The sequence below is a fragment of the Scomber japonicus genome, chromosome 19 (assembly GCF_027409825.1).
Source record: "Scomber japonicus isolate fScoJap1 chromosome 19, fScoJap1.pri, whole genome shotgun sequence".
Classification (NCBI taxonomy): domain Eukaryota; kingdom Metazoa; phylum Chordata; class Actinopteri; order Scombriformes; family Scombridae; genus Scomber; species Scomber japonicus.
Genome location: NC_070596.1, coordinates 9,847,011 through 9,979,137, shown reverse-complemented (window position 1 = coordinate 9,979,137; position 132,127 = coordinate 9,847,011). Strand labels below are relative to the sequence as shown.

At 40.6% G+C, this 132,127-nt stretch overlaps 4 protein-coding genes across 5 annotated transcripts; 2 read left to right on the top strand and 2 right to left on the bottom strand.

Annotated features, from left to right (window-relative positions):
* Positions 1–1,565: 1,565 nt before the first annotated feature.
* On the bottom strand, positions 1,566–15,738 carry LOC128380377 (phospholipid-transporting ATPase ID-like). Its single transcript, XM_053340179.1, has 28 exons — positions 15,375–15,738; positions 14,446–14,529; positions 14,174–14,232; positions 13,898–14,011; positions 13,602–13,700; positions 13,115–13,176; positions 12,914–12,986; positions 12,629–12,699; positions 12,321–12,403; positions 11,705–11,863; positions 9,572–9,660; positions 8,901–9,094; positions 8,591–8,799; positions 8,460–8,503; positions 8,195–8,360; positions 7,603–7,791; positions 7,145–7,260; positions 6,881–7,045; positions 6,594–6,705; positions 6,264–6,369; positions 5,862–6,012; positions 5,297–5,480; positions 4,947–5,170; positions 4,602–4,685; positions 4,195–4,440; positions 3,949–4,087; positions 3,393–3,523; positions 1,566–3,161 (listed from the first exon to the last, which is right to left on the bottom strand). The coding sequence occupies exons 2-28, from the start codon at positions 14,498–14,500 to the stop codon at positions 2,901–2,903; spliced, it is 3,585 nt and encodes a 1,194-aa protein (XP_053196154.1). The 5' UTR covers positions 14,501–14,529; positions 15,375–15,738; the 3' UTR covers positions 1,566–2,900.
* Positions 15,739–17,598: 1,860 nt separating this feature from the next.
* On the bottom strand, positions 17,599–85,559 carry LOC128379998 (protein unc-13 homolog B-like). 2 transcript variants are annotated; one of them, XM_053339651.1, is made up of 40 exons: positions 85,293–85,559; positions 75,380–75,409; positions 69,588–69,687; positions 66,968–67,085; positions 66,446–66,569; positions 63,667–63,740; positions 63,305–63,362; positions 62,966–62,995; positions 61,571–61,784; positions 47,661–47,954; positions 47,453–47,543; positions 39,398–39,444; positions 39,102–39,180; positions 38,088–38,162; positions 37,712–37,931; positions 37,351–37,578; positions 37,067–37,208; positions 36,600–36,769; positions 34,043–34,158; positions 33,378–33,541; positions 32,695–32,845; positions 32,463–32,531; positions 32,141–32,230; positions 31,743–31,880; positions 31,470–31,600; positions 31,173–31,258; positions 29,541–29,667; positions 29,314–29,410; positions 29,039–29,182; positions 28,481–28,558; positions 28,063–28,140; positions 23,055–23,143; positions 22,792–22,938; positions 22,529–22,652; positions 22,328–22,381; positions 22,125–22,202; positions 21,388–21,535; positions 20,790–20,882; positions 20,535–20,694; positions 17,599–20,126 (listed from the first exon to the last, which is right to left on the bottom strand). In XM_053339651.1, the coding sequence occupies exons 1-40, from the start codon at positions 85,312–85,314 to the stop codon at positions 19,841–19,843; spliced, it is 4,764 nt and encodes a 1,587-aa protein (XP_053195626.1). In that variant the 5' UTR covers positions 85,315–85,559; the 3' UTR covers positions 17,599–19,840. The 2 variants fall into 2 exon arrangements, with proteins under 2 accessions (XP_053195626.1, XP_053195627.1); XM_053339652.1 differs by lacking the exon at positions 62,966–62,995.
* Positions 85,560–87,186: 1,627 nt separating this feature from the next.
* stoml2 (stomatin (EPB72)-like 2) lies at positions 87,187–91,869 on the top strand. The gene is made up of 10 exons (XM_053339915.1): positions 87,187–87,324; positions 88,211–88,363; positions 88,511–88,610; positions 88,761–88,819; positions 88,948–89,049; positions 89,159–89,293; positions 89,772–89,916; positions 90,120–90,199; positions 90,309–90,437; positions 90,545–91,869. The coding sequence occupies exons 1-10, from the start codon at positions 87,280–87,282 to the stop codon at positions 90,644–90,646; spliced, it is 1,050 nt and encodes a 349-aa protein (XP_053195890.1). The 5' UTR covers positions 87,187–87,279; the 3' UTR covers positions 90,647–91,869.
* A 1,490-nt stretch (positions 91,870–93,359) lies between these two features.
* Positions 93,360–103,681, top strand: pigo (phosphatidylinositol glycan anchor biosynthesis, class O). The gene is made up of 11 exons (XM_053339950.1): positions 93,360–93,539; positions 93,816–94,294; positions 95,183–95,326; positions 95,691–95,814; positions 96,200–96,359; positions 98,252–98,434; positions 98,624–100,220; positions 100,334–100,537; positions 100,882–101,066; positions 101,286–101,356; positions 101,947–103,681. The coding sequence occupies exons 2-11, from the start codon at positions 93,817–93,819 to the stop codon at positions 102,074–102,076; spliced, it is 3,276 nt and encodes a 1,091-aa protein (XP_053195925.1). The 5' UTR covers positions 93,360–93,539; position 93,816; the 3' UTR covers positions 102,077–103,681.
* The last annotated feature ends 28,446 nt before the right edge of the window (positions 103,682–132,127 follow it).

Below are 132,127 nucleotides of genomic sequence, written 5' to 3'. Positions count from 1 at the left end.
TCCATTTGAACTTTAACCCAGGGAGATTGTATGATAATATCACAGAGTCTATACATCTCATTCAACATTTGTATTCACATTCATTCTTTGCTCTTGTCCTTGATTCATCCCAGTTTCTGTGTCGTGTATGAGCAGGGGACCATCACATTTAAGTCAAAGCCCTGATTATTCTTAGCACACGATGACTTCTTCTTTTTTAGTTACAGCACTGTCACTGCTCCTAGCTTCATCCTACCTTTATTTTAAAGCAATATGGGCCAAAAGAAGTTTGTGGAATATAGCTCAGAAATGCTATTTTACATTGTTTTAAGATGGAAAAAGTTCAAGATAATCTATTAATCCAATTCATTTTATTTATATAACGCCAAATCACAACAGTGGTTATCTCCAGGCTTTTTTCACATAGAGCAGGTCTAGACCTACTCATATTTATTTTTTACTGTGTCGTGATTGTGGTTAGGGTGTGCCACACAGGCAGGCTATTTATAAAGCATGCCAGTCCTCATTCCTGTTCCATACTGTGGGATCATGCAGTGACCTTCACTGGAGACTGACATGCCTGCTGACTGTGCTGCATGGCCATAGGGGGAGGAGCAATGAATGAGGGTTAAATTGGAGAGGAAGGATGCTATATGAGCTGAGTTTCATTTTTTAATTGGATATATTTAGCATTTTGTTGCATCATGCCAAGTACATCTAGATGTCTGTAAGTGTGTGAATGAAGATTTTTGTGAATATTATGTACTGCTGATTTTATTTTATTTTTTACAGTGCTGTTACTCGTCTTAAAATTTTGGCATGTAGACTTCTTCACACCTCTTTCTTTTTCTTGTATCAGGGATCAGGAAGCAGGCTAAAAGCTCTTCTGGATCCGTGCCACGCTGGGAAAGCCCTCCAAACACTGATGTCATTGCTCGGTGTTGTGGACTGAATGCAGTATGTGTGTGTGTGTGTGTGTGTATCTGCAGGTGTATTGTATGTCTGGGAAGTGTGAGTGAAAAGAGAAAGAGGGAGAGGAAGGCAGGCAGAAAGTGCACACAGCTGCATACATAATGCATGCAAATCTGAAGGAGGTTTGGGTTGAAGCTTCTGAAAATAGGTCAGGTTGTGAAATATTTATAATGAGTCCATATATTTTCCCATGAGACTCTGTACAATGATGCAGTGTGTGTATATATATACAGGTATAGGTCTGCTCAAGTTTACAGTATCACTTTAAGCATTGTCCTGACCAACTATGAGAGTAATATATGATTTTGTGAAAGTTATATAACAAGATAAAATGACTTGTTACAATCCCCCCCAAAAAACTTTGTTAAACAAAAAATGTGTATCTAGTCATAACAGGAAAATATGTTATAACATGAATATCTTATCTTTAAATGTCTTAAAGGATCATATTTAAACACAAAGGTTTTCAAGTTATAAGAATAAACTGAGAATATTTAAGTATTTACTAAAATGTGCTCACCATTCTTTCACTATATCTGTGTTTCTACCTCTGCCAACTTCTGTCTTGACAGTTAATCCATTTGTTTAGGAAGGAAATGACCACACAGTTGTAAATCAACTTCTTTGGTTTATTCACATAAGATCCCGCATTTAAAAATTTGAATGATCATGTTCATGCTTCTGTCCCATCAGATACGAGCCAACAGAACCTAATATGATAACATGACAGTCTCAATGCAAAATATAATGAGCAGTCTGCTGGTCCTCTTATGACACATTAACCATTATTCCAAGTTCACTTTACTGGCTCTGGAAAGTTGAAAACACAGACTCAAAGACAACACTGACCCCTGGCTGCACTGTGACAATACTGTGACTGAGTGGTCAGACAGATTATTAACTCAGTGCAGACAAAAATAAAAAAAATCATGTAAATAATTATGTAAACAATAAAAGCTAACAGAGTAAAAAACAAGTTGCTGTGTTAATTCACAATTAATGTGAGGGGGGAAAATAATTAAAAAGGTACAAAATGCAACTTCATGTTGCAGGCAGTGTGGTAATCCAGGTTATCCAGATCAGCAAGTGGCAACTTTTAAAATAAATTTAACAACCTTTAATCACAAAAAATATTATAAAAAAGGTATGCATGACACAAAGTTAATCTCATTGCAATTTATGGTTTTGTATATTTTAGTCCATGAAGTACAAACTGCATACAGTATTTCTGGACATTTCCCAAAGCTTACTATAATATTTTAGGCTAATTTTCCTTACATGCTGTCTTTAGTTTCTATTTATTTCACTACAGTATTAAATGATGCTTGAGATTGGTGATCGACCTGAACCTCAACCTGAACACTTTTAGACACTATTTTTGTCACATCTACATTACCAGTTGCAATCAAGGGCTGTTCTTAAAACTCTGTTAGTGCGTTCAAGGTCCCTCTGATATCTAAAATTTGAGAGTTCAGCTAAATTTGTGAGCTATGTTGCTAGAAGATCAACCTGCTCAGGCATGTTGTTAGATAATATGAATTGAATCCTTTTTCAGCACCTAACTTAGTTGCAAAATATGTAGATCGCAGTGTGCTTATATGCAACAAAAAGGCTTCTGAATGTTTGTTAAGAAGGAAGAAAATCTATCTAAAATCTTCTGGTAGGCTTTGGAAAACAGTCAACATTAATGTGAACTACAACTTATAAGAGTTGTACTTCTTGAGGTGAAAGGCCCACCAGTGTGGGCTGTATGTACTCCTAAGTTCACTCCCTCTTCACAGTTTTACCAATATTCATCATTATAAAAATCTGGCCTGGAACACATCCAGGTAGTCAACTTTACCCTATGCATCCTCTCTAAAGTATGAGCCAAGCTCAAAAATAAAAACCATGTTGGTCCCACACACTCTGCAGCAATTTAGTCCCTGCATACCTCCTGTCTGATGGCTCTAGGGCTGCTCCTCCTCTGGCTCCTCTTTAATGCTGCGGTAGTGCTGTGGCTGATTCTGAGCCAGAGGAGAGTCTGTTTCTGTGAACAGGACCTGTCTCTTCGCGGGTCGCTTCATCAAGAACCTTCCAGATGTAACCAAAGCACCATAGCCCTGGGAGTGAGAGAAGGCATAGCCTGACCGCCGGGTGCTGATACGCCTGGTAGGTGGGCGGCGAGGTGGCAGTGCTGGCAGCGCCTCCTTTCGCAACTTATACCTCACCTACAAGAAACATGGGTACATTTCAGCTCACTCAGGGCAGAATATTACTATTAATTTGGATGCTTCTTCAGGGTTTACATACTCATATCACTTATATTTTTAAACCATATTTAAACAGTAATATGTATTTAATCTATGTATTGCCATTTAAAACATTTATCATGCATATAACATTATTAATAGGGGTGGCAGGATGCACAAAAGACAGGATGGTTTAATAGTGAGTATCACCTTGTCGTTGACGGTGGGCCAAAGCTGAACGAGAATGAAGCGGAAAGCCACCACAGGCAGGATACAGAGGAGGGAAGTCAGGAATATGGTCAGCCAAACGTTGGGCTGATTCAAAGAATTTCTTGCGGTGCCTTTGGTCCCAAAAACACCAGACACGAAGGAGTCAGAATCACATTTTAAACAAGATCTATTGTTACACAGCTGTATGGTATTGTGTATGGATTGTAAGTGACTTAAAGGATGAAAGATTCAGTACACAAACTGAAAAAAAAATGAATATAATGAAATTACATGGAAACACATGGGTGTGTAGCAGGAATATTGGCAAACCAATTCTCAGCTGTTTTGTTAGCTTGTTTTGGGACCTTATTGATGTTTAAGGACCAGTGTGTAATATTTAGTGTCATCTAGTGGTAAGGTTTCAGATTGCAACCAAATGAATACTGGTGAGGAAATGAATCCTGCAGTTGCCTGAATGGATTTTCTCAGGAATAAACAGAAAATCAAGAGGCACTGACAACCTCTCTGCCACCATAAATAAGTTGAATCTACTCACCGATGAAGGGGAAAGAGGAGGTGAAGATGAAGAACATGCCATTGCTGTACATGGTAAATGTGATGGCAAAATAGGCAGCCAGGCTGCCCCACACAAAGAACTGGTTCACTGCTGTCCAGTAATGGGTGTCCAGACACAACTGAAAAATGTGATTTTGAGTAAAAAGGTGTTTTTTTTCTTTATCTGGGTGCACAAAAATAATTCAGGGTGTGTGTAAGAGTGGATGATAGGAAGTGTGCCCCTCACCTGTATGTTCATCACAACGAGCAAACAGGTCTGAGCCAGCAAAGCAAAGGACTGATAGTCTGCGATGTCTTTGCCGTCATCTCGGACCGTGTCACGCATGGCAGCCCATGGTATGAAGAAGAGGACGAGGGAGCTGTAGCAACTGTGCATCATACAGCGCACAAAGGCTTTCTTATTGAAGTATAGGTTCAGCGGGCCTGGAGAGTAGAGCTGAGGATACTGAAAACTCCAGCGGTCATTCACATCCTACACACACAGCAGGTTAGAGAAAAAGAGAAGAAAAAACCTAAATACATTATACAATACATAAAGAATAAATTACATGATGTTAAACTTGTTTAAGTTGTTATTCAATTTTTGCATAGTTGTGTATTTTAATAATGACTACTATTCCCCTTAATGCATACCTGGTCAAAGAGACTCATGCCAAGAACAGGGAGAGCTGTGTAAACCAGGTTGTACAAGGTGATGAACCACTCGTCATACACAGTCTATGAATAAAAACAACAAAGACAACATTATACATCAAAATATACCATTATTATGTATTACATGCATACACCTCTCCTGGAACACTTGGTGGAGAAGTCTGTAGTCAATGCTATGTAGAAAACAATTTACATTTTTCTTTTAAATGTCTATGTCTATAAAAGGAAATTTCACACTGCATGTAATGTAACCCATTAAACAAAACATCATTTCAATGGTAGCTTGTACTCATGAAATTTCAGCAGCAACTTTTCTTCTCTCACCTGTGCAGAGAAGCCGCAGAAGAAGGCGTACCAGAAATGCACAAAGGTGAAGGTGAAGTTCTTGTAAAAGAAATATTGCAGGAACTTGCACATGCGTAAATAGGACCAGCGACCATGCACCAGCAGGAGGCGTTGGAGGTAACGGAACTGGGCGAAGGAGAAGTCACTTGAGAGAACTGCCTGCATGCCCTCCTGACCACTGATACCTACACCGATGTGAGCAGCTGAAGGACAGACAGGAAATAAAGAAGCAGATTTAAAGTTGATGTTTCTCAAAGAATATACACAATGAATCGCAGTAACTTTTTATCTAGCTGTTTAGTATTAGAGTCCGAATTGAATGAGCTTACTCTTGATCATGCTGACATCATTGGCTCCGTCCCCAATGGCCAGAGTGACAGCTTGCTTGTACTTCTTGACCAGCTGAACCACTTGGGCCTTCTGCAGAGGGGTGACCCTGCAGCAAATCACCGTCTGACACATACATGCTGTCCTCAGCAGCTCAATCTGCAAGTCCTTATCCAGTCCAAAGGCCTGAGGAGGAAAGAGGAGAGGACAACGGACGTAAGTCCCCCAACATAACATTACTACTCAAAATAACCAAAACACCAATAAGAAGGTCTCCATTTCTTTTTTATGTTTTTATTGTAGAATGTAACCCACTCCAAAGAAAACCCATACAAAATACAAAAAGTGTGACCTGAGAGACAAAGATTATTAACAGTCAGTGTGGAAACCTTGCTGCTAAACTTCATCACTTTTTAGGCCTCACCAGGCAGCTAAATTTATCAAGGAACAGAACATTCAGCAGGACTTTTTCTGCATCGAGGACATAGGGAGACAAAAGGGTACAAACTTTATTGTTGATTCAGCAGCTACTGGAAATAGTGATGTGCCTGAAAGAAGCTCTCTCACCAGACTGTGTCCATTTATAATTAGGGCATATTCCCCGTCCACCTTCTCATCCTCCACGGTCACTGTCTTCTGAAGCCAAAACAGGCCTGCGCGGGCCTCTTTAACAACTGGCTGGTCTGCTGCTTCTGGACACATTGTCCTTCTTGCTTTCCTAAAAGCAGGAGGATATGGAGATGTGCTTGTCTCAAAATAAAGTGTTTGGGATAGAAACAAATGATTAACTATGAACTTATTAATATGTCTGAACTTGGCAACAACAGTTTTAGCAGTAAAAGTTTAATGATAAATTCAATGATAAACTTTGATCAGATTCTTCTTCTTCTTCATGGCTACTCAACAACATAATGTCTACTTCGATGACTGCGTATCTTAACTGGCTGACTGAATTTCTGACTAACTTACTGTAGCTCCTCTCTGACTCCTTCGGCTGTATTTGCTGCCACAATGAAAATCTCCTTCATCTCCTCCCTCAGCATGTTGCAGGAATAGCCAATATTCTCTGCGGTCTCTGTTTCAAAACATCAATATTTACAATCACTTTGGTGCAGTTAATCTGACAAACATGTCAAACAGCAACAGCTCTACTTCATTTGTCAAGTAAACCTGTGGAAACTGGGCCCCTGGGGTGTCTGACACATTGAGATTAACAATTATACATCAGTATATTTCTTATACTATTACTTACTTCAGCCTGAAATGTATGACGTGAATGGAAATATATGTGACACCAACCCTGTTTATCCCCAGTCAAGACCCAGATTTTGATGTCAGCTTTAGCCAGTTGCTCTATTGTCTGTGGCACACCATCCTGAAGCTTGTCCTCCACAGCTGTCGCCCCCAAAAGCTAAAAACAAACAAACAAGATGATATTTTTGTTAATCTGAGACAGAGTTTCATCATGTAATGTGTTATGGTACAGGATATAGTGCATAAATTCCTCCCCATATTAATCAAACGACCAACAACCAGCCAAAAAGTCAATCTAACAATGTGTCAAAGTACTCAACAGGTGGACTCACCATCAGGTCTTTTTCTATCTCCTCATAAAGTTCATCAAGTCTCTCCTCTCGATCATCCATGGTGGTGCTGGCCTCATGGTGGCGCCGTTTCCAATCTTCCATATAGCTGTCATCCAAATCCTTGCAGGCCAAAACCAGCGTACGGAGGCCATCACCTGCATACTCCTATTTCAGTTTGGACAGTTTAAAGCAGTTAAAAACACAAATCCTGACAAGTTTTGCTTAGGAATACACATCACAAAAAACAACAGCAGCATCACATACATTGAGGTGTCCGGTGGTAACTTCCATCAGCTTGTTACAGGATGGGTGCAGTCTTTCATATACGATGGTGTCTGCTCCTTTGCAGTATAGAGTCATCCTGCCATTGGGGCCACGCACTGGAAATCATAGTGAAAGTTACTTAGCCAGTGTTAACATAAAAACTGTTGCTAGGATTATTTTTATGTGTCTAAATGAACATCTTTAATGTGAATAAGGTGAGTTCCTGACTTTAATAGATTGCTTTTGAGCAGCCAACAGAGAAATATCAATTGTCAGAGCGTCCTTGAATGCACCAGCAGGAATTTTTTAAATGGTAAGTGTTTTATCATGTAATTATAAGTGGGATTAAAGCCATGTAGGAGACACACTGTTCCGTGTAAAGGACTAAATTTCTAAAGAAACACACACAAAGCCACAAACATAGAAAACCAAACATCTTCATTGCTACTTTCTCTCACCGATGACTGACATCCTTTTGCGCACATTGTTGAAGTCCAGAACAGCCAGGAGTTCATAGGTGACTTGTTTTCCCATCTCCATGATCACGATAGTGTCTGGAGTGCGTGAGCGGAACACGAACCCAAAGTTTCTTGCTGCAGTCACCAGGGCGCCTTCATCAGGAGACTGAGCCTGATAGTAGAGCTCACCTGCCAGGAAAAGAAGATATATCTTATAAAATATGTCAAATCATTTTGATGGCACAAGTTTTCATTTGTAGAAATATGGGCTGTGTGAGTGGGGTAGATTGCTGTCTGCTACCTTGTCTTTTTTTTTTCAAACTACAGGACTCCAAAGACGTTTTCAAATATTGCACACAGTGGCTTTAATATAATTATTCATGAGCTTAATCTTATCCTAGTGTTGCTAAAAAGAAGAAACTAAACTGAAGTAAAGAAAAGGATCATGCATTATTCAGGACTGACCTCTTAAGATTTCACACATCATTAAAAATTAATTTAATCATCAGATACAGCACATGAGAAGCATAACCCTCCTTTTTGAAAGCTCTGCACCATGCAGTAATAAAGATTTCCATTAGAGGACACTCACCCTCTTTCTTCTCCTCAGGCATGACAGTGTGGCACAGAGCCAACAAGCGAAAGAAGTCATGTGCTTCTCGGTTTCCTTCTCTCACTGTTTCCCCCAGTTTGTGGTCGTGAAAGATGAACTTTGGATCAGCCAGATGGTTCCAGGAGAAATCCACTTTTTCTGTCTTCTGCAGAGAAAATAAAAAGAAGAGAAAACAGTTGTTGGAGTAATACATACTTTTAAATTCATAAAAGTATATGATAATGTGTCAGTGCTCTCTTCTTACCTCTGTTATTTCTACCCTTTGTCCAGAAAAGTCAAACAGCTCCCCTGAGTGACAGAGAAAGACACACCAAAATCAGCCATTGAGCTTATGCTGTTGTGTCCACCCATATTTACATAAGCAGAGCTGCTCACCATATGCTTTCCCATTGATGGTGCACTTATTGAAAGTCATGATGTTCTGCGTAAGGGTGCCAGTCTTGTCGCTGAAGATATACTTGATCTGGCCCAGCTCTTCATTGAGTGTGGTGGTCCTCGCCTGGGCAGGAGTGTCATTCTTGGGGTAATACATCTTCCGGTCCCAGTCTATGTAGAAGCTGTTCCCCAGACGGATGATCTCCACACTGACATGTAAAGATGTCAAAGTTTAAGACATAAATACAGACTACTGTCACTGTCACAGTGACTTTTGTTGATATAGTAATCTTGCTGTGCTAGAACATACCTGACATAGAGAGAAATGGGGACCACTGTGTTGAGGATAATGACGTAGGACCAGAAAGAGAGGAAGGAAGAGAGAGCAGCATTTACTCCATCTTCTCGAGGGAGGAACACTGTGAACACTGAACCTTCCCTCACCTCCCAGATTCCATTGCCAATGGCCAGAACAGAGCACATGAGCGCCAGGAAACCAAAGATCTGACAATTAAAGACACACATCTTGAAGTTTCAAAAGAATATTGCACTGATTATATCAACCAACTGCATTTCCTAAATGAATTATTTTATGAAGGTAATGAGACAGAAATGTTAAATAAAGACTAATGTGCAAACTCCTGAAATCAGTATTCAACTTTACAAACCTACATTTTTGGCATGACAGCAGGGACATTTTAGCCATTTTTAATAGCAATTTCATTACTTTTTTATTTTAAGGGTTTATTAAAAAACTGACTACTGTCATGAGTTCTGATCAAAACCTAGCTTTGTGTACATTATAATATATTTCTGTCACAAGAAACATAACAAAATGTACCTACTGCTTCCAATTTTTTGAGGATTCATTCATAAATTGGTTTAAGTGATGGATTTAAAGTTACAAATTATGGTTAACATTAGAAAATATTTTTGGCTGTAGTGTACATTTGAGCTTGTGTGTATGGACGTTGAACTCACACATAACACCAAGACATTCATGAGGTGATCAATGCTCGTCCGTTTGAATATTGTCTTTCCGCTGTTCTGCATCAGCTTGGTGTCAGGCCCTGGAAAGGTTCAATATCTTGTTCAGATACATAATCATGCAGATAAGAGGCAAATACATATAGTGATCAGTCACAACATTAAAACCAACTGCCTACTATTGTGTAGGTCCCCCTTGTACTGCCAAAATAACTCTGAAACATCAAAGCATGGACTCCACATGTCCACAGGACCTCTGAGGGTGTTATTTGGTATCCGGGACCAAAATTTGAGCTGCAGATCTTTTAAGTCCTCTAAGTTGCGAGGTGGGGTCTCCATAGATTGGATTGTTTTTCCAGCACATCCCACAAATAAGATCTGGGGAATTTGGAGACCAAGGCAATACCAGGAACTCTTTATCAGATTACTCAAACCATTCCTCAACAATCTTTGCAATGTGGCAGGGTGCATTATCCTGCTGAAAGAGGCCACTGCCATCATAGAATACTGTTACCATGAAGGGGTGTACTCGATTCACAACAATGTTTAGGTAGGTATTACGTGTCAAAGTAACATCCACATGAATGCCAGGACCCAAGGTTTCCAGCAGAACATTCCCCAGGTAAACAAACATTCACACGGCCATCCACATGAAACCATTGTAGATGCTTTCGGTGGTTTAGAGAGGGTTCAGCATGCAGCAATTTGTACAATAATTGCTCTTTTGTGGGATCAGGTGGGCTAGCCTTCACTCCACATATTCATCAATGAGCATTGTGCCCATGATCCTGACGCTAGCTTACCGGTTGTTTTTTCTTGTACTGCTTTTGGTCTGTACTGAACACTGCAAGATGTTCTGATCCAGTTATCTTACCATATCAGTTTGGCCCTTGTCAAAGTTGCTCAGATGCTTACATTTTTGTTGCTTCTAACACATCAACTTCAGTGTTATTCAGCAACTGTAGAGGTTCATTTGAAGTAGACATTTTTCTCACTTGTACTACATTCCATGACATCTTAACAAACAGGATTATCATTGTTTCCTTCACTCTGTCACAATAGCAGAGCAGGTGGATCCAAATACAGAAAGCAAAGCAGGACTAACGAAAAAAAGGTCTTTATTGAGGATGATTAGGCAAAAAAAAACAATAAGAGCTGAATCACAGGTACAATGAAGAACTAAGCAGGCAGAAAAGACAAGGACAAACCGGACAAGAAGACTTGACAAAGAACAGAACAGAACAACTGAACTTAAATACACAGGGGATGGTTGCAAATGGGACACAGGTGAAACACAATCAACCAAGGAGGGGGAAAATGCAGGAAGTGAAGATAACAGAAACACAACAAGAAAATATTTCAAAAATAAAACAGGAATTAGACTATGAGTCTACACTCAAACAAAGAAAGTCCTGTTGGGATCTGACACATTTGGTTGAATATGCTGCTATATGTTTGTTTGTTTCAAGATATATTCATTGTGTGTTCTTTTTTAGCTCAGGCAGTACATATGTTTTACTTTCACTGAGCCCTGAAGAGACCACATTTTGTTCAGGTGAGATGTACACTTGAACTTATCCAAGACTTAACGGACCAATCATTTCTTATCAGGCAAGAGTCCAAAGTTTGCTTATAAAATGATTCAGATCAGCAGTTTGCTAGAGTTAGCAACTTGTGGCTAGCAGAGTTAATGATTCCTCACTTACCATGATTTTCCATTATCCTAATAAAGTTCATGTAGTACTAGTCACGGCTATATATTATTTACTGATATTACTTTGTTTTTTCTAGTTCTCAGACAGATCTGTTTTATGAATCTTGAGTATCTTTTGTGAAGCCCTGCAGACTAGAGGTGTACTTCTCAAATTTAAAGTCCCTATCCACTCAAAAATATTATTTTTTATTTTTTCCTTCAGTTGAATGTTTGAGCTTCACTGTGCAGATTAAAACTAGGAACCTGTTTTTACATTCATCTGCTGAAAGTGGAAAGTTCACTTTCATAGGTGTACGCCTATGAGGATGATCTGTAGTGGAAACTTGAAGTCTCCAGTACAGTTAAATAGGAGCCACCAGCAGTAAAACTTCTGATATGAAATATATTTGCATATTATGCTAGTGAGCATTTACCTCCAAACACAACCAAACCGAAGCACCACTCCGTGTTCCTCAGAGTACATCCTCGCAGCAGTACCTTGTCGTTGTCTAAAGCATACATCTGTCCATTCAGAGTCAGCGTCCCTTTGTATTTGTCCAAGCGGTTGTTGGGAGGCTCACATAGCACTTCACCTGAGAGACACAGAGGTCAGGTGTTAGCAACACATCCAAGGAAACAGTTCATAGGTTTAGAGAGACAAAAAAGCTGTTAATTACTATGTTCTTGTGTCATAGTCAAGGTAGTAGTGATGAATATACAGGACTGCGAGGACATGTTTTATTTTTATTTTTACTATCACATTTTATGATCATGTTTGTTAATGAAAAAGCCACATAGTACATAGAGCCATGTATTTTGAGGAAAACTTGTCTTTTGGCTTCATCTGTAAAGGTTTTATATTCACTTTGATTCTTACCTCCAGTGCAGCGCTGTTTTGTTTTTTCATGAACTATGTGCATACAACAGAAATCCCAATAACTTGACAGAAAACTAAGGAAATTTCTCCCTCCAAGATTGGTACTTGGTGAAGAATCCAGATGGCATAAAAATCTTGTTGTCTGTTTAATGTTGTTTCATTCAGCTTCTCACCATTGAAGCCAGCCAGTGCATCGATGTGGTCTCCCAGCTCTCCAGTTACAGTCAGGGCCTGTTTCACCTTCAGATTGGTTTCACTGGGGGAGACCAAGAGGACATGAGAAGGATGTGACTGAAGGGAAATTCAATAAAGTGTTAGACTTCAGCTGTCAGCTATGCCTATATAACACACACACACACACACACACACACACACACACACACACACACACACACACACACACACACACACACACACACACATACACACACACACACACACACACACACACACACACACAATTCAAACTAAATATACACACCCATCTAGTTCAGCAGTTTCTACGTAGACCAGATTGAGAGGCTCACTGCTGGACAGCAACAGAAGGTCTGCCTAAGAAAAAAAATAGAGTAAATAAACTGTACTGAAAGTATAGAAGTTCATAAGATACACTTTATTATCACATGTGGGGACTTTGTATTGGACTCAGTGTAGCTGTTATCACAAAGAGGCATCAAAAGTGTGCAGTTAAGATAATGCTACAAAATATAAATTACTTTTTAAAATCTGTTATTGTGGCATTGCATTTGATTATCTCTGTACTTACTGTGACAAACTGATTATTCTCCAGTTTGATTATGTCTCCAACCTGAACATTCATCCATTTTTCATTTTTCAGTCTAAGAGAAAAACAACATAAAACCAACCATAAAATCACAAATCATAACATTTTACTTTGTATGTGTGGTCTTTCTTTTAATATACACCATTTACAGATATACAATATGAAATATGTATCTTGACTCACTCTCCATCGATGAGGACGTCCACTCTCCGGTTATTCACTTGATTGTCACTTTTGTGTCTGTTCTACTCATTTAATACAAGATGAGGAGAAAAACAGTGTTTGTTTAGTTATATTATGATTAAGTTACTTATTTTCTGTCTTAACACTGAGTGGGATTCTTTACTTCATATATCAACTTCTCCGATAAATCTCTACATGTTTGAGCACGAATCTGATCTGAAATAAGTGACAAGACAATGGAAGCAACCTAGCAACCTAACAACCTTAGCAACAAAGGCTATGGAAAAAGGAACTTTAAGAGGAGGCTTAAGCCTGGGCTTTTGATTTTCAGGGAGCATTTAGCATTACAGATGTTCACCTGAAGTTTTGGAACTGTTTAACATAGACATCATAACTGTATGAAAATAACAGAAAATCATATAAAGCATAATACGTCCCCTTTAATAAAAGCCCCCCCCCAGTGTTCTTATACTAATAGACAGCTTACTATGTCATCAGTGGCATCCTTCACTGCTGTTATAGCCAGCACCAGAATCAGAGGGACAGCCGTGGTGAACCAGGAGAGAGAGGAGATTTGTGGGATTAGCTGTTAACACAACACACACACACACACACACACACACACACACACACACACACACACACACACACACACACACACACACACACACACACACACACACACACACACACACACACACAAATTTAATTCCAACTCAGCAGACATTCCACTTCAAATCGACAAAAACTCTGCAACTGCATATGTGTAAAAACAACGTGTACCTGAAGGCAAAAGAGGAAGAGGAAGTAGCCGTTGGCAAGCCTCTGGAACTGCTCGAAGAGGTTAAGCGGCAGGAAGGTGAAAATATTGTATTTGGAGGTCTTGATGGCATTATCCTGAAGTAGGAATGAAGTAACAGATGATGGTTACAGTGCTGCTGTGTACTCTAATACGATGCAACATGGCTTATATTGATAAAGACAAAAGGCCATAAAAGTACTTAGCACACCACAGAGGCTATACTGAATTATAAAGAAAGTTTCTGTTTCTATACTTACAGCATAATGATAAGACAGGTTGAAAGGTCTGTCATTAGCTCGCAAGTGTCTCTCCTCCTCTGTAGGTAAAGAAATAAACAGAATCAGAAGAAGAGAGAGTTGAAGGTATGTCAGAGTACATCATACTACATACAAAGATATTAGTGCTACTAATCCACTGACATTTTTTAAACTTTGTATATGACATACTGTATATTTAATGTAAGGACAAGAAAAACATACAAAGACAATTAAACGTTCAACATAAAGTTTGCAAGCTTAAAAGATCTCACCTTGCTTTTGCTCCTTCCCAAACAATTGGCCAAAGTATGACGCTACGGATCCCATCTTTAGCTCAGTTTCATCATGTTTCAAACCTACAGCAGAGAAAAGGGGTTTAAGTGCTTATCACAGAGTAACATACAGTCATTCTTTTGTAATCAGACTATACAGAAATAACAACTGAAAGGGGAAACTGTGGCAAAAGTCAGGGGGGAACCAAATTGTTTATGAAGGGTGAAGTGTGGCTTGGTGCAAAAATCTATATCCTATAAAAGCAAAGGCAATTAGTGTGTTTTAAAGAGCACAACATGCTTTCAGTAACACATGCCATTCTTTGCCTCTATAACCCTTCAAAAAAGAAAATGAATGGCTTTTCTGTGCATTTCTATAAACATTTGAATGTAATATGATATTTAAATGTGGAAACATGTTAGAAATGCATTGGATGCAAAGGACTCAAAACACTATCTGTGCTGCATAGCAGTTAAGCCATTTCTCCACTCCCTGCTCAACCCTTTGTACCAGATATATGACAGATAATCTATAACGGCAAAGATCAAGATCATGATCATGATATGAACATGAAGGTTTGACTTGTGTACTTGTACATTCACATTTACTCATCCACAGTGTTTAGCACACTGTGACACACAAAATTAGAACGGAATCAGGAAAGACTTCAAATATGTTTGTGTTTTTCCTGTGTCTTAATGGAGAAAGGTTTCAAAGTTCAAACTCCAAACCAAAAGGAAACCATGAGGTTTGGTTTGGAATGTTACACACACATCTATGATATGAGTTGATTGTGGATCTGAAATGATTTTCAGGTTCAGATATTATTTCAAATGGTTCAAAATATTTGCTCTTCATGATCTTTGTCCACAAAAGTACCAGATGTGCAGATGTGCTGTCTCATAACAAATGAAAATTAGCCACATACCTCAAACAAAAATGTAATTTCTTGTGTCCTTTAAGTCCTCCACACACATAGGCGCAAGGCCAAAAAAATCCCCCCAAAAAAACACAAAAGAGAGGGAGAAAAAAAGAAACTACAAGTTCCAATTCACCCCCGGCTTCCGTCTCAGATAAAGTAAATCCAGGAGCTTGTCTGTGTGTAGGCCAAGAAGCACCAACCAAGTCCTAGACAGAGGATGGGGTTCGGCTGGGGGCCCCCAGCTGGATGAAAGACACACAGGATAGAAGACAGATGAAGTGGTGTGGTGGTGAGAGAGGCACCTACAGTACAGGTTTCAGGTTCATGCAGGAAGAGCCGGGATCCCCTGCACCTAACAGCTCAAGGCTTGAGCAAACAATGTAGCGATCTTTGGACCTGGATGGTGAGACGAGGCAGGAGTGGAGGGGCAGTAAAACAACAGTACAGGTGAATGACTTTAGCCAATCAGGGCCAAAATAAAGTACTATAACCTGGGCGGAGAGGTATGTAACACACCCAGTGATGGGTGCGCATGCTCAGATTGACAACTTATCTTCCTCTTATTTTCAAAATGAGTTCCTTTAGTCCCACTTCGCCTCCTTCACAGGTGCATGGAAAGCAAAGCACCTGCTGCATTCTTGAAGGATAAACATTTTTTATGATTTCTAAAAGTGACCTATGACAGCTGTGAATATTGTGATCACATGACTCATATGCACATCCAGGTGCTTCCAGAAATGGAATTTAATACATGGGCCTGAACACAAAGGAACGTTGTGTCGTCCAGGGGACCAACATGAACCACTTGCTAAATTAGTTAGTGTGTGCAGGTGTGTGTGCTCTGTGCCTGCAGATACACAGACGCACAGATGTGCACGTGCAAAGACATACTCACATAATGTTTAATACAGACCTGATGGTTGTCTTTGGGTGGATGGAACTCTGACCTCGACAGGAAGGAGGGCCATGTTGATACACTTTCCTGATTATCAAGTGAAGACAAAAATAAAATTCAAGACCACCGTTGAGATGTAAACAAAAGAATGTCTTGCATTTCATAGCTGCACAGTGGTAGTATGAAATTCATCTGGCAGTTACACAAAACATAGCAAAGTGATAAATCATAAATGACACTTCTCAATTAATTTTGAGAAATGTATATTGTACCACCTAAATCTGAGTCTGCCATATTCATACAAAACTGAATCTTGAAAAATACACAGGTTACAGGCTAAAGCTTTTCAAGAATCAACTCAAGTTGAAGATTAAGTTGTCAACTACATGATTCTTTTGGTTTACTCATAGCCGGTGCAAATACTTTCACACCCAGGAACATGACAATGAAATTTGATACTTTACCAGTCGCAGGCCAACTAACTGCTTTTATTAATATCAAACAAAGGTTAGGGTAAATGAATAACTACCATCTGTCTGCCTGATGAACTCAATATTCAAGATGATCCACGTCTTCAGCTTGATGATGTTAGAAGCTGAACATTCTTTACCTGTCACTCGTTTAATATCTTTTAAGTGAGTGCTAGGCAGGTTGTGCAGTACTGCTTATCTTATGTGCTATCACTTGATACAATGTCAAGGGGTCAGTTGAGATTTCTGCTACCACTTGAATACAATGGAAGCAAATGGAGTTGCCTATGTATTCAGCATTCAGTAATTACAAAATATCAATTCACTGATGCCTGAGATTCCTAAGTTAGTGAAAAAGGGGTTCTATTGAGCAAAGGTAATGATTGGTGCTTATTGGTTTGTTTTAAACTAACAAAAAAGTGCATTTTGGTCTGATGGAGATGTAAGAAATGAAGGCTAAATTTGGATAAGATTTAAAAAAGAAGTGCGCCCCCCCCCCCCCCCCCCCCCCCCCAAAGAAAACTACTAACATTACACTCTAAAAACTTATTAAGTGAATTCAACTAAAACTGGGCACCAGTATTAAATGCTGCAATTATACTCATCTACCATATTTGAGACAATACATTTCAAGTTGGTTTATTTTCATAGATTTTTATCACTTTGTAATAATAATCTAAACTAATTAATTTATTAATGTCAAATTAAGGACTTGTTTAAGCATGCACTTCAATTAGTTTGAATGAACTACTTCATGAGGTGAGTGATAGTGCTCCAGAAACTTAATGTTGCCACTGGAAACTAGAAATCTGTCTTCATCTGCAGTCAGTGTCGTGTTGTAGTGGAAAGAAGCAGGTGCACACAGTTATAGATACTTCTTAGATACTTTATACAAAATTCATTAATTGGATTGTTTACATGATGACAACATTTCAAGAGTAGAGACAATACATAGAAAACACCACAGAAATGCAGTTACTGTGACTGTTATACTGTACTTGTTAACTACTGCAGTGATTTAATGATTTAGTGCAAGGGTTAACAAATTTAGAAAATATAGAAATTAAAAAACAGACAGAAAAAAAAGATTAAAAGTGAACACTTGCAACTTGGCACAAGGGACATGTATATTACAGAATGGCTAAGAAATATTTGCCCTCATAAACTGATAACATTATTCACAAGGTGCTGTAACAAAGAGGAATCTGAATCTGTGGTTTCTACAGAGTGTGGTCGGCTTAAAAATGTGCACACATTGAGGTTCTGGTATTATACAGTGGCAATATCCATCGTTCATTAAGAGTAACATCAGTTAAGAACACGTTCACTGGCACAGTTCTCATTGTATATTATTACTCTTGTCCATCAAACTGAAACATATCTTACAAAACAGTGATTGACATCATTCCAAACTATTAAAGACACAAAACACATTTACAAAACTTCAAAAAAGGAAAATAACGCAAATGATAACAGACAGCAAAGAAAAACCAGCCTAGACATAGTTACATTTGCAATATCATAGATTAAAAAGTACAAAATAAGAAGGAACGTCACTTGGAAAATTTATTTGACACCATTATGGGCAAAGAAGTGGCTAAACCTCATTATTGAGAGCCAATGGAAATAGAGGGATTAAAAAAAAGAGATTAAAAAGATATACACAATCTAGGTTTTTCACCAAAGTAAGGCCACTCATAGGAAGAGTAGAAGAAAACAGAGCAAGAAGATAAACTGTATGTAAACCATAAGTAATTCTACACTCTGTATCAACTTAGCAGTTGAGGAGCTTGTGTCTACAATGGTCAGATATACTTTAATGGAAGTAAAAGTTATCTTAAGTTCAATGTGTAATATTTCTTTTCTATAAATGTAAATTTCCTAAAGACAGTCATCTCTTTTGTCAGTCACCAACAAACGCTATGTTGTCACTTTATTCTGAAGGTGAACTGTATACATATCACCCCTTCAGTTGACCTGCTGTTTACTTCCACAACGCTGCAGCAGCAACTCATTCAGACAAAACTCTCAAACATACAGACAGACAACATGTCCGTTTCCAACCGTAAACAATATTTTTAATCAATGAGCTTCGAAAAGCACAAACAAAAATAAATATCTATAAAAAATAAATAAAATGGCTACAGCATCATGATGAGCCAGAAGTCGTTATATATATATACTGAATAAATATGGCCATAACAGGACTCTTCCTTCAACATGCATATCAAATGTCCACCCTGTTAGTCTCCTTTTTTCATGAGGGTTTGATTTAAATTATATTGTTGATCTCACTGCTTAGGTTATCTACTTATAATATCACAGAGGAAACAGGAAGGGGAACAATCATTCTCATTGTGAAGTAAGAAACTAAATATGACAAGGCACACAATTAACATATCAGTCCTTTAAATGAAGGGGTAAAATGATCACTTTAAGTACCTTCTCTTCTCTTAATATTTCATCATCTTCACTGACAGAGAACAGTGTTTCCACATTTACTCAAACCATCAGAGTGGAGCTATATAGGACAGGGCATTCAAAATACTTTCTTTTACTTCACACATTCACAGTTTGTAGAGTGTAAGGCATCAAACACATGGCCACAGTTTGAGGGGTTTCGGTGGGGTTACTACACAACAACACTGAGGGAGGTGAAGGAACTTGTTTTGGCCCTCCAGCAGAGTCTGGCATCCTCTGTTCCTTTGAGGCTAAGGTGTCCAACTGGGAAGATGAGGAAGAGGGTTAAAAAAGAAACACAGGTTAAATGACTGAGTAGGTGGTCACTGCCTGGTGAAACAGCTGGTGTGTGGAAGGTGGAGTGAGCCGGTGTCTGTGTGGTTGTGTGCTGTACAGCAGTAGCTCTGTAAATAACGTCAGTGTTTGAGGAACGCGGAAAGTAAGTGAAAATACCCAGAGTGTGAACGTGACAGTGTGTCGGTGAGCTTGGCAAGGTGCCACCAGTCAGTCAACAGCAGCTAAGACACATCAAAGGTCTAAGAAAAGACTCCATGTAGGGAAGATGACTCCCTGCTTTTATGACTTATTCTGAAATGAGGAGAGTTCCATCCTTTCTGTCTTTCTTTCTGTCTTTCCCCCGGCACTCCTCATCTGCCCTCCTCGGCTGATCGCGTCTCTGATTTCAGCCTGACGAACTCCTTGGCCACGTCGTCGCTGGAGCGCTGGGAGAGGATTCGCATGGCGGTGAGGCCGGTGTCGTCCATGTGGATGCGTTGGCCCAGTGGACACCAGCAGGCGCAGTTGCCCTTCTCCATGATGTCTCTTAACTGTATCACGGCCAAGCCCACCACTCGGTCGGCCCGGCCGAAGCAGTAGTCTTTGACGCAGGCTTGCAGCTCGTAGCACTCGAAGCCATCCTGCTTGCCCAGAACACTGTGTAGAGAGAACACAGAGGTTTAAACATTTAGTCATTTAACCCTCACACAGTGCAATAGCAAGCTGGCCAACTTAAAGCTACACTTATTCATCATATGTCATATTCTTCCAATATCTGCCACTTATTACACATAACGAGCAAGTTGCTAAATGTAACCATAAAAATAACGAGCAAAGATATCTGGGATAGTTTGCCGCAATCACACAACTATAGAATAGATCTGCAACTACATCCAACCACCTGGTTAATGATGCTGCTTGATAGCAACTCAAATAATTATGAAATAAAAGAGTTTGCACACTACTGCACACCTTTTTCCAGGTGAGGAAGTACAACATCTTTAAAAAGATCTTTGTAAATAACTGCAACATGAGAAAATCAGGTACATCTGTGATCGTGCTTACAAGTTGAAGCTCTCATTGTACTTGGGAGACCAGCTGTTGTTCTTGGATTTGGTCTGGAATTTACGCTTCTTGTCGCTGAGGTGAGGTCCGATCATGGTGATCTCCACAAAGGGCCGGAACATGCCGGACGTCTGCCATTTTAAGTCGTTGGCTCCCACGACTAAACATGCAAACACAGAGAGGAGAGGGACAAGATGTCAGACACTTTTCTTAAAATTACACATTTTTTATTTTTTTTTTAAAACTCAAACTGACCTTTGACAGTAACCTTGCGCTCCCCACTCCCAGGATGAGTGTACAGCTCAATCTGGATGGACAGTTCACCAATTGGTTTGTCCACACCTGAGCCTAGATGAATGCACAGAGCAGAAACATCAATTAGCTTTCATTTGGACTGACGAAGAATGAAACTTTGATTCATAATGCAGAGTCAGAATGAAAAGGGGATACAGGTGGAGAGGTTGAGTTGGGATTCATCTACCCACCTTGGTGGCACAGAGTGACAAAAGCAAAATGTACAAAAGGGAGAGCGTGTGGGGAAGGAGAGGAGGGACTGGCAGATGATTTCAATGAAACCTACCCCTGCTGGGCTGTATTTTTTCATTGGGAGTTAACCTAATACCCTTTCCATTGTGCACTGGCACAGAGGCAGCACAAGAGATAAAGAGAAGACAGCAATAACATGTCAACAAATTACAGCATCTAGGACATTTTCAACACAGAAATACACAGTAAAAAGGAAAATAGTCAGTGAATCTCTCTTTTATCTAACATGTAGTTCAGTTACTGCCCTCTCCTGGTCAACCATGGGAAAACTTTCTTCCTATCCCTTCAGATGTATCATAAGGCATACCTTGTGCATGTTGGCTGGTCACAAAGGTTTTGATGAGTGTGTCTGTTGTTTGAGTGTAGAGGGACAGAGCGTGGCGTAGAGAGGACAGCTCAGGACTCTTCTCCAGGAAGGCCTTCTTCAGTCCGTTCCCTCCTGCGTGGAAATATTGCTGTAAAGCAAACAGAAGGTGAACAGTGAAACTGAATTTTGGTCAGAATATTTAGATTTTTTTTTGTAAAAGATTTATTTTTGCCCTTATTTTGATATTAGCTGGCAGAGGGGCTGACAGGAAACAGGGAGAGGGAGAGAGGGGAAGGACCCGCGGCACAGGTTCCCCTGCCTGAATCGAACCGTGGACAGCAACCACCTGGCCACCAAGGCAGCCCGATTTTGATTTATTTGAAACCAAAAAAGCTGATTTCTCTGTTGTGGGTGTTCCACTTATTAATTCAAAACATCAGGAATGCTTTCAAACTGAGGCAACATCTGCATTTTTTGGTGTTATATGAACGATGCAGAATCTAGCATCTGGAACAGTGACAACCAATCACTGTCAAAAAAGGCCCGAGCTGGAGAAATAGCCAGAATAATCCACTGTTCCCGCTCTATTATGATCTGTTAAAATCAGAAATCTTATTGGTCACAATCCACTTACATAACCCTCCTGGGAACCTGATTAATGGATGAATAGTTGATGAAGCTAATTTGACCCGTCTGCCCTGCATCCTAATGAAACCAAAACCCCAGTATAAACTGACCTTGATCGTGTCCAGTGCCACGTCCATGACAGCACACTGCCTGGGAGACAGGCTTTTAGCCTCCCCCGCCATGTGATCCTACACATCCAAATGATAAACACAGAGACGAGTTAGCTCCATAAAAATACACACACTAAAAGAACAGTTTTGTGTTCAGGTCTTAACATGGTCTAAATGTGCAGTACAGGAGGGCATTATGATACCTTGAGTTTGGAGAGCTGACCCAGTTCTTTTGCAGCTGAGAGGATCTGTGCTCCCTGAGAAAGAATAAGGGGGGGGGGGGGGGGGGGGGGGCTGAGTTGCTGCTCTCTTTTTCATTTAATTCCTACACTTAAAATTCAATTTGCAATCTCTACAAATGCTGACACTAACAAACATTAAACTGATGCTGTTGCTGAGCTTACAAAGGTGTCGTTGCCCTGTGGCAGAACGATGGTCTTCTCCAGGCTGCTCATTACAATCCTCCACAGCTCCTTGAGCACACGCTTCAATACAGTCTTCTCACATACGGTGGCAAACAGTGTCAACCTGTGAAATAATGCAAACACACACAAAAGTTTAACAGCTGGATATAAGTCACACTGACCACGGAAGGTCTGGGTGTGTTGTGGCCTCAAGTATTGTTAATATTGTTAAAAAGACCCCAGTCTCAAATGAATTCACTCACTTCCCATCCAGGAAATCCATGAGTGGCCGCAGCATATTGTCAGAGTCGGCATCCACCTGGTTTTTGTTGTTGGCATTGAGCGGACCTTTGATCTGGTACAGCAGAGAAGCCATCTGTCGCATACACTCATTGATGCGGATCTGGAAACTGGAAGTAAAGAAAGAATAAGGGTCTATCAGCAAAAATACATGTATGGTTGCTGGATAAACTTAATATTGTATTTACATGTGAGTGTGTCAGTTTTATGGTTAGTTTTAGGCTACCTGTTCCCAAATGTACTGCTGAGCTCATCCAACACATTGTTCAGCTTCACCTGCAGGTCGTTCAGTAAGTCACTGGCCTCAGTATCCATCTGTAGAAAGACACGTAGACACAAGCCCAGAAGACTATTAGTTTAAAATGTGTTGACTGAAAAGCTTTTACAAACTTGGAAAAATAATTATTCTAAAGAATGTGAGTACCAGCTCTCGTATGAACATGGTGAACATAAAACCCTTCAACGACATGTCTTAATTTTGCAACTTTTGGCCAAGATGTGTCAAACTGCCTTTGAGCTTCTTAAAGCTGCATTTCACAGCAAAAGCTAGAAGCTACAAACAGCAACAGGATTTCAAGATGTAAAAAAAGGACTTCAATAACCAGCAGTTGTTATCACCATGTTGTGATGCAAAAAGCACATCAGCCAGTCTGTCAGGCTTTATGCTTCAGGGATATCAAAAGGTTGACAGAGGAAAAAAATCTTTCTCAAGTTTCACTGTATTATTTGTCTTCAATGCTTAAGTTCCAGTTTGTTAATTCCTGTAGCAGAGAAATGTGCACCACGGAAAAAATACAATTAAAATTCAACACATACAGCCGGGCAAACCCACCTTTTTAACAGGAGTCTCCACCTTTCAAAAGGGAGCACGTTGAAAAAAAAAAAGTTTAACATTGCAGGAGATGTGCGTCTTTCAAGTGGTTAGTCTCACAAGCACGGGGTGAGGGAACGAGAAGGAAAGGGACAGATCCATGGATTAGCACTAGTGTACCTAACCCAGGTATACTGCGGTATCATCTAAATAAGCACCACCTGGAGGGGTGTTAAGCCATATGGATGAAACTACGATGTGGCTCATTAGGTGAATGATCCAATGGCCTTTTGATTCATGGCCTGTCAGGGTTACGTGGCACCATTAGTGAGGAGAGACTGAAAACTTTCTGCTACGCATCACAAACGGGAAAGCTTTAGGGGAGGAAAGGCACCTAGAAATAGATTGTGTTCTGTTTGTTATGTGCTGTGAGTTTCGCTTTAGCCGGAGAGTATTTCTAATATTAGTATGTATGTGTCTGTGCATCCTACACTCACCTTTTTGTCTTCGAATGCAAATTCAGTCTACAACAGCACGGAAAGGTGGAAGGTAACACAGGACAACCTCATTTAATATATCACTTTACATTCAGAATTTGATTTCATTTATATTAAGTGGGGAACTACGGAGGATCGATGGTGATACAAAGTGCGGTGGCAGCATATATACCCCTGTATGCATGTGACCTACCTTTTCTACTGGTGTATCCATCTTTGTTTGGTGGGAATGTTTTGAGGTTATTTTTTAGAGAGAAATAAAAAATAGAAACTGTCATAAAAAGGTTTCTCTCACCGAAAAACACTGAATGTTATGATGTAAGAACCAGGCAAAAACACAAGTCTAGAAAATATAGTATCTCTCTAAGCTACTTTAAATTCCCTTAAATACAGCAATTTTCACAGTGGAAAACATGCTGTATTTGTAACATCAACACCCACCTTCTCCGTGTCAGTCTATCGCAAACAAAAGAAAATTAAAAAGAAAACACAAATTAAGAAACGGTAAAAATAACCATTGTTTAAAGGAGAAATGAGTGACCAAGTTTGAGGAAAGGCCAGGGGAAATGCCATTGAAAGAAGGTGAAATCACCACAGATGATAAAAAGTGGACAGAATAAACACTCCCGTGATAACTGCAACTAAAGACGTGTAGTTGCAGTGGGACTGATTATCAGTGTGGAGTTGCTGGGAGTAGAAAAAATAGGGAAACAGATCACAAGAATGACTTGGGCTCCACTTCACACTGCAACAAACCTCAACCTCTATTTTCTCCCCTTCCTCCCCTACTTCAGCTTCCTCCCCTACTTCCTCTTCTTCCTCTTCCTCACTCTCCTGAAACTAGGCGTAGCAGCGGAAAGACAACACACAAAAAACATTTGATTCTCATCGCTGCCAAAACCACGACCACATTCATTAAGGTGCCTGAAAATGAGTAGTACAATAGTTTGGATGATCAACAAAATGAAACAGAACTTGATCCTTTAACCATTCCCAAAGATGGTTCCAATCACAGCAATATTTAACATGTGTGTATATGCAGTCATGTATCACAGAACATGTATGCATATACAGTGAACTTGCCTGCCATGCTAGCATTCTATTGTTGCTCTAGAAAAAAGAGGAAAAACACGACTGTGACTTAACTTTTCCAAAAAATACATTTGTTAGTTGTCAAAATCTGAAGGTGGAAGAAGAAAAAAATCAAACATGTTTTATGTTTTTGGTGGTGTTGTGTACTTTAATTGCGGCAATTTAAAAGTTTTAACTATAACAAAAAAAACAACAACAACAAGTCCAGGTCACCGTAGTATATGGCCAGGCCATGTATGAAATGTTTGAAGATATATACTTAAAATCTGTTTGTTTAAATGTAATATAAGATGGTAACTTCTTTAAGAACTTAATTTTATGAAAATGAAATTTGGCAAAATCAATGAGCAAATAATGAGCATATTTTGTCACTGTTGGTCAGCACGTCTCTGCCCTGTGATGACAATAAACGTTGACTGGTTGGTCATCTCAGAAGTTGTGCTGCTGGCTGCTAGCAGTTAAGATGAGTGGCTGGCACCTGACCACCAGCTCCTTACATCTCCCAATTGTTGACGCAAATCTCCAAATGGCGTTATCTGGATTAACTGACCACATATCTATTAAGGGAATCTATGAAGTTACTTTCTCGCCTTAACAGTCCTACAGTGAAATTTCAACAGCTTTTGGCCCTCAATTTCTTTGCCACCTCCAACATTTGGTGTGAAATGCATGCTGGGATACTTGGCTGTCCCAAGCTTTGGCTTTGGCCAGCTGCGGCTGACTAATAGTGTAACTTCATCAGTCAGTCAGTGATTGAGTCAGTGACGGACAGACATTTGGGTTTGTAGGTTTGGTCACGCTGTTGTGATTGATCAAAAAAAAAATATATATATTTAAAGTGGAAAAAACTCTTAACTGTGTAGACAACCAACAAGCACCGGGCAAAATTTCACATTTTGATGAATAGCTTTTTTTTTTATCTGAACAATAAACAAAATACAGTAATTCGAATAATTAATAGAAATCATAAATGGATCGACACGGACAAACAAAGAAGATAATTAAACCTGCTGCATCAACAAACCCCAGGTAATACTGTCATTTGACTAATACTGGAATCTCACTAAATCATCTTTTTCTCACATGATTTCCATCTAGCAGGCAACTCATTTCTAGACACCAACTCTATTGATCTCTCTCAAAGGAGCTCACATGAAAGGAAAGGCCTCACCTCCACCCCCTCATGGCATGACACTTAACTAATCATCTGCTTCAGACAACATCAGTAAAAACTTTGCAACATACAGTGATTCCTCCAAACCAGGAACCACAAAGATAAAGATTCAACTTTAGTAGGTTCAAGCACATCATGGGTAAAAAAAATAAGGACCAGCTTAATTACTTTTGCTTCCTGCACAAAGGAAACTTTCACCATGAGATACTCTTACACTGCTCTAAATCATCTATCTGTGATGTTCAAAACATTTCTGGAGCCACATTGTGTTTTCCTTGTGATTTTGGTTCAGTCACTTTATCTGATGAAGAAATACTTTGTTTTCACGAGAAAAGTAAAAGCTTTGCCCTTCCACTAACTATGTTACATGTCTTGTGACTATAATCTATTCTGGTTCAATGATGCTACCTCCAGGAGAGGAATTACTATCTATTCATCTGCAAATGCTAATTTTACAGACTAATAAACACTATTGCAGATTGCTCTCTTTACTTCTGAGCTGCAAAAATCATACACCTGCTATTACTTGTTTAGATAGACTTCACATTGGTAACATTGCAGGGTTGTAGGAAGACACTGGAACAGTTAATCTATGCTTAAGGCAGATAAACGACAGACTAGCTAATAGAAAGGCAGTCAGTATGCTAATATTTGCTACTGCTCAGTTATAGACTAACCACTACTGATTGTATAATGCTACCATCCACATTACCCACCGGAGCCTTTGCCTTCTCATCCTCAGTTACGACCTGCTGTCCAAGCCAGAGCAAGGGGGAGATAATCAATACAATGCTATACTGCACACCATTAAACTGATTAAACAACTGAAAGATGTACTTTCATATGGCGGTTTCAGTCCTGCTCAGACCATGATGGAAACCTACCTCCTCTCCTGCCTCCTCCTCCTCTTCCACCAATTCATTTTGCTTTAATTGTAAAGGGAACACACTGATTATAACTTTAACTACAATATCTCATACTGTAGCTATAATCCTACAACCATCCAAACACTACTAAACAAATACTTTACTACAATACTACAATAATGCACTACATGTGAAAGCTTGGGATTCAAAACGGGAGGTCACAGCTGACAGAGAGGATATTGATTGTCCTTCCTGTATCTACACTTAGGACACTGATACAGAAGACATGATGCAATTAGCTATTTGTCTCAGTATTCTCTAGTCTATTAGGGAACACAGGGTCTAATCTCTGGCAGTATTGATCTACGGTTATACTTTAATTGGAAGCATCAGATGCTGCAATGACGCATAGACTTTTCTATATAAACTGACTGTAACACAACATAATATTAAGAGCATGAATGACTTCCACTACCGTTTATCCTGTTTAGATTCAGGACCAATCCAGCACTACGAGTTAACTAATCCACATTGCCTGAAATACCACTACTTTACATACCCGTGCTTCCTCTGTTGCAGCCTGACACACGAAAGACAAATTTTACTGCTGTAGAAATAACCAATATATCTAGTTTTCACGGTTGACAAAGAAATGTTTACTTCATCATTCAGTGTATGCCTTTTTTTCATGGGGAATGAAAAGTTACAAAAAGTGTCACACTGTTATTTATTCAGTATGTTGCCACAGAAAATTCAGTTTGTCTATATGCTCACATCTTTGTTTTCAGGCTTACCTGTTTGGCACCCATGGACTCAAACATCTTCTCCAGCTGGATTCTTAACTGCTGCACATTATTCATCAGGACACAGGGCTGCAAGAAGACACAGAGAGACTGTTTATAAAACTTTATAAAACAATTTTTAACCAAACACACATATTAGTTTTTATTTACGTAAGTATTCAACTTGGGAAAGATTATTATAATTAAAATAAAATAAAGAGATTTAACATTGTTCAAATCTGTAATGTGTTTCTAATAATGCCCCAACTGGTGGGTCTGTCAAGGTGAATGGGTCAACACAATCCAAAAATGTGACTGAAGTAAGTAAAGTAAGTAAAACCATTGCACCCATTTTAAAGCCTGATGTAGTATATGAAACATAAAACAAGGGTAACAAAAGTTGTAATGCTAGAAGGTATTGACCACTTACAATCTTCTCCTTGTCAATATAAGAAGGAAAACTCTTGGTCAGAATGGCACTGTACTGCAGAAGAACTTTGGCAATAGTCTGTAAAGACAAATAGGAAGAAAGACATTAAAACTGTGAGGAACATAAACAGCTGGTGAAGTGATTTCAAACTCAATGTCTATAGAAGGGAATAAATTTGAGGAGTATTTCTAAAGAATATTCTTGCCCAACTGTTCCCAGATATGTTTTAATGTATTCTCTATTATGCTGGAAAACAAATCCCAAAACACAAAGCTGTGCTGTCCGTCTGTCCCCCAGGAGGGACGCGTTGTGTCCAATTCAACATTTCTGTTTAATGAGGAAATATCAAATTCCTTTTAAAAAAGTGTGAATGTATCTCCAGACAATACTGTAGTTGTTTTGTAATTTCTCTAATATATTTTATTGTTAAACATGGAAAATGTGGACTTCATGTAGAACCAGCATCTACAGTATTAAAGGGTACAATGTGTTGCAGTTAGAGCAGGCTGTAAGAGGACATTCATTCCCATTTAGTCACCATCCAGTGAACTGGGTTACCTTGGAGAAGCGGCGACTGTACTGAGCCATGACATTGGGGTCAGGGCATTCCAGTTTCTTGATGATCTCGAAGCTCTGGTTGAGCTGGGTAAAGATGTCCACCACAGAGCAGGAGAACAGAGCATGCTCAGACGTTTGCTGGAACTGAGATGGTGCAGGATTAGGGAAGAAGAAATACACAGCAAGTACAAAAGCAAGTACTAAAACTCATGTACTAGTACTGTGTGGGTCTATAAACATGGATGAGGTAACAATATATCAAGGACTTAACTTACTCCATCTTTTTTGTCTCTTTCTAGAGCTCCATGCATAAACTCCATAGATACATCCTCGTTTTCATCCAACCACTGTAGCACAAATTGTAGGAACCATCTACCAGGGGGAAAAAAATGTTATCAATGTTTTACTGCTGTTATATTTCTAATATCATCTGATGACTAATTTCAGGGATGAGAATGAATCAACTCAATGAGCAAACAAACTCAGAAAAAAAAGCACTTACGATGGGTAGTCGGGAACAACATCCTTAAAGTTTGGCAGCTCCTTGACATATTCATTGTAGAGCCACTTCACCTTGAAGTGCAGGTTCATGTAGTCAGTGCTCTTACACTGTCTGTGCTTCTCATGCTCTGCAGGTACAAAGACACAGATATTATGTGAGCTTCTTGATATGTTTGTGTCAGGGAGAGGGAGAGCTTCTGAACCACTAAGGGAACCAGCCACTCTGGTGTGCTCTGAAGTTGATGCTAAACTTTTGAGTACCACCATTGATGACCCACATAAATTAACCTTACCCCTGGAGTACTGTATAAGTAACTTTAATCTTAACCTCACCCACGACCTCAACCAGAGACAAAGGCTGAACTGGACCAGAATAAGATAAATACTATAGTTTTTTTGAACTGTGAATCAAGCTATTCTAGTGGAGTCCCAGAATAAAAATACAGAGATGGATATGAGCATAGTAAGTCCCCTTTAATGACCAGGCCAATTTGATAAAGTGTCAGTCAAAAGCCAACCTATTGTCAAAACTGGTCCAATGCTGTGCACAGTTTGTCAACTTCAACCTTATGTGAACAAATATACAATGCTATGCTGTTTAGTGACCTCAGTTCTTACTTTAGCTTTTTAAGGGTGTGAAGATTTTCATATTTTCAGATCAGTTTTTTGGGTGGTTGACAGTAAAGATAAAATAGAATCATGCACAGGTATTCTGCGCTTCAAGATGTTTTACCTTGAAGTTTTAACATCGAGTATACACAATACCTAACTGCAAATGAAATGTAGTACTCTGGGCCACTCTAAATTGAGAGAACTTTAACTTTAGACTCTGTAGGTAACTAGATAGTGTTGATATAAGCTAAAGATACACTCGTAGAAAGTAATGGGAAAAAATCTTTAGATCAAATTCAACCAGGCACTTGAATACATTTTTAGTAACCTACTAAAAAGCACTAATAATAAAATTTTAAGTACTCTTTGGTAGCACTTCTGGAGTGAATTTCCCAGGAGTCATTCCATCTCTGAACACATTTTCTATCACTTTTTATATTAATGCAGATTGAAAATGCAGGGGCCAGAACTTCTGTACTTTATTCTGTGAAACACAAATTTCACAGCGATAGTCTGTGTAGGGGATTCATCTTGAGGACAGGGGCTGGGATAAAAGCGGACTGCCTCTGAGGACTGGTGCTGCTGTACAGTACAGTACAACAGAGAAAAGTGCACAGATGCTCCTGGGACACATAAGCCGCTTTCAAACCCTGCACAGTTATTATTTCGCTCTTTCGCTTCTTCCATGTCATTGTATCTTTTTTACCCCAGAATTTCTCCCCAGAATTTCTCCTCTCTGTCCTCATCCTTCTTTTCTTTTCCAGTTTCATCAGAACTTCTCTCCACACTTGTTCTAACCCTCTGAACCACCAGGTTTTCCTTTTCCTTCTACTACAACACAACACAGAAGCATAATACTAAAAACAAGTGAAGAATACAGCTCTGTGGGACACTACAGAAACATACACGCAACTACTATCATATGCTTTGTAGAGAATTGGAAGTGGGAGCCAAAGGCAGATTACAATACACATTCACACTGCTGAAAATAACTTCAACAAGACCTTGACTGGGAACTTACCTTCCATACCATACTTCATGTCTTGAGCAAACAATGTCCACATGACCTCTGCTGATACCTTCCCTACACTCAATTCTTGAGGGAACCTGGGGGGAAGAAAAGTGACAATTTGTCAAACATATAATAGAAATGAGTCAAAAAAGCAAACTCTGACCAAACAAGCAAAGACAAAATATGCCTTGGTATTGATATTTAAGCGTTTCTAAATGCTGCCAACAGGGAAACTGAGGTTTTATTGAAGTCTGTATGCTTCCTCCCAGTTTAAGAGAATAAACTAGAATTAATACAGTTACTAACTGGTTTAGCACAGGAGTATAGGAGTTCCTGTCCTCTTCAATAATGGAGACGATGAGCATGATGAGTTTGGGCCAGAAGTCCAAGTTCTTGATGCTTGGACCCTGCTCCTCCAAAGGAAGCTCCTCCTTGTTCTGGATTAGAAAAGAAAACCCAGTCAGTCACTAAAAACAGACTTGAAAAAGGTTCAAAACAATCAGTACAATTGATTTTTTTTTCAATGTGCTTATACAATTGCTTTAATTGTGAGATATCTATGATTCAGTTGTGACTCACTGGGTCTGCAGGTTGGTACTGTCTGCTGTATAGCTCATGGCAATTATTGAAGATGTAGTCATATGTGGAGTTGAGACAGGCTTTGACACAGTCCCTCACAACCTGGCTGGCTCTTGGTGGAGACTGTAACTCCTGGACCTGAACACCAGATGGAGATATCAACACTGGCAGTAAAATACTGCAAGCAATCCTTTACATTCCATCACTAAGGTCCTGACAATAGGGTCATCAGCAATTAATCATTTCAAAAAACAATATTGTGCATCTAATTTATTAGGAGATATCATCACAGCAAAGTTATGGCAAAATGTCCCATCAACTGATAATTACTAGCTGAGCACATGTAGAGAGCAGCTACAGTAAAAAGAAAGATACAGTAAATGAACACTGTTAGCTACCTTCATCCTGAAGAAGGTGATGCTGGTTAGAAGATCCACAGTAGATTTTAAATCCTGCAGGCGATCCTTGTTGCTGGCAGGGAAGTGATTCTACAGGAGAAGTTTCATTTTCAAGTAAATTCAATATAATTAACAGTCAGGAAAGCCATATAGTTCACATTTACTAGTCATCTTTAAAATTCTTGTAGTTTTTATATCAATAACATTATCAACGCTGCAAGGCCATATTTAAATGTCACAGCAACATTGACATTTTTGAGGAAAATATCATCAATGTCATTGATGGCAAGAAAATATTTATTAAGTACAATGAAAAGCTTACCCTATAGGTGGAGAGGTCAATTCGCAAGGAGTTGTGTAACTGGTCTAAGAGCTTGACAAAGCGTTCTTTCTGTAAAACAAAATGAAGAGTGATTATATATATGTTTGTGTTCAGTGGAAGCAGAATGCAAGGAGAAACACAGAGACTGTGTGACAGTATTAGAAAGGGAAAGGAAGAAAGACAAAAAATGGAGCAAATAGATATTTTTTGTCTGTGTGTGTGCAGTACAAACCCCAAAATTGGAAGCAGCAAAGCGATCGGAGGCGGACACATTGGTGGAGGCGGTTGTGTGGGCATAGAAGGCATTGATATTGGCCAGCAGGGTACTCATCACTGCAGGAACCCCGGGACACATATACTTCGATGACAGACAGGCAAAGTGCCTGAAAATGAAAGCATAAGCAAAGCTTGGTAAAGACCTGGACAATAGGTCTCCACATCCTTCCATTTGTACCTACTCACACCCACAAAGACATTTCATTGCCACAGAGAAAAAAGGTTTTGGCAGTAAACCATGAATAGCTGTGCCTTTATTTGGTCGGCCTGCGTCCTCTCAAGGGGCTTGTTTTCACCAATGATCCCTATTAGGAATGGTCATTTCATCTGCCCATCAGCTATCTGGCACGTTTAGGCTAAGGAATGGCCCATCAGAGTGTGCTTTCTGTGAATGATGGGCCCAGCTAAGAGGCATCTGTATGGAGCATGACATTTCATGGAGACAAATCCTTCCTCGTCCTTATAATTGACTTTCCTTCATTTGAAGGCCAACAGCCAACGACAATAGCACTGAGAGCAAAAGGAAGAAAGGGAGGGCAAGGAAAAGGGTGGAATAAAGAGGTGACAAACACAGGGACAGGTAGAGAGAGCTATAGGGGGACAATCCTCATAGTCGACTGTGATATATCACTGACTCACGTCATGGCCTGGTAGATTGACTCAATCCCATAGCGCATGGCAAACTCATCCACTACATCTTGTGGCACATCATCATAGTAGACTTTCCATGCGTCATCTCCACGAGCCTCTGGGATTTTTACCACACCTTGACCGAGCACATCAGTCGAATGGTGAAAAAGGTTCTGAAATGGAAAGAAACTGTTAATGACATTTAAACATACTATACCATCAACAAGACCTTATTACGGTATACAGTGAACAGGAACCTGGGAACATAGATAAAGGCTTTGAGTCACCAGAATCATTTATGCACATACATTGCCATGCTCAAGGATATTTTGACAATCATGTGCTTGGAAGATGATGAGAGGTTAAAAATATTTTTGACCTTCCTGATTATGGAAACATATCTGTCTTTAAGCACAGGATATGTGTCTTATGCCCTATTAGAATTTGATTTTGATAGGTTTTTCAGGGAAGAGGTGAAATTACATAATTGTTATAAAAATATCTCAGATCTCAGAGTTTTTTGTTCAATGCCAAGGAAAATTTAATATAATTGAAGTTAATTAGATAGACACTGTGGTTAAAACTAAAGGCTTTGGTATACCGAGCATGCAGAATATCCTGTGTGTTTAGTTTATTGACACAACACAACTTATGGTGTATATAGAATCAAATACCTCATGCAAACAGGTGTACTGCACATGATATGGAGCCACTTTCTCCTCTCCCTTGATCTCCACATTGATTTGGAGGCGAATGGCACCTGACACAGCTGACTTGTCTGTCCTCTTCTCTGTAATCAAACACAAACACAGTCATGTAGATACATGGCCACAGAAACAGACATACATGCAGTCATTCTAGATTCATAACTCCAGTCCGAATCTGTGACACTGAGGCAAATTAAACCAGGTCTGTTAACACAACACTAATTATAGACTATTAACATGGCACTTCTATTGTAGGGGGTTCTGTTTCTAGAGTTTGATGGCAGTGCAGAGCCGGCAGCACTAATAGAAGTCCTCCAGCTGATAGTGTAGAAGGAGACAATGGCAGTGGGCTGTATGGATCTGTGCCTGATCACTGAAGACACTTGAGCCGGAGCTTTTCTGGAGGTGGAGTGCTCGGCGGTTCACCCCTGCTATTTGCCCTGACAGGCACATCATTAGGGGTAATTTGTACATGTTGGCGGAGCGGTCGATTTCCGACTGGAGTGCTGCTACTTGATAATCACACATCACAAGGAGAAAGGGGAGGAAGGAGGGGCATTACGGACTAGAAAAAGGAGATAGAGAACGGACAATGTTTGAAATGGATGAGGCATATTACATGACTGATCATTCATTTTTGCTTTCATTGATATGCTTCAAAATGTACAATTCCTAATTCTTACTAACCAAAGGAATATTGTGTTGATGAGATTATCAGAGAGGTATTAAATTGAGCATGTCATATCCCCCAGTTTACAAGAAACAGCAGCATATTTATAGGCATGTTTATATTCAGTGCCATGCAGTTGCAGGAGAAGATTTATTACTGCTATGGTGAAGGCAATTTCAGCACTTCAATCAAGGAGACACAAGAAATGCTTTGTGCTTAGGAACTGAACTCATTACTCTTCAAAGCAAAGTGCATGTAGAATAAAAACATTCCAGATACTGGAATATTTTTGAAGGGTAGGGATGGAAGCAGTGAGACGTGATGATGTCAGGGGCTGGTTAACGTGCCAGTTAACTTCTGGGGGATTGTTTATTGTTTAAGATGTGTTCTTGTGTGGCTATGTTCAGGTCTCATTGTAATGAAAATATCTTCATTCACTAGAGGATAGTGCTGGGGGTGATACTGGGTTTTTCTGAAATGAGCACAACTGTCAGCAAGTGCAATGGGACTCATTTAAGATTTCATAAAATAAGCTTGCAAGGGAGGGCTAGTATTGTCATTCAGACCAATATGGACCTTGGGGCCGTTGCTTCCCTGTGTAAAAAAAATAAATAAAAAATAAATAAAAAAACACAAATGTCACTGCAGGGAATAGAGACATGGGTAATGAGGTTCAAACAAACCACTGACTTGACTTCATGAAAACAGGACACTTATCATCAAACAGAGCCATACAGATGTGACAAGACTGCACGCCTCATCAGAAGTAGATCAATCCTTCATTTAAGATAAAGCAATGTAACCAGCTAATGAAATCTAGGTTGTTGTAGCTGATTCCCTTTCTGGCTGGGGAGAAAGCATTAAAGAAATAGCCTGAGGTAGAACTAGGCAAAACATAGTATAGGAGGAACACCTGATGGTATTTTCTGATCCGAGAGCTCCAGGATAAAAAAAAAACAAATCTTAATATCAAATCTTTGCTTGAGGGTCCAACGGACTATATATTTCATAGTTTCACCGCAAAGACAAATACATGTTCAAACAGCCCTATTTGTAGAACATGTGCAGCATGCTAAATATGAGTAAGTGAGTTTGTAAGTTTTTCAAAATGAGTTACAACCAATATTCATTAGATGCTTTGTATCTGAAAATTCACAAATGTAACTGACCGCATTTTTTCAAGGTAGTACAATCATGCTTTCTACAAATTAGGAAAAAGCATGATTCAAGCGGACCTTCAAAAAGTCATCCATGCATTCATCTCGTCATGACCGGATTATTGTAATTCCCTGTATTCAGGGCTCAGCCAAAAGGCCATCTCCTGTTTCCAGCTTGTTCAAAACTCAGCTGCCAGACTTTTAACAAATTCCAAGACACAAGACCATATCACTCCCATCCTTGCAATGATATGATGGCTACCTGTTAGATATAGAATTAAAATAATACTTGATTAAAACACTTTTACTAATTACTGTACATTTAAAACCTTAATTGGTCTTGCTCCCACCTATACAGTATAATAGATTTTCTCACAGTCTGTGGGCCTTGCCACAGCCTGCACTCCTCAAGCAGGACCCTACCATAACCCACTTCATTACAAAAGGTAACCAAGCGTTTTCCATTTGAGCACTGCAGCTGTGGAACTTAGGTTAGCAAACTCTGTGCCTTCTTTTACATCACATCTCAAAACTTTTATAGGAAGGCGTTTTTATATTAACATTGACATATTGACAATTTTCTATTCCTTTATCACTTTTATTTCACTTGTTGCATACAAATAAAGTTTTTTAATTTTTATTATCTCTCTCCAAATATACAGCACACTTCTTACAGTCCAGGAACAAGACAACTTACCCAGGTTGTACCAGACGTCCATTTCTCCGCTAAGTGTTCGGACTTCAATAATACTCTGGCCCAGAAAATCATCCGATTCCCTCTTCAGACGCTGCTTCACCCTCGATTTGATGTCATCATCCTCGTCCCACACACGCACTTTGATTCGGTCTGAGGAATTGTGGCATTCACTAATAGAAAACATGAAAAAAACTGTCAATATGATGTGAAGAGCCATAGAATACAAACATGAAATTTCATAGACGATAAAAGAGTTGGTGCAGGGTTTATGAAGAACAAGGATTCAAAAAAACGTGTTACATTTAAAAGATATATATTTAAAACATCATTCACTGATGAAGTGTATAGTGTATACCTTGCAATTATATACTCTTAAAAGGAGCTTCATTAAAAAAACAGTGTGTTATACCTCAGCTGTAAAATATGATGATGCTACAGTTTATAACCAAGAAATTCTGGTGACTCACAAGTGATACTTCTCCTCCCAGACTGGATTGAGGTTGCCATAAATAGTCTTGGTTCTTTTCTTGGTCTTTCCCACCTGAACAGTGACATATGGATCACTAGATCCTGTCTTGTCCTTTGCTTGAAGTCCTTGGGCACAAACAACTAACACAATGACAGAGAAACAAAGACACAGGAAGCCAACATTAGCATACAGTATTTAATAATAATAATATACTGCTAAGACTGATGCTAAGGAGTAAAATTTAAGATGTGGATTCATTTATAATTTTTATCAATGGGATACCTGTGATTGTGATCTTGGCTGACCACTTCGAAGTGCCGTCAAGTACACTCTGTTTGATTGTCTTCATCTGCTGCGCATGGATGGCTTTGCTAATAACAAACACTTCCCTGATCAGCTCAAAGATTTCTGGTTTGTTCCTTTCCCTGATCTTCATCCTGTCCTTCATGGCCATGATGATATTCTGAGTCCGGTCTTCAGCTCCATGCTTAGAGCTCTTCTCCGCAGCACCTACACATTTAATGGGAATATTCCAAGAAAATAATAAAATAAAATTAAATACTGTGTTGTCACATAGTATGTGTCAACAGACTTTGATCACCCCATAGGCAACAACTTTAAAGGTTTTCTGGGCAACACTCACGCTGTAGACAGTCAGCATTCAGCAGTTCTTGGCACTTCTCATGGCACTTGACACCGCACTCGGAGCAACGCATGCCTTGGCGGGCAATTCCCCACAGCAGCCCCTCGCACTCATAACAGTATGTGGGAGTAGTGGCGGTCCACACCTCAAAGTTATGTGGCGTGGTGCAAGATATGGGGTAAATAAGAGCCTGCAGGGTCTTCTTGTACACATGGTTTTTCTATATTGATAGACAGAATGGAGGTTGTTAGGTAACAAAATTCCTAAATGAGACATGTGGACACCATAAGAGCACTGAATTCAGGGGGAAATGATCATTCTATATCAAGAATCATTCTATAATGAAGACAAAGGAAGTTTAAGGAGTTATAGTCACCAGCTCCTCATCCTTGATTGAAGACCGTGCAGCCATAGCAGACGCGATCCCCGCCTTCCTGGCTTGTACAAGAGACTGAACAGGTGACAAAAAAATTAAGCCAAGTTAGCATTTAATAAACACTTATACAACCCAAAATCAAGCACAGGCCCATAATATTACAATAATGAATGAAGGTCCATGTGGTTACAAGGGTGGGCAGGGTGGTTAAAAGGGTGGTCAGTAGGGTTATCATTTAATTTTTTCCCCCCATCAGGGAATTCTTACCAGATGATCAGAAAACCCATGTGAGTATTATTAGTTTTATGGAACTAGTGAAGAGGAGATTACTACAAAGGATAAAGGTATACAACTGTCAACAATATAAAACAGGGCCATGAGCAACACATTTTTGTGAGAGTGTTAGTAGAGTATTCTACCCATGTATTTTGTGATTGCCATTTTTATCATTTGCCTGTACATAGCTCATCAGGTGAGGAAAAACAAAAACCAAAAGGTGGGGTAATGATTTGCTGATTATATGTTTTAATGATAATATCAAGTAGGAAGAAAAAACTACCCATGACCAAGAGCATGCAAATATTTTCATTTCTATTGAACAAGAGGTCTTCGATCAAAGAGATCAACATGCTATAGACAGATAGGTTTGAGGCAACTACTGTTTCGTTTGTCCTACTTGATACTTTCTGCTTTAGTAGAGAAGGGAGTGGCAACTGGGTTCTATTAACTTACCATAGCCTGACCAAGGAGAGTGAATGCATTCAAGAGAGTTGTGGGGAATAGTTTCGGGTTTAAGAGAGGAAGGAGAGAGAAATTAGCAAATCTACTTTCATATTTGTCTCCATTTGTTGATAACAATCTCATCCCAAATTCAGCTCAAACGCATAAGAATAACTGACTTTTGTGGTGCTTTAACAAATAAAATGACATACACTCACAAAGAAAGAGCAAAACAAACAGGATGACAGTTGACATACAATATACAGCAGACTAATGATAAAGGTTAGTACTGACCACATCGCTGACCAAGGGGATAGGCTTCTTTTTACGAAGGTCTGGCATGCTATCAATTCCATACAGTCCCGATCCACCACTATGCACAAAAAACAGTGTATAAGTGAATAAAAAATCCTCACACAGCACTGTAGCGTGGGAGATTTTCACTGTAATCACAAAAAGGCCACATGACTAAAGTCAATGTATTAAACACAAATGTATTGCTTCTTATTTAGTTACTATTTAAATAAAACCCCAAATCACTCAAAATAGTGTTAAGCAACCCAAATGTTGGTGGCAACGATATGACTTACCCTGGTTTGACCCAGGCTTGTCTAGCATTTGGTTCTTCATCTCGAACCTAGAAGTATTGTGAGAAATTAGTTTGACATCTTAAAAAGGCTGAAATGTATCAGTGTAATATGAGAAGAGAAAGGGAATTGAAATATTTGGTTGAGTTTCACCTCTCTAATGTTACAGAACATGCAAAGTCAAATTAAAAATATGTGATGATGCCTTTTAAACACATTTTCAGCAAGTAAATGTTGCTGATCTTTAGTTGTAAATGATGTGAAATGCAATGGTAGACAAACAATATGCAGATACAAAACCACATAATAAGTTCTATTTCCCAGGTCAAGATGCAAAGAAAATCAGTTTGTTGTAACGTTCTTAGTGTTCTTAGAGACAACCCATACACCACAACATAGAGGAAGAAGATAAAAGCAAGCCTTTGTGAGGATTTCACAACATCACTAAAATAGTGACTTGGGCACTACAAGGTCTTTTACTTCTTCCTCAAAGGTAGAATCTTTCATCGGTGTCTGTTCATAAATCTCTCAGATGACAGAAGTTGAAAGCAGAGATCGCTCTGTGGTTCACTCACAGCAAGAGTTTTTTTTAGTGTTTGAAAGACTTCAGGGAAAATCATAAAGTGGCTGCACAACACTAGCACTGGGAACCAAATTGAAAAATCACACTCTGATGTTACAAGTTTAATCAAACCAGTGATAAACTATTTATTGTACAGAATAATTTAAGTGATGGGAAAATATGAGGTTTTCAACAAATGTTACATGTTTACCCACATAATAATATGCACTGTTGTGCATTATGCTTTGGAGTGCAAATAAGTATTCCTAGATTTTAAGTAACAATTTTTAACTACACAAATTCAATTCTGCTGTGACACAGAACAGCATGACAAATAATGGAAGAAAATTCACACAATTACTCAAATTAACTAGAAAAAACAAACTTGAATATAGAGCTAATAATACATGAGTGACCTGGTAATCTTCTCTCCAATTCTCTGTAAAGAAAAAACAAAATCATATTAGAAATCTAAATTGTATGGGGTAGCTGTAGTTGAGCAAACTGATCTGAGTGCAATTACAAAATATTATTACTGGGCTTGCAGGTGGTAAAAGTAAAATAAAATATCCTTAAAAATACCTGGCATAAACTCGTCTTGCGATTGGGATCCCTGAGACCCTTGAGAGCCATGAGACCCTTGAGATCCCTGGGCAGATTTGGACAGTCTATGACGCGTATGCCTCTTTTCTCGCAGAATGCGCTGGAAATTAGCTATTCGCTCTCTGTGACTGGCATCGGTGAGCTTTTCTTGGCCTACCTCATCAAGAATGTGGTTTTCCCTAATTGGACTTAACCCTACCTCATCTGCACTAAGCACTGGACACAGTGGGCTCTCACCCCGCCCTGCTGGACAATGGTCTGGTGTTAAGTCAAGGTTTGAAAGTTCCCCATCAGTTGGACAGTCTCCTTTGCCCTGTGAGATCTCTACAGAATGATACTCAGTAGGTGTGCAAGGAGAGTGGGTTCCTTCACGGGGGGATCCTTGAAGGGAGCATGACAGGTTCTCACGTATATCACCACAGTCCATGTAGACTGAAGCCTCACTGTCCTCCTTTAGTGTGCCAAATTGAGTGTGATTCTCTGTCAGACTAACTTCTCCTTCTGTATACTCTGTAGTACTCTGCTCCTCCTTGGGTTCATTGGCTTGTCTGACAGGGGAGGGAGATGCCTCAGTCCCACTATCATCTTTCACATCTTCAGGGTTGGGGCCTTCCAACTTTTTCAATGCCCCTTTCAAAGCTGACCTGAAAGACAGTACAGCGTTGCTAAACGTTGTTATATCAAATCCTACATTGGGGTTGTTGTCTGTGCTCTCGAAATCTATTACGGAAGAATCCTGTGACAAAGATTCTCTTGCTTCATCCTTGGAGATGCTGGGATCTGTCCACTCCCTGTCCAAACTATCGGCAGAGCCCAGATTAAGAGTGTCACCGGACGATGGACAGTCATCACATAGTGAATGTGCTTCCAGGCAACCATCATCACAGTCTGTCAACAGCACAGTGGAGCAACTCACACTCCTGGATGGCTCACTGCCCTCAGTATTCGCACAGACATCCATGGTGTGGTAACCAGAACTTCGTGAGTAGGGGCAGTTTGCAGCACAGTCACACTCCAAGTTTTCTTCCGCATTTTGTACTCTGGTGGGCCTCCAGTCCACCAAACTGGGGGAACTTGGAATAGAGTTGTAATGGTGTCCAAACAGTAATGAGAGATGCTCAGAGCTGTTGTGTGAAGAATGACCTGTTGTGCTGCTTTGTGTCTCCTCTGTGGCACACCTGTCCCAAACACCTAATAAATTCTCTAGCTCTTCTCCATCATTTGCACAAGAGCAGATGTCCTCCATACTCCAACCTCCTTCTCCACTTATGCTGTGCTGCATATCCACTGAGGGACACATGCCATACTCTGTGTCACCAGAAAGAAAGCCTGCCTCTAGGCAGTTGGAGCTGTGACACGATGACAAAGAGCTGGTACTTTCGTAGTCATGGGTTTGATGAAGCTCTAGGTAGCAGAGGTCAGGTTTTATAGGGCCTAGCATAGCCTGAATGTTTGAAGTATGTGCTGAGGTCTCTTGGTCTGTTTGCTGGTCTGATTGGAGAGTGACATGATCAACAATCCATTGTTTGGGTGATCTGTGAGATCGTATGCATCCTGAATCTTTACCACAATCTTTGCGTTCCAACAGTGGAGTGGTGTCCATCTTGTGAAGAGATGTGATGGCATTCTGTCGACCCAGACTTCCTCGTCTGATCCTGGGAGTTTGAGAAGCCGGACTGGGATGAGGTTCAGCTGAAGCCCCAGAGTACAGCTCACCAATTTCACTAAGCACTGCATCAACACAACAGGATACTTCATCCACTGAGCCTCGCACAGACGTGATATACTGTCTCAGGTCAGAAATTTCCTCCTGGATCTTGTTGATGCCTTTAAGCTCTTTCAGGATATGTTCCACTATGTTACTAGAACCTTGATCTGCCTCTTCATCCTCGGTCTCCTCCCACTCTTCTTCATTATTAATCCTTTTAATGAGCCTAGGTATAGAGTCCTCCACAACCCCAATGCCAGCATGGCTATCAGAACTGCTGTCTTCCCCAGATGGGGTGAGGTCTGCTTTAGTGCAGGTTGTGCCCACTGATGACAGGTTGTGAAGAGTGTTATCCGCTTTGGGGCTCTGTGATCTCTTCTTCTGCAGGTTTTGCCTCTTGGGTGAGAGTGGAAGCTGCTCTGTGTTGTAGGGCTCATCCTGTATATTGAGGTGTCCTCTGGGGAACATCCCTGAGTAGTGGCACACTTGATCAACTGTTCCCACACATGGAAAAACCACTGCCTCAGTGACTCCTCCTTAGGGTGGTGAAGGCATATGTCAGCATCTTAAATGTCAATAACTGCATCTTGTCTGATAAGAGAAAACTAGGTTAGTTTTTGTTGACTAAGCAGTGGAGATATGTATTTGATTTTAATTTGTTGAGTATTCAATGTAAATTACTATGAAAAATATTATCTGAAACTCATTTGATTTGATAATTCTGCTATGTCTCTGCCATAAAATAGTGACCAAACTTAATAATTAAACCACCAAATCATAATAACTTCCATCAAATTGAATAAATCACTGAATTACTGGAATTCTATTCTTTTGACCAATAAACCTGATAGTACAGAGAGAAAAGCAAAATGGAATTCTAAATTTTGATGCTGTGATAAAAAGGTAGTTTCAAGGGTTTAAACTGTTAACAAACTGTGTTTTTGTAGTAGATGTATTTGCTTAAAAAATCAGGGCAGAATGCTTCTTTATTTACAGATGGAAGAGTCAGTTTGATACATTTATACACAGATTAAATCTTGTACTCATATTTGAAGCCACAAGATAGATAGACAGTGTTTCTTTAACTGACCTCTTCATTCAGTGTGGCAACTTGCAGAATGAACACCATGCAGCTGTTTAGATCTCTGTAATTAGGATGCTCTGGAGAGACAGCATGGTAATTAGATGACAGGTCAATTCTCTACTCTAAGGCCATGTCATTCTTTCACACCCATACCAGCTGCACTGCTCGATAGCTCTGACCCATTATCTAGTATACACACTACAGAGTTGTAGACAACATTAAACTATCTGATAGCACTACATGATCTAGAAAGGTAAGGAGTCTCAGTGTCTCTTGGTAGAAACGATAAATGTAACCTTGTTTACAAAACAGAGCGGGCACAAGTTTGAGTGATTATCTTTTCCCATTTAGTCCTGGTTAATACTAGACACAGCTAAGAGATATCAGGTTTTACCACTGAGCATAACCATTTAGATAATCATATGAGAAATTTGGAAGTCCCTATAACTTTAATGGTCTCTGCTGCTAGGAACTCAACCTGCATTAACATTTTGAACTGGACAAAGTAGGATTTGTTAGAATTGCAGAATATGAAATTCTTTTGGAATTTCTTGACACTTTAATTGAGTTCACTGTTCAATGCCACCTTTTATGAACATTAAATATTTAAAATAAAATCTCTATCTCTTTTGTATCTTTTATTGCATTATCCCTGATGCCAAATGTGGGACATATGACATTTTAAACTGCCTTGCACTTTGGATTAGGAAATGTGCCCACTAATCTCTGGGTATTTTTCTCCATTGTTTCAATTAACAAGCTGACAACAACTATTCTGTACATTTTTTTCTATGGTAACATAACTGTGATATGCCTTAGCTGTAGTTTTGCTGAGGAAATTGTCACTTCCATTAAGTAAATTATTCCAGAGATGTGATTGTTGCTAACTACAACAACCCTCCCCAGCAATGCAATAAGTGCTTGAGCACAGAAGGTGTGCGCTAGCCTGATAAGGGTTAGGTTGGCAGGAAAGTATAATCAAGCCTATCAGAATAGAACTTCCCTATCACCACTGAATTTGAAATGAATTAAATTAAGACTATGAGCATATCTGCTAAATGAAATCAGGCAACTGAAATTAACTGGGAACATGATGCATCCCAGTAAATCATGTATAAATGTTTAGTTTTTGATGAGTGTTTATATTCTAATAATAAACATGAACAGACAAACATATTTGTTGTATAACATAATAACATTAAATTTAAAATATCTTTTCAAATACCCACACAATGGTCCTTTTTACAGATAGCCATGATTCGCTGTGCATGCACTCTAATAGTCTGTGATTTATTCGTTAACTGTCCAGGATAGAGAAAGGTTGAGGGGCTGTCTGGGGTCATGACCATTTACCAGGCTTGTCATAGTAGTAGCCTACAGCAATCTCTTTTCTCTCCTTACTAAATGGTCTGTGGCCTGGATAAAAAAAAAAGTATCTTCTTTTCTAGTTTTCAAGTTTTAATCTCATCAAAGAATGACACTTTCTATTAAGATTTTAGATTCAGCGACTAACAAAAAAACTAGTTGAAAATCAGTCATTCCTGTCAAAGTATTAAAGCACATAAGACTTTTTTTGTTTTACATTTATGGGCCAAACATCATGTATCTATTACTACAAATTTTAATTAAATTATTGCTGCACAAAACATATTAAGTGCACAAAAGAACAGAAATAAATATGAAAATGTTAGCCTTACCTTATAGGACAAAATAATAAACAATAACAACCTGTAGATATCATCCCACACGATCCATTAAATCCACATGGGTGGCTCAGCAGATCAGTAATGGTAACTTCATTTTCTTTCTTCAAAATTCATCCCCATGTGTATTACTGAATATCTTGTTCTACCTCAATCAAAGCAGTAGATCTTCTTTAACTGATAAGAGAGGCAGAAGTGCTGAATTCCTCATTTCTACCACTGCAACGGCAAGTGCGACAGTGGTAGACCACAATCACACAGCAGTTCACCCTCGTTTAAGTAGCCATCCCTACTTCCCTCCCACCCCTCTTGCATGCTTTCTGTGCTCTCTCTTTCTGTCCTCTGGCAATGTATTCCAGCACACAGCTAATCTGGGGCTGTAAGACTTCCAATTCTCAGTCTCATTCACCCCTCTCTGTGTTTCTATATCTGCCAGCTGCTGCAATTTGCAATGTTTCTCTTTCTATTAACATGAATATTTGGTTGTTTAATTGATAAACATATCAATACCACTGGTTTCCCTGAATTCCACATGTTCTTGCTTTTAACCTTGTTGGTGGAAAACTAGAGACAAAGGAATTTCTATTTAAGGCTAACTGCTCAATCACATCAAATATAGGTAATGACATTTATATTGGAATTGGGTCTGACAGCCAGTTCCAGTTGCTGCTCTAGATTTGCCACTGGGTGAAATTGCTGCCAAAAAATAATGGGGAAACAAAATATACCACACATCTCATCTCACTCTATTATTTGATGTAAACAAGCATGTGAGGATATTTTACAGTGACTGCATTCTTATTATGCTGGTCACTATGACACTGCTTGACAGATTAACAACCAAAAAGTGTTTCCCTATGTTCCGTAATAAATAGCACTTAGACAGTGTTCACCTTGCTTTCCATTAATATACTAGTCTTCAATCAGCCACCATTTACAGTACATAGTCATTTCAATCAGTGCATGCGGACCAATCATCATAATGGAGCCAAGGAAAGACTGTCTGAGCTACTTCTTTACTGCCGTGCCATAAAAGGCTTAATCAAGGGGGTTTGGGATGAGAGACGTTTTATTATGACCACTCTCTATAGATTTCTGATTGGATTTAGATGCATGACTTAACATCTCAACTCAATATGCTGGACACAATCTTGTAGAAATGGCATTGGAAATTGGATCAATATGAGGCTACATGGCACCTGTGACACTAAAAGAGAAATATAACGGGAGAGGGCTCAAAGCAATGTGTACCAAAATGTATGTGCTCCAAATCATACTGATGACCACCTATTACTCATTGAGTTATGCTACTGGAGAATTCCTTTGTCTGGAAATTATACAGTATTCACCAATGACAAATGGATAAGAGATAAACAGCTTTGATGATACAATTGCCTGTTTTCATGTCTTCCCTCTCATTAGATTGAAACTTTGATCAATACCCCATTAGTAGGGTCCCTATCAAGAGATGAAGAAGTTTAGAGCAGATGGTGGGTGATACAAAATGGCAAGAGAAATGCAATTATTTGAGATGTTGGTTCATCATACATTTCCTTAAAAAACATATTATTTGAGAACAATCTGTGAAAAACTAAGTGACAACTCTTAAGTAAATATGACATAAAGTGACAAATTAGTCAAACACTGTAGACACAATTTGCAGTAGAACATGAGAGGGACTCTCATGAGTGAACCAACCATTAATGCAAATTATACTGTAGGTCAATGAAGTACTGGGTGGTGGATTTAAGTCAGATGGACAGTATACTTAAGCCTCATAATCACAGTGCCATGAAAAAAGACGAAATTAACCAATGAAGCATGAGACTGAGAGAAAAGGGAGGCAGATAATGAGTATCTAAAATGAATTACAAATAATACTTTAAACTAGTATAACAGTATAAATATATATATACACATATATACATATATATATAAAACCTCTATTTTTAAGTAGTATATGTTTGCTGGACAGCTATGAAACAAAGGAACAAGCTTTTGACCAATTGTCTGTAAAATAAAACACCATGTAAGTGTATGGGTGGGTGAAACTAAATCAAATACACTCCCTAATGCACTCACCCTTAAAATGAAAGTAATTTGTGGGATGCCTTTAGTGAGGCTTTAAATTCCTAAAAAAACATATTTTGCTGGAAAACTCCAACACAGAGAAATTGCAGGTATATGTTATTCTAATATATTTTAGTGCATTATCTGAAAACAACCAGAGAGGATAAACTCAACCATTTTCAAAGAATTGCATGTGTTCATTTATGTCTGTGCATAATAGATGTAATATTTGTGCATGTGTTGCAGGGTAGGGAGAAAGAGTTTAAGAATGTCAGACTTGATGTGAGATAAGGTATTGTTGGGGGAGCTAAAGTGGAAGGCTGCTTACCTCCCGGAGCTGAACCCTGACTTTATTGATAGCCTTCAACCAACGAACTCTGGATGGCGAAAAGGGTAATGGTGGCCCATCATCATGGAACCTGGGTTATATGGATTTAAGAGTACAAAGGAAGAAAGAGATGGAGAAAATCTCTCAATCCCCATGGAGCTTCATTATAGCACATAAAAAATAAGTTGAATTCTGAACAAAACCATACCTTTGGAGTTTAGAGAACCCTCTTTCTGCTGGAGTGTCATTTTTCAGGCCCCGACCTACTTCTGGTGAAAGCCTATGAATATCCTGCTCGCCGACAGTAGAGTGTCCATTCGTGGGAAGATGTCCATTTGTGCGTGGTTGTCCATTTGTGGAGGGGTGAAAGCCAGTGCTGTGGTAGGAGTGGAAGGACTCCTCCAGTTCTGACCCTCCAGTGCTCTCCTGGCCAGTCTCACTAAGCTGGGAGCTGGTCTGGCTCAGGTTTCCTGATGACCCGAAGCGACTACTTTCCACTGGACTACAATGGTGAGAGAGGAGTGAGGAAATATTGTCAGAATACTTGTTTTGAAATTAGAACTGGGTGAAAAACTATTCGTAGATTTGTGGTTTATATTTTTCCAGTAGACAACACTAGATAAGTGGGGGTTGTTACATAAATAACTTTTAAGCACTTTTTAATTTTAGAAATACTTTTAATTTGTTTTATACTGCTGAAACAAAACAAAATAATTCATACATTTTTGGTTGTAATAAACCCCACTTACACTGTTTTTAAGATCTACTTTTATCAATAGCCTCTCTAAAGGATTAGTTGATATGGTATACACACAACACATAATGCCCTAAAAAGATACCCAACCTTGGAGGGAGGCTGTTGCATGTTGAAAAATAATGAACATGTAAAAATAAAAATGATGAAAATTGTATCAATTTGCTATCATGCCCATATTCACTGCATACGCTTTTCCTACATTAGAGTTGTATTTTAAAATGTAGATGGAACACAAACATGTATGCTCTTTTTTGTTGTGTGAAGTAATAATCCCTATATCAGCTAGTCCTCACTAAAGAGGATATATTCCTGCACACGATCACATCTGCATATTTAATTGTAAATATGAATATAAATATGTCCCTTTGAGCTGTCCACACGACAAGCACATGCACATGTGCTGGTAAGCCAAATGCATCTTAGTAAGTACTGATGGCTTTATGACAAATGAAACAAAAAAATATGCAGAGTTGAATTAATAAATATGATTTGTTTTTCATTTTACAAATTTATAGTGACATTTCTTGACAATTTTCTTTAGAATACAGATTAGCTATACTTATAGTTTGAGTTTCTCAGTTAAATGGTAAGAATTTACTAACTCTGATTTTGAAGAATAAACATAATAGTTGTAAAATAATACTCACAATATAAAGACAACACAAATCAGAATTCCAGGCTCAAACAAAATTTGCATTATTTATAACGTTGCAGACAGCCGTGGTTTTATTTGATGCTAGAAAGATGTTTCTTCACAAACTAAAAAGGAAAAATAAATTGGCTATTACGGTTACTGAACAATTTTCATTTGCTGATGATATTACTCTAGCTGATTTAAAAGTGCAGAGGGCAACAATCAAATGAACATCATTTGAGTCTAGAAGTCCAGGTGATTCATAAATCAGTTTCAGTCAGAGGAATTGCATAAGAAATGCTAATTTTGTTTTTAGACACTTTAAAACACTTTAAGTCCCCCTATTAAGCATTTAAAAGCAGTACACACACACGTAATGAATGGTTTATAATACACTATAAAGTTATTGTTAACAGATAGTTTCTTAATGCATCTGTTAGCAACTTTACCTCCTGTGGCACCTATAAGCACTTAGTGTTGATATAATAATACAGAGTTGTAATAATACGAAGTTTTCTTCATGAGAGAACTTCAGTGCTGACAAATACAATATGATGAACACATGAAATGTCCATATATCTGCTTATAAACAACATTGTAGTGTTTTATAAATATTGCATTAAATATTGATAAATAAATGCTAAATAGGGTCTCTTAAAGTTAAGTGTTACCTTGGAATTCTGTTTTGAAATGGCACAATTATGTAGGTGCTACACACAAACTGCCTATATCAAAGAATACACCCACACACACAAACATACCACATATACTCAAGCTAAAGATTAAAGTACACTAGTGGGGATGGATTGCAGAGCTGGACAGGGAATACATGTTTTCCAAAATGAGAATGCATCATAAATGGTGAGGGGGAATGCCATTTATTATGCTTTTACTAGCCTTTTTGCATTCAATAGATCCTTGTTGGACTGGTTGTCCAGCTGCACTCCAGAGATAGGACCTGCAGAGGGGTATGTTTCTACAAGCCCTTCCTTCTCCTTTGGGGTCAGGGATGCTGAAGGCTCTACATCAGGAGTGGAGATGCAAATCTGGGGGTTTGCTACATCATCTGTGGAACCTACCGATTCAGTTTTTTGGACATCAGATGTTGCAGCCTTTTGTACAGTATGTGTTTGACCACTTGCTGGCTTGTTGTTAGTTTTAGGTTGAGATGTTATAACATCGGGGGCAGCTTGTGGCTTAGGTTGCTCTGCCTGCCAAGGGAAACTTATCTTTGTCCCAAATAGTGAAGTGGTGGGGGGCTCTTGTTTTCCAGCAACCTGTTTTTCCTCTTGAAACAGGCTTCCAGACAGGGTTTTTAACCCTGAAAACAGACCACTGCCTGGTTCTGTTTGAGGCATTGACGGAGCACCTGATGGCATTGTTGGTGAAAATAAAGATCCCAAAGATTTTCCTGCATCACCAAGCAGAGACTTAGCTTGAGGTGGCTCTGCGTTGTTCGACAACTGATTGCCTGGAGGATCTATATTAGAATCTGCTACTCGGGTATCAGGTGGGGCAGATTTGTCATTTTCTTTACTTTCAGGGTCTCCTTTAATGATCATGGGGTCCTCATGTATCACTTCTCCCTCAACAGCGGAGTTTTCCTTTTCAGTCTTATCTACCTGATGGGTGATGTTGCATGTAGTACTTATTGTAGCACTTTGGACAGCAGAGGGTTCTGGAACAGCTGCCTCAGATGCCACTGCACTACTACTCGTTAGGCTGCCAGATTTCACTTGAGTGTTATCTGGTATGGTTGAGTCCACCATTTTATTTGAACTGGTCTCAGTGTCAGACGGTACTATTTTTGGTGGTATACTTTCACGCTTAATCTGTGGCTGTGGAATAGTGGAAGGTATTGGCTTGGGCTCAGGTGGCATTGGTTCAGATGGCTTAGAAGGTTGTGCCATTCCCCCAAATAAAGACCCACCTATGCCCCCGAGTATTGATGCTCCAGTTTGTGGTCCAGCAGTCTGAGCAGTGGCTCCTCCAAACATTCCTCCAAGTAAAGAACCACCAGCTTGTGCTGCTGCTGCAGATCCTCCAAACATCCCACCCAATAATGATCCACCAGTCTGAGGACCTACAGGCTTGGCAGAGGGTCCTCCTCCAAACATCCCACCTAATATTGAACCTCCAGTAGTGGGGGCAGTGGTTTGAGGACCAGACTGGGGGGCAGGTCCTTTGAATAAACCTCCTAGTAATCCCCCTGTCTGATGAGCCTGTGTCTGAGTGTTGGACCCTCCAAAAATCCCCCCTAACAGTGATGCTCCAGCCTGACCAGTTGTAGCTTGGGTTTCTGTTCCTCCCAGTCCAAAAAGTGAGTTCCTTTGCTGTTGCTGAGAACCTTCAGCAGGAGCTGCTGATGTTTTGAAAAGGGAGGACATAAAGCCTGAAACTGTATCTGCTGCTGAGTCAGCAACAGATGGCTCTGGAGGCTTTTGTAGTCCCTGGGCCACAGGAGTTGACTCAGTGGCTGGTACCTGCTCTTTTGCTTTAGGTGGCATTGTATCTTGACTGGACTGAACACTAACAGGCTCTGGTCTTTCAGACTGCTCTGCTGTTGCACAGATTTCAGATTTGTTAGATTCAATATCACTAGCTAAAGCAGCTGGCTTGTTAGCATCTTGGCACTGAATGTCTATGACATTTCCATCAGGTTTTGGCAAGTTTGCCTCAAGACCCTGAACTGTACTGACAGGTTGCTGTAGCGTTTCTGATTGGTCTTTGCTTTTAGTAGCAGTATCAGTCACAGACATTTCAGGACCAGCAGGTGTTGATGCATTTTTACTGTCATCAGAAGGTCTTGGTAAAACAGTTACTTCTGAAGTAGTGTCAGCTTTCTTGTCATCATTGGATTTTTCTGTATCTGTTGCAGTGGGTGTTGCAGGGGGAACAGATCCAAACATTGAAAGCAAACCTTTACCAGGCATCTCATTTGGAGCAGAAGCTCCAGATGACGTGCCACCCTGAGGAGATACACCAGTCTGTACACTAGTTGTTTGAGAGGATGACCCCCCTAAAATGCCTCCTAATATAGAGCTACTATTTTGAGCTGAAGTTTGGGTGGCAGCCCCTCCAAATAATCCACCCAAGGATCCACCAGCCTGAGGTGCTGTAGTTGAAGCTGCTGATACTCCAAAAATCCCACCCAAAATAGACCCTCCAGTCTGAGATCCAGCAGCCTGAGGGACAGATCCACCAAATAAGCCTCCAAGTAAGGATGGCCCTGCCTGAGGTCCTGCTGTCGGAGGAGCAGAGCCTCCACTCTTAGTGGGACCAACTTGAGGAGCAGCCTGAGGAGCAGACCCTCCAAATAAACCACCAAGTAATGATCCCCCTGTTTGAGAAGCTGCTGTTTGGGGTGATGCACCTCCGAACATAGCCCCTAATAAAGAGCTTCCAGACTGAGAAGAGGGCTGAGGAGTAGAACCTCCAAATACGGAAAACAATGATGACCCTGGTGCGGCCGCTGCAGGTGAAGGACCTGTCTGGCTTGCACTAGGTTCAGTGCTCGGCCCAGAAAACAATGAAAATAAACCTTTTCCTGGACCATCTGAAATGGCCTGTGACCCTGATCCACTAATCATAGACAGCAGGCCTGATGCTGGTGGATCTTTAGGGGGAGCAGGATCCGGGGGTGCACTATCTGTACTGGTTTCCTTTAGTCTTTTGATAGATTCTACATTTGGCTCTGAAGATGCAATATCACTACTTTTAACTGTGGCCTCAGTAGTAGTATCAATGGATGGGCTAGTGCAAATGTCACTTGAATTAGTACTAGCTTTGTTTCCAGAAAGTTCATTGGATACTTCACTGGTGGCTGCTGGTGGCACAAGGCTACTGGAAGCAGATGACATTTGGGAAGAACTTTGTTGTAAAGAAGTAACTGGTGGCTCTTTGGTAGCTGTAACAGTAGCAGATGCTGCATTAGGAGTTGACTGTGGTTCTTTGGGTGCTGCAGCCCCTGGGGTAGTAGACATATTTGCACTTCCACCACCTCCTGGTGTTTGAGGAGTGCTGGGGCCACCAAACATGGAGAACAAAGATTTTCTTGGACTTTCACTAGAGGCAGACAAGCCATCCAATATTCCCCCAAGAACAGAGGTGGGTTGCTGCCCTTGTGTTTGTGGCTGTGCTTGTGGTTTAGATTGTGTCTGGGGTTGCTCTTGTAGTTGAGTTTGTGATTGGGCTACTCTTTGTTGCTGAGATGAGGTTGCTTGTGGCTGACTTTGTGGAGTGGGATCACTGAACATTGACAGCAGTCCCTTCATTGGGCTATCAGTTGAACTTGATGACCCAGGCAAAATTCCCCCCAGAATAGATCCTGTTTGGGCTTGAGGCTGTTGGGTGCCTGGACCACCAAACATTGAAAGGAATCCTGTAGTTGACTGGTCTTTTGGAGGAACTCCCTGTTGCGGAACCTCAGTAGTAGGCTTGGTTTGAGGAGGGGGCTGTGGAGGACTTGATCCTCCAAACATTGATAATAAACTTTTACCAAGTGATTCCTGTTGAGGAGGTTGTGGTGCTGCATTTGGTGAAGGTGCTCGAGGCAGGAATCCTGTAGTTGACTGGTCTTTTGGAGGAACTCCCTGTTGCTGAACCTCAGTAGTAGGCTTGGTTTGAGGAGGGGGCTGTGGAGGACTTGATCCTCCAAACATTGATAATAAACTTTTACCAAGTGATTCCTGTTGAGGAGGTTGTGGTGCTGCATTTGGTGAAGGTGCTCGAGGCAGGAATCCTGTAGTTGACTGGTCTTTTGGAGGAACTCCCTGTTGCGGAACCTCAGTAGTAGGCTTGGTTTGAGGAGGGGGCTGTGGAGGACTTGATCCTCCAAACATTGATAATAAACTCTTACCAAGTGATTCCTGTTGAGGAGGTTGTGGTGCTGCATTTGGTGAAGGTGCTTGAGGCAAAGGCCCTGTTTTAGCTGCAGCCTGTGGTGGATTTGGCCCACTAAACATTGATAATATACTTTTACCAAGAGATTCTTCTTGTGGAGCTGTAGATGATGTTGATGTTTGAGGTGTGGGTGCAGATTGGGCAACTGTTGGTGATCCTCCCAGCATTTCTCCAAGTGAAAATCCAAACAGTCCACCAGATGGTTTAGTTGCTGTTTCTGGTTTTGGCTTGTCTGTCGACAGCATAGTTTCTGACTGGCTTGTAGCGGGGCCTTTGGAAGAACTCTGAGACAGTTCTTGGGATATACTTTTGTTTGGGGATTGGCTCTGCCCTGACTGGGAGCGACCACTTTGGGCCATTGTTTGTTGTTTCTGTATTCCCGTTGGCCTGGGTCCTGATGCCAGAGAACCATCTGTGCCACTAGGTTTCATTAGTGGTTTCTGTGGTGTAGAAGTCTCAGTATTAAAAAGGCTGCTAATTGACCCAAAGAGATTTGATACTCCTGTATCCTCTTTATTTGTAGTAGTACTGCCTGGTAAAGAAGCAGTGCTGCCTGTTATGCTCTGCTCCACTGGCTTATCAGCTGCATGCTGTCCAGGTGGTCCATGTTTAATTAAAGATTCTTTTGATCCTGAGGACACTGTGACATTTGGCTGTGTTGTTGGGGTTGCTTGATGACCCATAGTGGTCTGACGTGCCAGTCTAGGTTTCTGTGAAGTTGTATTTGGTTGTATTGAAGGGTGACTCACTTGAGCAGTTGTTGGTATTGTAGGCAAAATTCTTCCCTGTGTGGTAGCTGGCCTCTGTATTTGTTGTTTAGCACTTTCTGGCTGGGGCACAGCAGCAGTATTTTCTTCTTTGATGATCTTTGACTTCAGACTTTGAAAACCTGTTGAAAAAACATTCTTAGAATGTTTGTCAGGAGCATCACCAGGTACTCTCTGATCACATGAGGATATGCTAGTTTTGACTGATTGCTCTTGTGACGTTTTGCCAACAAAGGAGGATATGAGAGAAGAAATCTTTTTAACTTGACGATTAGGTTGTTCTTCTCCAGGAGTCACTCTCTTCCTCCATTCTTCCTCTGATACATCATCTACATGCTTCACTGTAACCCCAGTGGATGAACGTCGTCTTTGGCTAGGCTGGTAACAGTTGTTAAGTAGCTGTTGATTGGAATTTGCAGTAGGAGTAGAGTTCAGGGAAACGGCAACCTTTTGAGCAAGAAATGTCTTAATTTCCTGGTTGTTCCAATAAGGACCTACCCGGTTTTTATTATGACAAGAAAGGTCAATGACATCTCTGCACTGATCTTCTGGGACATAACTGAGCTGTCTTGGATCAATACGGAATTTGTTTAATCTGTAAGATGTAAAATCTAAACCTTGTTGCCCTTGTGACAAAAATGAATTTTCAAACATTTCAGAGAACTGCTCAAGATTTAAATTCATTATCTGATTCCCTTTTCTATAGGCAGCAGACAAATCTAGGGGAGCATTAAGAAGTTGAGACTCACTGTGACCTTGACCAGGCAGCCAAAGAAGCTCATCCTCATTGTACAGTGGAATTTTAAAGCCACAGACTAAAACCATTTCATTGTAAAGGAAAGCACTGGGAAAATTATCTAACTTCTGTGCATTTCCGCAAGACTCACCATCAGGGGTACATGCATACACATATTCCCCTGCTGCATCTGTAAGCAAAGCATAAATGTACTCGTGATCAGTGTAGACAAAGTAGCCACAGTCACCATCTTCTGCTGGCCACCACATTCCTTGCTCCAACAGTGCAAGCCACTGCTGATACCATTCAGTGTCTTCAAGGTACAAGGATTCTTCAGTCTCAGTATTGGCACTTTGAGTTAAATTTGAATATTCTGGTTTATTCAAGTTAAACTGACTCTGATACATCATGCCTTCAGTGTTATATTTTTGTTGGACTGCATTATCCGTTCCATATTGCCAGTTAGCTGAATAAGATAAGTTTGGCACAGTCTCCTCGTAATAGCCTTCATGATATGAAACTCCATTCAAACTGTAAGTGCTACCATCATTAAATGAATGCCATTTCCCGAACTTAGCATTACTCTGCTTAGTAGTTAAATTCAAAGCACCCTCCTCATTAGATGTATACTCTTTGTTTCCCAAGTCTTCATGGCTGTTCCATAATTTCCTCTTGATATATGGATCATCAATCCTGTCTCCCACAAAATTATATTGTCCAATTTGCTCTTGTTGACAAACATCTTGCCATGGTGCAGAGGAGATAAATGACTGATTGATATTTGAGGAACTGCAGCAAACAGAAGATGGCTGTAATGACACAACTTCACCACTCTGTATATATCGTTGACCCTCTTCCTGCAACTGATAATTCAGTGACTCATTCTGAAACTGTTGCCATATCGAACTTCCACGGATCCACTGATTTTCATCATAAGAGGGACTTATTCCATAAGGGGATAATTGACCTTGGTAAGGATTTTGCCTTGTAGCTCCATACAAAGAGGGAGTGCTTCCACTAATATATGGCGGCATGGACATTATTGAAGAATTTGCAGGGCTTTGTAAAAGAGAATGAATATTTCCTGCACTATAAGCCATTGGATGAACTGACTGCAGTGAGCCGGAATAATATAACTGAGCTAAATTACCTGTGCTAATTGAGGAGTATGTTGCCTGACTCTGAAGAGATCTTGCGAAAGTAGCTGATGTTCTTAAGTCTAAACTCTCAGCATCAATAGAGACTGGTGCACTGACGAAAGCATGTCTGCTCTTCCCTGGATTGAGAGGATCTGAAACAACTCTGTTACTGCTGTCCCTTTCTAAGTCTGATGTAGTACTATTTAATATGCCTGAATGCAACTCTGTGAATTGTGTTGAGGGCGCCTTTTGTTCTGTAATCTGAACTGACTTTTCTGCTTGTTTATAAGAATGAGGTTCCTCAGTTACATTTTTGCTGAACAGTCCAGATAAAAACCCTTGCTGGGCAGTTTGTGGAGTCCTCTTCTCTCTCTCTGTATGTTCATGTGAAGATTGTTCGGCAATAACAGTGTGTGACTGTGTCTGCAGTGGTGTCTTCATTAGGGCTGTATGATTATTGGCTTTCTGGTGCAGTGATTGTCCTGGTGATGTCTGGCAGGTTGTGTCAATGTTATCAGATGATTTGGTTAACTTGTTAAACAAACCAGAGAGCACTCCAGATTGGCTTGTCGCCTCCGGCTGTATTTGACCAGTTTGACCAGCCTGGCTACATGGAACTTTAATTTGTTGTTGTGTCTCATTAATTATTTCAGGCTGCTGTTGTTGTGGTGTATTTTCTGAGGAAGATTTGAATAATCCAAAAAGTAAACCACTTGCTGGAGTTGTTTTTTGTGTTGAGCTGTTTTGCGGTTGATTTTGGGTTAAAACTGGGATATTCCTTGCCCTTGCTTGCTCATGGCTGGATTTACTTGAGCTAATTCCTTGTTGTTGTATTGATGTTTGCTGTTGTGTGTTTATGTTGTCTGCTGAAGAGAATTTTAAAAGACCAGACAAAAGACCACCTTGCTGGGATGGTTTTTGCTGGAGTGGAACAGTTTGTTGTCGGGTAAAGCCCGGTTTACGTGTTTCCTGTTGGTCAACTTGCTGACTTGATGTTCTGTTCTTAAAATGAGTATTCTGTTGGTTGAAAACTTGTTGATTATGTCTAATACTGCTTTGTTGCTGGACTGTTTGGCTGCTTGAAATATTCTCAGAAGAAGTCAATTTAAGCAAACCAGACAGTGGCTTCCTTTGCTGAGGTTGCTCAGTTTCATCTGAAGTCTGCTGCTGACCAGGGTAATTGCCAGTAAAGCTCCTCTGTTTTTCAGTTTCAGAGGGCTGTGCATTTTGTGGTATATTTTCTGTTGATGAAAACTTCAGTAGCCCTGAGAGAAAGCCCCCCTTCTGTGTGGTTGAAGAATTTTGTTCTGGGGGAGGTTGATGAGGCAACTGTGGAGGATTACTGCTCCTGGGTGGTTGATTGCTACGGGGAGCCTGCTGTGGCACACTGTCAGATAGGTCACCGGTTGAGCCAAATTTAAGAAGTCCAGATAGCAGTCCTCCTTGCTTGGGTTGATTAGAGCCCATGTGAGAGATTTCCTCAGTTGAGCTCCCTTTAAAAAGACCTGTTAAAAAACTTTGTGATTCAGGCTGATGAGGAGCTTGATACTGCATTCCATGAGGTGACACTGTTGGTTTCTGATTTGATGTATGTTGTGCATGTGAACCAGGTGGCACTTTGCTGCTCTGAGATTCCTGATTACCCATAACATTCTGGTTTGAACTAGAGGGAGTAGAAGCAGGGTTAAATATGCTGGAGAGCCATCCTTTCTCAGAGGTTTCCTGGTGGACTCCAGAATTTTGTGTAAAGGTGGTGGAGGTTGTTGACATTGAGTCATGATATGATTGCACAGGGTTCTGTGTGTTTGTGGAGGCACTAACATCTTCACTGGATGCAAACTTTAAAAAACCAGAGAGCATGCCTCCCTCTGCTTTGGGATTTTGCTGAGTAGAGACATTTTCAGAGGAGAGGAAAGGCAATTTAATCTTACTACTCAATGATGGGTCCTCCACTGGTTTCTGTGGTTGGGGACCCTCTGTGGATCTAAACATTGGATAAACTGCCACAGGTGGAAGTCCCTGAGGTGGAATGGGGGCAGCAGGTGTGATCAATGAACTTAATGATCTCCTAAAAGGGCTAAAGAAACCAGTGTTTTCGGGTTGTGTTTGGCCAGTAGGCTTTGCTGCCCCTGCAGCAGGCACATTTTCTTGTCTGTTAATCATGGGATCTTGTCTTCCATGCATATTTACATCTAGATTTTGTCCCAAATGTTTCTCATGTGATAAACTTCTTAATTTTTCAGATTTCTTACCTACTTCAGTTATCACTGACTGTTTACCTTGATTAACACACTTCCCATCAAATTGTGTATGGCCTTGAGAATATGTAGACTCTGGTGGCTGTTTGTATTCATCTGAGTTCATATTATCTCCTGATGAAAAAAGCTTTAAAGGATTTAATTTCCCCAAGACTGAGTTTCCTGGAGCTATTTCAGGTTTGGCTACAAACTCAGATACATGTTCTTTTGTATTTATATGAGTCTGACTCCTTGTGGGAGCTTTTGTTTCATGTTTATGACCTTGTGTCTTGGCATCATGTGGTGTCTGAGAAGGCAAAGAACTGAATACATTTTCTGGGGATGTTTCTACTGGAGATACAACAGCTACAGGAGCTGAGCTGTTTGATTTAGGAATAAAAGATAACAGTTTTGTTAGTCCAGATTGTGGTTGTGCAGATGGTGCTTGTGGAGAGGGGACAGGCTGTTTGGGGCCTCCACCAACTTTGTCAGTAAGAGAACTAAATAAAGAGCTCATGGCATTTTTTACCCCTGAAATGCCCTGGTCAGATGGAGTGTGCAATTGGGGTTCTCCTTCTCTGGGTCTCTCCAAAGGATTAGGATCCTTTGAACTATTTTGGTCATCTCCAAAAGAATCGGTTCTATTGCTACCCAGAGATGATAGTCTGGATTTGCTTGATTTCGGAAGGGAACCATATTTGCTTATTTCCTCCTCTTTTTCAGCAAGGTACTCAGAAACAGTTTCAACTAGACACTGAAGCTCATCCATAGGGTCTACATATTCATCAGTCGGTTCTTCTACAGGAGAGAGCATTGCCTCTGGAGCCCATCCTCCAATTTTAGCTTTTCCACACTTCTTGTCCCGAAAACCCTGAGCATTGTCTACGTGGCCCTCATAGGAGAAATAATATTTGTCTTTGAGATGTCTTACATTCTTTGGGGGGAAGTCCTCTGATATAGATGCAATGCCATCAATATCCTCCTCTGCTCCTATGGAATAGTGTAAATCCTCAGAATCAACAGATTCAAAATCAAACCGTGCCCTCATTTTAGCATCTTGCTCTTTTTTGTATGCCACATAATTCTCTAAAGTGTTGTCCAGCTCATTTTTAGCCCACATCCTAGTCTTGTAGAGAAGCCCATTCTTGTATGGCCTGAGGCATGATGTCATATGCTCCTCCTCTTCCTGCATCTCTGCTACCTGCCGCATAAATAGCTCCCCTCTCTTTTCACTGAGCAGTGCAAGGTCAGTGGGAAAAGCCTCTTCTCTTATTTTGTTTGCCTCTGTACTGAGCAACCCTCCTGGGTCTCTTATCTTTTTCTTTCGCCGCCGATCAATAGTGTCATAGCCCTCAGGGTAGGTGGCAGGCAGAATACCACTCTGTCGAGTATTTTGGCGGATAGAGCTATGCGATGGCTCAGGGTAAGGCCTTCCCATTCGAAGGATAACGTTGTCTTCCTCTTCATCTAAGAAGTCACTCAGCTGAGGTTTGGCCTGCCCTTTGTATTTGCTTTCCCAATCTTCGACTCCCATGCCAGAATCTACAGGTACAATTCTGACCCTTCCTTTCTGGTTTAATGATCTATTTTAAGTTAAATAGGTATCATTTTTAATTAATAAGGAGAGCAGGAAAGGAGACAGGGACAGAAAAGAACAAGCAAACAAATAAGAAGAAAAAATGCAAAACAGAAACACAAAAACACAAATTTATCAGTGCGATCAATGGAGAAATTAAGATGAAAACAGTTGCATGCAAATGCTCTTCAGTTTCACAGTTGTAATAATAATATAGTCTTTACAGACTAAATCAATAATTCTAAATCTATTAATCAATTATTTGTTGTCAGAAAGCTGCACAGTAATTGCCTAAAAAAAACACTGCTACATGTTTTAGTAGGCATGGATAATGAAACTGTGTATGCAAGTGTAATAGCGTGTATGTGTGCCCCTGTGTTTTCCTGTGCCTCCGTGAATTTAGATCTTTGTAAATCCCTACAGCAACAGTCATGCTTATCAACACATGCCAAATCACCACCATATGGTGTTCACTAAACAAAGTTTTTAATCACCAAAGAAAAGCGTGTGTATGTCACTGGCCCACTCCCTCCCTGTGTGACAGAGGGATTTCCTTGGTGATATGGCTAGTTCAGAGTCATTCCAACTACCAGGAACTTTCACCATCACAAAAGACACTCAAGACAAAAAGAAGCAAGAGCAATGAGCTTTCCCTGGCTGTAATCCTTTTTTTTCCTGATGTTATAGAATTATCCGGATCAACTTCCTATCAATCCACACAGGCAGATTTGCAGCAGTCTCACTGGGGCGCATGTTTTCCATGGCAATCCATGAGTGCATGTAAAATTCCATGCACTAAGACCATTTGTCTTGTGGACTAAAAGTGACCTCTAAGCAGCTGTGTGGTGGTAATACTAATATTATTATTAATAATATCAGCATTATTATTGTGGTCTTTTCCTCTAAAAATCTTATTATTTTAATGTAAATAAATAATTATGGTAACAATCACCACACACACTTTGCCATAGAACTAACTGACAAAACCCATTTCGCCTCTTGAGTACAGATCCCTCCTGATCTACTGAAGCAGCTGAATGATCCATCCACTTTGGCACAAGAAAGTCAGCTCACAGCCAAAAACATGAAAGCATAAAGCTTCAGCCATGTTGGATTTTTGGTCAGGCAAGCTATCCGAAAGAAGCATGATCATTAAAATAACTTCTGTCACTGTAAACCTGAAACTATGCGAGCAAATTGTTAAGATAACGGCATAGCATGCCCTAGTAACTATTTTAATGCTGAGGGTGTACCTGTTCATTCTAGTACAATCCGTAAAATAGCCCTGCAATTAATAGTATGAGCTTATAATGTTAAATTTTTTCCTCTGTGTCAGATGGGTTGATTTGACTGGTGTACACTGAGTCTACCTGCTTCCTCTCTGATCCCTGTAGTCTAGGTCAAAACTGTGGACAGAGTCCGTGCAGGAGTCTGGGTGGTGCTGCGTCCGAGGCCCCATGGGATACTGGTGCATGGAAGAGTTGGGCTGAGCCGTTGTATGGTAACGTGGAGGTAGACTGTTACTCGTCTCACTGCGGTAGTCACTATCCCGATCATCTACAGCACTGTCCTGGTCATCCAGAGCTGCAACAGGCAACAGGATGAGCACACATAATGAATATTTCCTTAAACATGAGCAGACATGCTTCATTTGACAGCAGGCACTAAAAATACAACCCCTGGTTATAATTAAACCCATGTGGAAGCTGAGGATGTATCCTAGTTAGAATTCTGTATATCTGAAGAAATGCAAAGAGAGAAATACACAAACTAGGGTCAGTGGATACCAAGTTAATAGGGAAGATGAGAGGGTAAAGGTCATGCAGTTTTAAAAGACTATAACCCTTATACATGCAAGCCTTCCAGAAAAATGGAAACTGCTGAGCTGCTCTTTACCTATGTTATTCTGTATCGTCTTGTATCAATAATGTATAAATAGGGAAATAATTAATAGATGGATCCTTAATTGTATATAATTGAGTACTTTTTGTTTTTCCAACAAAAAGAACAGGGACAAAAATTCAATAATAAATGCAATTGCTGTCGCCACAGTTAAGCCATCTTAAACGCATAATAATAATAATATTAACAGCCATTGTTGTTCATAAGCAGAAAATCTACAAAAAACACATGAAAGTGACCTTGGCAACCCCAAAAATGACCCTTAGAAAACATCTTTTAAGAGCTGACCAAGAGGTTGGCGTCTGCTGGAGGGGACAGCTGAGCTGGGGGGGTTTATCTTTTCAAAGCGATAAAGTGAGGGGATGAAGGGTAAACTGATTCTTGTTGATATCTCTTAGAGTAAAGTGTGAGGACAATGAAATTTCAAGGTGATATATGAATATAGTTTAGCAAAGACTGACACCTATCAGCTCAGTGATGCAACTACAATTTCCACCCTTGCAGATTATTTAACTGTGAAATATGAGAGAGCGAGAGCGAGAGTGAGAGATAGATAGATAGATAGATAGATAGATAGATAGATCTCTTTTTTCCAGGATGTGCACTAAACTAATAATGTATGGGTAAATATACATGGGTTATAAAATCAAATAGCATGGCATAGCACAGAGCATGGAAAATAGGAACATAGCAATAGCAGGAACTGAGGTTAAAAAAGGGCCAAAAAGGGCCAAAGGTTAGGTGAGGAAAGTGAGGAAAACCAAGTGTTAAGAGTTATTATTGGGAAATATGGGCATCAGGACATGCAGAGGGCACTGAGGATTGGCCTGGGGGATAATTTAATCAAAGTGTGTTTTACATACTTAGTGGGTCAGCCCATCCGAAATAGTTGCCTGGTGAAAGTGCAGATGTTACAAGTGAGAGGTACAGTCAGAGGAGGTAAGGGTTGTGAAAACAAAACAAAAAGTGTCTCTGTGTTGTGCTAGAGAGAGGATGAGGGAACCAAATCAGTGGTGCTCAGAGTGGAGAACAAGCTGTCACAACAGTAAGAAAGCGGATTCAACATAAGAGGATTCAACTGTTACTACATTAGACAATACAAAAGGGTGAAGGAAAGGAAATAATATCAAAGTCTGTGAGCTAGAAGAGTGGAGAATTGGCTCCATCTAGAGGCCGAAAGGAGTACGGTCAGGCACACTCACAGCACTGGGAAGCTGCCAGAGGCAGTGGGCGACTCTGAACGTCATCTTGAAGAGGGTACTACAGATGAGTGAGAGGGGAAAAAACAGCAAGTGTCAAGCATGTTTTTCATGTTTCATGTCATATTGTTATTGTCATGGTAATTTATCAGCACCACTCCAACATCAACAACAACAACAAAGAAAAAAGCAGTTCTACATCATTAGCAAAAGAAATAGTTAACAGGAACATACAAGCAACGTTTTTTTAGGAACCACAACATAAAAAGAGCTTGATCTGTAATACAATATGTTTATCATAACAACACAGTGATGTTTGGCCTTCATACAAATAAATGGAGTTAAATCTTGTTAAATTTCTTTACCTCATCATGGATACTCATGGTATTGATGCGTTCCAGTTTGCCCGTCCAGTACTGTGCCTCGTCATCTGGGATGTCTGGTACCAAAATATGCATACACAAACATACACATGAACCTGTGTTTTGAGTCAACATCCTGTCCCCTCTGATTTCAGGCATCATATTCCAGGATGCAATCATAATAGATTAACGCCTCTTTAATTTCTCATGAGCTTCTCAGGGAAGAGGAAACGAGAATAGTTAGTTAGCAATGGCCACAAGCTGTTAAGGGACTAGAAAAAGGCAGAAATGTGCACATCAGAGCAACAGGGATCCTACTGTAACCCAAACTAATTGTAAGAGGTATTACAAGTCATAGATTTTAAAGCACACATAACATCAAATAAACAACCAAATCAAAACCAAAAATAATAACTTAAATATGCCAGCAGCCACAAGGAAAAAAAAAAAACAAGTTACAAGAGGCCAAATAAACATACAGCAAAATGTGCATCTCTGTGATGGTGGGGTACACCTGATATGAAATCAAGTCTACATTTGGCTCACAGCTGATGGAACCTCAAGCAAGAAAAGAGTGTTATTTCCTCATCTTTGCCTCACTCATCCCAACCTCTCCAACTACGTATATCTATTAGTTGAGACAATATTACTGTTGTATGAGATCAGATTGTCTCTCACCATTCTACCTTTTTGAGGAGGAGGAGGAGGAGGATAGGGATGCGTTGCTCTGCAGACAGATGCACATTAAAAGGCCACACACACAAAGGCCAGGCCTTCAAAGACACACCGACACACACCTTTAATGAATGTCTCTGGGGGCAGAGAGAGTCATGATGGCCTCCTGCAACCTTGAAAGGTCTCCTCTTAAAACAGACAAAAGCAAAAAAAAAAAAAAAAAACAGCTCTGCCCACTCAGCGGACAGACACACTGCTTTAACTTTGATGCCTTGTGATCACAAGGTTTGAGCTGTATATGCAGTGCCAGTAAAGCTGCGGGAAAGGACACTGAGAACAGGGGGGTGCACAGGGAACCTTTTACCCTTGAATCATGGAGGGCATTGGATTGTCACCTGGGAAAAATGAACTGAAATGTTAACTTATACTGCTTATTATCAATGGGACTTTATTTGTAAAATTCTTTTCCATCACATGTGAAAGAATAAAGGATAAGGCCCCTGAGGGAAATTTGAGATTTGTGATACTGGACTATACAAAAAACAGCTTTCCTGACTTGATATTAATCTAGCATTTACTAGGATCTAGCAACAGTTGGGACAAATGAAATTGTCCCAACAGTGGTGCTCAATGGGCTGTGGCCACAGCCATGACAAATAATAAGGCAGCATTAATATTTTTATATCAACAAGAAACCAAATAACTACATGTATTGTGAAAGGGGACAATTGTTGTAATAAACCCACAGAGAATATTGTCCAATTTGCATCATTAGGGAGTTTTTAAACCTCTTTTAAATCATTGTTTTGATTTTTAAGGAATATTAACAGTATGGTTTGGACTCACCGCTCCAATCAATCCCATTTCCATCACGGGCAAAGCATCTATTTTAGACAAAAAACCCAGATAAACCCACTTCACACCATCTGCCCAGCACCACATGGAAGGCACATAAAATCAGCAAATAATAGGTACAGATGGTGAAACATCAAGCAACTAAAAAGCCAGATATGTGGACACAAGACACAAGTCCAAATGAACGCTTATGTAGCTCTCTGTCTGCTTGATGTGCAAGTAGGAAACTGTTTGATAACATGTTAGGGTTAGGGACTTATTCTGCACCAACGTGGCCAAAATGTAATTAATGCAGCTCTAATAAAGTATACATGTAAATGAGTGATGGATGATTGCAGAAAATGATAAGTGGCTAATTGACCTGAACTTACAGTTATACTTTGCTCTTCATCATTTTAGTCATATATATAGAAACATAATGACAAAGAATGGTTTCTTAATCCCGCACAATGGAACAATCTGACCAAGACTAAATTATATTTACAGACCCCAAGTTAATAAAGGAAGATTTGAAAATGATAGGTCAGTGCTCTAAATTTGTGCAGGACAGAACCAGGCTCCATATCCCCACTGGAACCAGATAAGGGACATTATACAGTAAAACAAATATTGAAGAGTGTTTCAACCCATTAGTTGTTCAATGTCAGTCTCCTTATTCTCATCCTGTAATGAGATAATAGGAAGGAAGATTTAACTTAATTCAGGAAAAATGTTATCTCATACGCTACTCCTGTTGCTCACATGTTTTCTAGTCGAGAGAGATCAATGCGAGGTACACTTGCATAACACTACAGGACACCAGGTTACACTGCGTCATCAATTTATTACAAGATGCCCCAGGCTGGCTAGTTTTTCCTATGTAGCCTCGAAAACCACATGCTGACATTTCAGTAGGAAATATTTGTGGCACTTGTGTAACTAAGAGAGATAAAGGTTGATTTGCCCTGAGGTAACCAGAATCACTAATGTACTCTCCACATCAATAATGTACCCACTGTAGTCAGAGCAGGTACTTGAGATGACAGCATTGCAAAATGTCTTACATAAGTGCCTGAACTTTTCAAATGTGTGGTTTATTCAATAGGAATTTACCCCTTATCACTGAAGTCGAGTGTGCACCTAAAATAAAAAGAAAGTTAGAAGAAAGAAAGAGCCAGCGAATGCAGGAAAGGCAAAATCTCAAATTAGGAGAGACTCAAACTTGGAAACTTGTTGATAATAAAAAATGGCTTGACAACTCTGATTATCTCACCAAAAGGCAGCTCGAATCGAGTGTCCAGCAAGACTCGATGAGGTGTTGGGTTCTTGGTGCCATATATCTCATCCGCCTTCATCAGGACCTCTGCATCCATGAAAATCCATTCACCTGAGCCCTCCTGCAATTTGATATTGATATTTACCTTACAGTAGGAAGACATTTGGACTTTCTTTGTGACAATTATTATACCTACTTTATACCATTATTGTTATTATAAAGGGTAAGACATTTTGGATAGTCTTATCAGTGTAAAAACAAAGCTTTTTCTTTTTTTGAGTAGTTATATTAAGATTGCAGACAGGTACAGAGTGCCTGATACAAAAGATCCATGGCTGGAATCAAACCTACATGGCTACACAGTAAGCATCCTAACCACTCTGCTACCAGATTTGTATTTGTATCATTTGTAAGTTTAAATTGAATGTCTGTGGAGCAAGAAGTCAAATAATGTATCTTTTTAAATGAGAAAAATGTAAAGTTTGCAGTAGATTATGTGATATACGGTTGCACTCTAACCTCCTCTGATTGCTGGATACTCTTTAGAGGAATCCATGCTGTCCCCACCATGGTATCCCAGATGAGACCTTTGTTCCACACCTCAACAATGAGGCCAAGGTCCAGCCGGTTGATCTCACTAGGAGAGGGAAAAAAATTAATGTATCAAGCAATGTCACATTACGAAAAAAATCCTTCCTGATAAACAGTGTGGTAAATGTCAGTTGATGAAAACAGTATAACAATTAAGTGTACAGTTTGAGGCTCTGTTATTAGAACAAAGAAGCAGGAGAACTTTCCAATATGCCATTCAATTCACACTAAATAAACCAGAAATTTCTACATAATTACTGCCAAGCAAAAGCACTGTCAAATAACAAAAGCTACTTCCTCTTTTTGTTGTGTATTAGCTGTCATAATCCATTCCAGCCTTGTTTTGTTATTCAACATGCTATTCAAAGGGCACAAAAACAGCTTGATGACAGCAATAAAATGGCATATCAATTTTGAAAGGAGCTGTGTGACAAGGACATTTGCATATTCTCATCTGTGGCAGTTTACAACTATCAACAGGCCAAACAAAAGGAAGATGAGAGAAAAGATAATCAAAGAGAACAGCTAATTGAGAGAAGTGCAAAAGGGTGGTGGTGGGGGGGTGGGGGCATTGAGTCTCCATGGTATCCAGGTGCAGAGATAAAGGCTTTTCTGAATCATGTGCTCATACAAAATGGGACAGAGCAAACAAATCAAGCGAGGTATTAAAATAAAACTGTTGCTAATTTTAACTTTGGTTGTTTAGACTGTCATTTTGATACTGGTAACCAATATTAGACTTTTTTTTTGTTGTCATTTTCAACAATGTTATCATCCATGCGCTTATCTCAACCAGATATAACAACTCTTTACTAATCATCTGTCCATCACTTAAAACCTTTTTTACGCAATACAAACTGAGGAAATTAAAAGACACCTGTAGGGCTGCTTACATGGAAAAGCAGAAACGAGAAATTATTAATTAATTAATTAGAGGGTCCCACTACTTGAAATAACATGAGTAATTTCAGTGCACAGCTCCTTATGCAGTAACTGCAGATTTTTATAGAACACTTTCACAAACTTTTTTTTTAAAAGCCTGTAAGTATCCTAGTGGTGATTTTGTCTTTAATTTAGTGTCATGGATGACAATGTTGCACAGCATGCCAAAAATATACAAGTCTTACCTTCTAAAACACTGCCGGTTTCAAATCATAGCAATACATTAGTGTTTTATAAAATGTATTCATTAATTTTTGGTCTCATGCCTACACTTTAAATTACAAGTTTTTGCTAGCAGCCAGTTAGCTTAGGTTAGCACAACAGCTATCCTATCTCTCAAAATTTGAGTTAGACCCCTAAAGCTCCCTAACAAATATCGCACAACTTTTTGTTGTTGTTGTTTTTAAGTGAAAAAACAACCAATTGTGGTTTATAGGTTTTGCATGTTGTGGTTATGTGCTAGATTACCTTTTATGTGGGAGCAGGGATTTTTCTAGAGTCTCCACGATTTCCCTTTCAAACATAACTGCCTACGTCTTGTGTAAAGTTAAATTAACTGGCTGCTGGCAGTAGCTTTATATTTTCTGTAACACTTGAGCGTGTTAGCAATCTTCTCATCTAGCTCGCATATAACACCCCCCAGAGTTAGCTACAGGTTAGCTGCTGGGATTCGCACTTTGCAAGATTGAAATTTCCTTTCTTAGATTTCAGTTGTGGCAAGTCATTTTCTCTTAGCGTTTGATAGACGTATTTTGCTATAGCAGGTGGTGCTGGCCATTTGCTGGAAACATTGATGAATGATTATGAATTACACCTAGCTGACACATCATTAATGGACAGTAGAAGGATGAAGGTCTGGAAAAACAAACACTGTTGCAATGAGGGAGTTCACAAAAGACAAACAATGACACACATGCAACAACGTGCTGGCTCTTTCATCACCATGGATACCTTTCACAGGGAAAGCAAAATGAGGAAATTAAACCAACGAATTACAAAGACGAAATAAATAGCAGCTGTTGAACAAGTCAGTTTCGTAGAAAGTGTTACAGAATTTGGAAAAAAAAGACTATAGCTCTAACTTTTAAAAGTTATTAGAGTGATGCCAGAATTCATGCATATTGCATATTTATATAATCGCAGATTTTTAAACAGAGATTTTTAAATTTATTTTATTTTTTATCACTTTTGAACTTCTCCCTACAGGGATAGATACCTTACCTTACCTTAAAAATAAATGAAAAACAACAATAAATGGGGTTCTTGGGGTTCAGACATCTTTTCAGAGACCACTTCTTCTTTTGAGTTTGTTGGGTAATGTGTCTTTATTGAACCATGCTGTCAGGGCAGTGTGGATACACTGGACCATATGTGTCTGACCCAGAAGTTGAACACATTGATTGTTTTAGTTTACAACCTAGTATAAAGTTGGCATTGGTGTGTTACATTTATATTTCTTTTGTTTATCCTGTAAAGTGCTTGTGGCCTTTGCCTAGTCTATCATGCACCTGACATTTATTATAGTTGCTAATTAAAGTGATCAAAATTTAGTCAGCTCAATAAATCTTCAAGCATGGCCCCAGTGTGTCTGGGTTTAATAACTTACAACATGAAATCCTGTTCCCAGCACGGCTGGTCCCCCCGCACAGTGATAGTTGTGCTTTTGACATTCTGCACCTTCAGCGTCACGTAGGTGTTAAACTTGTCTGAAACAAAGAAAAAAGAACAAAGACTATGTTTTAAAATGTAGTGATGTGGTAGCAGTACTCTAGAAGCATATAGAGTGGTTGCATTTGGTAGAAAACAATGCTTACTTTTGCAAGAGAGAGAGAAAATAAATGGTAGAAAAGATACAGATTATGTGTACAGTGTTAACAGATCTACAGGAACCTGCAGTGTTATTCATCATGCACGAAAGGTGCAAAACACCTTTTTAAGGGTGATAAATGAAAATGAAATGTGCCTCATAAACAAACAAGTTGGACATCCCACATTCGAACGGCTACGAGTAATACTAACCAAGCCAGTTTGTCTTTGACTGTGTGTGGGAGAAAATAACATCAGGAGCTCTAGTGAGAGCGAAAGCAGATAAGTCTCCTCCCCCAAACTATGTCAAGCCAAGCCACGCCAGGCTAGCTGACTGACCCTGTTAATCTCCACTGAGAGCCAACCCCACACAGCACAGCAGATACAACTACAGGATTCAACTGCCTTCTGTGTCCGAGCCTCACTTGAGGGTAGTTTTAATAATGTCGCTGTCAACCTATAGCATACAACAGAGGAAACCTGTCAGCTGATGATGTAATACAACACAAGTCACTCCTGACCTGTTACTACTGCAGAAAAGGTCTCTGTCAGCCTTAATAACATCAAGCCTAAAATTGAAATTCAGTGAGGTCAGAGATGACAGTGCCAGCTGAATTTAATTTTTCCTGTTTGTTTTCTGGCTACAAAGTCCTAATACTGTATGACAGCTGGCCGTTTTTGCATTAAATGCACACTGCTTGAACTCTGTTGGCTGTTGAAACCAGCAGCTGAGACACAGATTCAAGTGCCTATCTGTCAGTCTATGGAGACAACTTTCACACCCAGTGATCTCCGTCAGCCTCCTCTCAGCCAGTGCGACGTTGACCGTCTGTACCAGCTGTCAGCGCTGGGCAGGGGTGATGGAACGGGAGGGGGGCTGGGGGATTAGACGGTCCGTGACACAACCACCACTTTTCATTTCCCTCAGTAGGACGAGGGAGCATCAACACGTGCCTGCTGATGTGTTCAGTTTTGCACTGATAGTTACTAGCTCTGCACCACTGGTGGTCCTCTGTGTGACTTCATCTTTCCAGCAGCACACTTCATCACATTGATGTAGTGCTCACTGATTTGCAACAGTGCACAACAATGGCCTAATACATGCAGAGATATACCTTTGTATTTATTACAGTAAAGTTTCCAACCCCTTTACAGTTATATCTGTTATATCTACAGTTAAATATTTAAAAACCCTCTTAGTATGATGCAGCAGCACAAACCACTACCCAAAATGACCATGAAGTTGAATCAACACCTCTCTAAAACATTAAATGTGCAGTATGTTGAATTTAGTGGCATTTAGCAGAATGGACTTGGCAGATATAGAATAAAATATCCATAAGTATGTTCTAATTAGTGTATAGCCTATTATATCTACATATGGAGTGGGTCCTCTTCCACGAAACCTGCCATGTTTCTACAGTGGTACCAAGTTTAACAGCCACTGTATGTTCTCTTACATAATTGGAAGGGGAGAGCCTCACTGCTAGATGCCACTAAATCCTACACACTGCACCTTTAACAGAATCAGGAACATTTTAGCCTGCATGAAGTTAAGATTTATTTCAGGCCTTTTATATTAGATTACATTAGAGCAGTAATCATCTATTGATTGATCGATAAGTCGACTGAAAATTAATTAACAATTATTTTAATAAACGGATCATTGTTTCATTGTCATTTTTCAAGCAGAAATGCCCTAGATTTTCTGGTTCCAGCTTCTCAAATGAGATGATTTGATCAATTATTTGTCAGATAACAATAAATCAGATATCTTAAATATCTGAACTGTTAGTCAGACTAAACAAGAAAACTGAAGATATCCCTGGAGCATCTAAGACATTTTGAAATAATGATAATAAAAATAATTGTTAGTTGCGTCCCAAGACTAATTTCAGCAAGCTGTACCTTTACATTTATCAATCACAGTAATGCAGGGTATTGTCTATACTGATGAACAGATTTGTTGAAAACTGAATTTTATATAGTAAAATAGTCAAAATCTACTATTGTGCCATAATTGCACCTCCAAAGTATCCAAAGTAAGTAATATTAAACATTATGAAGTTAAACAGTTATAAGAGATACCCAATGAAACAGAACAATAACAAAAAAAAATATAACATTAACATGACATTTCAGCATATAACTTTTTATTTTTTTTAAACTAATCACTACCATGCCCATTATGTGTGGGTCAAACACACAACACACAAAGTAGACACACAATTCACTTTTTGGTCTATGGGAAATGAAAGCAAGGCATCAGCTGTCACTTTGCAGACTAACCACCTGACCACACTAAACAAAGATTTTGCTGGTTACCCTGGTAACGTATTGAAACATTTACTCTGCACATAGTGTTTAACATAGCAGCCAGATAAGTAAACACAACTCTTGACACAATGAGACAGTAAATAGTTGACACAGGTGGATTCTTACAACATTCCAATGACACACACCAGAAATGAATATTCGTTTTTTTGGCCCAAAACAAAAAGCTGCACTGAAAGCACAGCTGACATGATGTAACGCTGTCTAAAAGCATTATCTGGCCTACAGGTACCGTGAGTGACAAGAGGCAGACCTAATTAGTGTCTCAAGAGGACAGTAGTGACAAAATGCAGGCATTATTACAAAGGAGCCTGGGGGATGCTCAAGCCTTTCCCTAATTAGATAGGCCATGCCTTGTGCCATACTTGGGGCGGCTCCCATGAATAGAAGAGATGAGATAAGGGAAGAGGATGTATGGATTAGATAAGAGCCACTTAGTGGCTGTGGGCCCTTTACTGCAGGCACTGTACATTATATGGCTGATACATTCTGGACTGTTGAGTAGGAAGCAGCCTCATCTGCTTGGAAAAACAAAAAGTATGTGGCTGCACACTGGAGGTGGGCCGGTACTGGATTAGTGAGGCCAATTGAGATATTTGAGAATATTCAAAATCCAATGACAAGACATTGGCAATTTAGTTTTTAATTTGTTTGTTTGTTTTTTCTTTACCAGTGAAATTAACATAAATACAGCTTTTTTAACATTCTTTCAAGCAATCTATGAAATGTAGTTTCAGTTGATAGGTCTATCCAAAAGTTTTATTAAAGATGACAGTACATGTTCATATAAAATAATAGCAATCTTCAAGTTGTGAAGTTTGAAATTAAATTGCAATTACTAAATTGTAATAACTATAAAAAGCATCCAACTTAAAGAAAAATGAAAGAATTCACTGTACATATAATCTAAAACCTGCAGATTCAACAATATATGACCTTCCTCAGTGTGAGCAGGACTGATCCTGACATGTTAAAATGCATGAGAACACACACACACACACACACACACACACACACACACACTTAGTGAAAGCACACTAAGCACAGCAGTCAGTGCGATGTAAAGAAAAGGAAGTTGTGGTGAACTGTGGGATGATGCGACCTGCTGGTCCTTTCCATGTCATCTTGAGACCACTCACTGCCGCCATCTATGAACCACCCACTCCCCCTCTGAGCCCTCAGTCAAGCGTCTTCATCCATTATTGACTGATGATGAGGTTTTTCAATAAATTAGTCAGGAAAACTCATGCAGTTGGAAAGCTGACATTTCAAACTCAGACCACTCATCAATGTTGCATGCGACAGAAGACATAAACCTACGTAACGTGGAGTTCTGGACTGAACATAATGTGAACAGTCTGTAATCTGGGCACTTGGAGTATTGTTGAAAGAGAAGCGCTACAGGAAAAATACCAAGACAGAAAATGTGCATGTAGCTATAAAAGCAGAGGCTGAACACACACAAATCCAACACTCAGTCCTTATCAAGCTCCTGTTTCCTGTGACAATCAGTGGAAAGTATGACAGCTGGCCACTGGCCCATCCAAGGTCACTTTAAGTCTAAATATTTCCCAGAAACGCCTTAATGTCACACTTCTAAAACTCTGGTATAAGAGCGAGACAATTGAAGGTGTGGTGAGAGCACAATGCAAACACTCATCCCAGACCAGCCCTATGTAAACTTTGTGAGATCTTCTAATAAGTCACATGTAGGGCAACCAAGGCTTCATGAGAACAGATGAATAACAAATAAATATGACATATTTATGACTTCCTGAAACAGACTAAATTGGTCATGTGCCAAATATGTTTTGTTAGGTATGTCAGGTTCGGATAACCCATTTTTGCTCATTCTCTTCATTCTTCCAGCAGTTGCGGAAACAACAGAAGGGACTTTACTTAGTCCTGAGAAGCTGCAGCACTTATTAACTGACACACTGCAGTCTCTACCATACATTTACTGCCAGACTGACAACTTGATGCTAACCTTCTCCTCTGCTCTGATCGCATTCACCGTCACTTTACAAACTACCCTATTCCTTAAAAAGGAGCAATGTTACGAAGAGTTTCCCAGGCAACAACACAGAGGCTGACTCAGCACTGCACATAGGCCACCAAACACTATTGATTTTACCAAATAATAGACATTTGGTGTTATTTTTCATTTCTGAAAAATTGTCTCTAATAAATGTTGAATCAAAAAAAAGAAAAGAAAAAGAAAACAAAAAAAGAAAAAGAAAATGGTTCACTGCAACAAGGCAGACCCAGACTGGCTCAAAGAATGGTCTCCATGAACTTCCAATGCACCACAATATTAATTTTATTCTCTACTGTAGCATGTGCAAAACAATTTGATATTACAGTACGAACATAATCTTTGTTGTTGTAAATCTCATTCAGGACTTTAAGCTTGCCCAATATTCTGATAAATCCTACTTTGCCCAGTAGCCAGAAAAGAAAAAAGAAAAAAAGAAGTGATGTTTACATTGCGCTGAAAGGGAGACGACAGGCTTAAGTGAATTATCCTGGATGTTTGCTCTGGGACAGGTGTCAAATGTGGTGTGGCCAAGGGAGGAGGGAGGAGGGCACAGACAGGACAGACCATGTCAGCGGAAACTCCCAATCAAAACCCGGAGCAACTCGTGACACAATACAGGAACATCACTAAATCATCACGTCTCCCAAAGGTGAAGGGGCAGGGACTAAGAATAATAAATGCAGAGACTAACTGGATAATTAACTTTAGCAATTATCTATTATAAAAACAGAGGTCTGCTGGGGGCTGAGAATGAGAGTAAAATGTCATTGGCAGTTTCAAAGCTGCTGTGACTTTCTGTCTGTGCTGCTGCCTGCTCTTGCCAGAAACGTCACAGGGCTTAAGAAAGGCGTGAGGCTGAACGCTAGAGGGATTTGCTTAGGTGGAGAGCATGGGGATTTGGACTTAGCAGCCACCGATCTTGGTGTAAGCTCACCTGTGCACGGCCTGGTATGGAAGGACACAGGATTACGTAATATAAAATCAACCCTTCCATATAGTGAATTGCCAGAATTTGGCTGATTAACCTACAAGACAAATCAAGTCCATGTGGCCTATTTCCAAACACAACAACATAAAGCAAGTAAGCACTGCGAGCTTCTGAACTGTGTAAATATGCCATTAAACTAAATTAGAAGTCCCACAAGATATGATCCTGTTCTGAATGGTATAAATAATAATTCCAAAAAGGTGAAAATGTGAAAAAATGTGGATGTACTCACCTGAAGGACCCTGGAGCTTGGCTTTTTTCACTGTAAAAACAAAACAAAAACAATTATTAGACTAGCAAGAACAATTTAAAATCAACTTATTTTCAATCTACTGACATGCGCTGTAAGGTTTATTCAGCAGAACTAGATGGGTAAATGACAACGTGATGTTAATTGAAATCTCATCAACACACTGTTGGGCCAGTACAGAAAAACAGCAGTCAGAAATATAAACATGTCTAGTCATGGGTAATGAAAAGTGGACAGGGTCTCATGTTATTGAAGCCTGACTAATTCATTAATATGCAAACCGGCGAGCCGTGACTCGTGACGCCTTAATCACACAAACACACGACAGCCTCATGATGTTGTTGTCTGTGAGAGTAGAAACACTTCATGTGCGAAACACACATAAATGTCATCACTCATGACATTATCATGGAAATAGCCTCATTTCCATTTGTACTTTTCCATATTAATTGCCTCTGAAGAACTAATCTTTATTTAATTTCCCGATGCCGATTCATTCTTATTCAAATGCGACCCATTGAGACAACCCTCCAACAATGGAGCAATAATCCTAACTTCTGTTACATCTGACAAGTAAACACTTTCTTCACTTCTTTTAAATATCGTCCTCTCAATAGAATAATATAGACACTCATTTTATTACAAGAACATGTGTAACATCTGCATATTGGATTATTTGTGGTCACATAATACAGTAATAACATTTGCATTGAGTCAGCCTTTTGATATCATGCAAGTGGAAAATAATATACTGCCATCCACATTTTATCAGAGCTGATAAATACCTTTTATCTGATTGTAACTTTAATATTATCAAGAAGCATAAGCCTTGACAGCTGTATCACAAAACACAACAGCTGGTAAACAATGGCTACTGTGAACTGGGGCACATCAAGATAACAATGCCCCCCCCCAAAAAAAACCCAACAAAACAATAAAACTAAAACTAAAATGTCTGCATGTCTGAAAATCTCTAAAATAATGATTTAAAAAGAGGTGAGGGGGGGGGGGGGTTGTTTGTTGGTGAATTTTGGTTTATTTTTAGACTGTCCATCTTTAGCCTCTTGATCTATACAATAACGAGTACGGGATTGTGCAGTGCTTTGGAGGGGATTAATTGTGATTGCTGTAGCAGTGTTATGTGTTCAGGCATATAACCTACTAAACCTCTGGAGCCCAGGATGGCAGATGGGCAGAATGGGATGATGGAGGCATAAATGACGCTTTCATATTTCCATGTAACATCCCTCATCTTCTCTCTGTGCATATCAACACAACTGTGAAGGAGAGAGATTCTTGATTGTTTGTTTTTGTTTGGTGGGTGTTTTTTTTTTAATACTATCCTGAATTAAATGAATTAAATCACAACAAGCTACAGTGCTTGCCTCATAGTTATAGAATGACAGAAATGTATTATTTGGATAAAAGAACCCAAATAATAGAGAGTAAGTTTAAGAATATATATATACACATGTAATTCCATGCAGTTCTAATGTTAAGCTAACACTGGGAACTTTATTATCACGTTGAAGAAAGAAAAACAAATTTGCCACCTCTCCCAAAGAGTTTCCTGTCTTGTACATACCTCAGTGTGAAGCGGAAAGAAAGGAAGCAGTGGAAATGTGGAAAGAGACCAATAGTATGAGTTCTTTTTTTTTTGTTTGACTTCCCACTGAGGCTTTTCAGCCGTGGGGCCTCTCTTTTGTCACTGGAGCAAATCAGCTGGCACAGTGTCCTTATGTCCTAATTTGCATGATGTTATTTAGGACTGTGATACAGAGACCAGAGGGCAATAAACAAGGGGGCCATTATGGTGGAAACAGATGCTTATCATTTTCTGTCCTGGGCCCTCCGTGGCTTTAGAGGGCCATTTAGTTCACTATGTGGCAGGGCCAGTTATCCTATCAGACTACTGTCCCTACCCCCGCCTCATTTCCATTATGCCTGCCACTTGTTATCAGGTATTTAAGAAAGCAGGATCTGAAATGGCCAAATGCCAAAAGCAGGTATTTTCTATTTGGCAAGTAAATCTGGCAAGGCTGATAATACCAAACATGATGACAAGGAGAAAATGAATCATGTTGTCCCTATATAGTGTAGCCACGCGTCCACAATATATTTGTTTTTATGCATGTCTAAACAGTGTTGTCTACACAGGTTACAGCTGCCACACAGCCCTGCATGAGTTTCAGTTTCTCTTATGACAGTTAGTTTGGAGGGTTTGTTTGGGGAACTTTGTGTTGTGATGGAGGGCCTTTCCTCACTTGGAACGGTGACAGCATGAGAATAATCAATATAATCGAATAGAATGTGCATTTCCTGAAGAAAATGAGTATGACAGCTTCCTGCTGCTGCTACTGCTGGTGGTTCAGCAGCAAGTTTAAAATATTTTAACGCCACATACTTGTTAATCATCCCAATCATGTTTTACTTAAGGCCACAATGTGGGGCTATCGGTGCCATGCTTAAATATGCTCATGGAAAACTTATGTGCCAAATTTGATTTGCAACAACAGAATTGCAGAAATATAGCCCCAGAAGTAAACAGTATTGTATTAAGACTAATAATTCCCACAGACTGGAGTTTATTTTAAATGTATCTTTTCACCAAAACTGAGTTGTTAGGGTTAGGGTTAGGGTTAGCCATATGACACCATAAATAAAGCATGCACTGGCCTCGCTTTTGATTTAATAACCATGTGCTACAATACAGCAAATGTATACCTTTTAGAAAGTGCAAAAATTGCAAGATTCAATATCATATTTTATTTTTCTTGTATTAATATATAAACATTCAAAATGTACTCGTGTTGATACTACTAGAAGGTATTATTCAAATGATAGAGCCCTTTTGGTCCTTTAAAACACAAAAAGTAAGATCCAAATACAAAGAAATCATTGGAAAACAGTAGAAAAAGGCAGTGACTGGCTGTTGGATCTGATCAGGTGGGACCAGTGTAAGAGGGGAGAGAGCGAGAGAGAGAGCGAGAGAGAGAGAGAGAGAGCGAGCGAGAGAGAGCGAGCGAGAGAGAGCGAGAGAGAGAGAGAGAGAGAGAGAGAGAGAGAGAGAGAGAGAGAGGAGAGAGAGAGAGAGAGAGAGAGAGAGAGAGAGAGAGAGAGAGAGAGAGCGCAACAGATGGGCAGGGGATTACAACCTCAATCTCTAAGCGCTCTTTCTCTGATAATTCCACTACTCTGCTGCTCGCTACACTCAACCATTCCTGCCTGCAGTTCTGTGTTTTTTTTATTCCTGCTGGGCCTCTATCCTCCTATCATCCTTTCATAAAACTGTATCTCCTCATCCATTCATTCTGCTACAGATCAAACCAGCAAGGCGCTAAACAAGTGGTGTTGCTACAGCTATGAACTAGTGTGTTCTTAATTCTTGTCTTGAACACTTGAATGACTGGAGACAAAAAAACTGCTGTACGATTGTTTTCAATTGGACATGTAAGACAAATATGACAACCGAAAGTCAACAGAGGAATCAGTGTACAAAAGGCACAATGATGCATGAAACAAGGTTGACATCCTGTGTGGACACTGTTCAGCTACTGGCAATAAAACCAAGGTAACAAAATAGGCAGCAAGGAGTAGGTGTGTGGAATATGACGATATTAGATTGTGAACGGTTAAAATGTCTTACATCATATCTCCAATGACCTGCAGTGACAAGGCTTTCAGGTAAAAAGGAGCTCACGGCATCTGCATGGTTCACATCAGGAACCCAAACTGTTTGTTTTTAACAGTAAATGCCAACAACCAGTTAGCTCACAGATTTGATGCTTGGTAGCATGTTTGCTGAATTGTCTAAATGTCCTGCTGGGAGGCTCAAGATTTAAGATTTAGGTCATTGTCAGTTTCTCCTGTACGTGCACACAAAAAAAAATAACTAAATGTTGCTCATTCCAGGAGAAAGCAGTGCAACAACGAATTCATAAAAAAAAAAAAAAAAAAACGATAAAAACGTGCAAATCCCAAAGGAAGGGGGGAAAAAAAAGCCAACAATTAGCAGCAAAGTGCATTAATGTGCATTTGCAGAGAAAGTACATGTCTCATTCCACTTTTGACATCTGGTGTATGTCTATGAGTGTCCAGCACTGATGAAGAGGTTAGAGGGCGGGTGGGCATGTTCGTGGGCTGTTAATGATCCTGACTGCTTGTGGGTAAAAGCTATTTAGCATTCTGCTGGATTTGGCACAGATGCTCCTGAGGGAAAACTGATGATGAGAAGGGTGGGGATCCTTGATGATTCTGGAGACTTGGCAAACACAGCTTGGTGTGGTACATCGCCAGCAGGAAGGGGAGTGAGGCATCAATGATCTCTCTAGCCATCTTCACTGTCCTGTACAGACGAGGTTGTTTGGATGCTTCACAGTTACCCAACCAGGAAGTGAGCTCGTAGGTTAGAATGCTTTCAATGTAGTAGGTGATGGAGGCAGAAATACCTTTATAAGTCTTCAGAGGGAATAAAGCCAGTGTTATGCTTTTTAAATGTTGGCTAAGGTGATATTGGTTGAGGTCAGGTGGTCCCACAGGTGCACTCTACAAACTTAATGTTGCTGACCCTCTCCACAGTGGTGGCATCAACGGTCAGCGGCGTATGATGTTGCCTGACGTCCCTCCTGATATCAATCATCATCTCAAACCTCCAGTTGCAGGTTTCAGTGTCCACATCCAGCAACCACAGCTTCTCCACCAGCTGTTGTGCTATGATGATATTAAATACTGAGCTGAAATCAATGAAGAGGATCCTGGAATATGTGTTCTTTCCTTTCAAGATGTGACAGTGAGGTAGAATATGGTAGATACTGCTTCTTCTCACCTGCTTCACATCATGTTAAACTGAAAGCTGGGTTACAGGTTAACGCCACCGTTTAGCAGTTAGCTTGCCTGCTAACTGGTAGGACTAATTTCTGCCATGCTGTAAGCTGGTGTGATGTCAGCTCTGGTGTACAGTGTTGGTGTCCTTTTTTTTTTTTTTTTTTTAAACGGTGCACATCCTGCTAGTTATCCAAATGACACACTAATGCTTCTACGCAACATCAGCTTTTCAGCTGTGAAATTAGTTAGTTTGTGCTGTTAGTTTGGTTTTCATTGTAATTTTTAAACAAGACCAAACAGACCGTCACTATTTTTTAATGCAGCTTTGCACATTCGCTCTTATTTATCCATGGAATTGTTTGAGTTTTAATGTAATTTTATGTCAGTCTCTCATGTGCGTATGTTTTTATGTTGTTTGTGAGACCCTAACCAAAGACAAATTCCTGTCATGTGATAGATAATAAAGTGTTTTGAAACTTGAATCTTGAGTACTGTTGAGTAAATAGAAACAAACAACATGAAGAAGAATTGTGATAAGATTTTTTGCCATTTCGTCTACCCCTAGCATGAAACCAATTCATCATCACCAGCTTATTACATTTGATGCAGTTTGGTAGCTTTTCATCGAACATTGATGCAACTATCAGTCAATTAATTCCATCAACACAAAATAAATCCATTACAATTCTGGTAATCAATTATTCCCTTCAAGGAATAGTTTAACATTTTTGGAATATTCTTATTTGCTTTCTGGTGGAGAAGATTGACACAACTCTCAAGTCTGTCCTATAATATAAGGCTGTAGCTAGCAGCAGGTTAGTTAAGCTTAGCACAAATACTGAAAACAAGGAAATGGCCTGACTGTATCCAATAGAAACAAAATCACGAGCCAAGAAAAAGTCTTTCACGTAAACCAACTTGAAACCACAATGTTTCATCTTTAAACTTCATTTTTTGTGCATATTACACAAACAATCATAACATATTAATCAGAGAGCATTAGAGGGGTGGGTGGGTGGATTTTGTTATGTTAGACTTTTTTCCTGGTATTTGCAGACTAATTGAGGATGAAACTAATTAGTCACTGCCCTCCCAATAATATGGATTGCCACATCCATGCTGTATCTGTCCAAAAATACTCCAATGCATTTCTTACACTGATTAAAGACTTAAATGATAACTTTGCTGTCATTTGGCGAATATGAATGCAATGTAACCCACATTTACCTCCGGTTTAGAAAATCTAATTTCTTTAATTGCCTAAATGTCCCTTCAGCACAGCTTGGTTATTATTTGCCTCCTTATATTCCGACACCAACCTCCAGCCTGAACACATAATCAAATCAGTGAACAGCAAAAGAAATACTGCCATCAGTCCACTCCACAACCACTTCCTTCAAAAACTTGCTGAAGCGGAGCCCATACATCTCTTTTAAGACCATAACAACAAAAGCTACCTTCAGATAGTGTGTGAGCTCTGGTTTCAGATATTAACAGATATCCTGTCAGTGAGGAGATCACATGTCTGAATCAGCATCTGCACACTTCTGATACTGCAGCATCACCGGGGTACACGCGTCCGCTCAGCCCTGTCCTGATCGACAGCGGGAGTCTCACCCACATGTCCACTTGTAAGGGCAACCACTTATCTATTGTGTAAAGACATCGCCATGGAGATGAAGCATCTCGACTGGCAATAAATAAGCAACATTGTCAAGCTGTGGTCTCGGATGGGGATGAGTCACAACATCAGCTAATCACATGCAACCCCTGCCCGAGCAACCTTTTTATCTATGGGCTGCATAACACCTACCAGCTTTCACTTGCTATAACTGTAATCAATAAATGGATGGCCCACAGGCTCTATAGCGAAAGGCCCCCCATTTAGTACAATAACTCTTTATTACCAGAGCCATTAGGCTGAACTTTCTGAAGTAAGTGGGACCAGACTGACTTGCTTCTGTGTGACCTTTTCCCCACCAGGAGCCTCTCTCATTCCCAGCTTGATGTATTGACGCTAAAATCTCTTTTGAGGCTTACTGTTTTCAGTTTTTTATAGAAAAATACCCTCTTTTTTTCTTTTCTTTTAAAAAAGGAGATGCATTTAAATTGACCTTCAACTGGGTTTTGTCATGCCACACATCCAGAAGTTGTTGTGTTGTTGTGTTTCCATCCTTAATTGAATATGTGCAGTGATCTTTGTACCACATATGAAGGGGCTCATGAACAGTTAGTGATTATACAACTTCTAAATAGTTCATATAAAGCTTGCAGCAATTGATAGAGGAGACACAGTGACTAGCTTGAAATAAAAAGACCACCTCTGCTTATGTCAGCTGAAATGATTACAATTTTAGGACATATAATATTAGCCTTATTAAGCTTGAGGAAGAACAAGCAGTGGAGCTACAACACACAAGACACATATTTATGTACTGCGTGAGGAGAATGTTGAATCAGTCATTGAAGTCAGGGTGTGTCTGATTCCACTGAACAGTTAATTGATGGATCGTTTTAAGTTCATATTGACCAACTAGACTTGTGTTGAGACAGGGGAAGGGAAGGATCAATGTTTACCACCTCAGGCAAACCCTAAATGTAGTTTTGTATGTTTTTTATTGCTTGAAAGTACACCAACTGGCAGTTTGCCTCTTGTTACTTGTGTATGCAAACTTGCATACAACCTATTAGCTACCTGCAGCCACAAGTTAACCGGTTCTTCAAATTAGCCAATCTTAGCAATTTAATCTTATTACAAGCAGCAGGATAAGGGTCAGTTAGCAGTGGTATTAGTTGGAGGTTTTGCAGGCTCACACACCCACTTCCAAAAAAGTTTTTCAGCACAGAAGTATCCCAAACACTCAGAAATAGAAACAGAGGCAGAAGGCTTGTGCAGACACCCAGATGGATCACAACTGAGCAGGATCATTTTAGGATTGTTTTGTGGAACTTCACTGGGGAGGATTCCTGCTCTGTGTTGAGTCATTATTCAATAGTGACTCGGATAACATTTGTCAAGGCATTAAAGAGACATCAGATCACAGCAGAAGGTGTTTGCCTAATTGTGTAAACAGGTAGAAAAGGAGGAAAAAAATTATTATGGTGTGTCTGAGATTAGGTATGAGGCTAAGAATAAAATGCCAGGCACAAAAAGCGAACTTCTTATAATTACCATTTGGAGATTTCAACATTCAGATAATAACTGCAAACTGGAAATGCAATACATCAGACTATGGTTGCCCTATATGCCAATTGCTTGCATGCAATAACATAGATCTTCAGTGGATATTTGAGGGACTGTGCTATTCAATAATCAGCGACTCGCATACTGCTTGCAGGTAACATCATTAAGAATAATTATATAGTGTAAAGTAAGAGAAAAGTCAGTCTGATGGGATGAGAGACAGTGCAAAAAGTTTTAACTTAAAGTCCACTTCGATTCCAACTCATCTGACCGACTTAAGTTATAAGTTCAGTTCGACCCAAATGCTCGCTGGCATTTTACGCATCATTTGTGTAAGCAATGGTATCGATTTGACACAAGACCACAAAGTAGACAGATAGTAATAACACTAACACTGGGAAGGGGACTATGGATCAGAAACTGACAGATATAAGCCCATCAATGTTGCTGATCATATTGGCTTTTCTCTGATATAAATGTAAGGGTGTGTCATTTCTAACAAGCATAATTATGTTAACAGGATTTAGTTATTGACTTGTCTTGTTTACAATAAATATGGTATCTACCATATCTTTATCACCATTAGTCTAATTAGCATAAAAAGGAAAGGGGGAAAAGAAGAAGAAATGGTTATTTTACTCAATAAAAGCTCTTTTGTGAATGACAACATTAATATTTAATGGCAAACTTTATATCAAGTACTGCGCTGGTTCTGTCTTTACAGATGTGCGCACACGTTTAGTTAAAAGGAAATAAAATCAAACTTCTATGTTGGGTTAACATTTTTTTGTTTTTTTCTATTTTTTCCCCCTCTTGGCAGCACAAGACCAAACTGCTGGCCATAGGTCTTGTTTTCACAGAATTGGATATTACATAATGTGCTTTGCTGCTGTAAAGGATGTCCGAGTGAATTCCCCATATTTATTTTTATTTTTATTGTATAAGCACACTGGAGCCTGATTTAATTTGGTCTTGTTTCAATATTGAATTGTGTAAAGTGGACAGTAATTCTGTTTTGAAAGGTCTTGTGGATATAACGTGTAATACTATTTGTCATTGGGGCCCATAGGATGATTGCTATTACACGTTTCAATTTATTTGGTTTTACACATTCTAAATTTTGCTTATTACAAATGAGGGAAATTATCCATAATAAATACTTTAATTAAATCTAGACCCATGATAAAAAATGCTGTATATCTACAGTGGAGTGATGAGAAATGACATAAGGAATCTTAATCTTACTAATGTTGGGAAAACAACAGAGGTGATAGTAAAAAAGGGTCAAGGAGGGGCCTCCTGCACCAGGTTTTGTACTGGTACCAGTTTAAATGAAAGGCACCCCACTGCTCATGTCATTCATCAGTAATATATCCACCAGTCAAATTGAGCTACCCATCAGAGAAACACTAACCTAGAGCTCCATAAAACAATGCAATAAATATGATGTAGTGGATAATTCACAAAATAAATGATGTGTGATTCTGAATTGAGGTAATCCTGAGCAGATGATAAAACACACTCAGTGCTGCTGTTTTTTGTAATATCTCTGAGGTCAGTGGTGGCTCTGTTAGCATAAAACAGCTGCTATTTTTGAACTCCTGACTCCTAATCAAATAAAGGCAACATCTCTTATCCTTTTTCTGGGAACACAACTTTAATATTAGGCTACTCTTGTGTTTCATTAACTTAATAAAGAAGCAAAAATCATGTACGTTTACTAGCTCCTTTTTGTATCCCTGAGGGGGGATGCTCTTGCGAGGAAACCTGTCAGATTTCATTGACTTTGTCAGATTCAATTCAACAAACTGAGGTTTTACGTGTTGTACTACCACTTCATGTCGTTTCTAATCGGATAAAGAGATACAAAAAACAGTTAAAACTTACCTCTGACACAGAGTAACGACATGGCAAAGCGCTTCCAGTAGTTTCACACAGTTTTTTTGTTTACAGAGCAGCCTCTCCGCGGAGATTTAGCCTCCTCTGTGCGGTAACATTGCAACGTCCGTCTAACTACTTTATCTTCTAAATAAAATATATCGTTAATAAGTTCCTCGTCGATGTCTACAGGTTGTTTCCTGATGCTGGACATGGACAGAGAGCAGCAAAAGCCCCCCGCCACGGCCACGCCATTATTAAAACTCTCATCGCAGGTTTTCGGACTGACGGACAACCTGAGGGCACTGAGGGAGGGGAAAGGCGGGGGCCGAGGCACCTGTTACTGGCGTTTGATGTGTCCAATGAGAATGGAGTACAGCGCCGGAGGGCGGAGCCTTTTAAATAAATCTGACCAATCGCTAACAGAAACAGGTTGAAGGAAGAAACAGGTGACGCACTCGCCCTTCAAGTGGACCAAACACTTGTAACTTTTTTGTAAAAGTGAGATTTTGAGTTGTTTTATTAATATATTATTTTTAAAGTATTTTATTTTTTACTTAACTCGTGTGTTTAGAATTGGATTTACACTAAAAGGTACAGGTGTGGGACTATTTTACTATTTGTTCAGGTTTCGACTACTCCTAACTTCTAAGGTTGTATCCTCTAATTACTTGATCACTAATATCTTAGTTTCTTATTTATTTGTCAGTTTATGGTTTTTCTTTATCCTGCGTTATCATATAGTTATCATCAATGCATTATTCCCACATATTTTTCCAATATTTTATCTGTAGCATTGCTGCAACCTTTACTATGATTTGAGTCTTTAAAACTATTGGTTTTATTATTTTAAACTTTAGTTACTGCCATTAGTTATATAATATTAGCCATTGCTTTATTGATTTGGCAAAGTGTCAAAGTCAGGTCAGGTTTATTAACCCCTTTATCCCTAATGAGCTTTACAGAAAAGGAGCCCACGCAGTCATAATCAATCAATCTACAACAAAAATAGAATGCATTTCTATTTATTCTAATTTCTTGCTATTCCCTATCCAGCTGGTTATCGCCACCGTTTGACATCAACCCCTTGAGTTTTGCGGCTGAACATACTTATACTTACACTCACACTACATACACTCCATCCAAGTGTGACTTTTGAACAGTCAGTTTTCATGCAAGGACCCAAACAATATCAGCTAAGAGTTAAATACATTTGAGTATGGTCTTTCTGCAGGGAGCTACAATTGTAGGAGAACTAAACCAAACTCAACAGCACCACCCTGTGTGTTTAGTGAGTCAATGCATTGAATCAAATGGATGGGATGGATTTAAAATCAAGAGACAGAATCAGTTTTATTGGTCAAGTATGTTAACACAAACAAGGAATTTGACTCTGATTTCTAATGGCTCTCAGTGTATGTACACCACAGTGTTCTCCAATATACAGAGCAGAGGGACATACAGCCAAACCAAGACAACAAGCTCACCAAAGAAAAGTAAACATAAATATAGCATAGGCTATGACGACTGCACAAGATAGAAGCAGAAAAAATACATGCACATAGAAATGACAAATTGAGAAAGCAAACATCCTTATATACAGTATACGAGATACATATATTCTACAGTATAGAATATTCTCAATGCAGTAATCAACCCCAGGTTAAAACAAATATACAAATATAAACACATATAAAATCACAGCAAGGTGAACATTTTGAATTATTGTTATTATTAGTAGTACTAGTAGTAGCAGTAGCAGTAGTAGTAGTAGTAGTAGTAGTAGTAGTACTGCTGGTAGTAGTAGTAGTAGTAGTAGCGGAACCACCTTGTGGTCCTTATTTCCCTCACTGGCGGAGCTTCTCAGCGTTGCACCAATGATGTAACTTTCATTTCCTGATCGGCAAGGGTCACTCACATGAGTGTAGAGTTTTAGTAGCTGGTGTCCCGTTTGTGGAGCTGAATCTACTCAGTTCGGTCAGTCAGCTGTGTGTAAATGATGCTGCGGACACTGGTTCGGGCCGGCGGGACGCTCCTGCAGGTAAATCGAACTGTTACATCATGTGCGGCTCGTTAGCTCGTGTCAACCTGCTGAAATAGAGAGACTTTGTTTCACGTCATTCAGCGTGCATCGGTGTGTTAATAATCCACGATCTGTCACTCTTCATCCTGTCACAAGTGTCACTGAATCTGTACCAACTAATAGAAAACTAATATGGGGTAGGAAATGTACTTTTAGGCCTTTAACGTGACAAAGATGAATGACTGACCGGGTTGGAAGCTTCTATGCTTCTTGTTACGTGAGATACAGGGTTCCCACGGTCATGGAAACCCTGGTCATTGAATTTTAAATTTGATTTTCAAGGTCAGGGATAGTGATGAAATTAAGTAAAATCATTGAAAGTTATGGGAAAGTATTGGAATGTAACCCTCCTAATGTGTTAAGAGAGGAGTGTACACCTTTAGTGATCACATGTCAAATTTGACCAGTGTTTCATCATTCATCAACAAGCACTAAAAACATAATCCAGCAACATGTATTATCTGCTAAGTGACATACCTTTCATCCCATAATGTATATACTTTGATTTATCTATGTTAGTCAGTGAACTAATGTACAAATAGTTTAGCTTAAAATAGGCATAATTTATCAGTGTTATTGCTTATAATCAACAGAACAGGCAAATAAGACCATGAGAGACAAGTCTGTTGTATTATGGGTCAAAATTGATTGTGTATACTCTCCTATGAAAAAAGCTTTAACTTCAATAACAACACTTATTTTGGTTACTCACACAACAAGTGTCATCTCCACGAACATTCACTCGCTATTTAGCATAGATCAGTAATCTTCAGATAATCAGAAACTGATTGATAGATGCCATCTGTTTACTGATCATTTTTGTTATACTTCTGTGTCTTTGCAGCAAAGCCAGCGGACAGCGCCAAGGTTGTGGGTGACACCAGCGCAGCAGCGATGGGCGTCCAGCCTGCCTATGAACACTGTGGTCCTGTTTGTGCCCCAACAGGAAGCCTGGGTGGTGGAGAGGATGGGTCGCTTCCACCGGATCTTAGAACCGGTAATCATCCATTTGTTTTTAATAGGTTTCCAAAAAAACAACAAAAACATGATTACTAGAAGAATTTCAAAAAATACCCAGTCCTAGTGTAAGAGTCAAAATATATAGGAAGATGCTGTTAGTGTCTAACCTATTTCCTTCTTTCAGGGTTTAAACTTCCTCATACCCTTACTTGACCGAATTCGCTACGTGCAAAGTCTCAAAGAGATTGTCATTGATGTCCCAGAGCAGTCTGCAGTGTCTTTAGGTGAGCAACAGTGCTTTCCATTACTGGTGGATGGATGAGTATGGACACAATTTCTCTTTGGGGATCATTGATCATTTTTATGATGAATATGTTGAGCCTGTGTGACACAATTGAATAAAAATAATCAAATCTCCTTGTTTTTTGTTACAGATAATGTAACACTGCAGATCGATGGAGTGCTTTATTTAAGGATCCTAGATCCTTTTAAGGTAAGCTGGCAAAAATTAGATCTGCTTTTTATAATAGGATTGTCCATTCCATTTTTATGTTATATGTTATGCTCGGATCATTGTGTTATGAATGCATTTCTCATCTTTTAATAACCATTTGTTCCTAGGCTAGTTATGGTGTGGAGGATCCAGAATATGCCGTCACACAGCTGGCACAGACCACCATGCGTTCTGAACTGGGCAAACTCACTCTGGACAAAGTGTTCAGGGTAAATACACACTACTGCTGTGGCTTACATCATTCTATATATTCCTGTAATAAATAATGCCTGATTTCAATTTTTTGTTTAACTTTCAAAAAAAAAAAATACTTTCAAGGAAAGGGAGTCCCTTAATTCCAACATTGTCCACGCCATCAACCAAGCTGCAGATGATTGGGGTATCCGTTGTCTCCGTTATGAAATCAAAGACATCCATGTTCCACCTCGTGTCAAAGAGTCCATGCAGATGCAGGTGGGGTTAATATGTTGACTATGTGAAACAGTGAAAGGGATTAAAATATATGCTGGAGGCGAGGCTGGAAGAAAGCCTCCTTACTGCAAATACAACTTTTTTCACAGGACTTAACTTTTTTTTTATTGAAGCCATTTCTTTCTCTTCCTTTTTTTTCTATTTTTTGACTTCCCCACTGCTCTGGGCAGATGATAGAAACTAACTTACCACATTTTTTTTTCTCATTCATTTAACTGAGTTTTCTGTTTTTATCAGTAAGTGCATTTAAGGGGTTCTAAACTCATTTTAATGCCTTCAGCAACTAATGCAATTCTGTAAATCAGAGTCTGGCAGAAATATAGTGTTTTTATACTGCTGGCTCAGGAACTTTTGTTATTTAAAGTTCACAAAGCTGCTCTAAAAATTCAACTTTTTACTAGTGAGGCATTTTATAGAGACGCATTAATCACAGCAAACTTTTTTTATCACTGTGTTGTAGGTGGAGGCCGAGCGTAAGAAGAGAGCCACGGTGCTGGAGTCTGAAGGGACGAGGGAATCGGCCATTAACGTAGCCGAGGGTCGTAAACAAGCTCAGATCCTTGCCTCGGAGGGTGAAAAAGCAGAGCGGATCAATCAAGCGGCTGGTAGGTGCATTTACAGACCCGATTCAGCTGTTTTTATTCTCTAGTTTTTGTACAGCTACTGTGCTCGGAGGGATAGCTCGTGTATGCTCCAATATCTGCTGCTTTAATAAAGTTTTAAGTTGAGGTTGTGGGGCTAACAACAATTGAAATACTGCTGATTACACAAGCTATACATCACTAATACATGACTGTGTTCCCTCCAGGTGAGGCCCAAGCAGTCCTAGTCAAAGCTGAGGCAAAATCCAAGGCCATCCGTCTGCTATCAGATGCTCTGACTGAACAGGTGAACAGTTATTTAGATTTTTTTTAATGGGATAACCCTGACAGTCTTATTTCTGAAAGCTAGAGTGAACGTTTTTGGTTAATTTTAATATTTTTTTGTGCCAATTCAGAATGGAAACGCGGCAGCTTCGCTAAGTGTAGCCGAACAGTACGTGGCTGCTTTCTCCAAACTTGCCAAAGAGTCCAACACCATCCTTCTGCCCTCTAACTCTGGTGACATTAGCGGCATGGTCACACAGGTATGTTCATGTATTGATGTCAGTTTTTTTAGACTCCAGATTAAGTCAATTGTTGCTTTTGTCGTCTTCATTCATCGTGTTTTCCCCTCCCCCTCCCCCTCCCTCAGGCCATGACCATTTACAGCACGCTGGCCAAGACGAGCCCAAAAGTGGAAGCTGTGGAGGAGAAGAGCGAAGAGTCTGCGAACCACTCGGCACCATCTCAATAACAGGGGGGAGGGGGCGGACGGGGGGAGGTGTAGTCCGTGGATGAACTCAAAGCAGTAAATGACACCGAAGCGGGAGAAGCGGTTTGTTTCATACGAGTAGTTACGGGCCTCCGAGGCATCGCTGCGAGGTCCGAAGCTCACACACACACATCTGCTGGCAGGACAGAAGCAACAGCTGCCAACTTCTAAACTCATGGGATATCTTTGCCAAGGAGTACTGGCAAAGAGGATTTCTAATCTTCACTGACTATTGTTTTATGTTGGTCAGTTTATTGTCAGGTTAGGAAATGAACACCAGCCTCCAGCCAAATATACTCATACCAGTGACTTTGGTAGGCTGACAGAATGAAGTTTATATAGAATAAACCCTGGATGTTGGTGCAGTATCATTTCTTAGTTACTCCCAGAAATACATAAACCCCCTAAATGGAATTGGATGTATAGAGTTTGAAAAGTTTGACTGAAAAATGTGATTGTGTACGATGTTTTTCTCCTTTTTGCGACCTCTTTTCGTTCCGTTTTTTGGTTCTGTTAGCTCAGGTTTACCATCTGCTTTGATACGGCTTGTTTACAGAAATGAGAGGCAATTCTTCAGCATCGTTGGGACCAGCAACTTGAAGCTGCTACACGTGATATCTGGCTGGAGGCCTCAGCGTGGTGGAAAGTTTCCCAAAGTGTAGTAAAATTGACAGTTTGGCTCATGATATATATTCAAATAATATAGTGTCTCCATTTTTAAAAAGTGAAACCGATAGTTACTTGAGAACAATTTTTAAGAATTCAGAAGTATTTCCTTCTCTGATAGTATACAAAGTCAGTGTGCCTGTCCTCTTCATGTTTGTATTTGCCTCTTATGTCTTATGGGATATATTTATTAGATGTGATGGATTTCTGTAAAGAAAGGTCACTGATGCTGACAAGTTTATGGAAAATAATGCACCGTTGAAACCAGCACATCTTGCTGTGTGTCATTTTAGACTCTCACAAGAGACTTTAGATTAAGGTTTAAGTGTGGTGGGGGTATTATGAAGCACTTGTTTAAAAATACACAATCATGTTGCTAAGATGGTACAGAAGACAAACTAGTGGACGTCTTTAACTGTAATGTTTGGAATATGTGTTGATGAAGGAGAACTCACAGTATGATTTGGATAATTCACCTCCATGTTTTAGTTCAGGGGTTCAGCAATGATAAGTTAGAATAAAATAAATAAAATTGTTTCAGTAAATCTGTGTTTGAATTGTTTTATATGAAAACGTGGTGCAAGGATTTTAAATCTGTAGTAGTATGACACAAAGCGGTTGGGTTAATCCCAGGAAGAATGAATGGGAGGGACATTCAGTACTGTTGAAAGTCATAACATCATTGGACAGTTCAAAAATTCCCCAAATGTAGTAAAAAAGATTTTTAGAAACTGTTCATGAATAAAATGGATGAATTAATTTATCACAAGACACCTGCTTCTCTCTACAAGATTAAATTTAAAAGAATGGTTTACTGAAGTAGAGAGAGTGAGGCATCTTGATTTTGTCCTCTTTGTTATATGTGTGAGTTGTTCCCTTTACTCTGTCTTACAGACAGTATGGACCCAGTTCACATTGTATTTAATTGCATATCTCAGTTAATGGATTTCATAAACAATAATAAACTTTTTTTGATGTACTTTTCAAAAAGAAGTGCTTCACAGAAATAAAAAGAGAAAATACTCAGTGTAATTACAGATAAGAATAGGTTCTATGCAATCAAATAGAAATTAGATACAATAAAAGAATAAAACAAAAAGAAAACAAGAAAAAGCTATTTCATTAAAACACATATTTTTTAAGAATTTTGTTAGAGGACACTGAGGTAGCTGGTCCAATTACCAATATAATGTATAGCGACATAATAAATTAATAAGAAAATATAGTTCTGCAAAGTCATGTTAATACTACTATATGTACTAAATATAGGCTACTTTGTTCACTAATTAATTAATTCATTATTTTGTATTTTTTATAGACAAAAAAACAAACAAACAAAAAACATTTTATATGTACAAAACATACAAAACCATATATCTTCTGGGTACATAAAACAAATACATAGAAAAGTACATTTAAATCTAAAGAAATGTACATACAACTATAAATTAAAAGCTAGGGGGATGGGGATTTATATAAAGAATTTTAACATAGCACAATGTGTTACAGTTTTGGTTTCAGGTAGGATTGATTTGAATGAATGTTTCTCATTGCTAAATGCAATAAAGTGTGGTTTCTTACCTGTAAATTTTCATTTATGGATATGGAATTTGGCCATTGTAATAAGAGTTATTGTGTACAAATGAGAATTTTTCTATGTATTATTTTCCATGAGACTAAACAATACATTCTTCCAAATCAATAAAAAATTTCATCAATATTTGAAAAAATACAATCACAAAGGGCAATGCTAAAATAAATGTACAATAGTTTCTGGACATTAGTAACACAAACTACAACTCACATGAATGTCTGTCTTAAATCTAAAAGATTTTGTTTAGTCGAATACACTTTATGAATGTTAAGTTAAGAGTTAAAATTACATTTCCTCAACTTTATTGGTGTTTTTTTGTATTTATGTAGCAACCAACCAGTGCCTGCAAGTCAAATTTCAGGGTTTAAATTTATTCCACACCTGGTGTCACGTAGATAACCGTCCTCCGTGAACTTCCGCCGGGTTCACTGCACGCTGGAGTTCCTGGCTGTCACCAGCTATCTAATCTCATTGTACCGGAGTCCCAATGAAGGTGAGCGTGGTGTCGCGTCATTCTCTGTTTACCTGAGACACCTGTGCCCCCTGTGTTCTTAACACACACACATTAACGTCCGCCCTCCGGCCGAGAGAGGACGAAAACCCGCCTGCTACAAGGTCAGTGATAATAGCTAGGCGAGCTAGCCGCGGCTAACAGCGTTAAATGTCTCCTCCGCTTAACGTAAAGCTAGTTAACATTTAGTAGTAGCTGTCGCGTCTGAACATTGTGTGCCGTGTTGTTGAGTTTAAGTGGAGCTTGAACTTGCCTTCAGCTGAAACGTTGTCAGGGTTAGCATCTCCTAGTAGCTGTCACTCTTGACTCTTTTTCCCCTTGGTGTGAACCAGGTGCTTAAATGTGACCTGTGTTGCGTTTATGTGTGTATTTGTGTGTAGGATGAAGAGGCTCCCAGTGCTGTCCCTGCTCCTCTGGGTATGTGCGGTGTACTCTGTGGGTATCTACCTGTTTGTGGGTGGATTCTTGCTAGTGAGGCTGGAGGTGAACAGGACAAGCACCTGTAGAGACGTGCTGCAGCCCGGAGAGGAGCCGGGGGACTTCTGCGGCGTCCAGCCACGGTTCCGCCGGGCTGTTCTCCTCATCATCGACGCCCTGAAGATTGACTTCGCCCGCTTTGACCCCAACAACACGGAGCCCCGACCTTATGAGAACAAGCTGCCCGTGCTGGAGGAAACAGCCTCAACCAGGCCCTCCCATGGCCGCCTGTACCCCTTTCGTGCTGACCCGCCTACTACCACCATGCAGAGGATCAAGGGCTTCACCACTGGATCCTTGCCCACCTTTGTGGATGTGGGTAATAACTTTGCATCCAGTGCCATTTTGGAGGACAACCTCATCCACCAGTTTGGGCAAGAAGGTGAGTAGTAATACAGGGATGTAAGAAGTGGCATAACAGTACCGTCCAGCACACACCACCCACAGTAATAGAATAAAATAAAATATTAAAATAGAAAAAGTTGTTGTGCAATAATCGTATCTAATAAAATGACAGCAGCGAGCTACATAACATAGTTATCATTATTGTGAAATGATTTTAAAAAGCATAATATGATAAAAATAAAATAAGAGTACAATTATGGTGTGTTTAATGTGCAACAGAAACATCATTATAATTGTTAATTGTACAGAGCAATAATGATTATATAGTAAATATATATCTGCAGTTTAAGTCCCATATTTTTGGTACATCACATTATCTGCAGGAGAAGAAGAAAGAGGAAAATATGCCTCCAAAATGAATTACAATAGGAGACAGGTTGTCTGATCAGCTACCAAAGGGACAATATCTTCTGTGGCATCATTGATTAGGAAGTAGTCAGAAGTGTTTGAATGTACTTAAAGAGCAGTTTTGAACCGGACTGTATTTTGGCTGCCAGAGTGCAGAGCAGAACAGGGTTTAAAGTATGTGTAAAAAGTGAAGAACAGACCCCTGCTTCACCATATTGAGAATATATCTGTCATGACACTGGCGCAAATATATTACTAAAAGACTTCTATAACATTGAATTATTATCACTTCTGGTCGTTACAAAGTTCCGGAATTGGAAAAAGTCTTAAAGCATGGACGAGTAAGATAACTATAATTTATGAGATGTTGGTCAGATACATTCATCTCACATTTATGTTACTTGTAGAAAAAAAAGAAATCTAGACAGTAATATTCACATCATGCTTAAACACACCTGAAAATCCTCAAAAGACACATATGTCTTTGTTCATTCAAAATGTGTTGTCCCCCTCACAGGCAAACGAGTGGTGTTCATGGGCGATGACACTTGGGAGAGTCTTTTCCCTAAGAAATTTTACCGCTCTCTGCCCTTCCCTTCTTTCAATGTCAAGGATCTGCACACTGTGGACAATGGGATCCTCCAGCACCTCTACACAACCAGTATGTATTTTGTTCATATGTATTTACTGTGAGCTCACAGTGTATAGTATGCAGGAAAGGAACATCTAACTCCTAGTAGTACCCTTCTTTAAGACCATAAGCATCATAAAGCAGTGAAAACGTAATACATTGCCAGGAGACATTTTCATATGTCACATCTGAGAAATCAAAACCATCAAATTCTTAAAATCTCACTGTCAAACTTTATCTTTTTTATGTTTGAAATGTACTTCAACATTCAATGAATCAATTACTAAAGTAGTTGCAGATACATTTTCTGTCCTTTGATTAATCATTTGATCATGGTTGCGTTGTGTACGCGCTTCATGTCTCTCTGTCTGTCACTTGTTGTTGGTTTTGACAGTGGTGGGGGATGATTGGGATGTCCTGGTTGCTCATTTCCTCGGGGTGGATCACTGTGGCCACAGGTTTGGTCCTGATCACCCAGCCATGGCTGACAAGCTCACCCAGATGGACGGAGTCATCAGGTCAGACAACAGCCCAGCTGCTACCAGCTTGTTTGACAGCATCCTCAGCTGCAGTCATTATCATGTGGTGTCTCAGTGCACCTGTAGTACTGTACTGATATGTCATGTAACTTACTATAATAACACAGATTCTGTAAAATGCTGTTCTAGACAGTCATGGACAGGAAGGAAGTATGACTTTCAAGAACAAATTATATCAAAATAATACATATTCAGAAATTTAAAAAAATATTAAAAAGTTAGGCTTTGCTGCAATGTTTATATTAAATTTCACCCTCAAAAATTTGAAAATTAAAATCCGATCTGCATTTGGGTAATCATATATTTCTTATGGAAATGGACAGGAACTCTACTGAACCCCTCTGCCCATGTTCCTCACTTTCAGGTCTGTGATTGACCGTCTACAGAATGATACCCTCTTGGTGGTCATGGGAGATCATGGGATGACCGACACTGGAGATCATGGTGGAGAAAGTCAGAAAGAAACCGATGCTGCCATCTTCCTCTACAGCCCTTCCCCTCTTTTTCCCGGACCCCCGTCGCAGGTCAGTAGAGTAGCTGCCTTTTCACACTCAGTTTTTACATGAAATCATGAATACTAATAGGGAACTACTGAGTGTCAAGAAAGGCCTTTGTGTATTTTTAACTAGGTTATATTGTGGAAAGGTGAGAGGAAAGGTTTATCAGCAAAAACAAATCTTTGGCTGTTTATGTTGAACATAAACCTGCAGCATTAGTCTAGTTTGACATTTCTCCATGAGGATGTATTTTAGATATTTAATGATGGTTAATGATAAATCTTTACAACAGTTATTTCAGCTTCCATAACCTTTTTATTACAACCTTCATCACCTTTCATACTAATCAAAATGAATCACAGGTCTGCTTAAAGTAGCTATAATCAATATTTTCGTAATAAAAATGTATGACTAATGACAATGTGTAGCTCATCGCTCTCCAACAAAGAGTGATAATGATTCTGCAGCTCTCCTCGACTTTATGGAGCTTCACATTGAGTTTCAGCTCATTTTTTTGCTATCCAGCTGCAACGTTACTGATTTGGTTCACTCTCACTGCTCTCAGTGTTATTTTCAGCCACAGCTGGCAGCTGTTTTCAGGGGAAGACCTCTCAAAATCCACTACCTGCCTAGCACTAAACAGCAAACAGACACAGTAGTGGAAAATTTAGTAGGTAAAAGCCAAATATTGCTCATTGTTGCCCTGTAATTGCGGGATGTGTAAATAAGCAACTGTTGGCTAACATGTTCATTATATCAACTTAATAAGAACAACAACATGAAATAATTATACTAAAACAAACTAAGGTCTTTGCACAGTTAGAACAGGAAATGTGATGTTAGTGTGACAATCATCAAAATGTGAAAGATCCCACATTCCTGTTATCAGTTCACTAGGTATAAATGCAACAGAGAACAAGAGATAAACACACGGTAGAAGGAAACTCTTGGACCTTTTGATAGAACAGAACATACTGTCAAACAACAGGAGTGTATCAATTCAGTCTATGAACAAGCTGATAAGAAACCAGCTGTAATTGGATACATCAGGGATTTTAAATTCTTTGAACTGTTTCAATTAGTTTTGTGTGTTTTCATCAAATACATCTTCTACATTTTTATCTATCCAATTCAGCATAGTGTTTGCTATATTACGACTGTGTAACATCAAACAATTCCGAGCATGCACATTTCTGTTCATGGTCGGCTGTGCCTTTCCCTGAATCCGCAAAATTGATGCTGGCAGGTGGTCCCTGCCTTTAAAGGGGTAAAGCACTAAAGTAGTGAGCTTTGCCGCTCATTTCTATAATTGCAGTGTAATTGGAGCGTTGCATAACACATTGTGGTAAACCGCCAGTTAAACGACTGCACAGAAAATACCCCCACTGCAAGAATATTAGACATGATGCTCTATTAGACAGTGAGACACCGTCCTCTTTGGTAATCAGTTGTATTTCAATACCAGTAAACAACCATCAATCTCACGGAGTGTCATTTATTCATAATCATTTGGGAAATAACTGCAATTAAGATGCTCAAAAATCACCGGTTAGTCTGTGGTAGCTCTCTCTGTGCTGGTTACTATGGTAAGTAATTATCAGAGTGTTTTCTAATTAAAAGAGAATTCTGTTGTGTAACCATATTTTTGTGCATCAGCCCACTTAAGCCGAGCAGTTTCAGATAAGACATTAATCTTAAATAAGCACCCAGCCTCAGAGCAGCTCCACATTTTATTACTTTAAGGTTAATGCTCGTCTTCAGTTATTTCTATGTTGTAGAAAAAAAACACACATCAGGTACAACTGTGTCCCAGAGAGAGAGAGAGAGACAGGTGTTTTGTCTTATTCCTCTCCTTACAATTCCTGGTTACATATTGAAATGGCAGTAACGCAACAATTTTTGTGTCCTCACATTTGTAGCGTGAACCAGACGTGGTGCCCCAGACCGACCTGGTGCCCACCTTGGCTCTGCTGCTGGGAGTTCCCATCCCGTACAGCAGTGTGGGGCAGGTGCTCTTGCCTTTATTCCCTCCTCACGGGCAGAAGGAAGGTGTAGTTGGAGGTCTCAGCCAGCTGGAGGCGCTGTGGATCAACGCAAAACAGGTAGGTCCCTTAGTGAGCAGTTCACTTCCACTTGTCATTTAGAATATCTTCATGCAGCCAAAAAAAAAAAAGACTTTAAAATGTAATACCCTGGAGCATGTTCAGTTGTCTACTATGTGTGTGTGTATGTGTGTGTTTGTGTATTTCATTTTTTGTGTGTTAGTGATGTGATCGTTCTGTTTTCTGAAGGTCAACCGTTTTCTGGAAACATACTCGGGCATGGCAAAAGATATCCCACCAGAGAACCTCTCTCAACTGAAGCATGAATTCGCCCACCTCTCCTCTGAGTACCTCTCCTCAATTAGAGAGGGTCGGCCACCCTCCCCAGAACTGGCCTCCTTGCTGCAGGCTTACCTCACCTCTGTCAGAGACACCTGTCGAGCTACCTGGGCCCGATTCAACCCACTTAAGATGGCAGCAGGTTTAGCTGTCTTGGCGCTGGCCTGCCTGGTGTGTTTCATCCTGTCCGAGCTGTCATCTGTGCTAATCATGGAGAGCGGTCCCGGACTGAAGGTCCCGGTTGCGGCGGCGCTAACGGGGGGCTGTTGTGTGGCTGCCTGTCAGCTGTTCACACAGGGTTACATCGAGTTGGCGTGGTGTTTGGCAGCTGCTGCCTTGAGCTCTGAACTTCTCTTCTTAAGGAGGGCTCATCAATTTAGGACATCTGTTGTGGCTAAGAACGGAACTAAAGCTCCAAAGTCTGCTAGCTGGCTGACACCAAGTCGCCTCCTCACCCCCCCTCTCTTGGTGCTCCTCCTCCGCTGTGCCTCTCTGCTCTCTGATAGCTATGTGATTGCCGAGGGCCGCGTAGTCACCTTTCTCGTGTTCTCTCTGGGTCTCTATATTCCCTTCCATCTGAACTGGGATGGCCTGCTTCTTCCCCCAAGCCATGACCCTCTGAAGCCTGCTGGACTGCTGCCCTCACCCGTCTTGTCCCCATCAACTGTAAGAAAAGAAAGCAGCACGCTCCTAACCTGCGTAGGATTCCTGGTCGGCAGCCTCTACCTCTCCCTTAATTTCCACGGCTGTCGAGAAGAGCAGGGCTCCTGCCAGCCCTCGCCGTTCCTCTCTCCTCTTTCTCGGATGCAGAACAGTCAGCTGAAGAACCTCCACTACATCCTCTCCGTCTTCTCCCTGGCCTTGTGGACGTATCTGTTGCGACGGTGTCTCCGCCACTACGGTAACCTCAACTCCTCAGGCGGGACAGTGTTCACGGCCCGCTTCATCCTCCCACTGCTGTCTGTGTGCCTGGGGCTGCACTGGGCTGTGAGCGCCACTCCTGAGGACAGCTTCAGGAATCTGGGCCAGCTGATCAGCCTGGCCCAGCTGGCCCTCCCCAGGGCTGCCTTCTGTCTCCTGGGACTGGGGCTGTTCCTGATCTGGCTAGACCCTCTCACTGTGTTTGTGAAGACAAGGGCCGCAGCTTTAGCCAGGGGCTCCTCTCTACCCCCACCCCGCTACCGAGCCAGCACCGGCATAAGCCCCCAAGCGGAGCTGCACCACCTCATCCCTCAGCTCTACCAGCGCATGCGTCGTTCCCTGGATGACGGAGAGCTGAGTGGGGGCGGCGAGGTTGACAGCAGGCCTGCAGTGGAGGCCTATGGACTAGGAACAGTCTACTCTGCCCCTTTGCTCCTGTTCTGCGGCCTGCTGGGACTAGGTCTACTGCTGCTGCACCCAGAGGGCATGGCTCTGTCTTTTCTCCTGCTGCTGCTAGAAATGGGAGCTGTGTTGTACATTCACGCTTCTTCCACCACCCTCAGTGGCCTGAATGGAACATATCCTGGTGAGATACTCTGAATCACACACTTTTCTTCTCTGCTGTGTTTGTCTCTTCTTGAGTCATTACATTTGGTTACCTTGGAGATTGCTCACATCACTTCTTGCTGTTTCCCTCAGGTGGCTTTAACGTGCCCTGGACTCCCGTTGTGCTGTGGTCCCTGGCTGCCACCCAGTTCTTCCATGCCACAGGTCACCTGCCCACCTTCCCATCCATCCAGTGGGGTGCTGCCTTCGTGGGATTCCCTGATGGACACACAGGCACCGTACTGCCCGCCTCACTGGTTACCCTCAACACCTTTGCCTCACACATCCTATTTGCAGGTAGTGATCCTACTTGAGAGTGAAGCAGTTATCGAGTTTAATATGATCTTTTTTTTTAATATGAAAAAAAACATGATTCTTCAGGTAAATTACTACTGCTGCATCTGCAAAAGTAAAATTAGGTACAATATAAACAAAGAATGAGAATATACAATAAGCTATAGAAAAAGACCTAAAACTACTAAATACCCCTTTCAGTGAAGCTTGGCTGGTAAAGCAGATATTTGTCAGGCCATATATTTTCTTTTTAACGCCAAATTAGTTGCACGTAAGAATAAAAAGGAAACAGATTTTTAAAATGCTAGAAATGAAATGGTGAACCCCGCATGTCTCATTGTTTTCAGTGGGTTGTCCATTGCTGCTCTTCTGGCCCCTGGTGTGTGAAGTACGTGGGAGCAAGGGAGGAAGAGCCTGTGGGGAAGAAGGAGAGGATGCTGTAATGGAGATGAGACTGAGAGAAAACCCCCAGCAGTTCAGCTCTGCTCTCCTACAACTCTCAACACGCTACCTCTTTATTCTTGGAGCACAGGTATGTACAGATTCTTACACTGAAGTCTAAAAGTTATCAAGTGTTGAGTTGGTCACAAAACTAAACTACCACCAAACTAGCTTAGAAATGTATGAGCCAGGATTATGTCCACTTTTAGTGTGATGATCAGTTTGTTTTTTAGTTCTTGGGCTCAGTTCCACATTTTGAATGGGTATCCGTATCGCATCACTCCACTCAGCATCTGTGCTGTTTTCACAGGTCTTTGCTTCAGTCTGTGCAGCTGCTATCCTCAGGAGACACCTAATGGTGTGGAAGGTTTTCGCACCCAAGTAAGTGCCTGAATGGATTTTCCAGCTCATGGTAATTTACTGACAGTAAAGGCTTTTGAGGATATGGACACGGTATAACTTCTAACCATTTACTCTGGTCACTGAATGCACATTAGTGAATGTAAGGCCTGCCACCCATTTATCTTTAAGAAGAAATTCCTGTCTTATATTCAATTATTATAGCATGAAATGTAGTTTCCTATGATATGCCATCAAATTATCATGTCTCCCTATAAAAGGTTAATATGGTTACTTATTTTTTAAGTGTTGCTCACAAGAAAACATTAAGTGACCTGATAAATTAATATATTCAATGGTGTTTTCATTAAAAAAAATTAATACTTCATTCAGTTTTAACAAAACAGTATTTGTTTTTTTTCCATGGAGTTGCATTTTATGATCAGCATTATGTGGAATTTTATTATACAGTTGGCACATACTATGTTATCATAATGTGTAGTAATATTGCACAGATTTCTGGTTTGAAAAGGTCGCTAAACTTGAATTTGAGATAAATATTGAAACCAGCAAGTTGGAACTGTTTGTAATGGTGATACACATTTTCAGAGTCCTGTGTTTTCTCCCTGCAGGTTAATGTTCGAGGCCTCAGGGTTCCTGGTGAGCAGCATGTTTCTGCTGATCGGGGTCACATTAGTGCTGAGAGTAGATGTGGCTGTTGGCCGCTGGTTTAAGAGACTCATCCCCGATGCATCCAGGTAGCAACGGTGCTGCTGCTACTGCTGCTGCTTTACCACCACAGCCCACCAGAGCTCACTGTGCCACAGAGTAAATGGACATGGTGGTCACTGTAATGTTTTTTATACAAACATTGCCATTCGTGTCTAACATATGGACTCTCACAAACATGTCAAATGAGGTTGCCTCGTAACTCTATTGAGGGCTAAAGTATACATTAGTGATACTGAGGCCCATCTTTCAGCCAGAGGGACTTAAGCACGTCAAATCTCGGACTGAGTGAACTCTGAGCACTGGACTTTTTTATACAGTGATTTTTGGCGATAAGCTTGTAAACACCCTCCTACAGTTATTGAGGTTAAAGCCTCTGAGGCCCAGATTGTATGTGGTTAAAGAGGAAACAACGGTTTCTGAATGTCTCTCCCCTAAACTCCTGTTTTCTGACTTGTGGATGAAAACTTCCAATCTCTCCAAGCCAGACAGTCTTGCAAGTGGTTCATAGTGCAGCAGTCAAAAATCTTTATACAAAAAAAAAAAAAACACAGCCACATGCCTGTCACAGCCGCCTCAGCTTTTTAAAAAATTGGCCTTAAATATGTGACGATTTTGTAACACTTCATTACTGAGGCTGAAATATACGTATTGTATGTGACAGAAAGGCTGATTCTCAAGTCTTGAGTTGTTAAAAGAAACAGCAAAAATATCAATTAAAGAAATTTACCTGGTGGAACGGACAGTTAAATTTACACCTGAGCCATTTAGCTGACCCTTTTCCACAGTGATTTACAATTAGTGTACAGGTAAAAGTTCTATCACCTGATGTCTGGAGCTAGTGTATTATCAATTCAAAAGCGGGTCTGCTCCATTTGCTGAAATCCATCCAAGTGCATTACAGCATGTCTGTCATCTAAGTGTCTGCTGGACAAAGTTTTTTTGTTTTGTTTTGTTTTTCTTCCATTTTTCTATGTTTTTCTATTTTCAAGATGTTGAAATAACCAGTTGTGTCTGGTTACTGCCAATTCATAGAGTATTACTGTGCAGTTAGTTTTTGTCTTTTTTTACAGTTTGGGGTACTTAATCTGCCATGGTCTTTTATTTTTTTTAGGGTTTTGATTCTTAACTCTAATGCCTATTTATAATTAAGATTTTATTAATCACTGAGTTTTCTAATCTGAAATGAAACTTTTGTCTTAATTAGATCTCATACACCTTTTCCCAGGAATAGGTGCCTACCTTTTAACAAATGCCTTTTAGTTGTGTATGATGTCATTAAGTTAATATGGTCATTAAATCCAGGACCTCCACAAACACTGTTAGTTAATTTATTTCTGCAGGACGTCCGAGTCAGATCTGTTACTGTGCCGCAGCTGTAGTCAGCAGCTGAAGCTCATTAGCTAATACATGATATTGAAGAGATGTTGAGCTCAGGTTGAATTAGCTACACTAGTACTGCATTCCTCAGGCTGCTGAACGGGAGTGATGGGTCATTTAGAAAGGCTGCTGTAGTGACGTCAGCCCAAGTGATGGTTTGGCGTGGTTGTATGATGACAACACATTTGTTTCTGTTTTAAAAAATGAAGAAAAAAAATGAAGGTTTAATATATAAATAACTAAAATGATTTTACATTCTGTAACTGTAATAAAAGTTTTTTTACACGATGTTGTTGCTCTTGCAATTATTTGGATTCAAGGTTGAAGAATATTTAGATTCCACTCAATTTATTCACAGTTTTACTTATGATTCTGCATCCATATTTCACCCTCTAGTTTATGTATTGTTGCTGTGCAAACTATATATATGGTGCATAAAAGTTGTATTTAATGTTTTGTTTATCGATCTAAAGAGTTGATGGAAGGGATGGGTGCTACCATAAGTTTATACTGCCCATCAGTTAAAGTGATTCATTCATTATTTACTGGGTCTTTCCACATTTCCAGTTCCCATAATGCTTTAAGCTGTTGAAAGTATCACTTGCACACATTAGCAAAGTTTTCTGTGCTTCCATCTAATTCCTTTTTTTTTACAACAGAAGGGTTTTTTGGTTTCACATATACCTTTTTAAGAGGTTTTTTTCCCCCTCCTTTTTTGATTTTTTTGTTTATATCTCAGATGAACTGGACAGGGTCGAATATTCCCTGATCAGATGGTGCTGAAGTTAAACTCAAAGGGCATTAAGTTATTTATGATTTGATCGATGTTCACGAGTGAGCGAGGAATTGCTTGGCATCAACAGACTAGCATCAACCACGGCTGGCACAGCTTATGTGTACCATAAAAGAGGCAGAAATGAAAGAAAATCACATCACAATAGAATGTGGAAAATTGAAAAGTATGCCTTGAAAGCCAGAAATCTAAATGCCTACGAAGGTAATAACCAAGTTATTGCTATTGATCAAAAGTTCTTTCAACCCCTTTGGTAGTGTATTGAGTTCTTTTTTGTTTGTGCTATGGTCACCTGAAAACTCTTTACTTTTTCTCAAACTTTTACCCTGTGGATGTGAGCAGCACATTTTTAATAAGATCAAGATAAATGATTAATGATATCTGCAAATAAGCATTCATTTATTTTAGCATTATTTATTAAAAGAAAAACTATGAAATGTTTTCTAACTAATGTGACCAATTTTCTATGGAAGGAAATTCATGGAGAGAAGGTATGACTGCAATGCAACAATGTATATTCCAGACACCACAACATAAGCTCCCTGTGGGTTACAATTCTTGCAAAATACTGTGACAATGTAATTATACTGCAAGAATTCCCAATGCTAAGGCTTTCACAGATTGACTGAAACAGGTCAGTGGTTCATTGAATAGGCTATGTGATGTTTGAGTTGTATGTTTATGAATACAAAACTCCCCCCAGGATGTTTTCATAGCCTACGTGTAGCCGTGTGATGTATTTGGATATGACATTGACGTAAAGAACTGGCCTTCATATACCAGTAAGGGGTCCTAGCCATAAAAACATCACTCCACTTTGAAAACGCTACATGATGATGATGATGATTATGACCGTGGTGCCGTCGTATTGCCAAGCTTTCATTCAAAGCATCAGTACTTCTCTAATTGCTCATCATTATCAGATGAACAGCTCTTTGGACAACAATCCCTGCATTTCAGCTTGCATCAACTATTAAAGTCAGACCAATTTTTATTATGGGGATGGAACATGATGTGGCTGCCCTCTGATGTTTGTGCTCAGAGTTTGGCAAGAATGACTTGATCTGTCCACAGGGGATCCGACATGAAATTGTTTTGATGATAATTGTCATCACTTTATGTAGATCCAGTGAGAATAAAAAAAAGTACTTTGAGTCTAGGCAGCTGAAAAATGGCAGTTAGAGTAGCTGGGGTCAGGGGTGGATTGGCCATTGGGAGATTTTTCCCGGTGGGCCGATCAATTAATGGGCCGATGGCTGACCGTTTTTATTTTTTATTTGTTCATTTAGTTTTTGCTGCGCCTTGCCATGGTAACTTTCCAGAGACATGCACTGGCTCACAGAGCTCCGCTGCAGCCTGCAGACACAGCAGAGGCCCATTGGCTTGTCTGTCTAAAGAATACCTGGCCCAATGGCCCTATGATAGGCTACAGAGGCCCAGGTGTCCCACCCACGCATGTTCTAGACCCCCACCCGTTCAATCACCTTTAATGACAAGCAGTCATGATGAGAGAGCGAGTGGGACAAACAACAACACACCAGCACATGAAAAACAAAGCGAGGATTACAAAATGGAAAATACGGGTAAAAAGCGAAAAGGCGGAGCTGAAAAACGGAGAAAAGAAAAGAAAAGCTCTCGCGACCGACGCTGCTAAGAGCAAAAATCCTGCTCCCATGGTGGTGCAGCAGCAGGTTGAGGAAGACTCTCCACCATGTGGAAATGGTGATACAGTCTTAAGCAGGTGTGATCCTGCCAGCATGGTGTGGATAAACACTCATTAAATGTTCAGAACGGTTACTAACTGTCTATGAACTTTACTTAACATAATAAATAACAAACTCTGCATAGTGTGGTGTGTTACAACTAGACCTAAATCTAGTTATATAAAGTATTGGAAAATAATAACCATATTCATATACTATCCTGATTCATTGATTAGTTGATTTTATTAACCACTTACTACTATTTTCATCAAAGGATGCCACATAATTACAAATCTGCAAGCTTACCACTCAACTCACATGTTGCAATGTGATGTGGTTTGAGCATATTGCTATTTTCACAATTTTTGATCATTTCTACCTATAATGACTTCCCCCAAATCAGGTCACTAGAGTTAAAGTGTTTTAAGTGTCAACATGCACCTTTCTTTGTGCCCACAGTCCAATGTGTTCATGAAGGACATTGATCTAACTACATAACACATATGTAGTCTATGATGCTTGACATATTGTTTTCAGTCAGTTTATGGTTTATTGCTCGTTAAACAGTTTCACATGATACAGTTAAAACTAATTCAAGTCTCCAGAACATAAGAGATATTGTTCAGTATACTACTGTTATTAAGGGCTTGTGTGTTTAAATGTACATCAACGCGAGTTGGCACAGTATCTGCGCATGGATTGTAGTGGGCCAGTCTGGACCAGTCCAGGCCTGGCTGGGGTACAAGTGAAAAACCTACTTCATAAAAAAATTGAATTAAACCTTTAATAATAAGGTTTCTCTTTTTCTTACAGAAAATATGTTGAGCTTGCTATATTATCTATTGTGTCAAACCTTCAGCTTCATAAAGTAAACTAAAGCTGTCAAAATAATGTAATGGTGTAGAAAGTACATTTCCCTCTGACATGTAGTGAAGTAGTACTAGTACCTCGAAATAGTACTTAAGTACAGTGCTTCAGTACTTTGTTATTTTCCACAACTAGCTAATGTTAGCTAATATTAGCAAACTTCAGATATATTATTGACATCATAGAGTCCATTCACTCACTTAAAACTCTTCTCTACTTTTACACTAGGCCATATTTCAACTAAAAGCTGTTAAGCTAAAGTTAGTTATAGTCATACAACGTGGAAATACTCAAGTCAGCCATTATGTTATGCTTGTACTATAAATGTCCTTTAGTTTCGTCCAACCTACTAATCAGTCCTTTTTTATGTTGAAATCATTGTAAATGTTTTTTTTCTAACAGGACAACTAATTTAGCTTCATTCTCATGGCAGTCACATTTCCTTCTCAAACTAAATCACATAATTGATCTTTGGATACACAGGCACCACATAAATATCTGTCTCCACTCCCGGTTATCACTTTCTCAGAATAGTAATTGCATTAGAGGAGAAGAGCACATGATTGATGTTACTGTTCTCATCTTAAATTATTTTAATGGTGGGCACAAACAGGCAATGGAGGATTTTATGCAATTTAATTTTAATTTTAATTTTGATTGTGTGTTAAAAAACAGAAATGCAGTTTATTTTCTGTGAAGACTAATAGCTGTCTGCTAGGTCTCGTTACATCTTATTTGCTCAGATATGGATTATACAGATAGGAAAAAAAGTGATAATTTATTGGGTAATTAATAAACATGTTTGAAGTCATTAAAACACCACACTGTACACATATAGGGACTAATGTAATCACAGAGTAATCTCTCCAGTAATCTGCAAGATGAAAGTAGCATCTAACATCACTCATTTTGCACTTTCATTGCTTTTACTACATACCCTGTCTTCCATCTCCATCCTTGGGCAATTAAGTTTTGCACTTTTACATTCAAATGTTGCATAAAATACATAAGTCACTGTAATTCTTTTTCCAGTCATGTTTACCTGCATGTCTCAAATCTTTTATTTCCCCCAGGTGTAGATTTTTTCCTACCAAAAAGAAGTGACTGAAAGCAGTTTTGAGAGAGTGATCCAGGATGAAAGAGAATACACAATGGGTGTAAAGCATGCAGGTCGCTTTAAACCAGCCACCCTGTTTCTGCTGAGGAATGTTTATCAGTTGCACAAGATAATGTATGCAGTACTCGTTCAACGTTTTGTTTGATGGTTTGATCTTGTCTTCAAAAAAGACAAGAATAGAATTCAAAAAAGGAAAGAAAAACAGTTCTGGCAATTCAGTTAGCAGTTTTGGAGAAATCTTGACTTCAAATGCTTTCCATCTCAATAATATTACAGTTTACCCCACTGTGTAAAAACATCCTTTAAAAAGAGACATTTTACTCAGGGATATGTATTTTTAAATGGGTAATGTCTTTTTCTAGTCTGACCTCATGATCATAAGAAGAAAAATAGTACATTTAAATTAATACCAGATAATTTGTGGTCACGGATGCTTTTGAAAATAGTACATTCTAAGTGTGTATGGGTTATGTATGAATACTGGTATTTCTGAAGCTGATGACACCACAGGGAGAGTTACTGTAGTGTCAGCTGACTTGCCAGCGGGCCCCAGATTCTCATGAAAGGAACATCTTCAAAGTGAAAGGTGCTTCTGAAAGGATCGGATACAATACAGCAGGAAACGCACAGTGAGGGCAGCAGGTTAGATAATGTACTACAAAAAGATATCATCCTGGAAGCTCTAATTAACCCAAACCTCAACCTTAACCTCAGCCTAATTATAGCCTTAACCCTAAAATCAGGTCATACTGTAACCTTTAAACACACACACACACACACACACACACACACACACACACACACACACACACATGCTTGAAAACTAACTACACTAATGAATTGGTTTCTAAAAAATGACGTATTATAGAAGAATATTTCACATAACATATAGTAAGCAATTTTTTTTTTTTACCTACACACTACATTTATCTGGATGATGCTTTTGTCCAAAGCTACTGAATATTCCCTTGCACAGTAATGGGATTCAGTGTCCTGTGAAGGGACAAGAAAAGGATAGAACTGGAATGAACAGAATGAATGGATGAACTGTTCTACTGCCTGAGCTACAGCCAGAGAGATAGAATCTTTCATGCTTACCTCCAAGGTGAAATAATTGTACATCTTTGGGTAGTTATAGCAATACAAAAAATGTTCAATAATATAAATATATATAATTGCATATGAGCAAAAAAGTACGAAAGCTTTGTACATAAGGGCATGCCATTAGCAATAAAAGGGTCTAACACTCACACATTGGTTCCCCTGTACTTACACATGCACAATGATATGCAGGCACGTTAAAAGCCTTGACATTAAAAAACAAATCGGTATCTGACATTCAGAAAGAATTAAAGTGAATGCTTGAAGGGTTATATAGCAGTAGACTGAGACCTGGCCAATCAGCGGGGTCACAGCAACGACACACTCAAACAACAGTAAGACAAGCACACAGGAGTTGTGAGAGACAATCTGTTTGCACACGACTGCACTTCTGTTGTGTTGTGCTGTCGGTAAGAGCTGCATCAGTGAGCTGTATCAGAACCAAGGAGAGATTGCTTTTCAAAATGATATTCATGTACATCCAGAGGGAAACAATTTCTTGCTTGAATGCTCTGAGACACAGATAATTATACCCCATAAAAATATGACAGCTGGACAATCAAAGTTCTTAAAGACAGGTTTATGAACCTCCGAAAAATATGTCATACCTGAAATCTACTATATGGGAGTAAATGTGTGTGTGTGTGTGTGTGTGTGTGTGTGTGTGTGTGTGTGTGTGTGTGTGTGTGTGTGTGTGTGTGTGTGTGTGTGTGTGTGTGTGTGTGTGTGTGTGTGTGTGTGTGTGTGTGTGTGTGTGTGTGTGTGTGTGTGTGTGTGTGTGTGTGTGTGTGTTTAACAGTTTATCTCACTTTGGAAAGACATTGTCCAAAGTCAAGTTTATCTTTGTAGCTGAATAGTAAATGTGGAAACCCAGGGGAGGTGGTGGCAAGATTCACAATAAAATAGGAGACTCAGACTGATGACATGAAACAAAGTGAATCCTTTGATAAAAAGGATTCAGGGGAAAGGAGAGGGGGTTGAACCTAAACTGAAGATTCCTCCCATCTGGGGTCTATGGCTTTTAGCCTTTTCTCCACAAAGAGTTGCTCCATTGTCTGCGGGCACAACATAGCAACAACAGTGAGCCTTTCTACCATCCATTATCACCCACTTTTCCCTGAGTGTTAATGGAGATCTGTTTTCCTATGGGAGAGGGAAAGAGACCAGGTGAGCCACAATAGTTCCAGAATATCTAACATAGTTACTGTAGATTGTGTTAGGTTAGAACAATGTAGACTCATTTGAAGTGATGATCCTCTTAACAGCCTGTTGGTAGAAGTCAAAGGGATGTTGCCTGATTGCTGTATAATCGGACAGTGCTAAATACAAGTGTAAACAACCTTCAAGATGCTTTGTGATCCAATCACTCAAACTACTTGCTGAAATGGGCTGGGACCACACAGCTTTTGTAAATGTTAATTCATCCCCCAAGCAAGGACGTTACAGGAAAATATGTCATCAATGTAGGACATGGCAGTTGTTTTGGTAAAAGCGTGCCAGTGGCTGAAAAAAGGAGCATAGATATACATGGTTGGAGTAATCTGAACAGTAAGTACATGTATATTACATATTTTATTAGCTCTTAGCTCTTTAGTCCGCACTAAAAACAAATCTGGTGCTTGTCTGACATGATATCTGTGTGCAGGGTCCTTTGACCTTCTGGTAGAAGTGACACAGGCAGCAATGAAATCTGGATACATGGTCAGCTCAAGATGCAGAATAGAGACAGGTTTAAACAGCAATGTGTCTCGGCTGTCCATCTGTGATTGGATCACTCGGGATGCATGTTAATGCCAGGTATAAATAGGGCCAATGACTCACAATGCTGCTTGGATGAGGGATGCCTCTCCTAATTACCTGATGGGCTGCAGGTGTGACCAGACGGACCATGCTGCTTGGAAGCCAGCTTAGTGAATTCCTCCCCTGATTACCTGATGGGCTGTAGGTGTGACCAGTGTCATGTCCTAGTGGCTATAATAAATATCCTCTAACCTGAACTTGGGGATGTGTCCCCTGTGCTAGAAAATCCTCTTTTCCCCTAAAATTGTACATAAGGAACTTACTGAAGGAAGCAAAGAAAAAATATATCCCCTCCCCTCCCTTCAGAAGGCATGTGGTAGAATGTGAGATTTTGGTCATTAAAATACATTTATTAGAAAGTTTTTGTAGGAAGAAATATAGAAAAAATACAAGAATTGGATCATAATACAAGAATAGGATTACACAAATGCTAAATTGAGGCTGAGATTGAACTGCGTCTGTTAGATTTGTAAACAGGTAACTAACAAAGTTGCTGTTTACCAGATAAAAAGGTGGTGTGATGTCTGCTGCCCCAAAGTAGCCCAAAAAAAGGACTATTATTGCAGGTAGAGCATGACTATGCTAATGCTTTATCTGCAGGGAAGAGCAATCAGCTTCATGGAAGCCAACACAAGGAGCCAAAGACTGGAGTTGGAAGCTCAGCTGTGTGGAGCTGAGATGATGTTACAGATGGCAAACACAGATGGGCTGAAACACTATTATACCCGTACTGTGTTTGCCCATTTGGCACCAAACACAAGGTCACTGGCAGCCACTTGAAAATGAACAACAAAGAGGTTCTCCTCCACAGTGGTGAAAACCTCTGCCATTCAGGCATCAAGGGGGCCCTGCAAAATACTGTAGCTCCCACTTACTGTCTCCAAATCTGACATGTTCCCACCTCTCTCTTTAGTCAATTGTCTGGTCTTTCCTACACACATCTTGTGCATTTCTCTATTATGTTCATAGTGATCATGCATTTTCCTCTAAATTGTAAAGTACCTCGCTAAAAAAGGATTTTCCCAGGAGGATGATATCGTTTTGAACTGGAACAAACATAAATATAACAAAAACAGACACAGTAGACAAAGGGTTTAAGACTGGGCGAGTGGTTGTGTTTCAATCCCTGGAGCAGAAAATGGCTGGTAGGCGTTGGAAGTGTGAAAGAGAGGTACTGGCTCTGATAAGATAGGTAATCTCATCCAACATTTTTGTATAAACATGAAAGAGGATTTCATCGCTGCTTTTAAGAGCTGGTAAAAAGGTTTCTGTGCTTGTGGGAGACCTTAGCTTGTCTCAAGTCCATGATCTATTTTTTTTAAAAGGTCACATATCTGAAAATATCTATGAAGAGCTCAGGAGCCAGAGAGATGATTTTACTTCACTGGTTGGCATTACGGTGAACCTAGTGATTTTCTATCGATCCTCCTGAGAACAAAAAAGTCAGTTTGCTGAGGCTTGAACGTAGGTGTTCATTAGTAGATCTGTAGTAGTGATATCTTAAAACATTAAAACAGTTAAGAAAAATAAGGTCTGTGCTGATTATCAATGCAACACATTTCTGGACTTATGAGAATTGGCTTTAAAACTGATTTTTGTTTCTGCACCTCTTATAGTTGCCTTGGGTTTTACAAATCTGACTGAAAAAACATTATGCAGCACATTTAGCTCTCCTGTGGTGCACTTAGTATTCCACATAACCAAAAAGTTAATTTTAAACTTGACTTACTTATGAGCAAGGTTAGGTTTATTCCATAAGCATATAATATATTCAGTATCCTGGGGCTACTACAAACACTCATGCTGGCCTGACAATCCTCATTGGGTGATATCAAAGCACTTCCACCTTAAAACAGAATCCGGTTTTTGACTCTGATGATTCAGAAAGCTTCCAGGATATCCCTGAATTCTCATACCTTACATAGAAGTATTGAGCTGCTTGCTTACTTCCTTTGGGCTATAAGAAAATGTCTAAATTTGGATGAGCATCAAGCTAAAGTTAGGATTACAGGAAGTTAGACAGCCAGCTGCGGTTTTATGATGATAATAATCAGCCTGCTGTGTGCATTAAGTTAATCAGTACTGATCTCACAATCTGTTATCACAACAATAATGTAGTTTTCCAGAAAAGAAGCTCGGCATAAAAGGCTGAAGTAAGAGAGATAAAAATATCTATGCGTTGACTGGAACATCTGAAGTAACTGAAAGGACATACATTTACAAAAATAAGTCACCATCATGGTCCTGCTGCACCATGGGTCATTTTCCAGAGTCATCCTTGAAATATTGTAATATAAAGCTGAATTCTGCAGGCAGTAAAAGTTAGGGAAAAAGCTAAATGTCTGCAACAGGCAGGCAATCAGAGCAGGCAACCAAGACGAAAAGAGCATGAACAAGCAGACAAAAACCCAAAAGGGCAGGCAAGGCTCAAAAAACAAGTCAGGCAGGATAACAAGAGAAGATGGCTACAACCCTACAGCAGCAGACAGCAACTAACACAACATGGCAAAGAGCTAGATCTATAGGGAGCAGGTGTGCAGGTGGGTGTGGAAATCAGGTCTGAACACACTGAGGACATACGCAGGACATGGAGGTTGAAGTGGGAGGTTCTGAAATATCTATTTTTCACATAGGACATGTCACAGAAGGAAAAGCACAGGTGTAAATAATAACATATATGGTGACTGGGTTATATTTAGTTGCCTCAGTTTCAGGGTCCTGGATATAACACAGTCATTATTAATGTCACTGGCAACACCTGTCTGCTGTGACAGAGGAGACAAGTGACTGGCAGACTGAGAGAAAAAAAGGTTATGAACTAGTGATTGCCACAGTGATATTTACCTGTCAAATATATAACAGTGTTACGATATTTTATAACTCTACGACATTTGAGAGCCACATTTTTTCTGCATATAGCATGTGAGGTAACACTTTATTTGACACCTATCGCTATAACGCATCATAAATATATTTATAATGTGTTATAATGATGTTATAGCACTGTATAACTATAGTTATAAACATTCATAAATGATCATATTGCTTTACAACAATAATCATAACACACTATAAAGCATTTTATCATGACTTATAAGATCAGGTAATATAATGCGTTATAAGGTCAGGTATTATGATGCGTTATAACTGTTATGACCATCTAAAGTGTTATATCAGCCTATACCTGAGCAGTTTCATCACTTTACTTGAAGCACCCAATGACCATTTACAATAAGTTATAATCACATTATAATGCATTATACCAGTGATTATAATGCATTATAAAGAGTTTTAATATATGACAACTATATAATTATAATAACACCCTTTGATCCTTGCAACAAAAACTGGTTAGCAAGGGACCAGCAATCATTAAGTGTTATAATTCTAGACCTTAAGCCTTATGATAATTGTGTTTATGATGTATGATTGTGAGTGTTTATAATGATAGTTATACATGTTTATAAGCCAATAATAATACATCATAAATATATGTATAATGCATTATCTATGTGGTCATTGTCAGTGAGTTGTTAACAGTTATAAATCATTATAATACCTGACCTTATAAGTCATAATAAAATGTTTTATAGTGTGTTATGATTATTGTTGTAAAGCATTATTATCATTTATGAGTGTTTATAACTATAGTTTTACAGCGCTATAACGTCATTATAACGCATTATAAGTATATTTATGATGCGTTATAGAGATAGGTGTCAAGTAAAGTGTTACTGCATGGGAAACATCAACACTCAATTTTTAAATACATTTTTTTTTCTTTTTACTGTTTTTATTCACCTTTTCCTTTGGTGATTGTTTTCTCTGTGTTCAGTTCTACTTGCTCAGTCACAGCATGCAATTTCACACTTAGGAGAACAAGCCATGATTTAACTTCCTTAAGGGTTAGGGTTAGAGGGTTAGAATTTTAGTGTTAGGATTTTAAGTGGATCTGTCCCCCTCCAGAGACTAAACATTATTGTTATACTCGTAGCTTCAGAGAGCACTCTCATCCATGTTGTTGGAATCCACTGAGTACAGAGGAGTAAAGCGTCAGCGTGCCATTAAAGCATGATCCAATTATGCAAGAAGAGATGAAGTAATCAACAACCAATATTTCCTGTAGTTAAGACTGTGACCAATCATAGCGAGCACTCTGAGGAGGGAGCAACCAGGCTGTAGCTGTTTTGCCATCAGAGATACTGTGTTATGGTGGGCTGAGTTTACATGGCTTTCTGTATTGATATTAGCTGATGTCATTGTGACGATTTTTGGGTCTGTGTGTAGCTTGGAGTGAGAGGGACTCACGTGGACACGTGTATGGGATTTCACAAATGCTCGTCGTTTATTCATACACAAACTTAAAACACTCCAACCTTACCAAGCCCGGTTGTACGGCTACTATATCTTCATACATGAACAAAAATAGTTACCACACGGACTTATTATCGTCACTTGAGTTGAGAGATAGAGAAGAAAGCAGGAACTGGCATATACACAATCCGACCAGCATAGTGCGCGCTCTCAACTAGCTCAATAACCAATAGACACTGCTTGATGACATCACTGTTGAGCGACACACGTTAAAGGCACATTTCATATATTCGACTGTTACATATTCCCCCCTGGTAAGACAAAGGCTGTCCCCAGCCGTACGCACCGAGATACAGTCTGGACTAAGTATACTTGTCATACATGACAATGCAACTAAGCTGTCTGGACCAGAGTGAGATACAGTGAATCATTTAGATAACTGGCATACATGTCAGTACCAAGTAAAATGAAAGGCCACAGTTAGTCAAAAACTAAACTCAGGTTTTAAAGACAAGTACCTTATGAAATTCCCTTATTTAAATTTTCTTTTAAAGAACATAGTAATAAAATTAACCCATTAATGTCTCATGAAATAAGACAACTGCTTTTGTTGAGCAGAATACTGCAAAACCCTAACCACAGAAGGGCGGCATTTAACACTTTAACAACTGTTTAACAATCACATGAACACAAAAACTGAGTTTACTCAAAGTCAAATCTGGCAGTATGAAAAGGATTGGTCCACCTGTTGTCTGACCATCCTGAGGTTACTCTGGGGTTTTGTCTGGGCCTCAGGCTGTAGTGACTAGAAAAGCCAGGGCCGGTCGGTGGTGGGTCAAGATCAGTGTTCATTTCAGTCTCAATCAGTTCATCAGTCACAATCATGTCGTCAGTCACAATCATGTCATCAGTCTCCTGAGCAGAGTGCTGAGCAGGATGGCTGGAGCCAGGTTCAGAATCATGGACATGTCCGACAGCAGGCTCGAGAGTGTTCTCTGACGATTCAGGGAGTTGTCCATCAGGATGAGTATGTCTCTTGCGTTTATTGGCTGAAGCTGTGGCCCAGGTATGAAACGGCTGCAGGTTGACCACATGAAAAACTCCAGCTTCTTCTCCAGTGTCTGCTTTAGTGAGGCTGTAATTCACATCTGAGAGTCTCCGGGAGATACGGTACGGGCCAGCAAACAGTGGGGCCAGTTTAGCTGTGAAGTTAGTCAATGCATCTGACCTTGGGTGGGTTTTCACTCTGACAAGATCTCCAATGTCGAAGGAGACCTGACGGCGACGTAGGTCATAATAACGTTTCTGACGATCGTGACTCTCAGAGAGCACTGCACGAGCATGATCATGTGCTTCCTGCAGTGAGGCTTTTAAGCATTCAGGGTAGGGGACACCGGGGTCATCCATTCCCTCTTGTGTGGGCTGGGTGACGATGTCAAGTGGAGTCTCCAGCTCCCGTCCGTACAACATCATGGCGGGGCTGAGGCCTGTGCTCTCGTGAGGCGCCGTGCGCAGTGCAAAACAGATCTGAGGGATGAATTTGTCCCATGATGTGTGTTTATCTCCCACGTATGCGCGAATGGCAGTTTTCAAAGTACGGTTGACACGTTCAGTTGCATTTGTCTGCGGGTGATAAGCCGTAGTTAGTCTGTGCTCAGTCCCTAACGTTGACACAACATGTTCAAAGAGGTCGCTAACAAATGGTGTCCCTCTGTCTGATATGAGGTATGATGGAGCACCATGGCGGGCAAAGATGTCAGTGATGAACCTATTAGCTGCGACCTGAGCATTTGCTTCTCTCACTGCGCTCACCTCAATCCATTTAGAAAAATAGTCCACAAAGACAAGGATGTAAGCGTTACCACTTGGTGTGCGAGGAAGCGGGCCAACATAGTCCACACCGGTGTATTCCCAGGGCCTTTGAGGGTGAATGGGGACCATTAGACCAGCAGGCTTCCTTTGACATGGCTTAGTGGTTTGACAAACAGCACAGGAGACAACATAGTTCTTGACATCAGAGGCCATGTTGGGCCAGAAGAATCTGAGGCGTAGGCGTGCCAGGGTTTTAGCAATCCCTAAATGACCGGCTGTAGGGTGATCATGGTAGTACTTCAGTAGACAACCTCGGGTGGCTGTAGGAGCATAAAGCTTCATCTGTTTTAGTGGATGTAGGCCACATCTTGTTTTGGGGTCTTGAAAGTAGAGGAGCCCATCCTGGACTGCATACTGTGGAGACTCATGGCTGCCGTCTGCATCGCGACTGCTATCCTCCAAGTGACGGAGCAGCTCACCAGTCACTGGGTCCTCCAACTGCAGCGCTCGCACTTGTGGGCGGTCTGTTAGCACCACTGGGGGAAGCGAGCGGAGGTCCAGACCCCCTATCACAGCATATGCAGGTAAGAGATCCATGGGAGAGTCAACTGCAGGGAGAGGGTTTCGGGACAGAGCGTCAGGCACTTTGTTACGCTCACCAGGCTTGTGGACTATGGTGAAGTCGAAGTCCTGAAGGCGGAGAGACCAACGGGCTAGCCTGCCAGAAGGATTTGGACGAGACATCAGCCACCTGAGACTGCTATGGTCTGTAAATATTGTCACATGGAGGCCCTCGACGTACGGCCTGAAGTGCTCCAAAGCCCATATGACGGCCAAACACTCCTTCTCCGGAGTTGAATATGGTTTCTCAGACTTGTGCACAGCCCGGCTGGCATATGCTACAGCTACATCTCTGCCTTCATCGTCTCTCTGCATAAGAGCTGCTCCAAGGCCTGCGTCACACGCGTCTGCGTGAATGAAGAAAGGCCGAGAGAAATCAGGGAACCGAAGGACAGGTGCTGAGGTTATGCTGTTTTTCAGAAGATCCATGGCTTTTTGGCAGTCGTTGTTCCAGTTGAATGAGGCGTCTTTCTTTGTGAGGGCAAAAAGTGGTTCTGCATGTTTAGCATAGTTCTGCACAAAGCGACGGTAATAACCCGTCAGGCCAAGAAACTGACGCACCTGCTTCACAGTGGATGGCACCTCGAACTCTGTCACAGCTCTCACTTTGTCGGGGTCAGGGTGTATGCCTGATGGAGTGACACGGTAGCCGAGGAAAGTCAGGTCGCTGAGGCAGAACTGGCACTTGCTGAGCTTTAGGGTGAGGCCGGCCGATCTCAGCCTAGCAAAGACCTCATCCAGGTCTGACAGATGTTGTTCGAAGGTGGGCGAGGCTACAACAATGTCGTCGAGATAGACAGCACAGGATTTGTATATGAGGCCGGAGAGGACTGAGTTCATGAGTCTCTGAAAAGTGGCTGGCGCATTACAAAGACCGAAGGGGAGGACTTTGAATTGGAACAGCCCACAGTGTGTGATGAATGCAGTCTTTGGTCTGGACTCCTCGGCAACAGCCACCTGCCAATAACCTCGAGCGAGGTCCAGAGTGGTGATAAATTTTCCCCTGGACAGGAAGTCAAGGGACTCATCAACTCGAGGAAGAGGATAGGAGTCTTTCACAGTTAGTTGATTGAGGCCTCGAAAGTCAACGCAGAAGCGGGGGTCACGAGGGGGCCTGTTGACAATGACCACTGGGGCGGCCCAAGGCCCTGATGCTGGCTCGACGATGTCATCCTGGAGCATTTTTTCAATCTGCTCCTCAATTATCTGTTTTTTGACAGGAGATGTGCGATAAGGGGGAAGGTTGACCGGTTTTGCATCTTCAGTTACAATGACATGCTCAGTCAGGGAGGTGCGGCCAAGATTACCACTGAACAGGTCGCTGTAATCATCAATCAGCTTTAACAGTTCCGTTTTTTCATCTTCTGCTAAGTTTGCCTGCTCCACCTTGTCATGGAGGGCAGATGGTGAATCGGTGAGAGGCATCATGGTTCCCCCTTCCAGGTAAGTTGCATCTAGACTGTCCTCCTCAAGTTCATCAAAGTAGGGGGGTTCATCGTCCATGAGCACAGTTCTAGTGGGTACATGTATGACGATCGACGCACGTTTCATAAAGTCCATCCCCATAACTAAGGGTGAAGAGAGGTCAGGGATGATGGCAAACTTCTGATAGAAACGTTTACCTCTAAACCCGATAGTCAACCACGTGGTTCCTGATGGGGTGCAGGGCACACTGTTAGCGAGTCTGACAGGTGGGCCTGACCATGAGGTGGCTGGGGATCGAATATGAGCACTTTCAGGGACAAAGCTCGCCCTCACGGCAGACAGTGTGGCACCTGTGTCAAATGTGGCCTCTATTGCTGTGCCCCTAAAGTTCACCTTTGCTTTGAGTGGGGTATTCCATGATGACTCTGAAGTCTCATCTTCTACATGACCCAATTCATGCTGATTGTGGGTGGTGGATGAAACAGGGGGAGGCGGAATTAGTGACCGGGGGGAGGGTTGCCTCTGCGAAATGTCCTCCCCCCTGGGAAGTTTCCCTGCTTCCTACTGAAGGGCCCTGCCTGTGTCACAGCATTTTCATTACCTGCCCTCGCCATATCAGTGTTGGGACTTTGGTCAGAAGGCGGGGCTGACGATGATTCAGGGGCGGGTCCATAAGAATGCTGGGGACCCCTGGAGGCTGTAGAGCAGTTAGGGCAGGTGCGGGACGTGAAACCTGGCATGGAGCATTTAAAACAATAAGTCTCTCTGTCTGGCTTACTGTTAGTGTGAGCACGAGGTGGCTGTGTAGTGCTGGGACCAAGGACAGAGTGAAGTTCATGTGCTCGCAGCATCAGTTCGATGACAGATTTGACAGGCGTGCCATAGAGTGCGACTCTGTATCTTTCAAGTGCATGCTTACAGATGAGTTCAATTTGCTCCTGCTCAGAGGGTGGACTTTTCAGTTTTTTGAATTCACTGAGCATATGGGCAACGAATGTAGGGAGGGGCTCTTCAGGCCTCTGGACGCGGTCTAAGATGCCTCTCATGATCTGCTCCTGATTATCAGCAGGTAGGAAAACCACTCGGAACAGTTCACAGAAGTCAATCCAGGTGACGACATGAGTGTTGAGCACACCAAACCACTTTCTTGGTTCTTTAGCTAGGAAACGTGGTAGCTCTCTGATTATCTGGGCATCTATTAAGTCCAAGGAGAGTCTGTATGTATTAACAGAATGCAACCAGTCTTCTGGATGTATTTTTCCGTCTCCAGCGAACACAGGGGGCTCCAGTTTAGCCTGATGCAGAGCAGCTGCGAGGACCTTAGATGTATTGCTCAGGTCGAAGGAATCTGACTGAGGACGAGGTGTAGCTTTCACATTTGGAGCATGGACAGGTGTCATAGAATCAGTATAGTGAGGCATCTTGGCAGGGGGATCAGGTGCATAAGGTGTAGAAGCAGCAAGCGGAGCAGGAGCAGTAGGTGGCGCCATGGGGGCTGCCTTGCTGGTTTGGTCCCAGTGCTGTAAGATGCTCTCCTGTAACTCAAGAGAGTCACGCAGACACATTCGGAGCATCTCCACCTCAGCTTGTAAAGTCTTTACAGTCAGTTCAAGGCCAGCAGTAGGCTGACTTGGGGCAGCTCGAGGTGGGAGGGGCACATATTCAGTGTCAATGTCAAGGTCCGGTAAGTCAGGATGGGTCGTCATAATACACTTTTTGTTGTAAATCAATAACTGTAACTTGGGTTTACATAACCACCTAGACTAGTAGTATAATGTGATGAGGCACAACTAAGCAGTACTCCTTTAAAAATAATCCTATGCAAAAGGAGAAACCTGAAATTCAAAATACCCACTACAGTTAATGCAAGAAGAAAATGAAAAATAGCATTAGCATCAATATAACTTCCCTTGCAACCAAATACTGTTACTCAAATTGTAGGTGATGAATAAAGCCACAAAAAGGTGCAAATCACAAACACATCATACCACTAACAGTCTGCATGTTGTTGTTTTTTTTGTTGCAACCCTGACGGGTCCGTAGCAGTAGTACAGTTCAGTTTTTTTTTTTTTAATAAATTCGTTAAATCTCACAGTCTGCGCACTTGACACTGCTCCAGCAAAGACAGTCCAGGCACGTGAAGAAATCCGCGGGCGGTGAGAGCAGCAGGCGACAGGGGAGGAGGAGAGACGAGGAGAGTCCCTTATGAAGAACCGGAGAAGCCGTCACACACAGTTCATGGGAGCCGCAAGCCGAAGCTGAACATACCGGGAGCCGCAGTCGTCTCGGCCGAAACACCCGCAGCAGCCTCCCGAAGAAACCCCGCGAACCGTCGCTTCCAGCTTCCAAGTTCAGATGAGAGCAGCGTCTCCCTCTCCGTCCGCGTTGCAGCACGCCGCGCTGGCTCGTCCACGACTTAGATGTCGCCGCCGGCAACGTAGTTAAGTCCAAAAAGTTTGAAAAACTCGATGAAACTCGACCTGCTTCGTATAACTTAACTGGTCGTCGATGAAAGGTCCAGGAAAAAGATGTTCGGGCGCCACTTGTGACGATTTTTGGGTCTGTGTGTAGCTTGGAGTGAGAGGGACTCACGTGGACACGTGTATGGGATTTCACAAATGCTCGTCGTTTATTCATACACAAACTTAAAACACTCCAACCTTACCAAGCCCGGTTGTACGGCTACTATATCTTCATACATGAACAAAAATAGTTACCACACGGACTTATTATCGTCACTTGAGTTGAGAGATAGAGAAGAAAGCAGGAACTGGCATATACACAATCTGACCAGCATAGTGCGCGCTCTCAACTAGCTCAATAACCAATAGACACTGCTTGATGACATCACTGTTGAGCGACACACGTTAAAGGCACATTTCATATATTCGACTGTTACATATTCCCCCCTGGTAAGACAAAGGCTGTCCCCAGCCGTACGCACCGAGATACAGTCTGGACTAAGTATACTTGTCATACATGACAATGCAACTAAGCTGTCTGGACCAGAGTGAGATACAGTGAATCATTTAGATAACTGGCATACATGTCAGTACCAAGTAAAATGAAAGGCCACAGTTAGTCAAAAACTAAACTCAGGTTTTAAAGACAAGTACCTTATGAAATTCCCTTATTTAAATTTTCTTTTAAAGAACATAGTAATAAAATTAACCCATTAATGTCTCATGAAATAAGACAACTGCTTTTGTTGAGCAGAATACTGCAAAACCCTAACCACAGAAGGGCGGCATTTAACACTTTAACAACTGTTTAACAATCACATGAACACAAAAACTGAGTTTACTCAAAGTCAAATCTGGCAGTATGAAAAGGATTGGTCCACCTGTTGTCTGACCATCCTGAGGTTACTCTGGGGTTTTGTCTGGGCCTCAGGCTGTAGTGACTAGAAAAGCCAGGGCCGGTCGGTGGTGGGTCAAGATCAGTGTTCATTTCAGTCTCAATCAGTTCATCAGTCACAATCATGTCGTCAGTCACAATCATGTCATCAGTCTCCTGAGCAGAGTGCTGAGCAGGATGGCTGGAGCCAGGTTCAGAATCATGGACATGTCCGACAGCAGGCTCGAGAGTGTTCTCTGACGATTCAGGGAGTTGTCCATCAGGATGAGTATGTCTCTTGCGTTTATTGGCTGAAGCTGTGGCCCAGGTATGAAACGGCTGCAGGTTGACCACATGAAAAACTCCAGCTTCTTCTCCAGTGTCTGCTTTAGTGAGGCTGTAATTCACATCTGAGAGTCTCCGGGAGATACGGTACGGGCCAGCAAACAGTGGGGCCAGTTTAGCTGTGAAGTTAGTCAATGCATCTGACCTTGGGTGGGTTTTCACTCTGACAAGATCTCCAATGTCGAAGGAGACCTGACGGCGACGTAGGTCATAATAACGTTTCTGACGATCGTGACTCTCAGAGAGCACTGCACGAGCATGATCATGTGCTTCCTGCAGTGAGGCTTTTAAGCATTCAGGGTAGGGGACACCGGGGTCATCCATTCCCTCTTGTGTGGGCTGGGTGACGATGTCAAGTGGAGTCTCCAGCTCCCGTCCGTACAACATCATGGCGGGGCTGAGGCCTGTGCTCTCGTGAGGCGCCGTGCGCAGTGCAAAACAGATCTGAGGGATGAATTTGTCCCATGATGTGTGTTTATCTCCCACGTATGCGCGAATGGCAGTTTTCAAAGTACGGTTGACACGTTCAGTTGCATTTGTCTGCGGGTGATAAGCCGTAGTTAGTCTGTGCTCAGTCCCTAACGTTGACACAACATGTTCAAAGAGGTCGCTAACAAATGGTGTCCCTCTGTCTGATATGAGGTATGATGGAGCACCATGGCGGGCAAAGATGTCAGTGATGAACCTATTAGCTGCGACCTGAGCATTTGCTTCTCTCACTGCGCTCACCTCAATCCATTTAGAAAAATAGTCCACAAAGACAAGGATGTAAGCGTTACCACTTGGTGTGCGAGGAAGCGGGCCAACATAGTCCACACCGGTGTATTCCCAGGGCCTTTGAGGGTGAATGGGGACCATTAGACCAGCAGGCTTCCTTTGACATGGCTTAGTGGTTTGACAAACAGCACAGGAGACAACATAGTTCTTGACATCAGAGGCCATGTTGGGCCAGAAGAATCTGAGGCGTAGGCGTGCCAGGGTTTTAGCAATCCCTAAATGACCGGCTGTAGGGTGATCATGGTAGTACTTCAGTAGACAACCTCGGGTGGCTGTAGGAGCATAAAGCTTCATCTGTTTTAGTGGATGTAGGCCACATCTTGTTTTGGGGTCTTGAAAGTAGAGGAGCCCATCCTGGACTGCATACTGTGGAGACTCATGGCTGCCGTCTGCATCGCGACTGCTATCCTCCAAGTGACGGAGCAGCTCACCAGTCACTGGGTCCTCCAACTGCAGCGCTCGCACTTGTGGGCGGTCTGTTAGCACCACTGGGGGAAGCGAGCGGAGGTCCAGACCCCCTATCACAGCATATGCAGGTAAGAGATCCATGGGAGAGTCAACTGCAGGGAGAGGGTTTCGGGACAGAGCGTCAGGCACTTTGTTACGCTCACCAGGCTTGTGGACTATGGTGAAGTCGAAGTCCTGAAGGCGGAGAGACCAACGGGCTAGCCTGCCAGAAGGATTTGGACGAGACATCAGCCACCTGAGACTGCTATGGTCTGTAAATATTGTCACATGGAGGCCCTCGACGTACGGCCTGAAGTGCTCCAAAGCCCATATGACGGCCAAACACTCCTTCTCCGGAGTTGAATATGGTTTCTCAGACTTGTGCACAGCCCGGCTGGCATATGCTACAGCTACATCTCTGCCTTCATCGTCTCTCTGCATAAGAGCTGCTCCAAGGCCTGCGTCACACGCGTCTGCGTGAATGAAGAAAGGCCGAGAGAAATCAGGGAACCGAAGGACAGGTGCTGAGGTTATGCTGTTTTTCAGAAGATCCATGGCTTTTTGGCAGTCGTTGTTCCAGTTGAATGAGGCGTCTTTCTTTGTGAGGGCAAAAAGTGGTTCTGCATGTTTAGCATAGTTCTGCACAAAGCGACGGTAATAACCCGTCAGGTAGGGCTGGGCGATATGGCCTTTTACTAATATCCCGATATTTTTGAGCCATGTCACGATACACGATATATATCTCGATATTTTGCCTTAGCCTTGAATTAACACTTTGATGCATACAATCATACCAGTATGATGATTCTACATTAAAACATTGTTCATACTACATTAATATATGCTGATTTTAAACGTTCATGCCAAAAGCGTAAATCACAACTAAACAAATTCATCAAAACTGTATTCATTAAACAGCTATTAAGCAGTGGCACAAACATGTCATTTCAAAACAAATAAAGTGTCTTTTATGCATGATGTAACTAATATGACACATCAAAATAACACTAAATTAAAGTGCACATTTTGTGCATAATGCCACTAGGATATAAAGGTATAGCTGTCTCTGCTAGGTAGATTATATCAAGTGTGTCGATGATCTTTCTGAATCCGGGCTTTTAACCACACTCACTGGGGCCATGTCTTTCTCTGTGTGGTGTGTTACTGTGGACGTTATCTCCTTCTGTTTTTGACTGTTTTAGTCGTATTGCTGTTCTGGAAAAAGAAGACGCTAGACTCAGACGCTAGACTCAGTTGCGTCAGTGCTTTCTTCAATATGTCACTGGCCGGAGATGTGCTCTTGCAGAGTTTCAAGCACACATGGTGATAGAACTTTGCTGTACTACCAGCTTTTGTGGTGACGCTTTTATGACATACTTTACATATTACGGTTATTTGTTCAACGTCCTCCCTCTTGTACCCAAACCACCGCCAGATGATGGATCCTGAATTGTTTTTTTGGGAATTAATCTCCCTCCTCCACTTGTCAATAATCACCTGCTGCTCCCGCGACCTGAGATCGCTGCTACTGCTGCTACATGCTGCCGGGCATATGACGTTGCACGCACAACAGAATGTGATGTACGTACCTAGGTGCGCTTGTTTTATCTCTCTGTGCGGAGAGATGAGAGAGTGAGAGAAACCTGTAGTTCAACGGGCCGCGACTAAAAACAAACTGCGTGTAAATTGAATGTATACTCGAATATTCACGATATAGTCATTTTCTACATCCCACAGAGAACAAGCCGCGATACATCGAGTATACTCGATATATCGCCCAGCCCTACCGTCAGGCCAAGAAACTGACGCACCTGCTTCACAGTGGATGGCACCTCGAACTCTGTCACAGCTCTCACTTTGTCGGGGTCAGGGTGTATGCCTGATGGAGTGACACGGTAGCCGAGGAAAGTCAGGTCGCTGAGGCAGAACTGGCACTTGCTGAGCTTTAGGGTGAGGCCGGCCGATCTCAGCCTAGCAAAGACCTCATCCAGGTCTGACAGATGTTGTTCGAAGGTGGGCGAGGCTACAACAATGTCGTCGAGATAGACAGCACAGGATTTGTATATGAGGCCGGAGAGGACTGAGTTCATGAGTCTCTGAAAAGTGGCTGGCGCATTACAAAGACCGAAGGGGAGGACTTTGAATTGGAACAGCCCACAGTGTGTGATGAATGCAGTCTTTGGTCTGGACTCCTCGGCAACAGCCACCTGCCAATAACCTCGAGCGAGGTCCAGAGTGGTGATAAATTTTCCCCTGGACAGGAAGTCAAGGGACTCATCAACTCGAGGAAGAGGATAGGAGTCTTTCACAGTTAGTTGATTGAGGCCTCGAAAGTCAACGCAGAAGCGGGGGTCACGAGGGGGCCTGTTGACAATGACCACTGGGGCGGCCCAAGGCCCTGATGCTGGCTCGACGATGTCATCCTGGAGCATTTTTTCAATCTGCTCCTCAATTATCTGTTTTTTGACAGGAGATGTGCGATAAGGGGGAAGGTTGACCGGTTTTGCATCTTCAGTTACAATGACATGCTCAGTCAGGGAGGTGCGGCCAAGATTACCACTGAACAGGTCGCTGTAATCATCAATCAGCTTTAACAGTTCCGTTTTTTCATCTTCTGCTAAGTTTGCCTGCTCCACCTTGTCATGGAGGGCAGATGGTGAATCGGTGAGAGGCATCATGGTTCCCCCTTCCAGGTAAGTTGCATCTAGACTGTCCTCCTCAAGTTCATCAAAGTAGGGGGGTTCATCGTCCATGAGCACAGTTCTAGTGGGTACATGTATGACGATCGACGCACGTTTCATAAAGTCCATCCCCATAACTAAGGGTGAAGAGAGGTCAGGGATGATGGCAAACTTCTGATAGAAACGTTTACCTCTAAACCCGATAGTCAACCACGTGGTTCCTGATGGGGTGCAGGGCACACTGTTAGCGAGTCTGACAGGTGGGCCTGACCATGAGGTGGCTGGGGATCGAATATGAGCACTTTCAGGGACAAAGCTCGCCCTCACGGCAGACAGTGTGGCACCTGTGTCAAATGTGGCCTCTATTGCTGTGCCCCTAAAGTTCACCTTTGCTTTGAGTGGGGTATTCCATGATGACTCTGAAGTCTCATCTTCTACATGACCCAATTCATGCTGATTGTGGGTGGTGGATGAAACAGGGGGAGGCGGAATTAGTGACCGGGGGGAGGGTTGCCTCTGCGAAATGTCCTCCCCCCTGGGAAGTTTCCCTGCTTCCTACTGAAGGGCCCTGCCTGTGTCACAGCATTTTCATTACCTGCCCTCGCCATATCAGTGTTGGGACTTTGGTCAGAAGGCGGGGCTGACGATGATTCAGGGGCGGGTCCATAAGAATGCTGGGGACCCCTGGAGGCTGTAGAGCAGTTAGGGCAGGTGCGGGACGTGAAACCTGGCATGGAGCATTTAAAACAATAAGTCTCTCTGTCTGGCTTACTGTTAGTGTGAGCACGAGGTGGCTGTGTAGTGCTGGGACCAAGGACAGAGTGAAGTTCATGTGCTCGCAGCATCAGTTCGATGACAGATTTGACAGGCGTGCCATAGAGTGCGACTCTGTATCTTTCAAGTGCATGCTTACAGATGAGTTCAATTTGCTCCTGCTCAGAGGGTGGACTTTTCAGTTTTTTGAATTCACTGAGCATATGGGCAACGAATGTAGGGAGGGGCTCTTCAGGCCTCTGGACGCGGTCTAAGATGCCTCTCATGATCTGCTCCTGATTATCAGCAGGTAGGAAAACCACTCGGAACAGTTCACAGAAGTCAATCCAGGTGACGACATGAGTGTTGAGCACACCAAACCACTTTCTTGGTTCTTTAGCTAGGAAACGTGGTAGCTCTCTGATTATCTGGGCATCTATTAAGTCCAAGGAGAGTCTGTATGTATTAACAGAATGCAACCAGTCTTCTGGATGTATTTTTCCGTCTCCAGCGAACACAGGGGGCTCCAGTTTAGCCTGATGCAGAGCAGCTGCGAGGACCTTAGATGTATTGCTCAGGTCGAAGGAATCTGACTGAGGACGAGGTGTAGCTTTCACATTTGGAGCATGGACAGGTGTCATAGAATCAGTATAGTGAGGCATCTTGGCAGGGGGATCAGGTGCATAAGGTGTAGAAGCAGCAAGCGGAGCAGGAGCAGTAGGTGGCGCCATGGGGGCTGCCTTGCTGGTTTGGTCCCAGTGCTGTAAGATGCTCTCCTGTAACTCAAGAGAGTCACGCAGACACATTCGGAGCATCTCCACCTCAGCTTGTAAAGTCTTTACAGTCAGTTCAAGGCCAGCAGTAGGCTGACTTGGGGCAGCTCGAGGTGGGAGGGGCACATATTCAGTGTCAATGTCAAGGTCCGGTAAGTCAGGATGGGTCGTCATAATACACTTTTTGTTGTAAATCAATAACTGTAACTTGGGTTTACATAACCACCTAGACTAGTAGTATAATGTGATGAGGCACAACTAAGCAGTACTCCTTTAAAAATAATCCTATGCAAAAGGAGAAACCTGAAATTCAAAATACCCACTACAGTTAATGCAAGAAGAAAATGAAAAATAGCATTAGCATCAATATAACTTCCCTTGCAACCAAATACTGTTACTCAAATTGTAGGTGATGAATAAAGCCACAAAAAGGTGCAAATCACAAACACATCATACCACTAACAGTCTGCATGTTGTTGTTTTTTTTGTTGCAACCCTGACGGGTCCGTAGCAGTAGTACAGTTCAGTTTTTTTTTTTTTAATAAATTCGTTAAATCTCACAGTCTGCGCACTTGACACTGCTCCAGCAAAGACAGTCCAGGCACGTGAAGAAATCCGCGGGCGGTGAGAGCAGCAGGCGACAGGGGAGGAGGAGAGACGAGGAGAGTCCCTTATGAAGAACCGGAGAAGCCGTCACACACAGTTCATGGGAGCCGCAAGCCGAAGCTGAACATACCGGGAGCCGCAGTCGTCTCGGCCGAAACACCCGCAGCAGCCTCCCGAAGAAACCCCGCGAACCGTCGCTTCCAGCTTCCAAGTTCAGATGAGAGCAGCGTCTCCCTCTCCGTCCGCGTTGCAGCACGCCGCGCTGGCTCGTCCACGACTTAGATGTCGCCGCCGGCAACGTAGTTAAGTCCAAAAAGTTTGAAAAACTCGATGAAACTCGACCTGCTTCGTATAACTTAACTGGTCGTCGATGAAAGGTCCAGGAAAAAGATGTTCGGGCGCCACTTGTGACGATTTTTGGGTCTGTGTGTAGCTTGGAGTGAGAGGGACTCACGTGGACACGTGTATGGGATTTCACAAATGCTCGTCGTTTATTCATACACAAACTTAAAACACTCCAACCTTACCAAGCCCGGTTGTACGGCTACTATATCTTCATACATGAACAAAAATAGTTACCACACGGACTTATTATCGTCACTTGAGTTGAGAGATAGAGAAGAAAGCAGGAACTGGCATATACACAATCCGACCAGCATAGTGCGCGCTCTCAACTAGCTCAATAACCAATAGACACTGCTTGATGACATCACTGTTGAGCGACACACGTTAAAGGCACATTTCATATATTCGACTGTTACATCATGGTGAAAATGTCTCCAAATAAAGGAGAAAAAACCCCATGAGCTCTTCTGTTCTCCATCTATGCTCTTCTTCTTTACATTTTTCGAAGTGACAATCAAAATGAACACATGAGATAACAATAGATGGTTGTACAGGTTTCTGGCTGTGCGCTAGTCTGTTGTATCTTAGTTTAATGCAAAAAATTAAACAGTAAAGTTCTCTCACATTGTTTGGTGGAATTGCAAGATCAGTTTTAAAGGATCAGCTGACAACTCTGAAACATATATTTGTTTTTTTACTAACAAAATTCTTAAAAACAGTAAACATACTCAAATTTACACTTAAACTAGTCAACTTGTTCTAGTCCTAGTCCTCAGATATTATGTCATGCTGCAAGGAGGTGCTTTTAATCCCACCGTTATCTTCCAATAGGACAAATGATTATGGCCAAGAATCCCTGAAATAACCTAGAAAATAAAAAACAGAAAAGAGGCAGTCCCATTCCCATCCATTTTTCTGTAATATTGATTTTTAAAATCCAATCTTCACATTTTAGTGAGTTCACTCAGTCCGTGGAAGACTATGATGAATCTCACCTGGCCAGGACAAATGACCCTGATGCTTCTTTTGGCAAGAAACAACCATCAGTGTCATTCTGGTACATGTTGTTGAACGTGCTTGTTTTGAACTGTTTGTCTATCATGCTGGCAGGCACAAAACTCCACAGTTTGACAAAGTGAGGAAACGTGCCCTGAAAGAAAAGCAGTCTTGTTTTTTGCAACCAGGCATGACAGTGTGAAAAATAAATGGCCGCCCACACACAAACACATGAACACACACACATACACGCATTAAAAATTTCAAATGAAAGTAATTATACAGCAAAACTCTTGGGTTATTTGGCGTATTATTTCTCCCCAGCTGCTTGGTAATCCTATGATTGAGTCTCAGCTGTTCCCTCTTCTTCTCTAGGGGAATATTTCTCTTCTCCGTGACTCCTGAAATCCCAAGCCTCCATACAGTGCGGACTCACCCCCACACACACACACACACTCACACATATACACACACATACTCCAGATGCCTCTCCACTGCCTGGAGAAAGGCAGTGATGTCTCCTCCAAACTCCAGTTAAACAGATCCCCCTTTTATTCAGACTAAATAGAAATGATTGCAGTAATTTGGAAACTCGGGAAATGGTTTCAGACAAAAAACCTTGAACATTATGCTCAGTGGACATACTAAACAGGCGCTGGTATGTTTTTGCCTACAGCCATGTAACAATCTTTGATGCTCAGCCAAAAGAAATCTGTGCCTCCATGTTTCCAAAAGAAAAAAAAAATCCCTTTGCTGAAGGGATTCACAAATATTTGAAGCTTATTTCTTGTCCACCCTGACAACTAAAGCTGAAGTGGGTTGCTGAATGGAAGTATTTTTTTAAAAATAATAAAATTTCACACCCCTCAGTTGTAAATGTTTGTATATTTATGCAGGTTTTACTGTATGTTTACTGCAATAGCATTCAGACTCCTTAGGTTAGTAACATTCCAGCAGTCCACCGGATATTCATACTCATATCATGAAATGTGTGATGTCTTCCCCTTGCATGGCTAATCATCACATGTATGCATATTTACAACCTACAGCAGTGAGCTCTGGACTTTTTGGCAGCACTAACAGCTGTAAGGCATATGCTGCTGTGGCGGTGGCAGATGCCGGCAAACGCAGGAAAACATCAACTGGAAGCCGGTAGATGGTAAAGACACTTCTGCTTGCGTGTCAATGAAGGCAGGATCAGATTCAGGGCAATTACTTACTCTGAGTTACCCATACAGATACTACATTACTCACTGAAAATTAAGTTTAAATTTTTAATTGTTTTTCTCTGTAAATCCTTGTTATTTATTTATTCGGTAAAGCTAGAGGAACTGTTTTAATAAAACAGCTTTAAACTTTTGTTTTCAGTCTCACTTTCAAATTCATTACTGTATGCTCCAAATGTTACTTTGGATGCTTCCAGCACCTGACTCATTTATACTTTCCTTGGTTTTTCTCTCATTCTCTCATCAAACTGTTTCTATGTGCTGGAATTGCTACTCTGTTAATTTTTCTTTCATATCATTTTCTGATAAATATATTTAATTTACTTTCATGATTATAAAAAAACTGCATCTTCTTGATCATGTGCATTTTCTGATGTCCCAATGTAGGTCTGGAAAATAGATCAAACCAGTCAGTGAGAAAAGGAACATTCGTGGTGTGAGAGTAAGAGGATCAAAAGATACGGATAAACCTCAAAGAATATATTTATGTCCACTCTCTCGGTGCGATGAGACAGCCCATTTTAGCATCTCGGCCTGCTGCTCAATCTTTCATCTTCTTATTTGAACACCTTGAGGCATCAAGGAAAGGGAATGATACATTATCGCCTGCTAGACGGGGTACAACTCCCTGATACAGTGTATTATTTTCTGTTTCATCTCCCCACACAACTGGGAAGTGAAAAGGACGAGAGTACATGATAAAGTAGTCACCGGGGTATTGAGGGGATTGGCAGTTGCATGGAGAAGAACACATTACACTAATGGATGAAGCCAATGGACTGCTCTTCAACCCCCACAGCCTTCCAAACTCCATCTACAACCTCTGTGCGCTAATGTATCATCCATCCAGGGCACGCTGGACAACT

Bases quoted from the DNA above. Each gene is read 5' to 3' on its own strand.
- LOC128379998 (XM_053339651.1), bottom strand. From the start codon at position 85,314: ATGTCGTTACTCTGTGTCAGAG. The intron at 37,209-37,350 runs GTATCCCATTGA...TCATTGTGTTAG, and splicing joins AGCCAAGATCACAATCACAG to TTGTTTGTGCCCAAGGACTT. The intron at 29,668-31,172 runs GTAAGTTCCCAG...TTGTACCTGCAG, and splicing joins CATGAAGTATGGTATGGAAG to AGCATGAGAAGCACAGACAG.
- stoml2 (XM_053339915.1), top strand. From the start codon at position 87,280: ATGATGCTGCGGACACTGGTTCGGGCCGGCGGGACGCTCCTGCAG. The intron at 87,325-88,210 runs GTAAATCGAACT...GTGTCTTTGCAG, and splicing joins CCGGCGGGACGCTCCTGCAG to CAAAGCCAGCGGACAGCGCC. The intron at 88,820-88,947 runs GTAAGCTGGCAA...ATTTGTTCCTAG, and splicing joins GGATCCTAGATCCTTTTAAG to GCTAGTTATGGTGTGGAGGA.
- pigo (XM_053339950.1), top strand. From the start codon at position 93,817: ATGAAGAGGCTCCCAGTGCTGTCCCTGCTCCTCTGGGTATGTGCGGTG. The intron at 100,221-100,333 runs GTGAGATACTCT...TGTTTCCCTCAG, and splicing joins CCTGAATGGAACATATCCTG to GTGGCTTTAACGTGCCCTGG. The intron at 101,067-101,285 runs GTATGTACAGAT...CTGTTTTCACAG, and splicing joins TCTTTATTCTTGGAGCACAG to GTCTTTGCTTCAGTCTGTGC.
- LOC128380377 (XM_053340179.1), bottom strand. From the start codon at position 14,500: ATGGGATCCGTAGCGTCATACTTTGGCCAATTGTTTGGGAAGGAGCAA. The intron at 8,800-8,900 runs GTATGTTCTAGC...TTTACATGTCAG, and splicing joins CCCATTTCTCTCTATGTCAG to TGTGGAGATCATCCGTCTGG. The intron at 7,046-7,144 runs GTATGTGATGCT...AAACTGAAATAG, and splicing joins TTACCACCGGACACCTCAAT to GAGTATGCAGGTGATGGCCT.